Source organism: Triturus cristatus, chromosome 1_2 (genome assembly GCF_964204655.1).
Source record: "Triturus cristatus chromosome 1_2, aTriCri1.1, whole genome shotgun sequence".
Lineage (NCBI taxonomy): Eukaryota > Metazoa > Chordata > Amphibia > Caudata > Salamandridae > Triturus > Triturus cristatus.
The window spans coordinates 1,073,806,055-1,073,950,233 of NC_140580.1; the positions used below are offsets into that span (position 1 = coordinate 1,073,806,055).

At 46.5% G+C, this 144,179-nt stretch overlaps 2 protein-coding genes across 2 annotated transcripts; one reads left to right on the forward strand and one right to left on the reverse strand.

Moving 5' to 3' along the window:
* Positions 1-2,245: 2,245 nt before the first annotated feature.
* PPP1R26 (protein phosphatase 1 regulatory subunit 26) lies at positions 2,246-25,847 on the reverse strand. The gene is made up of 3 exons (XM_085612859.1): positions 25,703-25,847; positions 7,520-7,613; positions 2,246-6,246 (listed from the first exon to the last, which is right to left on the reverse strand). The coding sequence occupies exon 3, from the start codon at positions 6,192-6,194 to the stop codon at positions 2,616-2,618; it is 3,579 nt and encodes a 1,192-aa protein (XP_085468985.1). The 5' UTR covers positions 6,195-6,246; positions 7,520-7,613; positions 25,703-25,847; the 3' UTR covers positions 2,246-2,615.
* Positions 25,848-25,935: 88 nt separating this feature from the next.
* On the forward strand, positions 25,936-101,934 carry MRPS2 (mitochondrial ribosomal protein S2). Its single transcript, XM_085612870.1, has 4 exons — positions 25,936-26,366; positions 75,663-75,797; positions 80,641-80,770; positions 101,286-101,934. Exons 1-4 carry the CDS (start codon positions 26,324-26,326, stop codon positions 101,827-101,829), a joined length of 852 nt encoding a protein of 283 aa, XP_085468996.1. The 5' UTR covers positions 25,936-26,323; the 3' UTR covers positions 101,830-101,934.
* The last annotated feature ends 42,245 nt before the right edge of the window (positions 101,935-144,179 follow it).

Sequence of the window (144,179 nt, forward strand, 5' to 3'; positions counted from 1 at the left end):
CTACATGGATTACTGAGAGCATGGTGGGATGACCAGGGCTTCAAACTGCAAGGTCAAAGGTTTATTAGGGGGTTCAGTGCTACTGCCAGACAAAAGAGAAAAATAGATCACTAATTATCTGCTCATCTAAAAACACGTACCATGTACATGACCATTAAAGTTCCATTTTATACATCTACTGGTTAAGGTAGCGGGATAAACAAACAAAATAATCACAGCAGCATGGAAGGAGAAGCATTTTTGCTGAAGAAGCACGCACACCTTCTGTCCAATCAAAACATGTATTCCTGTGCACCAACATCTGGGTAGAGTCAAATCCCCTCTCGAGTATTCCTGAAGTTTATTTTAGGCCAATAACATTACCTCTGGCGACAGCTGTGCCATCAAGCCAGACACAAACATAAAATAGCTGAAGGAACAGTTAACGAATAATTCCATAACGGTTGGATGACGTCTTTAAGAGATTAGATCAAAAACATGTCCAACTACCTCCCCAAAGGGGGGGATGCACCATAAATATCCATTTTAGCTAGAAAGAAACCATATATATGATTATTACATAACCAATTAAAACCAGAGGCTGTTTGTATGGGTGCGTTATCAAAATTATTCTAAAATGCAACAACTCTAAAGGTTAACATACAAAGTTCACCTCAATCACCTTTTCCATTACGTAGCTGTGTAGCTTTGAAAAACGAGGGAAAACAACAATGCATCTCCTTGAAGACAAGCTTCAAGAGAGCTGTGGAGGAGTGATTCCTGCATGAAACGTAACATATTATTCAAACACCTACAGGGAGAACACAGACACACAAGCAAATGACAGCAACGTGTGAACCCTCAGGAGATACAGATTCTGGAAACTTGCTTAATAAACCCTTTATGCTGGCACTTTTTGTTAAATCCTACCACGGAACACCTCTCATGGGCTTCCCAGTCCCTTCTCATGGACCAGCCAGATCTCCAAAATGTTTACACAAGGGAATTCCATGTTCAGATCAGTATAAATCTTTGATTCGCCACAGCAAAAAATAGAATAAAAGCAGGCTAGCCTTCCAGGAATTTCGCTTCCCATCGGATGTACCCAGAGAGCCTATACACAGATTAGAGCTGTATGTCCACAAAGCATAGCGCTCTCTCATCATATTGGTGATGTATCCAAGTAGACCGGGCATTGTGCTACAGAGAAGGATTATTGCATAATACTCCTAATACTGCTGAAGTCTACTGCAGTATGGACTACAACTGCAGACTCACTGATGAACCAAGTATGACAAGGACACAGAATTCTTGGAGCAAACAAAGTGGATCACCTCAGCCATTCCTATGCCAACATTCTACTCCAATATGCTGAGTAGTACCATCAAAAGGAAAGAATATACACGTTTGGCATGTGTATGCCACAATGAGGCGCAATTAGAAATATGAATTCTACTTACCTGGAAGTTAGCTAAATTAAATATCATGTCGATGTAGGTTTGAAAAATAATATGGTGCAACACAACACATGCTCCATGGCACCATGTAATTGGACAAACAAAGGCAACAGTAAAAGTTAGATATTTAGTAAGGTGCCGACGGTAGATTTGTGAGGTCTCTGACTTGGCAAGGAATATCAATTTCAGAAAGATTTAGCTCTTCGACCAAGAATCATCAACCTCCAATGGTGAAAGAAAAAAGTGTGGAAGGTAAACAAACAGGTTTTTCATTCTTGTGATGAGGTTTGGAAGACATTCAAGTGCTTTGTTATTTAATCCAATGAATGAATGTCTTAGGGACTAGTGAGATACAATGGTGTAAAAAGCACACCAAGTGAAACCCAACACTCACCCCTTACTTCGCTTCCTGATCATTTTTCAAAAATCAAATCAATGTTTCATTAAAAGGTATATGACCTAGTACACCACTTACTCATTCAAATTGAGATCACAGAGTCAGCCATTTGTACAAAACATATTCTTGAAAATGGACATGAAGCATAGACAACATTTCTACTGCAAACTATTCAGTACGGGCTGGCTGATATCCATAACTCAATCAGAAAATCAAAATATCAAATTATTTAGTTTGATGATAAAGGGTGTTGAGGGGGAACGAATGACATTTGAAAAAATGTAGGTTAGAAGCAAGAGAGACACGTAGGCTCTCCAACTGCATATGAAAGAATTAATATTGCATTTATTTATAGTTCATTCACTTTCTGATGCCAAACTACCGAGAAGCAGGTTTAGTAAGACCACAAGGCTGAAGATAAATAGCATCTGCGTTTTATGCTGGAGTATTACACCACAAACTGAATGCAAACATTAGAGTCACATAAAACATGTTCATCAAGTTGGTGCAATTGCTAGGCAAGACGAAGCGGATTACAGTATGTATGCCGTGTAAAATGATCCATTATCAAAAGTTAGATAAAGCACTTAAATAATCTTTACAAAAATTCTACAAAAATGACTTCTTTCTAAGCAGGTTATACCTACCAAGAGGATGACATATGTACATTAAAGGTAAATTATTTTAATTGTGCGCAGGAAATAGTCTTTACCCTAAATCTTACAATGCGTCAAAATGTATACAACTCATGATATCTACAATGGCTAATATGCAAAAAGTACTTACAAATTAGAGCCCTTTCCTTTTTCTCCTGAATCTTTCTTCTCAACACAAATGTTAAATCTACATGAGCCTGTATCTACAGCTTCCTCTCTTTGGTCCACTCTGTGAGTATACTTCAAATAAGTGCATTCTAACTGGCTTTGAGGCTTCAAGTTTACTGGGTAACTTTCATTAAGGACCTTTTGACTGCTGCTTCCAGTTATCTCGCTTGTCTTATTTGTAATGTTCACATTTTCTGTACAGAAGGCTGACTTCTGTCCTGGACATGCTACTGCCTTTATAGACTGCTGCTCTTTGAGCACATTTAAATGCAGTGGTTGTGGTGACTCTTTCATGCTAGAGTGGCTTTCTTTGCTAGCTACTGGATGTACTTCATGCATTTTTCTTGAACTGGACTGATCAAGGGACAAAGCACCAAGGGTCTGCTCTTTCAAATTTACACTCTTAAGAATACCCAATTTCTTGGGCTCTGTGGAAATTACAGGTATCGTTATCAATTGCTTCATGGGTTCTTTTCCCTTATGAACCTCTGAACTTTGTGTAGTTTTAGCGTTTTGCCCATCCAGTCCAAAAGCTACCTTTCTAAGAAGAGCTTGTGCATGACTCTCCCTGGTGGATGGAACAACACTGTATAAATGCTGCCCATTTACAACTACAGTTCTCACCTTCCCTGGAACGTACTGTACGCCAGCTACAAAATTCCCTAAAAAGGTGACTGGAAATGTACTTTTTGAAATGTCAGCACTTAATACTATTTGTCTAACATTGTTGTTGCCCAGCTTTTCCTGGTGCACATTATTGTCTTTATGAAGAATTACACCTGCTTTCCCACAAGGGCTCTTTACTTCATTGGGAATAGGTGTCTTTTTCTGAGGAGTTTGTATTTCCACACCATGAGTGTATGTTTCACTTGTGCAGGATTCACTTGGTTTTCCGTCACTATTATTCAATTGGTGTGAAGCTACACTGGAGTCTTGACTCTGCTCCTTTGGTTTCTCAATGCTCATTTGGTGCTGCGACGGGACCTCCTCCTTTCTTTTCTCGGGTGAGTTCGATACAGCCAGAGAATCTCCAGGTTGTACATGACTGACAGACTCTTTGGCCTTTTCAGCCAAAAACTTCCTAATTTCTAGTTCAATGCTATCATCACTGTCCACCGAACTGTGGTCATCGCTTTCCACAATGCACTCTTGCATCAGGGATTCAGGATTTGGTGCATCAACTTTCTGTAAAATATCTGATGCTGAAGAGACGGCAGTCTTCGTTGCAGTTTCCTTTGTCTCCTTCAAGTTGTCATCCGAAACATTCACCTCATTTTGTTGCATCTCTTTGGGTTTCAAAAGACAGCTTTTCAATGCACCGGGGCATTTCAATGAAAATTCTTTTTGTTTCAAGGCATCAAATGTCTCCAAATCCTGCATTTCAGTTTCGCCAAACCTAACTTTTTTCTTACAGTGCAACTGTTGGTCCTTTGTCCTTTTCTTACATTTTCGCTTTGATCGGAGTAAATCTTTGATTGCAGCATCAAGATCTTCATCACTGTCTAGTGAGCTGCTTTTATCACCCGAACAATTACGTGGTCTTGTTCGGAAACGTCCCCTCTCGTGACCTCCTCCATCAAAAGAAGCCCGGGGCGGTGTCATGTCACCTGAAGCAACTACATGACAAGAAGCCGCTGTGAATCCAGCGGCTACTGCTTGTTGTGTACACTTACCAAACAAGCCATCTTGCACGCCTTTTGCACCATTGTTCAAATCATTTTCACTGTGGCTCAGGCGATTTAACTCCCCCTGTCCCGTCACCTGAGAGGACTCTACTGTTGTGTCAATATTTTCCTTTTCGCTAGGTGCAGTTTCTCTTTTTTCTTTCTTTAGTTTCCTTTTGTGAGACAAGGATAGCTTGTTGCCAGGTGGAGAGGTTTTACAGCTGATGATTGGTTTGCTGTGTGGTCCAGTCAAAAGTCTAGGATCCTCAGATTTTAAGCTGCATTCAGATTGTGCTTTTAGGGCCAAGAACGACCGGATTTCTTGTTCAATGCTGTCATCACTATCCACCTCACTGCTATCGGTTTCTGACTGATGCATGATAGTAGGGGAATTAACAGTACTTACATAAGAGTTAGGATAGTTTTCCACTGGGGCTGGGAATATAGTCTTTGAAATGTCAAGTATGGCCTCAGCACACAGTAGTTCTGCTGCAGATTCTGCTCTGCGAGAGCCCATCAAAGAAATTTCACTTTGTATAATTTTATCCTCTGGCGGTGAAGATGGTATGTTGTGTTTAAGTGCTTTAGGATTTGGGCTACTGGCCCTGTTCAACTTTTGGTCAGTTGACTTGGTATTAGTCCGCTTTCTTTTTGTACCTGTTTTTTTAGAACCTTGTACTACAAGGCCTTTTAAGGAAATCGGTGTGATAGAATCAGCACGGTTGGTTATGTGCAACTGACTTTTCAACGAACTACTGTGTGGCGCACTGAATTTACCTTCCTTTTTCTGTTTCTCCATTTGAAAAAGCTGAATGGCCTCCTCAATACCATCATCGCTGCTTGACCCAGAGGACTCATCCATTTGGTGTTTGCCAGTTGGTTCTGGTGCAGCATCAACTACTCGTCTCTGTTCTAACATAGAACACCTAATGGTTGACGTTTTAACAGCAGTTGCATGGTCCTTTAGACTCTTGGAGCTTGCAATCGATGTAGAATTTAGACACCTTGACTGTGGCAGGCTTTTGATTGCCTTGGGCTTCCCAAAGACAAATTGTTCAGAGTTTTGTTTCCAAATAGTGCAATTTGTTTTTTCAGGCCCTCGGATGTATTTCTCAGGTTTAACCTTGGGCAGTGATTCAGTTTTCTTACCAGAAGTAGACCCAACCTTGCTGTTTTCCATCCGTTTCTTCTCAATTAAGAACTGTTCAATTTCAGCTCTAATACTGTCTTCAAAAGAATCATCACTGTCATCGCTGTCAGAAGAAACAGGATGGAGCTTTTCACAGATTTCCAAACTGGCCTCACTGTAGCTTTCTGGATCTCTTCCAGCCATTCTATCTCGAGGTTTGCTTAGCTGTGAAACCCTAGATTTGAAATATTTATCGCTGTCAGTAGTTCTAGAGCACTCTGCATCTGAAGAATGCGAAGGACCACTTTCACCTTTATTTTTCAAGTATTCTTGAATAGCTTCCTCAATATCACGGTCAACAGAATCATCGCTGTCAGAATCCAACACCAATGGTCCAAACTCTATGTTCTCTTCCTCAGTGCTTCCAATCTGACTTGGCAAGCCAACCTTGACACATTCTTGGGACTGGACTTTAACCACTCTGGCATTGACTGCAAATCCATCAACACATTTATCTCCACGCCTGTTCTTTTGCATAATGCACTCATACTCATTGTTCATGTCAAGCGAAGATTCGTCAGTCTGTAGGTTAGTGATGATCATTTGCACTTTTGCATTGATAGGGGTTCCAGCAATATCCTCCTCGGATTCGGAAAACTGCACTGGAAATTTATAGCTCTTTGCTCCAAAAGACCCCCATTTTGTCTGCAGGGCGATCACAGGAGGGGGATTCATAAGAAACATTCTAGCAAAAGTTGAAGTCTGCACATAAAATACTTCAAACCAGCCTCACATCCTAAAAGAGAAAAGAACATTGAATAGGTGTTAGAATATAACCGTAACAGCATTTTATTAGTCTCACTTCTGTATTGTGACATAGCGCCTTGCAAAACTCTACAAGCACCTCTAATAAATACCCTGATTTGTCAACCTCTTGGTTTTGTCACTGTTTGTTCTTTGATGGCCACCGAGCACAAGCCGACCATCTTGAATTCGTGTTTCTTTTGCATGATGAAAAATTATTACATGGTGGCCACCATGCATGCACAGCAGCCACTTAGTAAAGAATTCATATATAATAAGCACATTACAAAACCATTACAAAATTGATTACACGCATATGCTTTGTGGCCATTTGGGATTTTCTTTTCTTCAGCTGGCTGTGCAGCACTATTGTCTTTGACAATGCCTGTGAGGCAATTCAACATGCAAAGGCAAAAAAGCACGAGCAGCAGCAATTGTGAGACATCATGCATGCTAAGAACACAGACAGCACAATGATCTGGAGAGCATGGGAGATGTTACCACAAGGGACTACTTAAAGCTCCGTCCCATCACAAAAGCCAATGCGAAAAATAACGACAATGTTGCGTAACCTTATGAAAAATGCCCTAGTTACAAGGAAAGCTTACACAACTAATAATGCCAGAAGGGGGATGACCAAAAGCCCAGTTTCTGTACTGTAGAGGTCTGCGTACAAAATTACTTTAAACACAAGGTCAGACAGACAGCTACACCAAGACCATAAAAGAAATCAATTTTGCAACACTACTAGTTAAGGTTGCCTGTTAAAATCATGCGTTCTACATAAACCAATTAAGAGTATTATGTGGCACCAAACAACCTATTCAAATAGGAACAGTACTCCAGGATGTAAAAGGAACGCCATTGCCCCAATATGAAGCAGCCTCCATCGTGGTAATACAAATGCAGAGAATCCATTTTGAGATTATAGGTACCATGAATAGCAGAGAACGCTTAAAAAGATGCTCATAAGACGGAGTTGGATTTGGCAGGAAAGAAGCCACTCTCACTAGAAGAAACGAAGCAAGCACAGTGACTACAAGAAAAAAGTTCCAAATGAACACATTCAAATAAAACAAGGTTATCTTAAATGAGCTGCGTTTACATAGCTAGGCATTTTAGGATTATATGTCGGCTTAGGAACACACAACCTATTCCCATGTAATGTAGATACTTTACATGAGAACGTTCAACGAATTAGGAGCAATAAAAGAGGCAAGAACTATGCATGAAATCCCTACAATTTCTGAAGCCAATTAGCTTACTTTGGATTGGTTCCGATTGGTCCTTGTCAACCATGTATGCAGGCAACGTCTCGAGATGAAACATCAGCCAAAAATCAATTACGGTTTCATTGACCTGCCAAATTAATAACAAAATGGTGAAAAAATACAATTTTAAAAAAGTGTACATCTCAGGTAACATACATCAAGCTAAGAAGCACAAAAAGCGATAAATATTCACTTTCGACTCGATTGAATCCTAAATAAACGGAGGGCAATAAACATTGTATATTACATTTAAGATCATCTCACAAAACATTTCAGGAACGTTCACAATACTTGTATATAATTTTCTAAGACTTTCTAATCCAATATTCGGTTACGTGTCCTATGGGTGGACTCACTATGGTCATCATGTTTCAGCTAAGAACTTCATCCAAGATCCAGGGGAGCTAAAGGTGGTGGTAATCCAGAGAGGAAAGAGGGATAAATAGGCAAGAGGGTTGCAATAGAAAAGCACCTGAAGAGGCTGAAAGTACCCTGGGCTAAAAGTCACACCAGCTGGCTCTTAGACTGTGCGATTGCGTTATGTACATGTAGAGTAGCGGGGGAAGTGGGGAGGAAGGGTGCAGAGGAACCAGAACGTCAGGCCTCATCTTCTGCTCTCTGCAATATAGGAAGCCAGTGGCCTTTTGCGGGTTGTGCCTCACTTTCGCTTCTGGTTAGGGCAGCTCCTCATTTTTGCTTTTACTTTCTGAAGTATGAATTCCAGTTAGCCATTTGAGTTGCTTCTTCCACCAATGATTGATGTCACTGCTAAGCTTTCTGCCTCTCACCATTTAACCAGAGCTCTTATCCTCTGCTTTATCTGTGGAGACGTTAGCTTTAAAGTGCATAGCTATTGCCATTGTAAAACGGACAAATATACAAACAGTGAATTACGCTTCCGTTTTATTTTTCCTAGTGCAAGGCATCGGTCCTAGTAGAACTGCTTCGGAGGTCTTGGTCACTGTTCCGTTTGTTACCTGGGCTATCGTAACCCAGTTTCTCTCAATGTTTGTGCATCCCAGGAACATGTGCAACAGGTATGCAGCACTGGGGCTGCACCTATGGCATAGGTCAGGCACAGTCTTGTATATCCCATGGAGTCTACAAGACATTATGTAAATGCAGTGTGCAAATTTAACACCATGAATGCACATCTATAAGTCTGAGATATTATTTGGGAGAGCCCCTCTACCTTTCGCCATTCAAACTCCGAGATCATCCCAAAGTCCTTTGGCCATTACTATAGGTATTGTCTTGCTCCCCTCTCCGAATTAACGCATCGTATCTAGTACAACATGCGTCCTTGGGATTACTGTACTGTCAGGCCACAGTTACCTCACAATGTGCAGTGGTAGGTTGAATGTAAGGAGCGGCCCCACTTCTCTCGACAGGCATCCCTTAGAGTGTGAAAGATATGTAATAGGTCTCTCACAGATTGATTAAATGTCTGCATGTCTACTTCTTCCCAACCGACCCTGCCCAGACCGGATGCCAGCTATTCCAATCCAAGCATACATAAATAAAAATAAAAAATAAAAATTAAAAAGATTATATACACACACAGGTTATAGACAGCTTGACTGAACGATTGTGAAATTTAGTTTAGAAATTAAATGTACAGAACAATATTTGCAACATAAAAAGGACAAAGGTTACTATTTTATTAAACTGCAGAGCATTTAATAAGGGCATCTTTCAATAAACATGTTTGAGAGAGGCTAATATTTTCAGACTCATTGTTAAGCCAACATATTTTAGTGTACAACCAATACAGGCTCCATTCTTAAAGTCAGAAGTGCACTGAAGGTTTATGGCCTTGAATTCTTGCAGGTAAGGCTTTCAAGAATTCTCTTAAGAATATTTTTTAGAAGTGATCTCCTGAGCATGTCCAATTTCAATTGTTTGAACCTTTATTTCTTCTTTTTACAGGGGGGGAAATATAGTACCCTATAAAAAAAATCCTGCTCGCGTCAGAAGTAATAGTTTTACCCATTTCAGGGTAGGAATGGGTTGTAGAGGGTTTGGTGAACATCCTTAAACATTCAAGTTTGTGGTTGGTGCAAAACCTCAGAGGACATTCCAGTCCTGGGGGAAAAAAAAAAAAAAAAAAAACTTTCTGCCTTCATCTAGCCCCACTGCGTAGATTTACTCAAACGAAAATGTTAATGAAAGTAAATCGTGGGAGTGATTAAAAAAAAAAAAAAAAAAAAAAAAAAAACTACCTGTACATGTTCAAGCCAAATTGACATAAGTAGACAGCCCATGACATCTTGATTATGACAAGATTTGCCAGGTTTATCTAGCTCTAAAATGTAAATATCCAGTCATTGATAATTGTGAGCACATGCTCAGTGCTATATATCAAACAAGGAAACATTTTGGACAAGTGGATAATATCAGACTGAGGGCAATTGTTTTGACCCTCGGTTAGCAACCTAGGCACTGGACCGCCAGTAGAAGCGGAGTTTATTTACGGTGTACTGAGAAGATGTCTAACCCGGGTTTTGTCTTGGAGATTCCCCCCGACCCCAAAATGATCCTTTCATACAGCTGAAGTGCCCTCTAAATAAGTTTGAATATATCTCACACTGGCATCAGCTTGGATTACAAGGAGTTGTTTGGTACCAAACACTCCTGGGTTCAGTGAAATCATCATGGTACTAAGGAACTAGAGTTGTCAAGTTTCCAGCCCATATACTTCCTATGGATTCCCTGGCACATACAATATTTAACCCCTTCTGTGCCACGCCCTTTCCCCTCCTGTGCCGGGCGTTTTATTAGTGGGTGGGGTTCATGACGAGATAGTCTCGTCATGGGCACAGCGCGACCGTGCTCCATGACGAGACTCTCTCGTCATGGGCACTGAAGAGGTTAAGAATGGACTTACAGTACTGTAGGGGCATATCTACTCCTGGAGATATGCCCTCACCTGTGGTAGAGTGCACCCTGCCTTATGGCTGTAAGGCCTGCTAGAGGGGTGACTTACCTATACATACAGGCAGTGCTAGTTGGCATGGCACCCAGGCAGGGTGCCATGTTGAATAGAATATAATTTTTCACCTCACCAGGGCATGCAAGCTGCAATGGCAGTGGAATGGTCCTAGTGAGAGGGGTCCAGGGAATGGTCTTCAGCTCCGAAGCACTAGGTACCCAGGGCACAACTTACTAGGAATTTACAGGTGGCAGAAGTACCAATTGTGTATATGTTTAGGGAAGAAGTGCTGTTACAGAGGATCTGGATGGCAGGGACTCTGCACTACAATCGGAACCACATCAAATACCAGGCAAAAAGTGGTAGCTTACATGTCGGAAGAGGCACTTTCCTACAGGCCATTAAAGATTTCAGGAGCAAAATTATATATATATATATATATATATATATATATATATACACATATACACACACACACACGGTTGAGATGGAGTCTATACTGAATGAGTAGTGGCGCATCACTTCCAGGTTACACATTCTCTACTCTCCTCCTCCAGCATCTGGAGGGGGGGGGGGGGGGGGGGGGGGAATAGCAATGGCTGAGGAGACTGGGGGTAGACTAGCATGCTTAAGGCCCATGCCTCTAAACCGAACCAGCCCCCCAACAGGAGTAAAACATTTTTTAGAATAATAAATATAAAAAAAGCCACACGCTGGCAGCAGGTGGTGGGCAGCACATAAACAATAGAAATTGGCAGTGAGGGGGGCGTGACTTGCTAAGCCAAGATGGTGGACGCACTTTAAGAGTGCTCCGGGACCCCGCCGCCATCCACCCGATATCCTTACCTGAATCGAGCCATCCAGCGGTGGGTGTACTTTGCTGTGAATGCTGCAGATCAGCTCTGGCTGCACCTCCGGGGCTGAGCCGTCCTGCTGCCGAAAACCAGGGCATAGCGCCTCGCCCGCAAAATGGCAGCCCCTCTCCGGTGATTGCGGCACTAGATGCCCCTGAGGTGCCCTTCCCGGATCAGAGTGTGCTGCTGGGGAGAAACGGTTGCCGGCCTGACTAACTCTTCCCCCTCGCCGCCTTGCGTTTCCTGGTCGGTGTCGGCAGGGACAGACCTGTGAAGGAGGAGCTTCGGCAGCCAGAATATGACTCGCGGCCAGAGGCCCTCCCAGCGGCCACATCGGGCGGCGCGGGTGAGATACAGAGGCCGCGCTCCCACTGTGACAGGGAGACCGGCGGAGGACTGCGAGGCCGCTGTTCCGGTGCCTGTGGAGCGGGTGAGTCCCGGTGGGGGTCCGGGGAGGCTGCTGGGGGCCCCCCGGGCAGCGGGCGCCTCTTCCATCTCCTTTCCCCCTAAAGAGTTGCCTGCCAGCATCTGCCCTGGTCTGGGCCCACACTGATTCCCTGGAGGGGCGAACTCCGTAGCCCAGCGGCTCGTGGACTCCTTAGTGGCCAACCATCAGATCTTGCCGGTGAGCGGAGTGTGGGCCTGGGTGTTCGGCTGCCTCATCGAGCAGCGGGTTGGAGGGGGGATGGTATCGGCACCCCCCTCCTCCTGCCCTCCGAGGTACCCCAGGTCCTGTGTAGCTCCTTCTGTGCTCCCTGGTGGGGCCCTGGGGTGTCTGGCTGGCACTGCATTTTGGATACGGGGCCCCCTGCTCCTTGGGGATCCGTCCCCGCAGCGCCGTCGGTGACAACTAGGCGCAGCATCTGGCGGGCGCCTGCCCTGGAGCTCCTGCCCGCTGGCGGTGCTTCCCGACGGCCACAACCTTCTCCACTGCCTTGGCTACATACGGGCGGTGCAGGGACGTCATGCCCCACGACTGACTGCCTGGCGCTCCATGGAGGTGGGGGGGGAGGGGTTGGGCTAGCCCACGCATTGGGTTGATCTGCTGGTCATCCATCGCCGCCACCGGGAGGCTCCGCCCTGCATCCACCACCACCACCCTTGCCGGCGTTCCGCCACCATCTCTGGCCCTGCGGACTGGGTCGTGGGGCGCCTGGACCGGCCGCTAGTTCTGGTCCCCCCTGCTGCATGCCTTCCTGGGTAACCCTTTGGCTCCATCGGATGGTCTTTCGGACTGGTGAGGGTTCTTAGCCCTGGTGTGGGGTGTTTACGGTTCCCTCGGCCTGGTCCCCGAACTCTCGGCGGTGGTAGGATTGCCCGGTAACTATGGGGAGGGACAAGGGCCTGAAGCCCATACAGGCCCCCACTCAGACGAAGATGGACCGGTTCACCACCTCCGACCTGGACCCCCCTGGGCAGGCGGTCGGGGCTCCCCACCCCAGGACAGGGATCTGAATACCATTCTTCAGGCAATCAGTGCCTCACATGCGTCCGTTGAGGGGGAAGATCGAGGAAATCAAGGTGGACGTCTCCCTCCTCCGACAAGACCTCTACAAAGCCACCGCGCGACTCGCGGAGGCCGAATCCCGCATATTCACGGTGGAGGACGACATCTCACACTTGAAGGAACAGGTAGCACACCTCAGCATTCACACCAAGGAACACCACCGGCGTGGTGAAGATGCTGAAAATCACGCACGTCGCAATAATCTCCGCCTGGTGGGGTTTCCCGAAGGGGTAGAGTCGAATCCAGTGGCTGCCTTCGTCGAGGCCTGGTTTACATTGTGGATGCCCAAGGATGCCGTCTCTCCCTGGTTCGTGGTTGAGAGCCCACCGTTCTCTCGCTCCCAGGCCGCCCCCCAGAGCTCCATCTCACCCCATCATACTGAAAATCCTTAATTTTAAAGAACAGGATGCCATTCTGCGGGGGGGCTGGGCCCGTGGTCCCCTCAGGTTCCAGAACCATACTGTTATGGTATTCCCGGACTACACAAGGGAGGTGCAAGATCTCCGTTGTTCTTATACGGACGTTAAAAAGAAACTGTGCGCCCTGGGCCTACAATACCAGCTTCAGTTCCCAGCACGCCTCCGGGTCATCTTTCAGAACAAAGCCCAATTTTTCGACACACCCCAGGCGGCATGGACATGGCTGACGGAAGAACGTCCCCTTCGCCAGAGGCGGGACCCTTCCCCGGGCTCCCAACCCGTGAGGCAGCGGTTGCCGGGGCGCCGGCATCCATGTCCTCAAGTATGGCAACCCATGGACTCCACGACTCCTCCAGCCAGTCAGGCTCTCCACACCGTACCAGGCACCAATCTGTTGACGAGCTACTGGGGACATCCTCATTGCCGACCCGGGGGGGGGGTGTTGGCTTGACTCGGACCTCAGCCGTACTCCCACTCTCTGAGGTCTCACTGAGCTAGGTCTGCTGCTTCTCGGTCACGAGGTGGGATTCTCTCCCGACGAGCTCTTGAACATTGGTGGAGTTTCACGCTCACCTCCCAGTACCATTGGCCGAATCACGGTTCATCCGTCCACATGGAGGGGTCCTCCACGCAACCAACCCGAGCGTTTTAGTTTGGTTACTGTTAGAATGGGAGGGGGGGGGGATGGGGGAGAGAGTTTGGTACTTGTTTTTCCTTAGGTTGTTGTTGCTTTTATTGTTTTTTCATTTCAGATACCACAGATCATCTTGCACCGACCCACCAGGGGCCAAGCACAAGCTCGCTGCATGTGCTCACCTGCGCAGAGGCAGGCTCCCACACGCGCTACCACATCCCTGTAGGGATGCACGACCCAGATCCATGTTCCACCCGTCATGACTGACAAAATTACTCCTAGGGCATCCCTTCACGTTTTATCGTGGAATGTGAACGGTCTCTTGGACCGGGTTAAACGTACGGCAGTCCTGCGCTATGCGCAGCGCCTTGGCGTAGACGTCCTCTTACTTCAAGAGACGCACCTGATGGGTAACTGTTGCCCCTTCCTGGCACTCTACGGGTACGACAGTGGTTCCCGAGGGGTGGCTATCCTCCTAAAACGCACCCTGCCATTTGTACTCACACAGGTCTTTCATGACCCCCATGGCTTATCGGTGACCATTTGCAGCCTGCTGGCTGGCTCCCCCCTCAACCTTAGGTCCATCTACTCTACTATCATTGGGGGTGACTTTAATGCGGTCTCCCTTCCGGCCGTTGATACGACGGGCCCTCCCTCCACCACTAGATTGGTGCAGGCGAAACAGCTACGGAGCCGGTCCGTGTCTCTGGGCCTATGTGATGCGTGGCGCACCTGGCACCCCCGTACCGCCCAATTTACCCATACCTCTGCAGTACAGCACACACAGGCACGCGTCGATGCGATTTGTCCCCCCCTCCCCCTCTGCCCGCCAAACATGGAGAATGAATGCCTGGTTCTTCCAAGATAGATAATTCAAAAAGGTGGTGGGGATGGAACTCAAGCAATACTTCCTTACCAACGATGGCTCGGCGGCTTCCCCCGGTACCTTATGGGAGGCGTGGAAGGCTACTATGTGGGGTGTTGCAAAGGGTCAGCTTAGGAGTCAGAGACCGGTGCAGCTGCAGGAAATTACCTCGCGGAAGGCGCTGGCGCTCCGCCTTGAGCAATCCCTTGCCCTGTCCGACAACGCGGTCCAGGTCCGGCAATTCACCCATCTTCGGACAGAGATCAGGCAGTTATCCCTAGAGGCCGCTAAGCTCCTTTGGAGATAGTCAGTGGCAAGAGTATACGGCTGGGGAGATAAAAACGGTACGATCCTGCATCGCCTGGCCACATATCCTAGAGCCAACCGCATTATCCCAGAGGTAGTGGACGACGAGGGTGCAGTGCACAGCGCTCCACTGGTGATGGCCCGCGTCTTTGCCCGCTATTACCAAAGAGACTATGCGGCACGGACCCCTGGTATATCCCTCTCAGCCTTCCTCGAGCAAGGACACGTGAGTCTCCCTCGGCTGACTCCCATCGCTCAGAAGGACCTAGACCGCCCCATTTCTCAGGAAGAAATTGATGCGGCAATCTTCCTTGTCTCGTCGGGCAAGACCCCGGGGCCAGATGGCCTTCCTCAAGAATACTATCCGTTATATCGGGAGACTCTTGTACCCCGCTCGGCCGATCTATTTGAGGAAGCTCTGGAGAAAGGTTCCTTCCCATCCGAGACGGACATCGCCACCATCGTGGTCCTACCGAAATCCCAGGCGCCTTCCAGTCACTGCGCGGACTATCGCCCCATCTCCCTTAGCAACACGGATATCAAGTTGTATGCTGCCATACTCGCTCAGCCATATCTGTTCTTGCTGGTTCACCCCGATCAATGTGGCTTTATGCCCAGGACGAGACACTGTCTGAGGTTACAGCTGGCTCTGGCCCACCGGCACCTCCTCACTCCATACCTAGCACTCCTTCTTATAGACTTCAAAAAAGCCTTCGACTCGGTGGACTGGGTGTACCTAATGGACGTGCTGGCCGAGATGGGGTTTGGGCCCCACTTTAGGACTCTAGTCCATGTCCTTTACGCTCACCCATGAGCGCGCGTGTTGGTTAATGGAGTGCTATCTGAGGCCTTCCCTATTACCAGGGGGACATGGCAGGGCTGCCCTCATTCACCCCTGCTCTTCGCCCTGGCGATGGAGCCCCTGGCCTCTCGGGTGCGGGCTGACGATTGTGTCTAAGGCTGGGAGTGGCCCAATACAGAGGCGGACAAGATTGCCCTATATGCCGACAATGTCCTGGTCTTTCTTGCCGAACCCGCAGTATCCGGGCCGTGGTGCCATCAGATCTTGCAGTCCTTTGGGCAAGCATCTGGTCTCCGGCTGAACCCCGGGAAATAGGCACTGGTCCCACTACACCTATCCAGGGACTGTTACGATTGGCAGTCCACCATACCGCTTCGGCGTCAATCCGTCGAATATTTGGGGGATTTGGGTCACTCTTCTTCCCGAACTGGGATGGTCTCTTAATGTAGCCCCATTGGTAAAGAAGGCCAAGGAGGAGCTTCAAAAATGGAAGACACTACCTCTGAATCCCCTGGGGAGGGTCGCACTGTTCAAAATGATGATCCTCCATGTCCTTCAGAATGTCCCTTTCTGCTTCCCCAAAACATGGTTCATGGAACTGGATAGTTTTGCTACTAAATTTCTTTGGTGGTAGGGGGGGGGGGGGGGGAGACGAGCGCGCTTGGCCTTGCCCACCTGCCAGATCCCCTCCTTTGATGGGGGTATGGGGATGACGCATCTGTACCTTTACTTTTTGGCTGCGCGGCTCCTAGTATCACCGATTGGTTCAACGGGGGCTGGTCCGACCCAGCCTGTCGGCTCGAGCTGAGCGAACTGGGCCTACCCAAAATTCAACAGGGGCTGGTCCGACCCAGCCTATCGGCTCGAGCTGAGCGAACTGGGCCTACCCAAAATTCAATCAATGATGTACGGGGGAACCATTCCGTCTCAGTTGCCTGACGCGACACGTTTCGTGCTGCTAGCCTGGCGGGTTTCTCTACGCCACACTCGCTGGACGCGTAGGCTGCCCCAATGCACAACCCTCTGGCAGGGAACTTGGCTTCACGAGGTTAGTGGGCTGCAGGGGTTTAAATCGTGGGACCTTATCGGAATCTTGCAACTCGGGGATGTCTGGGCCAAGGGCCACCTGCATTCATTTCAAGAACTCCAGGCCCGTTACTCATCCCAATTCTATAGATATCTGTAGCTGTGGCACGCCCTCCACACACATCTCACAGAAGAGACCAGGCTCCCGGAGTACAGCCCTTCCGAGGCGCAAACTATATTGGGAGACTTGGGCACAGGGGGTATCTCCCGCATTTACTGCACTCTTGTCAATAACACTCCCACTTCGCTGGACAAGTTGCAGGACCAATGGGTGGTGTGGGTGGGCCCTCTTGATGAGGCAGATTGGCGGGACGCCCTTATGGCACCAAAGACGATTACAGCTTCCGCTAAGCTTAGGTTGATCCAGCTAAGCTACCTGCACGCCCTTGCGCCTTCATCGTGCGGGCATTTGCCCAAATGCGTCCCCTGTGTTAGGTGTGGCCATGCCCCAGCTGATTTTTTCCACGTGGTATGGTTGTGCCCCCACCTGGCACGATTCTGGGGATCTATTGAAGAAGAACTTATGGAGGTTTTGGGATAGACGGTTCCCCATGACCCACGTCACTCCTTACTGGGGATCACAGACAGGTTGGATGGGACCAAAAATGAAAAGATATTCTTCCACAGGGCCATGATCGTAGCCAAGCGCGACACAGCGGTGGCATGGAAATGCCCTGACCCCCCCCTGCCCTGGGAGGTGTGGGGGGGGGGTGGAGTGGACTGGTGCGCGACCCAAGAAAAAACCCTGTACATGGCAAGAGGATGTCCCAAGAAGTACCGTAAGGTGTGGGGAAAATGGCTGGGTACTGTGGAATGACCGCTATACTTTGGTTAACTTCTGTGCTTGTGTACGCCTGATGGGGCAGGGTATCGTGGATGTCATTCTCCTGTAATTGTCTAGGATTTATTGTGCTCCGTGGTTTTGCTGATCTTCCTTGCCCGTTTTGTTGTGTGTAATTTCTTCCATAACAATAAAAATGTGTTTATCAAAAAAGAAATTGGCAGTGAGGCCCTACAGGGGTTCAGTGTAGTGACAAGCAGCCAATTCAGATTTACACTACACTAAAAGTAACAGCAATATGGTGGTGGCTCGGGGGAGGGGGGTAACAGGTCAAGCTTTTTTTGTTAAATCAAGGGGAGAAGCCAACTGATTGATGTCGACAAAGACCACGCACCCCCACATTTATATACACCGGTTTGATAGTCCCTATTAAAAGGGAAGTGTGACTTTAATAAGTGCCTAGAGAAACATCAATGGACTTGGATGCCAAGATAGTTCCCTTTGTTTAAGGATCTATAGCTAATGGTGGAGGTGCTTCATTGTGGGTGCAGCAGGTGCTGAGATCTAATGAAAGCTGAGGAGGGGTGGACTATCCCTATATGACCCACGCCACAGCTTGCTGTGCATATCTAGGCACACTGGGGGAGCCCCAGACTTAAGTCAGGGTACTTTATAAGACCACTATGCAAGCTGGCGCTCAGAGAGGGCCGGTCTCTGTTATGCTGCCTAAGGAGTCCAAAGCCAGAGGAATTAAAATGAAGCAACAGCAGCAGGCATGTGTTTCTAAGCCAGCCTCAAGCTTCTTCAGCTCACAACAGCAGCTTCCTGGGGTGGGGAGGAAGGGTTATAAACAGATTCAGGCAACAATGCTCAATTTATTGATCAAAAAATAAAAGGAGGCATGTTGAGTCCAGAGTGGTTACTGTTCAACAAGTGTTGAAAATAAGAATCAAGCACCAGGTTCAACTAGGCTAAGTTCAGCACCTGATATTACTGTGGAGACTATTGCCATCTCAGCAGACAAAACTCATTGTCTGGTTGCCCCCCTCTTGACAGGGAGGATACTAATACAATTTTCTATATTTCACTGTAACAAGAGTGAAACCGGACCTCTAGCTTACCAATCTAGGACATCTGAGGGAATAGGTGCTGAGACCCAAAGTAGGCTCGCAGGTCGGACAACCCCAACTATGGGAGTTATAAACTCAGTGGATAAACAAGGGAAGCGTGCCCTCCCGCGATATGCCCAACTGCTGTGCGGAGCTAGGCCTCTCTAAAACATGTTCTTGGTGAAATAAATAGTTTACGGCGACAGCAGTTTGATTTCACAAATGGAATTAAGCAACGCTTGGGGGAGTTATAGGGCCAAAAATGGCTCAGAGGAGAATGTGGCACTATCCAAAGATATCTGGCAGAAAACTAATGACCCAACTTCGGTAAAACGCAGATCTTTTCAAAGTGGCCGATCTAAAGGACTCCCCAGTTTATAAATTAAATAAATCTGGGTTGTCCGAATCAATGTTTCAGGTGCAGCTTAGCAAATGGTGGGCAAACATATGGTACTGTGGTAATTAGGGTCATTTCTAGGAAGGTATTTTTATATTATTAGAGAACCAGTTTAAGATGCAAGAACCACAAAACCCCATTTTGGTACTTTTGGTCTAATGACCATGATGGGCATCCTTTGGATGCTCCAGAAGCTGGTGCATATTGCTATGTGGGTGGATCATTCACTGCTTTAACAGAGGTGAACCTCCAAGCGTGTACCCTGTTTTTAGACTTGCTGGAGATAACGAAGAAAGTGCGGAAAGAGATAGCTTTCTGTGCCAGGTCAGGCAATACAAAGAAATGTTATAGTCTGGGGTCCTTTCTGCAATAATGCAAGTTTTTAAGAGAGTTTAATCAGACTGAAGGGTTTTTGGGGATGTTTGTAGTATCTGTGGTGGCACCGTATTTATGATACTGCATTGAGCGTTTGTCAATGTAATGCAAAATTGTACCTCAAAAATTAAAAAATAATTTTAGAAAAAAAAAGAAAAAAAAAAAAGTTCACAACTTCACCTTGGAAGCCAAGAAATTTACGGGAATAAAAAAAAAACACGGAAGTCAAGGATTCTTGGGAACCTCCCGGACACGCTGGAATTAGCGCACGATCAACTTGAGATGTGCCTAATATCCAATTCAGTTTTGGAAAAACTAAAAAAAAACATTCCTTATCAAACTGTATCCTGAGTAGATACTGAGGGTCTCACATCACTTTGGAAGTAACTTGTTACCCAAGATTTGATAAACGCCATGGAATACTTAAGTACTGATCTTTGTTACCCAGCAGACCTGCCACGACACCCTCTATCCAATCACTCTCCCCATGTTCCACCAATCAAGTTCTGACTCCTTACTTCTCCTGCGTTCACCAACTTCTCTCTGGGTTAGCTCATCCTTCGTTCCAATGCATTTCCCTTTTTGACAGTGACATGTTGCTGGTGGTACACCTTAGTTGCTATTGGAAACTCGCCAATTTTCAGTTATCTCAGAGCCGTGGATCAATGGAGGTCTTGGAGACATCTCAAATTGAATGCTTCCAAAACAGAAATACTCATGTGTGTCAATTGGAAACATTATGACCAGCTCACTGCGTGGACTGACGATCTGGGAACACCGCCTACAGTATCGCAAGAAGTAAGAAACCTCAGAATGACCAGTGACTCAAAGCTATTGAATACCCAAGTGAACAAACTAGCAAGATCAAGCTTTGTTACTATAAAAACTCTGCAAGAAATGTTACCCATTTGGGATTTCCACACATGGTCCAGGCTACCATCTCCCTTGTTCTGTGCAAAATAGTCTCTACCAAGGATCACCTTTAACAAGCATGAAAAGACTACAACAGATTCAGAACTCGGCTGCCAGGCTATTCTTACATATAAAACCGCAAGACCACACCTTACCTGCCTTGAAAGCCCTGTATTGGTTACACATTGCCAGAAGATCCATGTTCAAGCTGCTTTGTATCACCTAAAAGCGTTACATGGAACGGGAACGCTCTTCATCAGGAATAAAATCACCAAACACATTTGACAATTCAACCTACGCTCTAGAGTGGCACCTCGCCTCAAAATCCCAACATACAAGAAAAAAACATGGGTGGCACATCTTTCTCTGTTCAATAAGCCAAACTATGGAACTCCTAACCACCCCCCTCCCAACATAAGATCCACAGATAACCACCTTATCTTCAGAAAACTACTCAAGAATTAGCTTTTCCCCACATAACCAACATACGCAAACAGAAATATACAGGATATTCGTCTGTATACAAGCATTTATTTGTACATATACACATATATATATATATTGCTTTGTATAAATGAGTAGAATAATTATGTTGTAAAAAATATAGATATTTATTAGTTTGCTTAACAAGCGTACATATTACTAATTGTTACATTATTCTGTTTTAGCATGCATAAGTGACTACAAAAATAACTAGGTCTTATAATTATTTATCCACAATTGAATTACAAAAAATATATATAAATAAAGTACAACAAAACTGAAAAGCCGGAGTTTATTTAATGCAGCTTTAACCTACATATACTACCTTTCATATGCATCTATATACCTTCCTGTACTTATGAATCTACATTTTTATTACTTTTCTTCTAATTTGGCATATCCAGCGCACTACTCTATTTCTCACCCTATACAGCTCTCAATATATCCTCTACCTCAACTCTAAAACCTCTTTCCAATGCACTACCCTATTTCTCACCCCATACCTCTATTAATATATCCTCCCCCTCCACTCTCATTCATCCCAAACCCCAGAACCCTACTATGAACCCAAAAATAACCTTTTTCCCTACTCTATCCCTACTTGCATCATCTCATGCGACTTTTACTATTCGGATCCCCAAAACAGGCCTTTCTAAACCCTTCCTTTCATCTCTTGCCCCTCCACCTCCTTTTACTCATATTAGGCCTCTTCCTACTGGTATGAGCTCCAAAACATCCCTCCACTATCCAAATAACAGACTAACATGTCCACCACTTAAATTAGTTTCATATTACACTATATTAATTCACCACTAATCCTTTATGGGTTCATGTAGCTAGCATGCTACTTGCCAAAAAAGCACTTTAACACCCCATCAAGAGTAGCAGGCACTATATAAATGCAAACCTTTTTCCCTCTTCTATCCAAATAACTGACTAGCATATCCACCGCTCAAATTGCTTTCGTTTTTCAGTATACTAATTCACCACTAATCCTTTATGGGTTTCGGAGTAGCGTGCGACAAGCATAAATGGGGTTTGCTGCATTATCAGGGGTAATAAGTGCTATATAATGCAACCCAAATAGTAACCCTGACATAACAAACTCCTTACCCCCAGGATATCTAATCTCTAGAGAGGATAGACCCTGTCAGAGGGGTGGAGGCATTGCTATTGTCTATCGCGACACCCTCAATTGCCAAACTTTCCTTATACCTGACCTCAAAGGGGCGGAAAATGTTGGCTTTGCTCTAAAATTACATGACTCTTTCACCTTTACAGGGGTCCTGATCTATCGACCACCTGGTTCACATACTGATTTCATTGATAGTATCGGTGAAGCTCTAGGCCACTTAGTCCTCAAATCAGCTAATTTCACCATCCTGGGAGACGTAAATATACATCTAGACGCCCACTTGGATAAGGCTACAATCTGCCTCACCGATACTATGAATGTACTCGGTCTAAAAACTCTTACCACCTCCGCCACTCACAAAGCGGGACATATACTCGACTGCATCTGCTCCAATATTGAAACGATTAAGGTAGATACCCCGCAAATACTAACTTGGACAGACCATAGATATATCCCGTTTGAATTCCCCGTAACATCGCATCCTCGGACTAAGAAATCCAACAACCACCCAGGGTCTGACATGAAAGGACCCCGCTGGAAAGAGCTGATAGGACAACCAGATCTCCTGATAAAAGCTGACACATTTAGACCGACTCTGTCGGGAGCCCCCGACAAAGACAGCCAGGCCTTTAAGGAATGGATCAACTCACTCATAAAGGACCAGGAGTCTACTCTTCCTTGTTTGAGGACCAGGAGAAAACAGAGACCTATCGCCCCGTGGTTCTCTCTCACTCTAAAAGAGGAACAACGGAAAGTTAGGGCTCTTGAACGAAAGTGGCGACTCAACTACACAGAGTACGACCAAGATATGTACAAAATCGCCCGTCGTCTATACCACAGGTCGATTAAAACGGCCAAAAGGGAATACTACAAGGAAGCCATCGATAATAGCAAGAACAAACAAAAAGAAATCTTTAATATTGTTAACACTTTCCTCAACCCCATAACTATGCAGAAAGTTATCCCCCCCTCACAGAGTCTCTGCAACACTATTGCAGACTACTTTGAGGGAAAAATCTTATCCTTGACCAAAGATTTCCCACAACCCCACAGTAATGAGGAGAACAAGGTCATTAATTCCGGACTAAAACTCAACACCTTTGCCTCCTTTCAACCGGTAAGCAAAGAAGAAACGCAGACAGAAATCCTTAAACTTACATCCGGATCTCCCTTTGATCCCTGCCCTCCGCTAGTGCTTCATTCACTAATAATGGTTGTTAACCCATTTATCAATAGCATCATAAACTCCTCACTCACCCTAGGTCTGGTCCCTGATGAATGGAAAATCGCAGCAGTCAAACCCCTGCAAAAAAAAGCACTACCGGACCCCGCTACCCTTACAAATCTCCGTCCGATCTCCCTACTCCCAGCCTTCTGTAAACTTACAGAGAAAGCTGTTAACAAACAACTTACTGCCTTTATGGAAAATAATAACATCTGGCATCCCAACCAGGCAGGCTTTAGAGCCCAACACTCCACAGAATCAGCCCTGATCTTTTCCTCCGAAACCCTCCGTGGAGCATTAGATCAGGGAAAGAAAGCAGTCCTGGTTCTATTAGACCTTTCCGCGGCGTTTGATACGGTGTCCCATGCCATTTTATTAGACCGACTAGCCGCGGCAGGAATTGTTGGAACCGCATTAGACTGGATAAAGAGCTTTCTTGTGAATAGAAGACAAGTTGTGGTCTTAGGACAGTACAGATCAGAGGAAAAGTTAGTAGGATCTGGAGTTCCTCAAGGATCCTGCTTAAGTCCCACACTTTTTAACATATACATGGCCCCGCTAATCACTCTTATCTCATCCTTTGGTATTGACACCATTGCATATGCAGATGATACCCAGCTCATCCTAATACTGGAAAATGATTCCCAAGAAGCCGAAAGAAGGCTCCAAAGCTGTCTTACCGCCACTTTCAGATGGATGAACTTGAATCATCTCAAGTGCAACACTGGGAAAACAGAAATCCTTCCCTTTGGTAAGGATAATTTCTTCAATCCCTCAGTATGGTGGCCGGACGATGCCATTGCTCCCCCTAGCACTGCCTCCTCAGTCCGTAACCTAGGGATCAAATTTGACCCCACCCTGAGTTTCAAACAGCAAGCCACAGCCGTAGCAGGGACCTGCTTCGGAATCATCAAAGGACTCAGGAAATTCTTCGACCTAATTCCCCTTCCTGCAAGGAAAACGGTCGCAGTAGCCCTTATCACCTCCCGCATCGACTATTGTAATAGCCTATATGCAGGGACTAACAAAGAAGTCCGCCATAAATTACAAATTGTACAGCATGCGGCTGCCAGATTAGTACTAGGATGGAAAAAGAGGACCTCAGCTACGGCAGCAATGAACCTTTTACACTGGCTGCCCATTAACAAAAGGGTGCTCTTTAAAATTCTACTGATCACCTTTAGGGCTTTCAATGGAAAGGGACCCAACTACATTCTAAAAATGTTTAAACATTATAACCCCATGCGATGCCTTAGGTCTCAAACGGCCAATCTTCTTACCATTCCTAAGTTCAGACTCAAGACTAAAGGAGGAAAATCTCTGGCAGTACTTGGGTCCAAGGCCTGGAACCTTCTTCCCTCCTCCCTCCGTCAAATCCCCACAGAAGCGACTTTCAGAAAGGCCCTCAAGACTTGGATTTTTGCTCTCCCTGAATGGCAGTGCAAAAATCTAGTCTAATTACCTTCCGCTTGTTTCATCATCAGGATCTGATTCTTCTCTATAGCGCAAAGATGCTCCCTGGAGTGCAACCTGCGCTTTATAAAAACCCCATTACATTACATTACCCCCATTACAATTACAATATATAGTACCTCGTAGCAGTAGTGGGGCAACCACGTGTTCTCAGCAAGAAGGGAGTTTCCTGTCTCGGGGGTGGGTCGACCTCAAAAGTGAGCACAATGATTGTCGTAATTAAAAAGCAATTGGGCTTCCTTGCACTTTCATGTGACATGGGCATATGCTGCTAATGATCATATCAATGGACCTTCTGATAGTATTGCTTCGAGCATGAATCGTTTTAGATTCTCACGTGGAGCCAAATGCATTCAGTACCGAATTCGCACCTCCAAACTATGCACTTGGCAAAACCAGTCCGCCGCCAATTAATGGTATTCTGCTATGCATTAAACCGATAGAAGGACTCTCAAATTATTTAACTCACAGATTCAGTTTGGCTTTTTATTTGTTTGTTTAAACCAGCCACAGCGCACTCTAGTGCAGTATTTTCAGGACGCGGATAGTCCCGCCTTAAAGGCGAGTGCCCATTATGCCCTTTGAGCAGGATAACGACCGACCTGTGGTAGGTGCATGGAAGCCAGCAAGGCAAAGGTGCGTAGCCAAGGCGGGAACGTGCTCCATCGGGCGGGAGGCTGCAACTTGAACCATGCAACAGGCCTAGCGCGCTGTGCACGCTGGAGGCGCTCGGAGGCCTCAAGCTTGCGGCCTGGACCTGAGGCCGGAGCCGCTGAGCTAAGGTCTGCAGAAGGCGACGCGTCCGTGACGCAGGATGCTGGGGCAGCGCCGCGGAGAAGCCGCAGTACAACTGGGCATAGCCACAGCTAAGCGTCCACTTACCATCAGGGATGTCCGGCCGCACGACCATCCAGAATGTTCCCGCTGTCTCGGACCCCGCTGCACCGGCTTTACTGAGAGGAACAGGCGGACACCCACCACTGAAGCACCCGACCCGCCCACTGAGGGAGGTGCGAGTACAGAAAGCATTCTCTGCCGGGGCATACCAGCTCTCCCGCACACCATAGCCAATGGAGTATAGGCAAGCTTTACCCCAGCCAATCCCAAGCCACGTTACAGCCTGGGAGCCTAACAACCAATAAACAATACATAACTCCCCAGCCAGTTCTTAGGCGATATTTTGCTTCTCTAATCACATTTCATTACGCTTTTCACACTGCTAAAAATATAATACCTCGTACGTGATTGGTTAATTGCGCGAATCTGGCCCCGGCTGCCCTAGATTTGAGACAGAAGGCCGCTCATAAACTAGTAATGTCATGAACAACGGGTTTGCATCTAACCGTAATATCTTGGGCTTTTTTACGTAGAGGTCACCGAGCATATGTCAAACAATCCTTTGGGGGTTGGAGAAAGCGAGGTTGCAGAAACGGGAAGAGGCTGCGCGTAGGTCGGAAGTGGGCGGCGAGTCCCAGAAGGTTGACCCGTTGGAAGTACGGAAAGATGGCGGCCGCCGCGACCCTGTCCAAGCTTCTGCCGACACCAGGTGAGGCTAAGTTATTGCGACTCTTGGGGACTCTGATAGAGCCTTGGAATGACCCCTGGTGGGGGAGGAGCTAGAATCCTTCACGGAAACCTCAACTCGCTCCCTGCGAGGGAGACGCACACGTGTAGTATCGCCATTATTATTGGGTTCGGCTCCTTGTTTATCACTTTCTCCTTTTACCCTTGTGTCGGCGTGCAGGTGCTTTCTCCGCGCATACTGTTATTGTAATGCTGTAATCATAAAGTTCTAAGACAGTGGTTTAAGTAAATGCAGTGCGCCTGACGTGATTGTGATGTTTCTCTCTTACCATGTGATTACTACACTGTCTGGTAACGAGGATGGGATACAAGGTGCTAATAGTATTCAACATATATCTATCTAGTAGTACGTTTAACTGTTAAGGCCCTGCTCTGCCTCAAACAGAAATCCAGTAACCCTTCTGGCTTATACATTCAAATAATATAGTACGTTTTTGTGGAGAGTCCAGGATTCATTTCAGTCAAGTTATCTGTTAACTGTATATCCACATTTATACTATCTGGTAATGTTTCTTTTTATTATATTTTTACATTTTAGCATTATTATTTAAGAGAAGAAGAAATTAAAATTCCCACTCCATATCTAACATTTTAGCAGTCTTTTTGTTTATTTTTCACTGTTTTAAATTCGTGTGTCCTACATATGTACTTGCACAATTTTTGGTTATCAATTCAAAGTCCTCCGATCTTAGTCTTCTGTATAGCAATCTACTGTGATGTGCATATTACAGGCACCATTTCTTGTTGTTTGTTTGCCACAGATTACAGACATCACTTATATGACGGTTGTAGAAGCACTTCACCAGTGCGGTACATATTTATTTAAATGTCCTCCAAGGATCAGAACTATCGCATAGTCTTTACTCGTCCTTACAGCATCCATTTTAGGACCTCTTCATTCCTACTTCTCATCAATATTTTTTATTAGGTGGGTCAAGTTTGTGCTATTCCCTGATAAAATAACTGAGTTATATCAACATGTTGCTAGCTCCTAGCAGAGGCCTTCGAACTCCCGGTTGATAATTATGATCTTTCCTATTTCCAGGAGCTTGAGTATATCCATTCCAACCTTTTCTCTACCCTGGCTGACTATTTTTATACTACAGCGAACAAGAAGCCACGGGCAAAAATCCAGGCCCAATGGTTTAACAGTAACTGTAGGGCGGCTAAACGTGCTCTTGTCAGGTAGGTTAAAACAGGTTCTCTGTCGAGTATTAGATGGGCTAGACACACCTATAAATGTATAATCTTGGAGTCCAAGTCGGAATGGGAGGCCTTGAGATGGGATAGCATAAAAGAAGCCCTGGAAGGACGCGATTATAGGGCCTTCTGGAACCTAGTTACATCAGGCTCGGTAGCGGGGTCGTCCACTATAATACCTAACCTGAGTGAGGAGGTTTGGATTGCCCACTTTAAGCCTCTCTTCACCCACATGGACACCGCATCTCTAGCAGACGTGGCTTCACCAATGAAGGATACATCTGCTTTAGCGCTATCGGATGTAAACGATTCTGATTATCAACCTTGCACTATCCTCGAAATCCAGGCGGCCCTTAGAAGTCTCTCTTCCGGGAAGGCTCCCGGTTTGGATAGGATACCTGGAGATCTATTTTTGAGTGAACAGAAGGTTTGGGTTCCCTATATTCTGCTTTATTCTAATGCCTATTTACATGGCATGGAGATCCCCCCCCCCCCCCCCCTGACCTGGCGGGGTGCAGAAATCATTCCCATCCATAAGAAGGCTTCCCCACTCGACCCGGCTAATTGCCGCTCTATTAGCCTCATCGACACCTTGCAGAAACTGTTTGCCCGCCTTTTATTATCACGGTTGCAGTGATGATGGACGAACATCACATCCTAACCTCCCTTCAAGCGGGCTTTCGTGCCAAGGTTTCCATAATCAATCAATTGTTCAGACTCCAGCTGGTCTACTGGAAGACAGTGACCATGGGGACTGGTAGTCTTTACTTGATCTTTGTGGATCTTCGATCTGCATTTGACTTGGTACAGAGGGATAAGCTCTGGCCGTTACTGTTAGAGATGGGCGCTCCGGTATATCTGTGCCATTTGTTCAAACGTCTGCACCAAGACACTTTTGCAAGGGTATGGTATGGGAGGAACGGGGAGGTTTCGTCTCCCTTTGCGGTGGAAAGGGGTGTGAGGCAGGGGTGCGTGCTGGCCCCTACGCTCTTTTCCTTGTTCCTTAGCGGTTTGATCGAACATCTAATGGGAGCAAGGGATCTAGATTCTCCTAGTTTAGCAGCCCGCAAGATACCAGCCCTGATGTACGCTGATGATACCCTTTTGTTATCAAAATCCCTTGGTATTCAGCGAACACTGGAGGCGTTTTGCTCCTTTTGTAGATCGAGAAATCTGGAGATTAATCTCTCCAAAACCAAATACATGGTTTTTAATGCAAAATCATCTAATTTTCCAACACGGAACCCTCCAAATGGAGGTGTGGGCAGAGTCTCCACTTTCGACTACTTAGGGGTAACACTCAACGACAGGATGGAATGGGGGTCGCACATGGCTAAGGCAAATATGAAGCTTGCTCAATCGTCTGGCGGTATACTAAAGGTTTATAATGAGTGTTCATTTAAATCCTTGGGTCCGCCAGTGGAAATTTATAAAGCACAGGCGAGAGGTGGGGTGCTCTATGGAGTAGAGCTATGGGGCCATGTCAGCGCCACCTCCCTGTCTACTACTGAGAATAGTTTCATCAGGCGCCTATTGAGACTTCCCCAGAGCACACCCCTGATCCCTTTACGGTTAGATCTAGGTTTGGCCCCCACACAGGAGATCACCTCAAATCGCCCTTTGCTGTACTGGAGGCGGCTCTGGTCTACTCCAGAGCTTCTGAGTTTTAGGGAGGACCTAAGGGATTTTTTGACCATAAGGGGTCTGGGAAAATCCCCTGGCTAAAACGCGTTAAGCAGCTCTGTTATGCATTGGTTAGGGGAGACATGTGGCTTTTCCCCGAGGAAACTTGTGCCCTGACCACCAAGAGGTCGTTGGTCGCCGCACTCGAGCAATATCGAATGGTTCTTATAACATCAAATCCATTTTTGGGTAGGTTGACCAATAGATTTCTGGAGGTCAAGGAAAACTATTTATTTGAGAAACTCCTGGACGATATCCAGCCCTTGCTGGCAAAGAAGTTATATGTCCAATTTAGACATTGAACACTTCCAGTGCGGGCTGTGACAAACAAGTGGTCTAATGTTCCCCATGTACCGAGCTCTTGTCCTGGGTGTGAAAGTGGAGAGGAGACGGATCAGCACGTTCTGCTCTTCTTCCCTTTCTACTCTAAGGCCAGAGCTAAATGGATCGTCCCACTATGTAAGACTAGGGGTCTCAGGGATTATAGGGAGGTATTTCGAATTTTAAAATATGATACTACCCCCTTGATTGTGTTTGCTACCTCCAGATACCTCTTCTCTATGTGGTGCGCAAGAGGCGTCAAAATTAAAAAAAAAAGTTAAATTGTCCGAATTGAGCCATTGTAATTAAGAAGGTACCCTTAACATTATCCAGCGCTGGGACTGACCTATTTTTCTATTTTAATAGCTATAGGATTTTATTACGTTTTTAATCTATTTTAAGACATTTTAGGAGTAATGTCTGTATTTTAAGCGTCCAGCACTGTTGTATAATGTTATGTTCATATTTCAATTATTGTATATATGTGCTTTTATGGTTTTCAGCCGATATTAAAGCTTTTGACTAACTGACAATATTTTTCATCGATCATCCGTGCTTTTCTTCCCTAACCTCCTACTTCTCTTCCCTAGTTCTCACCCCTCATTCCTGCTTCCCATCCATTATTTTTACTTCTCATAACTACTTCCCATCCATAATCACTCCTTTTCACCTATCATCCTTGTGAGAAAGTGGCTCTGTATATACTGTTCCCAAATAGGTACAGGGTGTACAGAGTCCACAGTCCCCAGAGGCTTGGCAGAGGCTAAAGTTAGATATAACCTTACTCTCTAAAGTGGTAGCTTGGTCGAGCGGTAAGGCAGTATCAGAGGACAGTGTAAAGCATTTGTTGTACACACTCAGTCAGCAAATGGTCTCACACACTTAATGACTGAACTCTAGGCCAATGGTTTATATATAGAAAATATATGCTTGTTTTATTTTAGGAACAACAATTGGAATTAAAATATACTTTCTCAGAATGAGATGCTTTATATGAATACTTTTGCAATATGCAATTGACTTTCGAAACAGTTACAAGTGGTTGCAATAGGCAACACTATTTTAAACACAATAATGCATTGAGTTCAATGGAAATTTCATGTTATTTGCCACAGATTACTTTTAGGATTACTTTTGGAATTCCAGGACTGGATCCTAGATTCAGTCCTGGGTCAGAACTTAGAATCAAGTGATGTAAGCCGACTTAAGTACTGTGGTGATTTTTTTTTTTTTTTAAACCTTTATTTTCAAAAGTCAGGACACAGCTATTCAGCCGACAACCCGGAGGTTCGGCAGCATCGATATATAGAAACAGAGATGCGTCCCTAGTACCATGAAAGGAGAAGTGCAAAGGTTCAATTTTAATTAAACACAAAAACGCACAACAAACCCCAGCAAGGCAAGAACACTGAAAGCCCATGATGAGCCCCCCAGGGGAGGCCGGACCCCACTCATCTAACAGTTACAGTACAAAGTAAAGAGGAAGAAGAGGGACTGTAGAGGCCAAAAAGTCCATAAACCATACTGGGCTGGAAAGAAGGTTAGGAGGAAAGCTGTTCCTCGGGAGGATCCAGATCCGGGGCAAGACATATTCCCCCCCTGTATTGATTCCATCGCCCCCAGATGGCGTGCCACTTCCGGGGGCGACCTCTAGCGCAATAGACCGTCTTCTCCCTTAACATACTCCAGTCCATATTTTCTTTCCACGCGGTCAATGTGGGGGGCCCCGCGGAGCCCCACAATCGCGCGATATCTCTCTTAGCGACCATGTTGCCCAGAGTCACCCATTGGGTCTGCGCCGCATTATGATCAGTGGGCCCCCAGACATTCAGGAGACAACACCGCGCTTCCGGCTGCATAGCAATGCCCGTCACCTCCCCCATTACTGCATGGACTCTCCTCCAGAATTCCGTGATGACACCACATTCCCAAATGATATGCAGGAAAGTACCCACCATACCACATCCCCTCCTGCATAGGCCGTCTTCCGAGAATCCCATGTGAACCAGCCTTGGCCCCGTCACATACACTCGATGCAGTATTTTAAGCTGCACCAGCCTCAGACGCGACGGGATCGCAACCTCCTTAGGAGAGGAAACAGCAGACTGCCAATCCTCGTCATCCAACTCGAGGCCATCCCTAGACCACTGGTCCCTCAACCCCAGAAGCATATCCGCCCGGACGTTGATCAGTTTCTTATAGATGAGCGAAATCGTGCTCTCGGGCATATGGCCATCAAGGACCCGGTCCTCCAAAGGAGAGGACTCAGGCACCTTCTCACCCTCTATGAGGACTGATCGGAGGGCGTGACGCACCTGAATATAGCGGAAAAACTCAGATGGCCCCAGCTCATACTCCTTCTGCAACTCTTCAAAGGACTTCACCCTCCCCTTAATCAGGACATCTCCGACCCTGGAGATGCCGATCAAGTCCCATTTGTCAAAGCCTTTTGTGTGCCAAAGCCTACCCAGTCTCTCAGATTCAAACAGTGGGGTAGCGAGGGTGAGCCTATCCTTCCAGCCCAGCGAGTCAGTTGCCATCTTCCACACTCGCACCGCCACAGCAGTGGGCCCCGTGAGGGACGAGTCCAAGGACCGCGAATACAACGCCCTGTAATAGTTACCACCACGCAGCAACCACCTGTCCATGGCATACCCAGGGCTGAGGGCAGGGCCATAAAACCCATGATTAATCGCACTCAGCTGGGTGGCCCAATAGTACCGTCGGATGTCTGGGAGCGCAATGCCCCCGTCGTACCATGGAAGCGTCAACTTTGCAATAGCTATTCGCGGCCGCCCATCCCAAATCAACGTTCGTTGGAGGCCTTCGACCTCCCGAAAGTATTTGGCCGGAACCCAGTCCAAAGTATTCTGCAGTGCGTAGAGGAAGCGGGGAAGCGACATCATTTTGAACAGGGCAGCACGCCCAACGAGGGAGAGCGGCAGCCTCCGCCAGCCTTCAACATCCCGCCTCAGGCGTGCCAGGGGGGGAGCAGGTTCTTCTCATATCGCACAGCAGAGTCCATGGAGATAAAGATCCCCAAATACACGAAGCCCTGCTGAGCGACCTGTATCGAACATGTTCTAGGGATCGGGGGAACCTCGCCACTAAGAACATACAAATATGATTTACTCCAGTTGATAACAAGACCCGAGTTCCTACCAAAAGATGTGAGTACGTCACAGACCACTATAAGTGATTTCTTGGGTGAGGCAAGATACAGCAGGATATCATCGGCATAGAGCGAAATACGGTCCTCGTGTTCAGGCGACCATCTAAGGCCCCGTATATCCGGGTGCCAACGTATCCATGCAGCCAGCGGCTCGAGGGCGAGGGCGAACAACAGAGGCGACAGGGGACAACCCTGCCGGGTACCCCTCCCGAGCTGAAACGGAGTCGACGCCCGACCATTCACCACCACACTCGCAAGTGGCCCCTCATACAGCAACCTCACCCAACTCACAAAACCGTGGCCAAAGCCGAACTTGGTCAGCACGGCCCACAAATATGCCCATTCCACCGTGTCGAATGCCATCGTGGCGTCAAGAGACGCCACAATAGCTGGTTCACGCAGTGTGTCCGCCCTGGCGATTACACCATGAAGGCGCCGAAGATTTAACGCTGTGTTTCGGTGCGGGATGAAGCCGGATTGATCCGGGTGGACCAAGTCACCGAGTACCCTAATCAATCGGGTCGCCAGGATTTTAGCCAGAATTTTCGGCTCTGCGTTAAGAAGTGAGATAGGCCTATATGAAGCGCACTTATCTCGGGGTTTGCCCTCTTTGTGTATAACCACGATCGTCGCCAGTCGCTGGTCCAACGGGAGGGTCCCACTCCCCCGCGCCTCCATAAACATGGCGCGCAGGTGAGGGGCGACCCTATCCGGAAATAGCTTGTACAAATCGACCGGCAAACCGTTCGGTCCCGAGGCCTTACCAGAGTTTAACGCGCGGATAGCCCCCGCCACCTCGTCAACCGTTATGTCACCATCTAGATCTTCCCTATCTATGTCGGAGAGACAGAGCAACTCGATATCACGGAGGAGGTCAGACGAGTCCTCGGGCGGCCTATCCGACACTGAGGCATAGACCCTACAGAAATAGTCCGAGAAACACTGTACAATCCTCTCAGGTTCCACAATCGCCTCTCCCCTCTCTCCCGTCAACTCTGGCACAACTCTATTGACCCGTTCTTTTTTGTCCAGCCAAGCCAGGAGTTTCCCTGCCTTGTCACCAACATCATACAATCGACCCTGCTGCTCCCTACTGAGGGTCTTAGCGGCGTTCGTCACCAGGTCCTTATACTCAGCTTGCTTCAAGCAAAGCTCATGCAGTGAGGACTCTGTAACCTCCTCCTCCAGCGCTCCCTCCAGAGCCGCGATCTCCTCCTCAACCTGCAGAACCTCGCCATCTCTCCGCCGCTTGGCAGCTACTACTAGGGAGAGGGCTTCCCCTCGGAGCACGGTCTTAAATGCTTCCCACAGCGACACTGCCGAGTCCACGGATCCCTGATTATCCTTGAAAAAATTATCTACTTTCTTTACCAGCGCGCTGCGCATCTTGGGGTCTCGGAAATACCACGGGTTGATAGGGGCCACCCTTCCTCCTCCCTCCCGACCTAGATCCAGCCGGATCCACACTGGCGAATGGTCAGATATACCACGCGCCATGTGCCTCGCCTCGGAGACCAATGAGGCATGCGCAGCCAGAGTGAGTAGGTAATCAATCCTGGAGAGACTACCATGTGCCCCGGAGTGGAACGTGTATTGGCTCTGTGTGGGGTGCCGGAGCCTCCAGCAGTCTATCAGGCCAAGCGTGTTTAGGAAGTCTGGGAGCCACCTCTGAGCCCCCCCTGTGTCTCTGGGCGGGTATCTATCCAGCAGGCCGGAGCCAACAGCGTTGAAATCACCTCCCACCACAAGCATACCCCCCGGGAGATCCAGCAGGGCCCTACCCAGATCTGTGAACGTGGAGGCCTGCAGGGCCGGCGGGACATAAACCGAAACTAAAACCAAAGTTCTTCCTTCCCACCTCCCCGCCACCGCCACAAACCTCCCCCTATCATCAACAATGGTGGAGTCCACCTCAAATGGTAGCGAGGCTCTGACTAGGATGCCCACACCCCTGGACCCAGAGGAGAATCCCGAATGTGCTATGAATTTATAACCCTTCCTATTCAGAGCATAGCACGTATTACCAATAAGGTGCGTCTCCTGCAGCAAGGCAACATCCGGCATTGACCGTTTCAAGAATTGCAAAACAATCCCACGCTTAATGCGATCCCCCAAACCATTAACATTCCAGCTTATAACACTTAAACCCCTACCCCCCATCCTCAAACGTAAAGAGGCCCACCCCACTCCCGAAGAGCCACCATGGAACAGTCCTGGAAAGAATCATCATGCCTTGCAGAAATAAACCCCCCAACAACAAACCCAAAATCCCAGAAACCCCCCCCCCCACCCTGCACCCCTGCGGCAGCTTACAAAGCCCCCCTAACTTGCAGTGTGCCTGTCGCCCTACAAAAACCCCAAAAATCTACAAAAAGTACCCTAAGGGAGGAAAAGAGCACCCCTCGTCCTCCCGCCGCCCTCCGCATTGACTGCACTCTATTCAAGTCTTCAAATATAGCCAAATCGAGTCAGACCGGCTCCGAAAAATCAGCCCTGCCCATCCCGGCCACTGTCCCCATCCTCGGCAATGTCCTCCCCTGTCCGTCGTCGGGGCAAAGCGTCCAGCCATTCATCGGCCATAACAGGAGAGTCAAAGAAAAATGTCCGATCTTCGTGCACCACACGTAGTCTGGCAGGGAAGAGCATGGCATACTTCAGATCCCTCTCCCGAAGCCGCCTCTTCACCCCCAGAAAGCCCTGTCTCTGCCTCTGCACCTGCTGGGTGAAGTCCGGGTAGAAATTCACCGACGCGTTCTGGAAGGGTACCGGGCCCGTCACCCTCGATGCTTGCAGGATAGCGTCCCGATCTCGAAAATGAAAGAGCCGAGCGACGATCGGCCTCGGTGGGGCACCCACCTTGGGCCTCCCACCCGGCACTCTATGGGCCCTTTCAACCGCAAAGAACTTTCCAAGACCCTTGGGCTTCAGATGATTAAGCACCAAGTCCTCGACAAGCAGGTCAACCGAAGCCTCATCCGAGGACTCCGGGACCCCGATGACGCGCACTTTGTTGCGCCTGGCCCGGCTCTCAAAATCCTCCAGCCGGCGGGCGGCGAGATCACTCTCGGTCCTCAGCTTACGAACCTCGATCTGCAGTTCCGTGACATCATTGGTGAGGCCCGTGGTCTTGAGGTCCAGGGTCCTAACCCGTTCATTCGTTTTGCCCAAGTCCGCACGGATCAGGTTAACATCCACCAAGATGGCATCCACCTTATGCGCCAGGGCATCAAACTGTCTCCCAATCGAGGTCTGCATCCCTTCGAGCGCGCCCATGACATCCTGTAGTGAGAGCTCCGGGGCCAAAGGCGAGGCCTCCTTCTGGGTATCCGGCGACTGGCTCGACCCACTCGGTGATCCCTTCTGCAGAGCATAGCGGTCCATACTATTGACTTGGGTATAGGCTCCCCGCCTGGTAGACTTAGCCTTCAGCCGATCCACCTCTGCTTTGCCCGACATGGTTGATACCAAGCAGGTCGGTTCGGATAAGACGGGTCCCTCTCAATGAAAGGAATCAGGGGTGATCAGTTCTGCTGTGGGCCATCAGAGTAGCCTGCAGAGCGTCCATAGGGTAATAAAGCCACCAAGAGCTCTCCAGGGGCAGGGCTGACAAAGGGAGAGAAAGCGAAAGTGAAAGGACGGGGACCTCCGTCCGACAGTTCACACCTCGCCTGGCCGTTGTTGTTCAACTAGAAGTCGGGCATCCTGCCAACTCTAGCTCCTGGCATCCCTCGGAGATAGGCCGCAATCTTCCGCCAGGCATAAGTCCGGTTCCCGGTGGGCGATCCGACCGCGGGTAGCATCAATCGCCTCCCTGACAGGTCATCCACACGATGCCATGCATACCGACAGGATTAGAGACAGGATAGTCGACGGAGGGCGCGAGGGTCTCGGGAGCTCAGAGCTCACGCGGCCATCTTGGTCAAGCGCTAGGCTCCTCCCCTCACTGTGATGATTTTTAAACAAGATTTAGCTATTTTAAAAGTTGACAGAAAATATTTCAAAGAAAACAGTCAATGATTCCCTATAGAAGAAAATTCAAGTTGCAGGTACAGTATGTTCTCGTTACTTTTGTAATCCAGTACTGGGTGCCTAGACTCAGTACTGGGACCTTTATCAAAAACAGGTAAGTAATTACGTTTTCAGATATTATACGATTTTTAAAGAATATTTAAAGATTGCAGAAATTGACACTTTTTTTTTTTTTTTGTAAACTTTTTTTATTGAGTTTTGAAAAACATAACAATGCAAGAATATCGGCTGTGCAGATCTGTAGGAACAATTGCGGAGATACATCATTACACTCCCCTTTCATATACAAACAGCAGTTCGATTTCATGGCAGCAGACCACAGCAAGTCCCCCCATCCGGAGCCCACCCGTCTCATCCGCCCGTGCCCATCGAAGGGAAATGACTCAGTCAGGACTCCTCAACCATCTGCAGCGGGCACCCCCATTTTTGGCACAGCTCCACTAATGCAGCCCGCCCAGCGAGCACTCACTCCCCCCAATTCCCGCAGGGAGGACCATCAGAGCTACCCCACTCCCGTGGGTACTATTCCGGAGCTGGCATGCGGTGGAGAAGCGCACGGGAGGTTAGCAATATAGGTCTTGTAGGGGCCCCAGATATCCTTGGGACGCGCAACTGCAGGGAGGAGACTGGCATATATCTCGCTGTTTGTGCTGCAATAAGCCATAGACGTGAGCCATGTCCCGGCCGTGGGGGCCGACCTACCGCCCCAATGTTTTGCCACCTCCCTCTTGGCGAGTAGCAGGCCCAGGGAGGCAAGCCTGCGGACGCCCTTGGGGAAGTTCACTGTATAGCCCAGCAATGCAACCTCCGGAGTGGGAACCAGCGTGAGCTCCAACATAGCGCCAAGGATCTCGTGGATCTGCGTCCAATATGGTTGCAGTCTGGGGCACGTCCAGGACAGGTGTGCAAAGTCAGCGTGTGGAGCAGCGCATTTCCAACATGTGTGCGGGCGCGCAGGGTCAATGGCGTGGAGCCCAGCTGGGGTCATGTAGCAGCGGCGAAGAAATTTATAATGGAGGAGCTTATGCCGACTATTTAGCGAGATCGCCTTAGTGACTTTGCAGCAAGCGGTCCATTGTTCATCTGTGATCGGTCTACCCAAGTCCGCCTCCCAGGCCGCTCTCAACCTGCCATCCTCACATGGAACCAGCGCCGCGCATGCCTTGTACAGCTTAGATACCATATGGGCACCCGAGTCGTTGTCAATGAGGAGAGTTAGAGGCTCAAAGGATGCTGGCTCGAGAGGGAATCCTGTCTGAACGAGCCGCACAATAAAGCCGGCGCAGGACAAATTTGTCCATGAACGTGGCCTCACTGAAGCGCTCCTCCTCCGAGACCGAAAATATGTGGCCCCCCGGGTAGAGGTCCCCGGCCGTAGCAAGGTGAAACTTGGTCAATGTACGCTGAACCAGAGCCTCCCCCGTGCCAGACAGCAAGCCGGGATTAGGAAGTGGAAGAGAAGAGGAGTAAAGGAGGGGCTGGGCTAGATGGCGAGTAAGACGGTGCCACGCCCAACTTGTGGTGGACACCGTTTGGATATCAACTGGGTCTCGGGGGACCCCCTTTGGCAACACCGCCGCTAACCGGCCCGGGAGAACGAAATCCGCCTCGGGACGCAGGAACGGAATACGAGCGTCAGGGTGGTACCAGGCATAGGCGTGCGCACATTGCGCCACCAGATAATACAAATACAGATCCGGTACCCCGAGGCCGCCCCTATCAGGAGGGAGCATGAGGGTCTTCCAACCAATCCGGGGGTGCTTCCCGCCCCATACCAGCCTGATCAGCTGGGATCGCAACGCGGTGAAGAAGGCCCGGGTGATGGGGACGGGGATATTATTGAAGAGGTATAAAAATCTAGGGAGAACTATCATTTTTATGATTGCAATTCTGGCCGACATAGACAGCGGGAGTCTCAACCATCCCTCCACCTGTGTCTCCAGCCTGTCCAAAGCGCGGCCATAGTTGAGGCGAATAAGTTCGTCCGTGTTGAGATGGATCTGCACACCCAGGTACCGAACCGAGTCAGAGCACCACTCCAATGGGTACTCGCACTGCCATGGGGAGGTGCTGCTGGTTAAGGGGAAGATGACGGACTTATGCCAGTTGATGCCCAGCCCGGAGTGTGCGCCGAAGCGGAGAATCTCCCGTATCAGGGGGGCAAGGTTGATCTGCGGTTCTCTTACATACAGTATGGTGTCGTCTGCGTAGAGGGACGCTAGCAATGGACCCGTCCGGAACTGGAGACCCCTGTGGAGGTGGCGCTCCTGGAAATGTCGGATCAAGGGGTCCATGGCCAAAATGAACAAGAGTGGTGAGAGTGGGCAGCCCTGCCGCGTACCACGCGTTAAAGAGAAGGGACAGGACAGCGTGCCATTGATACGCAATCGGGCCGTGGGGCGGCTATACAAAAGCCTCGTAGTGGCAAGGAAGGTCTCCGGCATGCCCATACGTTGCATGACGGCGAGAAAGAAAGGCCATTCTAGAGTGTCGAAGGCCTTTTCGGTATCCAGGAGGACCGCCGCAGCCGGCGTGGCAGGGTTAATTCTGTGGAGGACCGTAAAAAGCGTTCGCAGATTTAAAGACGTAGAGCGACGCGGGACAAAGCCCGATTGGACGGGCGAAATGATAAATTCCATCAATTGAGAGAGCCTGTTGGCCACTATCTTTGCCAGGATCTTGTAGTCGAAGTTTAAAAGGGAGAGGGGCCGATAGGAACTACACAACGTCGGGTCCTTGTTTGGTTTTGGAAGGAGAACTATCACCGCTTCGCTGAGGGTGGCCGGCAGGGAGCCGCGCTCCAGCGCCTCCGCATACACCTCTATCAGTTGTGGCGCCAGCTGATCAGAGAACGCCTTATAAAAATCCCCAGAGAAGCCATCTAGGCCGGGGGCCGTGGACCCGCGAAGCACCTTAATCGCCCCGCGCACCTCCGCCACAGTAATAGGCTCAGCCATGAACTCCTGCATGCCCTTATCGAGGAACACAAGCGCGATTTCGGACAAGTAGGCCGCACGAGCGGCTGTGGATTCCCCCAACTTGGTCTTGTATAGGTCGGAGAAGTAGGACAGGAATTCGTCTCTGATCGCTGTGGGAGTTGTGCGGAGCGAGCCATCCACGCCCCTCACCTCAACTATCAAGGATCTACCATACGGAGGCCTCAAAGCCTGAGCCAGTGTGCGTCCCGGTCTATCTCCCTCACCATATCTACGCGCCGTCTGGTACTTCCCAAGGTACAGTATCTCCCTGTCTGCAGCCTCCCGGAAGTCAGTCAGGAGGCGAAGACGCCTAGCAGAGACGTCCCCGTCCAGCCCGCGCTGCGCTTCAGCGTCAGTCAACTCTAGCTGTGCCTCCAGTTGCTTAATGGTTGCGCGTAGTGCCTTCAGGACCCCAGAGTGCTTGGCTATGCAAACCCCCCTGATGTAGGCCTTAAACCCCTCCCAGAGCGCAGCCTGTGAGTCTACAGACCCTGTGTTAATCGTGAAGTAGTCCTCTATTGCTTCGGAAATCTCGTGGACAAATAAGTCATCCAGCAGCGCTCTCCCAGGGAATCGCCACTGCCGCTCAAAACCCTCGGGGCGTGGGACATCCAAGCGGAGCAAGACAGGGGAGTGGTCTGAGTACGTTCTAGGGAGAGTAAGGAGCCCACCAAACCATGGGGACAGGCCCGGGGACAGCAGCCAATAGTCAAGTCTGGTCCAAGTGTTGTGTTGCCCCGAGAAATGTGTGTAGTCAGTGGTGTTTGGGTTGCGCCTGCGCCAAATATCTACTAGGGAGAACTGTTGACAGAGGTCCGCAAGAGCGCGCCGCGCCCTGGGCTTGGAAGGAGCAGCCCCAGATGTACTATCCAAAGCTGCATCTAGCAATAAGTTAAAGTCGCCGCCAAGAATGAGGCCCGCAGGTTCAAGCGCCGCAAGCTGGGCAGACAGTGCGTGGAAAAATTCCGGGGAATCAGTGTTCGGGGCATACACACATACCAGGATGATCGCATGACCCATCAACACCCCCCGTACTATGCAGAAGCGACCCTCAGGATCTCCCCGGAACAGCTGGCAGTGAAACGGGACTCTCCTGTGAATCAGCACCGCGGTGCCTCGGGCGTAATTGCTAAAATTGGAGAAGTATCTGTGGGCGCCCCAGGAAGCTGCAAAGCGAGCGGGAACAGAGGTGTGTAAATGCGTTTCCTGCAGGAAGGCAATGTCGACCCTGTGCCGATTCAGATAGTGTAGTACCTGCCTACATTTCCGTTGATTGTTCAGGCCTCTGACGTTCCATGACATGAGTGAAAGATCCTGGGGGGCTTCATGTAAGCCTATGTGTACTGTTGCTGCCATATCCCTAACAATGAGAGCAGGAAAGCAGAAGCGTCTCCGTGTATTCGCAAAGTTACAATCTGATCAGCCATGTGAAGAATATCCAAACTACCCATCCCATCCCCCCACCCCCCACCCAGCCACATCACGCAAACGTGAGGCAATCCCCAACCTGTGGAAGAAAAGCGAAGTGTCAAATAGCAAAACCAGTGATATACAAGTAAACAAAAAATAGGCATTGTAGGTCCCGGCGGTGTCAACCAAAGGGGAATGGCAACGACCCGCCGCCGACCCAGCGCCACAGTAAAAACAAAGACATAGCAAAGTGTCTCAAACGATCCCATTGCAAACAGACAGAAAAAGAAGTCAAAGCTGCGTTGCGGGCACCGACTCAGCCAGGCCCAGAGCCGGAGAACAGGTCCTGGCTAAGCGCAGCACCACTGTGCGGTGGAGTGTGTCCATCCTCATCGCCCCCCGAAGGGCCCCTGCGTGGTTTATATGTTCGGCAGAACTCCTGCACCGCAGTAGGATTGTCAAATATACGCGGTCGGCCATCGATGTCAACCCTCAACCGGGCCGGATACAGCATACCGTACTTGAGGCCCAGATTGCGGAGCGCAGCTTTCGCCCCAACATATTTACGCCTAGCCTCCTGTACCATGGCGGTGAAATCAGGGTAGAACGAGAGTCTCGAGCCCTGCCAGGTGATCTCGCCCTTCTCCCTGGCCAGCCTCAGGGCCGTGTCCCGGTCTCGGAAGTTCATGATCCGGGCTATCAGAGGGCGGGGAGGGAGCCCCGGGTTAGGTCGCGGCCCAAGTGAGCGGTGCGCCCTCTCAACCACAAAGCCCGGTGTGAAGGAGTCTCTCCCAAAAATGTCCGATAACAGTTGCTCAACAAAAACATCCAGTCTGCCGGTAGCCGTGGATTCAGGAAGCCCAGTGATTCGGACGTTATTGCGCCGACTGCGCGATTCCAAGTCCTCGTTCTTGATGGCCACTTCCTTTAGTATGCGCTCCAGCCGGTCTAGGCGTTTAGTGTCCTGCGCTGCGCTATCTTCCACCGCAGATATCCGGTTCTCGGCCTCCCCCAAACGCTTATCGTGGGCCTGGACCTTCGCTCCCATCGTTTCTAACGTTTTGTTCAGGGCATCAAAGCGCCCATCGAGGGCCCTGAATCCAGCACGCATCTCTTGAAGCCATTCAGGGGGTGGAGCGGCAGCCGCCGGGCCAGCGGACTGGCCTCCAGCAGGGTCCGACATGTCTGGGCGTTGGTCCGCAGGCTGATCGTGGAGCCTCTCAAAGGGCAGAGTCTTTTGTTTGGGGTCCTTTCGTCCCATGCCCCCACCAGGAACGACTGCCAGTTGCGGGAAGGGTGCCAACAGGCGGATCCAGGGCACTGGGACGATGACCAGGAAGGGGAAACGGCTCCACCACCTCTTCGGCCCGCAGCGCGGGCGACGTAGCGGTCCCCCGCCAGCACCGGCCACGCGTCCAACCGGGCCCGGGAACCAGCACAGGCCGCACCGCCACCAGATGTCCTCCTCGCGCCGAAGACCAGGGGCCGCCTCTCAGGGGGCCCGAGACACGGACCAATCCGGGCGACAGCAGGCACGGCTAGGCGACTCAGGACCGGGGAGAGGGCGTCCGGACGGCGCAGGCCGCGAACCCCAGGGGCGGCCGAGAAGGTCCCAGGGAAGGGGGGCAGAGGCGGCCCGGGCGCAGAGGTCCGCGCAGATCCCCTCCAGACCACCCCCACCGCCAGTCAGCCGTGTCGTCGCTCCCTCAGGCCCCCCAGACCGCAACAGCGCGGGGAACCCGAGTGGGGCCAGCAATGGAGGAGGCGGCCGCGGCGCCGAGCAACGGCCCAACGCCCGACCCGCCTCAGGCCAACGGCGGCGAAGGGGGCGAAGCGGGCCCACACCAGACCCCGCCCCAGCGCCCAGACCCCCCCCCCAGTTACCCCCCGGCCACCCGCATCACCGTCGGCCGCCACCGCCGCACTAACCTCCCCGGCCGCCGAGTCAGGCCGCCATCTTGGGCATCGGGTCCGCTAGGCCCCGGCGTTCTTGGGTCGCTCCGGGCGCTGTCGGGGCCGGATCACCACTCCAGGCTGTTGCGGGAGAGCAGGGGAGTCAGCGCCGGGTCCGGGCAGCCTTCGCCCGCATCAGGATGTCGGGAAAAACAGATTTGGCGCTGAGTCGACCACGGAGCTTCAACACCGCGCGGCCATCTCAGCCCGCGGCTTGGCCACGCCCCCGCAGAAATTGACACTTAGAAGAAATTTCACAGAAAAACAGTCAATGATTTCCTATGGGAGAAAATTGGGTTACTGGTAAGTACAGTTGTAAGTATTTTTCAGAGTCCGTGCTGGGCACCAAGATCCAGCACTGGGAGCTCACCTAAGAGCAGGTGAGTATTTTCGTTTTCGTTACTCGGCTGATTTTTGGTGAATATTTTAAGATTTGAAAAGTCCACACTTAGAAGAAATTTCAGGAAAAAGGCAGTCAATGTTACCCTATGAAGAAAATAGAGTTATCGGTTTAAAGGTAAGTACTCGACTGGCAGAGTTGAGGTTCTGGGCATAGACTCAGGGGTCCACCAGGGTCAGGTAGGTACAGTTGGTTCACCCTCAGCGACTCTAGGGCGGCCGGGTGCAGAGAGAGTTAGGCCCAATGTTATCCTATGAGGGATAGAGGGGCCTTGGTTGGTGGCTGCTGACCAGCAAGCCACGCGGCTGTGGGAGCTGGGCTCCTGGTCACTTACTCAGGGCAAGTGGGGAAGTAGGTAGGTGTAGAGGTTGCACTGCCAGGGCCACTCGGGCGGCTTGGTGCAGGGTGTTTTGAGCCTTCGGGCGCTCAATTGGTTTCAATGGGAAATCTACGGTTTAGAAAAAGACTGCAAGCTCGGGGACGAGGATTCTTCAGGTGCCACCACCACTTCGAGAGGTAAGTTGGGTAGTTGGAGGATAGGTAGGTACCCCGGGATTGGGCACAGGGGGCCGCGGGCGCTGCGTGCAGGGGTGCCTTTTGGTGTCGGGAAATCTTACCCTCTGTTGATCGCGGTAGGGGGGGAACCTTGTTCTGAGGCTGCAGGCTTCTTCAGGAGTGTCGAGGGAGGTCCTTGGGTGCCGGACTCGGGGTCACAGTCGCCGTGGGGTCGTCCTCGTGGTCTTTGTTCACTCTGGCACTGGCCAGGCTTGGTTGGTGCAGAGTGTGCTGGGTTCGCGGTTCCGGGCTGCTGCCAGGGATTAGAAGTAGGTTTTGAGTAGAGCCTCTACTCATGGGAGTCCCAGGGGCTTAGAGCCAAAAGGTAGCCAGGTCCTCCGGGGTTTGTGAGGTTGCTGGCCACAAGCAGTTGGAGCAGGTTCTAGGGTCGACGGGCCGGTAGGGCTGGGTCCAAAGCAGTTGGTGTCGTCGTCTTCTTAGCAGCTGCAGGGCAGGTCGTCTTTCTTCTTGCTCTTCTTTTTATTCTGGAATCTGGGGAAGGAAGGTTCAGGGTGCCCCTAAATACTAGATTTAGGGGTGTTACAGGTAGGTGAAGGGCAGGGGCCAATGGGTCCCTGTCCTGGGGTGGGTACACCCCCTATCCTGCCACTCTCCTGTGGGAGGGGGCAGGAGCCTAGTCCTGATTGGGCAGGGCTTCCCATCTTCAAGATGGCGAGAGCCCTGAGATGTGCTTCACCTCGCCTCCCCCGCCTGAGGGGTGGGGTTGGCAGGCTGGCACATCCCCTGTCCTTATGTGGGGTTTCCGACCAAGCTTCCCGCCAGAGTGGGGGGTTGCAGTGGCCTGGGGAAGCTCACAGAGGCGGCATGCCTTTGAAGCTTCCCCCTGCCCATCCTGGGGGAGGAGATTTATCACCTCGCCCAGGATGTGCATTGTTGCGGACCCAGGAGAGCAGGGGCTCTCCTACCCAGGGGTCCAGCAACATGTCTGCTGTGTGGCAGCCTAGGCAGCCTCAGATCAGACGTGGATTGTTGGTTTAGGTTTCAGAGGGCCTCTCTAAGATGCCCTCTGTGGTGCTTGGTACATTAAATCCCACACTGGCATCAGTGTGGATTTAATGTGCTGAGCAGTTTGATACCAAACTTCTCAGTCTTCATTGCTGCCATTATGGTGCTGTGGAGTTCGTGTTTGACAAGCTCACAACACCATATGCTCTTAGATGGCAGCACTGCACTTACAGGACCCAGGAATGGACCTGGGTACTGTAGGGGCACAGGGCCCCTGCCTCTGTGCCCACACCACTGGCATAGGGCACCCAGCTAGAGGGGTGGCTGATGTATGCCAGGGCAGTGTAGGTTGTGGGCATGGCACACAGGGATGTGTGCCATGTCGACTCTGTTTTGTCTTGTATCCAGACACTCAGCCTGCAAGAGAAGTGTGTGTGTGTTAGGGCACAGGGCCTCTAAGGGTGGCACAATGAGTGCTGCAGCCCTTAGAGGCCTTCCCTGGTCACAAGGCCCTGGGTACCTAGGGTACCATTTACCAGGGGCTGACATGTGGCCAGGGTTTGCCAATTTGGGTTTTGGCTGTTAGGCAGTTTTTAGGGAAGGAACTCAGGCCCTGGGCACCTGATTGGCAGGAGCCCAGGGCACAACAAGGAAAAGTGCATCAGATATTAGGCAAAAAGGGGGGGGGGGGGGTTATTGCAACAGAAACCCACTTTCTTACACAAGCCCCCCCCCCCCCCATCCCAAAGGCCAATGCTGGGAGAGTCTACCTAGTCTTTCAGACGAGGAAGAGTTGGGGAAGTGGTTTGAAAGTTGCAGTGCCTACTCTGCCTTGTATACTTCTGTCCAGGCTAGTCCCTTTGGGGAGCTGGCCTGTCTTCTCAGTTTCAGGACCTAACTCCCAAGGCTCCTCTCCTTGTCTTTTAGTGTCCTTGTCCCATCTTTTTATTTTGGGTTTAGAGGTGCATACCTCTGTTATTTCTAACTTAGCCAGGGCTAGGCCCAGCTTACCCACAGAGGTTACCCACAGCTTGAGCAACCCCACCATGACCAATAAGGTCAGGGGGCCTGCCTTGCTATTTGGCAGGGGGTTAGGCCACCATGCCAAGGATAGGGCTGCCATGAAGGCTAACACCCAGCAGAGGCTGCTGACAGCTGTCAGTGCCCAGAACCACACCTTTAGCTCCTGACTGGTAAGTGAAGGAGCTATCTTATAGGTCTCCTTGGGCCCTGGCTGTTGCTCTGTTTGAGGATGTGGGGCCACTACTCTTTGTAGGGAACACCCCTTCTCCACCCTTTGTTCTGCCATCTGAGGAGCCACTAACTCAGGCTGGACAGTTACCTGACTAGTCAGGTCTTGTTGTTGGTTAGGGGGGGCTGTACCAGTGCCATTGTTGGAGTTTTCCCTCACTGGGATAGAATCTCCCTGGCTCTCTGGAACTGTGGCTAACAGTTGCCCACCTTTCCTACCCTGTTTCTTCTCACTCTTTTGGGACTCAGCTGCACTGACTGCAGGTTGAGCCCCCACAGGTTCTTTGGGCGAGGCCTGGCATTGGACCAGCACCTCTTTGGCTCAGTTCCACATCTAAGTGATAATTTCTCAAGAGACAAACAATCAAGGGGAAGGTTTTCACTGACTATCACTTTTCTCCATCTAAGGGACCCAGCTGTGGCTAGGGGCACTATAGCCACTGGCCTAACAGTGTCTCCCCCTGGGACAGTCCTTACCCTTCTTGTTTCCCCTGGGACATACTGGTGTGGGAATACCAACCTGTCATGTACCCCAGAGTGACTGGCACAGGTATCTCTCAGGGCAGTGGCTGGGATTCCATTCAGCAGTAAGTGGTCGAAGTGTCTACCCCCCTCTGGGATCTCCAGCTTGCTTCTTGGGCCCATTCCCCAGTTGAAAGCTAGGAGGACTTCCTCATCTGAGGACCCCCCTCCCAAGCTACGCTGGCAACCCCAGGGGCTACACTAGTCACCCCTGGAGCTGTACTAGGGATCTTGTTTTTAGGACAGCTAGAGTCCTGGGTGTGGTGTCCAGACTTCTGACAGTTGAAACACCATATTCTGTTAGGATCCCAACTCTTACCTTGGTACCCTGGTTTAGTTTGTGAGGTGTCTTTGGGCCCACCCTCCTGGTCAGGTTTTTGGGGGGTTACCTGGGACTCCTTACTTTTATCCACAAGGGGTTCACTCTCTTTCTTCTGGGGAGGCTTTGGGACCCCTTTGTTTTGGTCACTCCCAGTGGACGTCCTAGTCACCCTAGTCTTGACCCAGTGGTCTGCCTTTTTTTCCCAATTCTTGGGGAGAAATTAGACCTAGGTCTATCAAATGCTGATGCAACTTTTCATTTGTGCAGTTACTTAATATATGTTCCTTTATGAATAAATTGTACAATCCAGTAAAATCCTGCACACCATGTCCAGCTAACCAACCATCCAGTGTCTTTACTGAGAAGTCTAGTGAGTCAATCCAGGACTGGGTCTGGGTTTTGTGAGCCCCCCTGAATCTAATTCTATACTCCTCAGTAGTGAATCCAAATCCCTCAATCGGAGCCTTCCTCATGAAGTCAGAGGATCCTGCCTCTGGCCCAGAGAGGGTCAGAAGCCTGTATCTGCAGTTACCAGAGAACAGTTCCCACAGGAGTGCCCCCCCAGAGAGGTTTCTTTACTCTTCTTATTTCACAAGCCCTCTCAAAGGCTGTGAACCATTTGGTGATGTCATCACCTTCCTCAAATTTGAGGACAATCCCTTTGGGGATTTTAGGTTCAGAAGTTTCCTCCCTGTCCTTGTTTTTATTATTGCTGCCACCATTGATGGGTGCTAAACCCATCTCTCTCCTTTCTTTTTCTAGAGCCAGGAACCTGAACTCTAGCTCTACTCTTTTGGCCAGCCTTGCTAAAAGGCTGTCCTCTTCACTGGTGGTTCCCCCAGTGATCTCTCTGGTACCAGAGTCACCTGTGTGATCTCTAGGTCCCCAGATGCTAATTCTTGGATTGAAGGGTATGGGTGCCCTCTCCTCCCTAGGGAGTAGTATAGGGGGGTTATTATCCACCTCCTCTTCTTCCCCTTCCTCATCTGACTGGCCATCACCATGTTCAGATGGGTGGTCCTTAGCATACTCAGCCAAGAGCTCCTGGAGCCCTAGTTTGATTGGATGCAGGTCCATTGGTATATTTTTGAGTTTGCATAGGGACCTCAATTCCTTGAAAGACAAGTGTAAGTAAGGTGTGAGGTCGAGCTCCTCCACCAGGTCCATGTTATTATTTTCACTAATAGCTGGGTTTGTTTGAGTCATTCTAACCTGACGGTTCTAATCCTCTACCCTGACTATAGTGACTTTTATTTTTCTAAAATTCTAATGGGACTTAAGCAAGGCCCTAGCAAGACTTTTAGTAATTTTGGAAAAGACCAATCAGAATTCTAAAGGCAATTTTAAGAGTTGTCGTGTGATCAGATGGTAACCAAGTAGTCCAACAAATGCAAGTTTGTATCCCACCGCTGATCCACCAATGTGAGAAAGTGGCTCTGTATATACTGTGCCCAAATAGGTACAGGGTGTACAGAGTCCACAGTCCCCAGAGGCTTGGCAGAGGCTAAAGTTAGATATAACCTTACTCTCTAAAGTGGTAGCTTGGTCGAGACGTAAGGCAGTATCAGAGGACAGTGTAAAGCATTTGTTGTACACACTCAGTCAGCAAATGGTCTCACACACTCAATAACTGAACTCTAGGCCAATGGTTTATATATAAAAAATATTTGCTTGTTTTATTTTAGAACCAACAATTTGAATTAAAATATACTTTCTCAGAATGAGATGCTTTATATAAATACTTTTGCAATATGCAATTGACTTTTGTAAACAGTTGCAATAGGCAACACTATTTTAAACACATTAGTGCATTGAGTTCAATGGAAGTTTCATGTTATTTGCCACAGATTACTTTTAGGATTACTTTTGGAATTCCAGGACTGGATCCTAGATTCAGTCCTGGGTCAGTACTTAGAATCAAGTGATGAAAGCCGACTTAATTACTGTGATGATTTTTAAACAATATTGAGCTATTTTAAAAGTTGACACTTAGAAAATATTTCAAAGAAAACAGTCAATGATTCCCTATGGAAGAAAATTCAAGTTGCAGGTACAGAGCGACCACTGCGCCTCTGGCCTGGTTGCCCCCTCGCTCCTCTACGCTCCTGCTCCAGAGCTCCTTGCTGAGTGTGATCTTCAGCGCCGCCGATAGCAGCGCCCCAGCCGCCGCAGGGCCGCCCGCTCAGCCTGATCTCGTTTTCCCGCTTCCTGCCTGCGGCCCCGCCCCCTCGCCAGATGATTGGTGGACGCGACCCCGCCTCCCAGCTGACCCGCCCTCCCGGATCCCTTCTTATGTCGCTCCCTCAGCGACCGCGCGCAGCGGGAGCACCGACTGAGCGCCAAAGGTAAGCCCGTCTGCGCCTGGACCGCGCCCAGTGCCAGGACCCCTGGCCCCCGCAGACCCCAGCCCACCCGCCGGACCTACGACGCCACCGAACTCTACGCACTCAACGCCGGAAGAATCCCGGGGTGCTACCGAGCCACCCCGAGACGCACCCACGGACCCTTCTGCTGCAACACCTGCAAGTTCACCTGCATACGGACCTGCACCACTCCAGCAGTGCTCAAGACCTCGACGAGCAACAGCAGCAGCCACCTAAAGTGCATCCTGCTCAACACCCGCTCCGTCCACAGACACGCCGTCGAGCTCTGGAACCTGCTCGACACTACTTCACCAGACGTCGCCTTCCTCACGGAAACCTGGATGAACGCCTCTTCAGCGCCCGCCATCGCCATCCCAGACGGCTACAAGATCATCCGAAAGGACCGCATTAACCACACCGGAGGAGGCATCGCCATCGTCCACAGGAACACCATCCGCATCACGACCAACACCGACTACACCCTCGCAACCGCCGAGCACCTGCACTTTCAGGTCCACATCAACCCCAAGACCACCCTCAGAGGCACCCTCATCTACAGACCCCCGGGACAACGCACACAATTCAGCGAAGACATCGCCGACTTCATCAGCCCGCACGCCCTCTGCTCCGCTGACTACATCCTCCTAGGGGACCTCAACTTCCACCTGGAGAACAACGACCGCAACACCACCACCCTGCTGGACAACCTCGCCAACCTGGGACTCAAGCAGCTGGTGACCACCCCCACCCACTACGCCGGACACACACACTCGACCCCGTCTTCTCATCCAGCAAGGACATCGCCTTCAAACACGCCACCGGACTCCACTGGATGGACCACAGCTGCGTCCACTTCAGCTTCGGAAGGACCACGACCCACCACCACCAGCAACAGGTTGCACGCAGGAGCTGGAACAAGATCACAGCCGACCAGCTCACGACCTCCCTGAACATGAACCCTCCCACCAGCACAACAAACCCTAGCCAGGCGGCCACCAACCTCACGAAGTGGATCAGCGACTGCGCAGACGAGCTCGCCCCCCTGAGAACCCCGCCTAGCAGACCCGGCAGCAAGAAAGTCCCATGGTTCACCCACTAACTCAAGAGCTCCAAGAAGAACTGCCGAGCCCTCGAGAGAACCTGGCGCAGAGACTCCACACCGGACAACATGCCTGCCCTCAAGCTTGCCACCCGAAAACACCACCAACTGATCCACGCCACCAAGAAAACTGCCTTCAAGGAACGACTGGACAACAACGCCCACAACAGCAAGGAACTCTTCAACATCGTTAAAGAGCTCTCCAACCCAAACGCCGGAAACAACGACATCACCCCTTAGCAAGACCTCTGCAACTCCCTCGCCTCCTACTTCCACAACAAGATCGCGGACATACACAACAGCTTCAGCACTCAACCGACGAACGCCACGACCGAGCCACCGCCCCCCACCACCACCCTCCGCGCCTGGACTCCGATCAGCACCGAAGACACCGTCCGCACGATGAACTCCATCCACTCCGGATCTCCGACCGACCCCTGCCCTCACCACGTCTTCAACAAGGCCGACGCTGTCATCGCACCCCACCTGCGGGACATCATCAACACTTCCTTCGACACCGCCACCTTCCCGGAGAGCTGGAAGCACGCCGAACTCAGCGCCCTACTCAAGAAGCCATCGGCCGACCCGACCGACCTCAAGAACTACCGCCCCATCTCGCTGCTCCCGTTTCCTGCAAAAGTCATCGAGAAGACCGTCAACAAGCAGCTGGCCGCCTTCCTCGAGACGAACGGATCCCTCGACCCCCTCGCAGTCTGGCTTCCGGGCCAACCACAGCACCGAGACCGCCCTGATCGCAGCCACCGATGACATCCGAGCGCTGCTCGACAACAGAGAAACAGCGGCCCTCATCCTCCTCGACCTCTCCGCGGCCTTCGACACTGTCTGCCACCGTACCCTAGTACAACGCCTCAGCAACGTCGGAGTCCAGGAGAAGGCACTGGAGTGGATCATCTCCTTCCTCGCCGGAAGGACACAGAGTCCGTCTCCCTCCGTTCAGATCTGAAGCCACTGAAGTCATCTGCGGCGTCCCTCAAGGCTCCTCGCTCAGTCCAACCCTCTTCAACGTCTACATGAGCCCCCTCGCAGACATCGCACGCCAGCACAACCTCAACATCATCTCATATGCCGACGACACCCAGCTGATCCTCTCCCTCACCAACGACCCCGCCACCACCAGAGCCAACCTTCACGAAGGGATGAAAGAGGTAGCCGAATGGATGAAGAACAGCCGCCTGAAACTGAACTCAGACAAGACGGAAGTCCTCATCCTGGGATCCTCACCCACCGCTTGGGACGACTCCTGGTGGCCCCCCGCCCTAGGCAGCGCACCCAAACCAACGGACCACGCACGCAACCTGGGCTTCATCCTGGACTCCTCCCTCTCCATGACCAGACAAGTCAATGCCGTCTCCTCGTCGTGCTACGTAAGATCTTCCAGTGGATCCCCACCGAGACCAAAAAAGACGGTCACCCAGGCCCTCGTCACCAGCCGTCTGGACTACGGCAACTCCCTCTACGCCGGAACCACCGCCAAACTCCAGAAGAGACTCCAGCGGATCCATAACGCCTCAGCACGGCTCATCCTGGACATCCCCCGTCGCAGCCACATCTCCGGACACCTGAGAGACCTGCACTGGCTCCCGGTCAACAAGAGAATCACCTTCCGTCTCCTCACCCACGCACACAAAGCCCTACACAACCAAGGCCCAGGATACCTCAACAGCCGCCTCAACTTCTACGCTCCCAAACGCCAGCTTCGATCGACCGGCCACGCCCTCGCCACCGTCCCCCGCATCCGAAGAGCCACCACAGGGGGACGGTCCTTCTCCTACCTCGCCGCCAAGACATGGAACTCCCTCCCCACCCACCTCCGCCTGACCCAGGACCACCTCGCCTTCAGGAAGCAACTCAAGACATGGCTGTTCGAGCAGTAGCGGACCCCCCTCCCCCAGCGCCTTGAGACCCTCTGGGTGAGTAGCGCGCTATATAAATGCGATGATTGATTGATTGAGTATGTTCTTGTTACTTTTGTAATCCAGTACTGGGTGCCTAGACTCAGTACTGGGACCTTTATCCAAAACAGGTAAGTAATTACGTTTTCAGATATTATACGATTTTTAAAGAATATTTAAAGATTGCAGAAATTGACACGTAGAAGAAATTTCACAGAAAAACAGTCAATGATTTCCTATGGGAGAAAATTGGGTTACTGGTAAGTACAGTTTTAAGTATTTTTCAGAGTCAGTGCTGGGCACCAAGATCCAGCACTGGGAGCTCACCTAAGAGCAGGTGAGTATTTTCGTTTTCGTTACTCGGCTGATTTTTGGTGAATATTTTAATATTTTAAAGGTCCGCACTTTGAAGAAATTTCAGGAAAAAGCCAGTCAATGTTACCCTATGAAGAAAATAGAGTTATCGGTTTAAAGGTAAGTACTCGACTGGCAGAGTTGAGGTTCTGGGCATAGACTCGGGGGTCCCCCAGGGTCAGGTAGGTACAGTTGGTTCACCCTCAGCGACTCTAGGGCGGCCGGGTGTAGAGAGAGTTAGGCCCAATGTAATCCTATGAGGGATAGGGGGGCCTTGATTGGTGGCTGCTGACTAGCAAGCCACGCGGCTGTGGGAGCTGTGCTCCTGGTCACTTACTCGGGGCAAGTGGGGAAGTAGGTAGGTGTAGAGGTTGCACTGCCAGAGCCAATCGGGCGGCTGGGTGCAGGGTGCTTTTGAGCCTTCGGGCGCTCAATTGGTTTCAATGGGAAATCTCCGGTTTAGAAAAATACTGCAAGCTCTGGGACGAGGATTCTTCAGGTGCCACCACCACTTCGAGAGGTAAGTTGGAGGATAGGTAGGTACCCCGGGATTGGGCACAAGGGGCCGCGGGGCACTGTGTGCAGGGGTGCCTTTTGGTGTCGGGAAATCTTACCCTCTGTTGATCGCGGTAGGGGGGGCACCTTGTTCTGAGGCTGCAGGCTTCTTCAGGAGTGTCGAGGGAGGTCCTTGGGTGCCGGACTCGGGGTCACAGTCGCCGTGGGGTCGCCCTCGTGATCTTTGTTCACTCTGGCACTGGCCAGGCTTGGCTGGTGCAGAGTGTGCTGGGTTCGCGGTTCCGGGCTGCTGCCAGGGATTAGAAGTAGGTTTTGAGTAGAGCCTCTACTCATGGGAGTCCCAGGGGCTTAGAGCCAAAAGGTAGCCAGGTCCTCTGGGGTTTGTGAGGTTGCTGGCCACAAGAGATGCCGGATTGGAGCAGTTTCGAGGGTCGACAGGCCGATAGGGCTGGGCCCAAAGCAGTTGGTGTCTTCCTCTTCTTAGCAGCTGCAGGGCAGGTCTTCTTTCTTCTTGCTCTTCTTTGTATTTTGGAATCTGGGGAAGGAAGGTTCAGGGTGCCCCTGAATACTAGATTTAGGGGCGTTACAGGTAGGTGAAGGGCCAATGGGTCCCTGTCCTGGGGTGGGTACACCCCCTATCCTGCCTCTCTCCTGTGGGAGGGGGCAGGAGCCTAGTCCTGATTGGGCAGGGCTTCCCATCTTCAAGATGGCGAGAGCCCGGAGATGTGCTTCATCTCGCCTCCCCCACCCGAGGGGTGGGGTTGGCAGGCTGGCACATCCCCTGTCCTTATTTCGGGTTTCCGGCCAAGCTTCCCGCCAGAGTGGGGGGTTGCAGTGGCCTGGGGAAGCTCACAGAGGCGGCATGCCTTTGAAGCTTCCCCCTGCCCATGCTGGGGGAGGAGATTTAGCACCTCGCCCAGGATGTGCATTGTTGCAGACCCAGGAGAGCAGGGGCTCTCCTACCCAGGGGTCCAGCAATATGTCTGCTATGTGGCAGCCTAGGCAGCCTCAGAACCGACGTGGATTGTAGGTTTAGGTTTCAGGGGGCCTCTCTAAGATGCCCTCTGTGGTGCTTGGTACATTAAATCCCACACTGGCATCACTGTGGATTTAATGTGCTTAGCAGTTTGATACCAAACTTCGCAGTCTTCAGTGCTGCTATTTTGGTGCTGTGGAGTTCGTGTTTGACAAGCTCCCAGCACCATATACTCTTAGATGGCAGCACTGCACTTACAGGACCCAGGAATGGACCTGGGTACTGTAGGGGCACAGGGCTCCTGCCTCTGTGCCCACACCACTGGCATAGGGCACCCAGCTAGAGGGGTGGCTGATGTATGCCAGGGCAGTGTAGGTTGTGGCCATGGCACACAGGGATGTGTACCATGTCGACTCTGTTTTGTCTTGTATCCAGACACTCAGCCTGCAAGAGCAGTGTGTGTGTGTTAGAGTACAGTGCCTCGAAGGGTGGCACAATGAGTGCTGCAGCCCTTGGAGGCCGTCCTGGTCACAAGGCCCTGGGTACCTAGGGTACCATTTACCAGGGGCTGACATGTGACCAGGGTTTGCCAATTTGGGTTTTGGGTGTTAGGCAGTTTTTAGGGAAGGAACTCGGGCCCTGGGCACCTGATTGGCAGGAGCCCAGGGCACAACAAGGAAAAGTGCATCAGCTATTAGACAAAAAGGGGGGGGGGGGGTTACTGCAACAAAACCCACTTTCTTACAATCCTTACTTCTCATCCCTCATTCTCACCATCACACCTACTTCTCACCCATCATTCTTCTCATCGATCATCCCTACTTCTCATTACTCCTCCCCCAGTCAAACCAACACACTTTCAATGTTGTGAAATGCCCCTTCACACTGATTGAGTTGCAACAGCTAATCGGAGTTGAGAGAGGGTGGCATTCTGTTGGTCTAGCCACCGAGAAAAACGGCCTTCTCATTGCTCATGCTGGAAGAGGACAGAGGAGAGGAAATAAAACTGGTGTTTTGCTTCCAGTGAATCAAGGGCTGTACAGCATTTCTTTTTATTTAAGGAAGTGCGTTTCCGTTTATGCAAAGCTCTGATGGTAAGCCTTTTTCATATGTAATAGCTGTGTAGAATCCTCGCTCTTCCTGGTTTCTTACACACAGCCCAGCTTCTGAAATCTTCTAACTTCAAGAAAAGTAAAAAACACAAATAAAACTGAAACCAGAAAAAGGTTTCTGGTGACCTGGAATACCCTGTCTGCAAGAGTTGATTTAAAACATATTCTTTGTTACCTATTGCACTGAAACCAACAAGTTTTCTGATGACTTGTCTACCCCTGTATCTAAGTGTTGATTTGTGCCCTGAGTGGGAGGCCTTTTATTCTCCCCCTCCCCACCCCACCACCACCATTAGATCTTTCTGCAGAGGCCAGTTTAAGTAGAAAAGCACTTAAAAAATGAAATGCAGTATAGCCTTGGGTTTACTGGAAGCATACTGTGCAGTGTGCAATGAGAAGGCAAAGGATAGGATTAGCACAGTGCCATCCACACCAAGCAAGAAAGGGATAAAATCTGGCACTAAGCTAATCCTATACTTAAAAACGTTGCTAGAAAAAACGACATTTGAGGTGAACAGATTGTGTGTGTTATTTGTATTGTAGGGTGCTTTGTACAGGAGCTGCTGTCCACCTAAACTTGGGATCTACCCAGAGTTCTCTGCTTTTTTTTTGCTTAATTTATGCAGCACTCTAAGCCACAGAGGGTATTGTTATAGGTTTCACACACGTTATAGTTAGGAATTATCATTTACAAAACCTTGCAAATTCACTTAAAAAACCATAGGTTTCACACATGTTATAGTTAGCTGTACATTTCACTCGTAAAAAACCAATGAAATTCCACGTTATAGTTAGATCAGGTAACTATAACTTGCGTGCCCACAATAAACTGCTGATGACGTCACATAGTACATCACTCATGACATGGTCAGTGACATCACTCATGACATCAATGATGACATCTGAAATTACACATTGTGGATTGCGGTCGCGCAAGTTATAGTTACCTGATCTAACTATAACGTGGAATTTCATTGGTTTTTTACGAGTGAAATGTACAGCTAACTATAACGTGTGAAACCTATGGTTTTTTAAGTGAATTTGCAAGGTTTTGTAAATGATCATTCCTAACTATAACGTGTGTGAAACCTATGGTTTTTTCAGTGAATTTGTACGGTTTTTTTAAATGCTAAGTTATGTATTTATTTTGTATTTTTTTTTCTGGTTTTTCACTATGCGCACACCCTGCGCGCACGGTGCGCTTCGCGCACCGAGCGCCCACGTTGCGCAGTCCATGCCGTGCGCGCCTCGCCTTTTTTTACGCAGTAACATTTGTTTTTTCTCCCTTGTGGGTCCTCTAATTTATTTATGAATGTGATTGTTACTTCTTTATTTTTTTTTTTTTATATTTTTTGCCGTGCGCGTACGGTAAGCTTACAGTACGCGTACCCCGCGATTTTTAAAAAAATTTATTACATTTATTTTTCGGACTTTTGGGTCCTTCTTGGACCCCCTGACAAACACTAGAGGGGGTCTGCAAATCTCTTCGTTGCCCCCGTTTCACGTTCCCCCACCTTTGTTTCTCAGTGCGAGAGACAGAAAATGGCGGCCGACACTTCTGATTTCGACCGATTCGAATGTTTACAGTCATGTAACCACCAATCAGAATTGAGCTCGCGCACGGCACCGTACGCGCACGGTAAGCTTACGGTAAGCGCACGGAGCGCGCTTACAGATATATATATTGATTTAAATGCTATTTTCTCAGGACCTACTGAACAGATTTACACCAGACCTACAAAAGGCACATCCTTGACCTGAGGACTACCTCTCTGCCAAATTTCAAGTAATTCTGTTCAGCCGTTCGGGCTGTAGCTGTGTCTAAAGGTCCTATGGAAAAATGCATGGGGAAAACGCGTTTTGGGACCCCCCCTTTTTTCTCAGCCCCCGCTTGACGAATCCCCCCGAGACTTTTAGGGTAGGAGCGGAGCGTAGCGCCCCATTAGGTTTGAAAATTTCGCGAGGATTCGTCGACCGGCGCCAAAGTTATTCCAAATAGAATGTTGCGGATTTCCTATGGAAACACGGTCCTAACTATAACTATCTACTGGCGACCGCCAGTAGATAAAATATATATATATATATATATATATATATATTTTATCTCCTCGCTCAGTTTCCACTGTATTCCATACGAAGCACTCTCGGGCGGGTGCGGTTTGCGGTAGTGGAAACCGCTATAAATTGTCGCTCCAATTTCTCTTACTTTTTGAAGAAATTACCGCACTCACGGGGGACATTGAAGTCGTTCTTTACTAACGGCTTACAGCAAACAAAACAGACGCGTTTCGGCGATAGCCTTCTTCGGTGTCAATAACACATCAGAAGGGGCATGTTTAAAAACGTAATCGTGGAGCATGGAAATCAAGAAGGGACCAACTTTGCAATTCATAGCATGGGTGCCATTTTGTAACGGTACATTTCATATATAAATATATACACAAAATCGTTGAGTCTACACTACTTTAGTCTATATGACATGATATCCTTTAGACCAACATTGGATTTCAAAATATACCATTGGGTAGGCGACGCCTCTAAGCACATAAAGCCGTGTATCGGCATACAAGTAAATACTTAAGAAGCAATTTCCTCTCAGCCGCCCCTAGGCACTTATATACATATGCAAATCACGCCGTGTATCGGCTTACGTCCCCTCTTGTTACCCTGATGTCAATGACACATTAGTTTCAATCAATTATGATCACATGATTACAAGTTTTCAGAAATCAACAGGTTGCAGGAAAATAATACATATTCAGATATCGAGTGTAGCCCAAATTTATCTGCATGAAGCTCTTGTCTACTATAGGCCTATGTGGACTACCAGTTCCTCCCCACTGTTCAATCCTTTCGGGTACTTCGTCCCTAGATCTATAATATACCGTGACTCTAATCTCCTTAATCTGCGTATTCTGTTACCACCCCTAATGTTTACAGGAACCTGATCAAGGCCAAAATACTGTAATTGATTCCTGTCACTTTGGTGACATTCTGCGAAATGACGTGCCACAGGATATGCAGCATCTTTTTTGTCAATGGCTCTCAAATGTTCTAGGATCCTGATTTTAAGTGGATGTATAGTACTGCCTATATAGCGCAACCCACAAGGACACACCAGACAGTATACAGCAAAGGGAGTGGTACAGGTCAAAAATTTGGTTATGTTCCGTGATCTTACTATATCAGGTATATTGTATGACAGAACTCTTCTGCTATTTGAGCAGGCTTTGCATCGGTTACAGGGAAAGAACCCCTTCATTTCTTTTAAAGTACTCCTTCGTTCTGGAATTCTTTCTAGGTGGCTCTTTACCAGCATGTCTCGTAGTGACCTAGCCTTCTTAAAGGTTACCAGAGGATAGGCTGGAATGTCCTCACCAATGACACTGTCGGTTTTTAAGATATGCCAGTTTTTTCTCAGCATACGTTTCAGATGATTTGCCTCTGAGGAGTAGGGGGTAACCATCCGGAATTTCCCCTTGCCAACATCCTCACCCTGTATGGGTTTCTCCATCAGAAGTTTATCTCTGGGGATCTTTCTTACCTTCTGCAAGGTTTTTTCAAGGGTCTGAGATTTATACCCTCTCCCTGCAAATCTGGCTACGCAGTCCGAGGCGGCCGCCTCGAAATCACTTTCCCTAGTGCTGTTCCTTTTCAATCTAAGTAGTTCCCCATATGGGATACTTTGGATAAGTTTGGGTGGATGATTACTGGTAGCATACAGTGTTGAGTTGCCTGCAGTGGTTTTACGGTATAGTGCAGTGTGTAATCTTCCTCCATCAATAAACACTCGGAGGTCCAGATAGTCCGCTGCCACCGGACTCGCTGTGCCTGAGAAGTGCAAATTGAGATTGTTGTCATTCAGGATATCAATGTAGCTGTGTGCTGATTCCATTGTCCCCTGCCACACAATAAATAAATCCTCGATATACCTATACCATTCCACCACTTTACCGCCATTTTGTCCGGTAGAGGTTCTGGGCACCTGCTCCTCCCACCAGCCCACAAATAAATTTGCATAGCTGGGTGCGAAGCAGGTGCCCATCGCCGTACCCGATCTTTGTCTGTAATGTTGGTTTTCAAAAAGGAAAAAATTATTCTCCAGACAAAACTCCAAACATTCTATCAACATTTCGTTATGTTCCACATATCGCAGTTGACGCTTTTCTAGGTAAGTTTTCGCAGCCCTGATGCCATGTTCATGCTCTATGCATGTGTACAAACTAGTTATGTCCAAAACCATTAGCAGATAGGTTGAGTCCCACTTCATCATAGTTATTTTGTTCAAAAAATCCTTAGTGTCTTTGATGTATGACTGGAGTTGCATTACATGGACGAATAAAAAATGGTTAATGAACATAGATAAATGTTCTGTCAAACTATTCAAAGAGGACACTATAGGTCTGCCTGGCGGATCCAAATTGTCCTTATGCAGTTTCGGGATATGGTAAAAGGTGGGTATCATTGGATTGCTACTCCGGAGAAACATATGCTCTTCTGTTCCCAGCATCGATTTCGCATACCACTTTTGAATTAGTTCATCATATCTCCTGATGCTCTGAGTGTATGCCTCATTAGTTGTTTTCTCATAATATTTCCCATCCGAGAGTTGTCGTAGTGCTTCTTTACAGTACCTTTCCCTGGTCTGTAATACTACGTTCCCATATATATATATATATATATATATATATATATATATATATATATATATATATATATATATATATATATATTCACTGAAAAAACCATAGGTTTCACACATGTTATAGTTAGCGGAAATTTTACTGATAAAAAACCAATGAAATTCCCCCGTTATAGTTAGTGCAGGCACCTATAACTCACGCGACCGCAATCCTCTGCTGATGCTAATACTGTATTTAGACACTTATTTGCCCATGTCTTCTTCCATACATTTTTAGCTATACATATATTACAAATATTTTTTTTTCATAAAGACACATATGTCATCAGCAGAAGATTGCGGTCGCGTGAGTTATAGTTGCCAGCACTAACTATAACGGGGGAATTTCATTGGTTTTTTTATCAGTAAAATTTCCGCTAACTAGAACATGTGTGAAACCTATGGTTTTTTCAGTGAATTTGCAAGGTTTTTTAAATGCTAATTCCTAACTATAACGTGTGTGAAACCTATGGTTTTTTCAGTGAATTTGTACGGTTTTTTAAATGCTATGATGCACTTCGTTTTGAAAGGTAATATTTTAATTTTTCGGATGTTATAGGCCATGCACAAATGGTGCCCTTTGGGCACCATTTGCACACGGGGTGGAGAGAGTGTGGATAATTTTTTTTTTTATTATTTTTTTTTAAAATATTTTAGTTTAACTCATCTTTATTAAGCCATGCACAATTGGTGCCCTTCAGGGAAACCAATTGCACACGGGGTGGGGAGAGTGTGGATAATTTTTTTTTTTTTTTATAATTTTTTACCGTACGCGTACGGTAAGCGTAATCGGCGAAATTAGCGAAAAAATAAAAATTCCGTTTTTGACCTTGGGGGATCTTTGGGGACTCCCTCAACATTGCTATGTGTGTGGGAGCTGTCTAAACAGCCCCTTTACATGTTTTTGTGCTTTATATTTTAAACATCACTCTCAGTGCGAGAGAGAAAATGGCGGCCGCCGCTTCCTGTGTGTATATATATATATATTACCTACTGGCGGTCGCCAGTAGGTAGTTATAGTTAGGACCCTGTTTCCATAGGAAAACCGCAACATTCTATTTTGAATAACTTTGGCGCCGGTCGACGAATCCTCGCGAAATTTTCAAAATAGGTGGGGCGCTGCGCTCCGCTCCTACCCTGAAAGTCTCGGGGGGATTCGTCAAGCGGGGGCTGAGATAAAAGGGGGGTCCCAAAACGCGTTTTTCCCATGCATTTTTCCATAGGACCTTTAGACACAGCTACAGCCCGAACGGCTGAACAGAGTTCCTTGAAATTTGGCAGAGAGGTAGTCTACAGGTCAAGGAAGTGCCTTTTGTAGGTTTGGTGTAAATCTGTTCAGTAGATTCTGAGAAAATAGCCTTTAAATCAATATATATATCTGAGCCAGCTTACGGTGCGCTTACCGTACGCGTACGGTGACGTGCGCGAGCGCGATTCTGATTGGCTGTTCGATCTAAGTAAACATTCGAATCGGTCGAAACCAGGAAGCGGCGGCCGCCATTTTCTCTCTCGCACTCTGAGGGGGGCAGCATAAACAAAGTCAAAAAACATCTAAAGGGGTAGTATATTTAGTTCTTAACCACCCAGCATCGATATAGGTGTCCCCCAAAAACCCCCAAGGCCAAAAAAACAATTTTAATTTTTTTCGAAAATTTGCCGATTACGCTTACCGTACGCGTACGGTTAAAAATATTTAAAAAAAAAAAAATTATCCACACTTTCCCCACCCCGTGTGCCACTGGTGTCCGAAGGGCACCATTTGTGCATGGCATACAATATTTCAAGGAAACTAAAAATTAATACCTTTTACAACGAAGCACATAATATGTCCCCCATGTGCGCAGGGTGCGCGAAGCGCAACGTGCGTACATGGCCCATCCCACGTAACGTGGGCACGCGGTGCGTGCAGCGCACCGCGTGACCACCGTGCGTGCACGGCACTAACTGCGTAAAATCGCCGATTACGCTTACCGTACGCGTACGGTTAAAATTATTTAAAAAAAAAAAAATTATCCACACTTTCCCCACCCCGTGTGCAAATGGTGCCCGAAGGGCACCATTTGTGCAAGGCATATATATATCAAGGAAACTAAAAATGAATACCTTTCACAACGAAGCACATAATATGTCCCCCATGTGCGCACGGTGCGCGAAGCGCATCGTGCGTACATGGCCCATCCCGCGTAACGTCGGCACGCGGTGCGCGCAGCGCACCGCGTGACCACCGTGCGTGCACGGCACTAACTGCGTAAAGTGGGCGCGCGGTGCGCGAAGCGCACCGCGTGCTCACCGTGCGCGCACGGAACGAACTGCGTTAACTGGGCGCGCACGCCACGAATGGCGTAAAGTAACTTAGCATTTAAAAAACCGTACAAATTCACTGAAAAAACCATAGGTTTCACACACGTTATAGTTAGGAATTAGCATTTAAAAAACCTTGCAAATTCACTGAAAAAACCATAGGTTTCACACAAGTTATAGTTAGCTGTACATTTCACTCGTAAAAAACCAATGAAATTCCCCCGTTATAGTTAGTGCAGGCAACTATAACTCACGCGACCGCAATCCTCTGCTGATGACATATGTGTCTTTATGAAAAAAAAATATTTGTAATATATGTATAGCTAAAATTTAATGGAAGAAGACATGGGCAAATAAGTGTCTAAATACAGTATTAGCATCAGCAGAGGATTGCGGTCGCGTGAGTTATAGTTGCCTGCACTAACTATAACGGGGGTATTTCATTGGTTTTTTACGAGTGAAATGTACAGCTAACTATAACTTGTGTGAAACCTATGGTTTTTTCAGTGAATTTGCAAGGTTTTTTAAATGCTAATTCCTAACTATAACGTGTGTGAAACCTATGGTTTTTTCAGTGACATGGTATCCCTACACTGCCCTATTGTTTATTTGTAAAACTTCATTGCGGGGGACTAAGTACTGTAATGACTGCGAGTAACATTTTTCTCATATTGCTGGCAGTCAATGGAAGTGCTCGCTCCTGAGGGAGCAAAGTAGCACAAGAGAAAAAAGCTCCCTGAGCCAATTGGAACACTCTACTTTTGAATTGGCGCTCCCGCAAGACTTTGGCAGACCCAACCGCACAGCTAAACAAATACGGTTCGGTTCAAAATCTTTATTCGATTCATACAGTGAATCATAAAAGCATAAAGTTACAAAACATGAGTGCACAATTAAGATGAACCATCTGTGACACAATAATTGTAATTGAGAGACCATCATACAGCATAGATACAAATTCCCATGGCAGAATACAGGTCTACAGCTACATTATCCATAGCGTTTCCTAATCTGGACTGACACTCGTATGAAATTATGGCACAACAAACTCCAACAGAAGATAGCGATAGTAAGTAGTCGTAACCTTCTTTATAAGTACATGGTTGCCGCCCCTTCAGGATAGGCTTAATAAATCTAATCCTTGGTTCCTGATATAAAGAACAAAAGAGGACAACATGTATGGTACTTTGGCTAACTCTGTCATTGCAAGGGCAAGGGGGTAGCCTCTCACACCAACCCCCTTGTTTAGGAAAGGCAAAAAGAAAATGAAGGATATTTAGCCTAAACCTTGTAAGATAAAACCGCCATTGCACATTAGTTGTAAAAGTTAAATAAAACTGATGCTGTAACTTATGTACATAACTTGTTGGGCCTCCCAAACAAGGTGTATTTAAAAATTTCCAATAACTTACTTTAATTTGGGTTTTTAGGTTTCCCTGGATTTTTTCAGGATTTTCATAAACATAACCCAAACCTATCTTATGCAACATATCACTGACATATAACAACCAAGGGATCTGCTTTGCATTATCCAGGCTCATACAGTCTAGAAGAATTTCTCTGGAGAGCTGCAGGTCATCAGATAACCATATTTTACCCCATAATAATAGGGGCGACAAACAAATGATATCAGTCACTTTGGTCATTCCCATTTCATTGTGACAAAAACTATTTGATGAGCCCGATGGAATCGATAATACCCGTTTTAGGAATTTATTTTCCATCACCTGTATTGCTGAGGGATTTTCGGTCCCCCATACCCCCGCCCCGTAGGTGGCCACAGATAAGCATTTAGATATATATATATATATATATATATATATATCAGAAAAGAAGGTTGCCCCATTGAGGAGCCTCTCACGTCAGGATCACACACCAGACCGCAGGCGGCAGTGTAGACAGCATGCACCACGCGTTTCAAGAGCCATACGCGTTTCGAGCGATTAGGACGCTCTTGTTCACTGGCAAGCATAGGCAGGAAGCGGATCTGAGAAGAACAATGAATTTATTGAAATTAGAGAGTCCCGCCCCTGTGGGCGTGCCCATTAGCATGCTGGTCCTAGTAGTCCATATACTGCTAATTGAAGATTCCTTCAGTTCTCTTGCCAAGTGGCCACAAATCCTGCGGCTGGCACTCTGGACTCGAGCCTTCATTAATGGGGCCCAACTTAATTTGTTATTAAATAAGTTTCCAAGGTAATTAAAGTTATCCACCTTTTTAATGGTAAAGTTATTCACCACAAATTTCCTAGATTTTGACCCTTTTGGACCACAGCTCATTGCAAAAGATTTTGCAAAGTTTACCTTCGGGTCAAGGTCCAGCATGAAGGGATTAAAGGCATCTAGGCACGCCTGCATACTAATTCCAGTGAGGGTCATTAATACAGTATCATCTGCATATGAAAGTATGGGAATACTCTTACCATTTACCTTTGGAAAGTCACAACAGTGATCCAACAAATACTTCTCCAATCCGTTTGTGTATACTAGAAACAAAAAAGGCGCCAAAATGCAGCCTTGACGCACCCCCTCGGTTGAGGGAATGGATTTTGTTGTTTCACCCCCAGGTCCAAACCTTATGGCCACGGTCGTTGCTGCATGCAATCTGCGGAGTAGTGTAACCAAGGGTTCTTCAAAACCCATGTCGTCCATCATCTGCCACAACTTGCTTCTACAAACAGTGTCAAAGTCGCTTGACAAGTCCATGAAGGCAAGGTAGATTGCAGAATTCCTTGCCTTCATGTACTTACCAATAATTAGCGCCAAATTCAGACACTGTTCGACCGTCCCCTTCCCTCTTCTGAATCCATACTGGGAATTCACAATTAGACCAACAGAGTCTGCCCATGTTTCCAATCTGGCCAAAATGACCCTTCCCAGTAATTTACACGATGCGTCGATTAAGGATATAGGGCGATAGCATCGGGGATCACACCTATCGCCCTTCTTAAAAATCGGCACCACCACTGCCTCCTTCCATGATACAGGGATGCGACCAACAACAGCAGCCCTAAACACATTCAACAACAACGGTGCCCATACTTCAATATTGTGCTTAAAAAACTCCAAAGGGACACCATCAGGACCAGGGCTTTTAATAATGTACCTTTCCTCAAGGCTTCCTCGACCTCTTCCAATGTGAACGAAGAGCTAAGGGACGAAGCTGTGGATGGTACCACCAAATCCCCTACATCATCCAACAAGTCCAGAGGTAATAGTGCCTTGGGATTAAAAATTTTACCAAAATGAGCTTCCCAGGATTCACCAGTGACCTGCATCACTATGCGTTCCTTGGCATCACTTTTAAACTGGGGGCGATTTACTACTTCCCAGAAGAGCCTACTATCTTTTAACTCAGAGGCCTTCTCTAGATCTTCCCAGGCACAATTTTTTAGATCCTGCTTCCTCTTTATGGTAGCCTCTTTATAGGCCCTTCTAGTCGATCTTACCAATTCTCTGTTCCTTGGTTTTTGTATGAGGGCCACTTTTAGGGATTTATGTGAAGCGGAGCACGCGGAATCGAACCATCTAAAACACTTTGAGTTCTTTTTCCCCGCTGGTTTTTTAAGATGCTCAGCCACGTGCCCGCATAGTTTTTCGAAACTCCCAATGACCTTTTCCGGATCAGATGTTGGCAGTAGGCATGAATCAATTTCAATTTTACAGACATTAAAGATCTCCGCCTCTAGGCCTACAGCGTCTATTTTCCCCCACTTCAAAGTGACGCCTTGATTCTTATTATATGTTATGGGCTGCTCCCAGACCGGATGTTTTCCACTAACAGGAGTACACAAGGATAGCATTAAAGGGTTATGATCACTTACAGCATTTGCTATTACCTCAAGCCTATTAACATAATGGAGAAAGTTACTGGACACAAATACAAAATCAATAGTGCTCATCGCACCTCTTATACCCTGAAAAGTTGGTATTGGCGATATATTTGGGGCAACCCAGGGCTCTACCATACATAAATCATTTAAAACAATGATATTATTTAAAGCGTCCCCCTGGGGCGTGTGTTTAAAGTGCATCAAGGGCTGTTCATTTAAGTCCTCTAAACCACACACATTTGAACCACCAAATTTACACAATGAACAATTAAAATCGCCAACCTAAATAAAAAATAATAGAGGTCGTTCGCTACGTGCCTTACATATTGCTTCCTCCAAACCCTGAATTATGGATACATCATTCCTATCAAAACATTGTGATACCAATTGATTAATAACAAGGGCTCGGGGAACACATTTTCCAGTAGGAGGAACTGGTACCAGGGAGTGTTCACTATCTTTGAAGCTATCAAATTCTTCAATTTGATGGAGAGTGCTGTCATTATCCCACCCCTAGCCCTCCCAGCTGGTGATGGCACCGCCAAGACATTAAAAGATTGAAAACCATCAATTTCCCCGCCCGTTCTGCTCCATGTCTCCTGAAAGCACAGGATATCCTGGCCGCCCACATAATCCAGCCAGGCTTCGTCCTCCAGTCTGCCCGCAAGACCTGCAATATTCTATGAAATTAGGCACAGCGTGGGTTCCCCTAGGTTATCACCCACAAGCTCTTTTGGAGTTACCAGGTCTTGCCCAATAATAAATGGGTTCGGCTCGCAGCCTAAGTTGCTGACAACCTCTGTGTCCAAAGGTATATTAAACTGTACATTGCGGTCGGGAACATCCACCGCCGGGTTATCCTTCTGCCTTTCCCCCTCGTTCTCCCCCATGACCAGATCTGGTATAAATGAACATTTTCCTTTTTCCTGGCTAGCGGTCAGTCTAAGCCCTCCATTCCCGCCAGTGGGTCAAAACGGTTTCTTAGGGGAATATTGTTATTTGGCATCCACCCTAGGTATTCCTCCCCCTGAAATCTTCTTCTTGGTTGATTATAGGGCAGTTGCATAAAATTATTGATACTTGTCGGCCCATGAGACATCCATCACCCTGGTGCCACATACCAGGATGATTTTGGGAAGGTCGTAGTGCAGTGTTGCTCTGTACCCACCCAGAGTGACTATTTCCCTGCAGTCTTAACCCAGAATGACTATTGCCCTGCAATCTTGACCCAGGGTAGCAAAGATTAGGGGGAGCATGGTACAGATTGGGGTAGAAATATTCACGGCCTATACATTGAATATCCCCCATTCTGGCAAACCTTGCTTTATTGCAAATCAAGTCTTTGACCCAACTATCCCTAAAATTGATAAGGATACAATCCCCCTCTAGGTCCTTCTTGCTTGGTCCAACCCAAGGGACCCTTCGTACGCTTAATATTTTTGTAGCAGAAGCTGGGGGAAGTGGCCTATTATTGTCGAGCCAAAATTTTACTTTATTTGATAGGTCCTGACTTGATTCATATTTGTTCGGTGCAACCACTGGGACACCTGTCAGGATTACCATGAAAGGGGCAGAGTCAGGGGGTATGTTCACACAAATTGATGTACTTGGAGGAGCTATTTTACCCGGGACTAATGATCCGCTCAGTGGAGTTGATTTAACTCCAGGTTCGGCCACTAGCATAGACGCAGTTGAGCTTGAAGTTGATGCTATGGCTGTTGCAGACATTGACTGAGAGCCCACAACAGCCGCCAATGTAGGTTTACTTAAAACTGTCTGTACGGGGATTCCCTGGGAATCAACAGATGCAGTAGGCTGGGGTGGTTTGCTTTGATTTTGAATTAGGTCTTTCTGGGCCCCCTTCTTTGTTGTAATACGATTCCCCAAGGACTCAGGGGGTTTACTATTATTAGCCAGAGTTTCCAGCGAGTGTGTGTTAACTGATATTAGATGCTCTAATTGGTCTAATTTTAAGTTAACAATTTGTGTTCTCTCTATAAGGGGCATCAAGAGGCTTTTTACCAACTTCTCGATGTGTACTAACAGATCTTCGTTGTTATTATTTTGGCAGCAATGAGTCAAATAACCGACATCCCCCAACCGCATTCCCCTTCCCTTAATATGACCCCCCCCCCTCTTTTACGTTTGCTAGTTTTTGTGACTACTTGATCAGAATCCAGAACTTGAGGTTGTAAGGGAACAGGCCCCAATACACTCAAATTACAGTGTTGGGTACCATCCCCAGTAATACTCAGTACGGTACGATCTTCTATTGGGCAATCCACTACATCATCCATAGGTGATTGTTGGAAGTCTGGGATTACTACTAGATTTGGGCTAGCTTCCAAGTCATTAACTATGCTCTTTTCAGGGGTGGCCGCAGAGCCAATCCGTCCCAGGGATGAACGTTTCCCCGTAACTAGATCCAGAGACAAACGCTTTTCTGTGAGGGCAATTTCTTTATCCAGTATCCCCGTAGCCCGAATAATGAAGTCATCTAGGGTTCCAGTGGCTTTACCACTTCTTGACTTTACTGTGACCTGCCTACCCTTCCCTGATAATAAGGACATCATTAAAAAATATATACAATTTAAAATACAAATAAGGCAAGAAAATAAGACTAAACTTACACAAAATGACTAAATTAAAAACCTAATCACATTTATGGCTAAAACATACTTTGAGTCCTGAAGTCCGCAATGAAAGAGAATGGGCCCGGCCTGTCCCTGTACACCCTTGGACGGCCTTAGACGGCCCGCCCTTTGCCCGGGCTTAGCCCCGGGCGCTGCGGGGCCAGAGGCCAGTGATAAAGATAGTGGTGAGGCGGGGGCGGGGCAGGCAGGGAGAGCGACCCAGGTGTTGCGGGTCTCGACCTCACGCAGGGACTCCTGGTACTTTGAGTCCCTGCGGGTCAGCTCGCAGCCCTTTAGTCCCGCACGCACGCACTCACAGCAACAGTTCGGCACAGTCACCTCGGGAAAAGCAGGCAGGCTCACCGCCAATCAGGCAAACAGGAAAAACGAAGCAGGACCCGCGCAGCGGGTCCGGCGAGGAGCTACGGTGAAAGGCAGATGAAATCCCCACTCTGGTGCTCCTAAAAACGGCAGGCTCAGTTCAGCTCTTGAGTCCCAGGTAAGGCAAATACATTCTAACCTTAATTTATCCAAAACTACTGAATGGATTTACACCAAATTATAAAAAGCCCAATTTGAGGATCAAGATCTAGCTTCATGCCAAATTGGTGTAATTCTGCTTAGCTGTTCTTTGCGGTAACTCTGCTTAAAGAAGTCTATGGAAAATGCATAGGAAAATTTTCTTTTGGGACCCCTCTGCCCCTCCTTCACAGAACACCCTGAGACTTTCCAGGAAGGAGCTGAGATGAATTGGGAAGGGGAGGCGGTGGAGGGGGGGCCGAGGGTTGAAGATAAACCAAATGACACCAAAGTTTCTACACAAGGCATTTTTTGGTTTGCTAACTACAACTATCCAGTGGCGAGCACCACTGGGTAATGTGTGTGTGTGTGTGTGTGTGTGTGTGTATTGTATAGGAATAGAGAGCATGCTTGACCATTGGTTACTTCTTAATGAGATGAATAACCATACAACCTCTGGGTTGTGGAGTCATTTGGACATTTACAAACCACCCTTCAAAGTAAGCATAATCTTATGCTGCACATGCCTTCACACATCTTCATGTCCCATGTTCAGCCAGCCGACACTGCTCTTGTGTAACTCTATCTATTTTTTTTAAAGATTAGAATACACATTCTACGGAGTTTGTATTCAACAAGTAGTTATAGGAATTTACTGCTGAAAATGTTCAGACATTACTTATAGTTTTTCATACATATATAGTCTGCTGAGCTTGCAAACTGCTTAGGCCTCAGATTCAGCTAATGGCTTTGCTGAAGCTGGGTGAAAATCCCTCTTCCCGGTTCACCATCTTGAGCTCTACTGACGCAGACTTATCTTTCTAATTTGAGCTTAAGCTGTTGATTCAATCCCTACAATATCAGGGCCCCATTATTTTACTGCATACATTGGAAGAAAATACCTTCACCATGAGAAATAACTGGAAATGAAATTAATCCGCCTTGTCTCCTCGATCAGGAAGTTCCTGCAAGCGTTGAAGTTCAGTGTGGAGCTATACAAGTCTAAATGCATCATTTTTCACTCTTGTCGTCTGAGGTGATAAGTTTCGCTTAGCACCGCCTCGCTGGCTAAATACCTAGGCACTCATTATGCACTTTAGGCACAGCCCAAACGTGTCGTGGGGAATTTTCCTTACTGTAATATGTGCTCTTGTTAAAGTGTGAGTTTTAGATGCACAGTACGCTGTTGCAATAAAAGTGTACTCATCAACTCAAGATAATGTTACTAGATGACACCATGTCATCAGATTCCGTATTCCAGCCCTGGGCTTCTCTTTTACAATTTCATGTTTTAATCTTGTGTTAGTGTAATCAATTCTGTTCAAAAGAAGCAAGATTACATCCCCTCACGATGCATTTGGTTGTCAATGAAGGCCCAAAACTGGAAATGGTGCAGCTGATAACAGAGCAATCTGTTAATCAGGCTTAAGCAGGCAGTTGCTAATAACTTCAAGTCCTGCACAGTTTGCACTTTTTTCCCCACTGGGCAGTACTTCTGATATTTGCAGACCACTGCCATGAAGATGAAGAGCAGCAACTGCATACAAAGTCTGATGTTTGTTGTGGTAGAATGAGAACCAGGCAGAGCATAAAGCAGAATTATGGTAACAGTAGTTGGTGCTTATACTCAGTTAACCAAGCCATGCCGTAGGCACACACTCAGGAAGGGAAACAAAATATCTATTTCTTTCCATGTTAAAAAATATGACTTGGCTAAATATTTACCACTGCCCATCACCACTCCACCTCCAGTTACATTGCCAATGTACAGAAGAAAATACATTTACAAATGACATCCCTTAAATGTAGCCTAAATATGGAATCCCTAGGCCAGCACTGGCACCCCGTCATAGTGATTTGTTTGGAGGAAGGACGGATGAAGGAGATGTGGGTTCTGGCAAGCGATGGGGAGGGATGAGGTGCACCGTGGACAGCGACATATTGAGTCGGTAAGTGGGTGGGAGAAGAAAAAATAGTACCTGAATCACAACACAAGCAGAGGAACAGACACTATTTAAAGTGAATCAATCTGTGCTTGGTCCATGAGCTACAGAAAGAAAAGGAATTGACGCCGGACATGCACCGGCCATTTAGGAAGCAGCTAAGACGAGTGACACTGCCAACAAATGATAAGCAATGGGCGGGCTCCATGCCATTTACTGTAAAAAACACCCCTCGCAGCAACAGCGCCATGCACACTGTCTGCAGACAAGACCTAATAAGCTTAGGATGATGGTTGGACCCTCCTCTGCGGTCTGACTAAAATGTTAGACTCCTTTAAAAAAAAAAAAAAAAAAGGTATATTGTGCACCTCTTTTCTGTATTACCTATAGCTTTGCTCTTTCATGCCAGCACAACATTTACAACGGGAAGATGGGCTCTGTGGTGTTGGATAACTATTCTAAAGCTACTTACGTGTGTGTGGAGTGTTTCTCTCCTCTAGTTCTAAAATGATCTGTTATAGAATGTTTTTTTGAAACAGAGTTGACACTGTGTTTGCAAGATGGCGGAGTACGAACGTACTAGGGTTGCTAATAAAAAATGTAATCATTTAACCACTTTGTGATCCATACAATTTTTGAAGACGAGCTCTGCATGCCAGCCAATCAAACTTAGCTCCCAGAAAGAGGCTTCCTTCTCCACCACCTTAGTCCTTTCCCCGTAGCCTAAGGCTAAGATGTTATGTTATGTTATATTGATTTGTATAGGGAACTAATCACCCAGAGGAGAGGGTATCCAGGTGCTTGTGAGATTCTGTTAGCTGTATTTTCAATTGACTTAAACTAAAATCCATTCTTTCAAAAAGTCAGTCCTACATTTCAAGCTTCATTTTTAACCATAGGTTTAAAGTAACATTCACAAACATATTTGAATTTTTGTTTTGTTTTTTTGTTTTGCAATATTATTCTTAAAAACTTCTTGCAGTTTTTTAGCATTGTAAAATAATGTTAGTGCCTAACTCAGTGGTACTACAAGCATTAACCCATGAAGCTAGTTTAACTATCTGCCTGCTAAATGAATATGCCGGTAGGCTAGCTCATTGGGTTGCGGCATTCCTGCAGTATTTCTATGTGAATCTAACAAATCTTGGCTTTCAAAACCTAAAATAGTCTGTGTCTCCTGTTTGGCTAGAATCATTCTAAGAGAGCTCAGTGGGCTCACAAGTTTGTTGCAGAGATCAATATTTATCTGGAAGCAACTCTGTCATTAAAGCATATTCAACCTTACTGGTCACAAGCGGAAATCCAGAGAAGATAACCCAGTTGGTTACGCACTCATGGTAAAGATATACATGTCATGGATGGAGCAAAAGTTTGAATCCATGTAGGGAGAACATGAACTTTCTATCTCCAGATGGTGATAAAGTGCACACTTCCGAGTTTGGAAGTAAATTGCTCCTCTTATTAAACCCCCAAAAACAATTGTTTGTGCGATGGACTGTGTGAATGGTCATTGTTACTATTATTCTCTAGGACTTCCAGTAAAGTGAATACAGTTGATTTATGATTTACTTGCTTAACTTGCAGTCTGGATGTGGCGTTGTTTAGAAAAAAAGGTTGCCCTACAGGGCTGGAATACGGAGTCTGTCCTGCATGTGTTGTTTGAGATGTCTCAGGACCACACATAGATGCAATGGAAGGAGTTGAGTGGACTGACACAAAATACTCCATGTTTGAAAGGATAACTTCCCTTTCTGTCTGTATGTGGAGCTGCCACCTCAGAATGGGTAGCATGAAGGCATTGTGTTTGAACCAGAAACACTAGAAGCAGTATACATTTCAGGTCACCCTCCCCAGCCTTGTGTTTGGAAAATCTTTTTGTGGTTAGGGTGTGAATGGAAGTGGAAGAGGAGGCTGGATCTGTGAAAAGTGGGGTATGTGGCTTATGATAGAGTTGGAAGTGGAGTTGTGAGTGCTTGGCTTGAGCTGGCATTTTGCATCTGCCACTTGCAAAGTTTAATTTTGGGATTGTTTGGTAGACTATATCAGAGGGTTCTTAAAGGCTGCTGATGTGGTAGTGCCTTATTTGCATTTTATTTTGGGAATAATTGGGTATTTTGCACTTTTCTAAAGCACAGGAGATGGTTTGCCTATTAGTTGGTACTTAGCCTAAGAGAGTAATTCTCACTCTGGCGGCCGACACAAACAAGAAGTGGTGAGGTGGCTGTAGGGGGCATAGTAATCCCCAGTGTAATACCAGCAAAACAGAGCTCCATCAACTGAGGAGACTTCAGCTGCTACAAAACGCTGCTGCTCGACGAATACAAAAAGTCCCTGGATTGGTGCATATTCACCAGCATCTTAAGGAGCTGCATTGGTTGCCTATTAAAGACCGGATCAGTTTCAAATGTCTCACATTGGACCTTCTATCGGGTCTGTCCTGTATATCTGGCCAATAGGCTCACTCATATAATTTTGCCGGATCGCTCCGCTCTTCTGGTGCTCGGCTGGCAGTGGTCCCACAATTTAGTAGGATGAGATGGGGTGGCACCGCCTTCTCCTTGCTCGCTGCCAGGGCTTGGAATGCTGTTCCCTTGGACTTGCGCGCTATGAAGGATGATCGTTGTTTCAGACACCATTTTAAAACCTTTTTGTTCCAATCTGCTAATCGGGAGGCTGTCTCTTGATCCATTATGCCAAGCACTGGGACACTCTGAGTAGCTGTGCGCTTTATAAATCCTTTGATTGATTGTCCAGCCGAATAATAAAGTGTGTTCTTCAGGAACATTGGGTGCAGCACCGTCTGCTATTTTGAGGGTCAAATATTGTCTTACCGAGAACTGTTACATGGGTAGCCAAAGGGTGACAGAATGTAGCTGGAGCGCAGATCTAGTTTGCATCCTCGAACCACACAGTACACGCTGAAAATCAGAGATGACACTGTGGTAGACCTAGACTGCTTGCTAGATTTTGAGAGGGTGTGTATGTTGTATGTCTGGGTTGTTAAGGATAAGGGGGTTGCATAAGCGGAAGCAGTGGAACCTCTGGTATTTAACCTCTTTTCATAGCATGTCCACAAAGTTACAAGCCCTTTCGTTTGCTTGGTCTTCAAGTGTTTTACGTGGCACAAAACCTCTTCTTTTACTTGCTATGGCTGAGAGTTGATGGACAACGTCCCATGTACTCTGGGATATTTTAGTTTGGTCAGTTGTGCACCCAAAATAAATGTTTTGCTAAATTTTATTTTCCCCATAATGCTGGAGTGTACCTATTATCAGGTCTTTCCTGGGGAGACCATGTTAGAGCTTAATTTTATTCATTGACAGTTGAGAACAGTATCAACCTCGCGTACCTCTGGCTTGTGCACTGATGCCTACTCAATGCCACCCACAGTATATAGTGAGCAGGTTTACCCACTGGACTTCATTGATGTGCCAGTGTTTCTTAGAATACCCTTTTTTGTTTTTGAAACCATTATGCTGAACCTCCAAGGTCTCTCAATGTTTAACTTTGTTGGATTCTTGGCCTTCGAACCGGAAGCATCCCATTAACAGATCCGATCCCTCCGACCTGTGGCAGTCCAGTTGCACAGGCGTAACAAACCAACTCCTAGAGATGGCCTTCCAAATTAAGGCTGTTTCAAGTGTAAGCAAGAAATCCCTCCTAGATCAGCATTGACTGCAGTTGGACAGATCAGCCCTACCAGCATGCTGCAGTATCAGTAACTGCAAAAAAGTGCTGGGACATGTGAAGCACCTCTGCCAATCGTTCTGACACTCTTGTTTTCGAGGAAGTGAACTTGATTCAGAAACTCTTTTTGCGGTTCAGTCGTCATTTTGTTGCTCTCCTAAGATGCTAATAGTGTCAAAAAATCCACTTCAATGGACCACAAAGTCCAGGTCCACTCCCATCCCCGTGTGTGTTTGTAACCTGTTTATTTTCTTCTTTTGCTCCATTGGATGGAAAAGTAAGTTAAGGCTGATGACGGTATACCACTTATTGCAAAAGACCATTGGCTTTAAAGTGCAACTGACACTTGGTAGACTACTTGTTTGCATGAACTACTGATATAATTTTTTTTTCTAAGCAACGACCTTCTGTGCCCCCGCCCTCAGAACCACCTGTAAATAGCATTGTTAATTTTAGAGGTCTAAGAAATAAGAACGTTAGTAAATGCTCCTACTCCTTGAAGTGTTTAATATTTCTTACATTGTGTGTGATTTTTTTAAATTATGATTGTCATTTTTTTATTTCAGTGTTGCGAAGGTTTGGCGGAGCTACCTTGCTTAGCAAAGCAACTGCTTGTTGGCAGTATAAATCGCGGATCAGTCCAAATCTTTTCAGTACTGCAGCTTTACCAACCACAGCCAATCCGGAGACTGACCTTCAAGGTAAACAACTGCTGTATTATATGGGGCAATAAAAACAGAGATCCTTTCAGGAATGCTATTGTACCTTTTTAGGTCTCGGCTAGCGATGGCTGCGCTTGCACAGTCTCGCTCGCGAGACATAATGACTTGGGAGAAGAGGGGCTTGAACCCGCCCCTCTTCTTCCCTGTTCTCCATTGGCTGGCCTAGTAAATGCTGGCCAGCCATTGGAGAAGAGGTCCCGTCACTCTAATCCTGACCCGTCCTTTTCGGATCGGGGGGCGTGTTTTTTGCGAGAAGTCTCAGGGAGGAGACAACAGCAAAACACGCCCCCCAATCCGAAAAGGACACTCCCTTTCTCCGAGGCATTTTCTGCTGTGCCTCGGAGAAAGGCGGTGGTGTCCCGGCGTTGCTCCCTCACCTGATCTCCTACTGTACGGCAGGAGCTCTGTGCTTGGCCGCTGAGGTGACGGACCCGCGTCATGGGCAGCGTCCGTGCTCATTCCGTAACCCGGAGTCTCCGCTCCGCTCTAAAACAGCAGGGCGTTAACAGGGAATTAAAGCAGGCGCGCTCCGTTCCCGATATACCCGCAGCACAAAGACATTCGCAGAAAAGCATTCTGACATACCTCCGGCGCATCTCTCATTCCGAGGTATTTCATGGACTTAGGTTTCTGAAAAGAGCAGGAGGGGGGTTTATCTCGGTGCCTCCCGGGTGACCCACGCGGAGGCCCCGGTCTGCTTCTGGTGCGATGAAAGTGTCCCGGATGGGCCGTCAATCTTTGGACATTCTGGGGAATGTGAAACGAAAAGGAAGCGCATCTTTTCCAGCTTCCTGCGGTAAGGTGAAGCTCTCTCCCGTGGTGCATAAACAAGACCGATTTGGAAACCCCATGTGTCTGCAGACCGGATTAGTTACACATTAAGTGGATGAACCCAATTTAGTATTGACTGCTGGAGAACGCCCCCTGCTTCCAGCCAGGACTAATGAAATGCAGTCTCAGGCTGAAGCTTTCTAAGGCATTCAGTGGGGTTCCTTTCTGTTTTTTGACATCCTTTTACAAACCATCGGACGAGTTTCGTACAATATCAGTTTTTGCGCATGGTTAGCAGGGTTAAACAGTGGTTTGTTGTGACTTTGAAAGAGAGAGAAAATACAGTTTGTGCTGTATTTTCTGCTGTGTGATTATCGAGTGCTCACAAAGCAAGCTGAATGTGGCACCTATGTAGACTTGTTCAACGCATTTGAAAAGTGGAGCAAAATGAGTTTGCTTTGCTCCCTGTAAAACCAGAAGGAAATACCAGTTATCTCCATGTTTTGCGCTGGTATAAAATTGGATGCAATAATTTCCAGGGTTTTGACCAATTTTGCTTTATTTCTTAGTATTCAGGTTGTAAATATAGTGCAAATTAAGGTGGTATTCGCACCAAACTGATAGTCATTAGAAAGTATAGAATTCGAGGATGTACCGGGGTTTGCCCAAGCTACTGTCTGTACCCATGTTCCCCCAGGAGCGGGTACCTTCACCCCTTCCTTGCCCTTCCCCTCACACCTCCCCCTCGAAAATGGTTCCTGCTCCAGTGCCCCGTCATTGTGTCACACGCAGATGCGCCACGCCCCTTGCTGCCTCATGGCCTCCCACTTCCACCACCACACCCCCTCCCGCAGTCGACAGGAGATAAAGTCAAGATGAGTAGGGGAAAGCCATGGGAGGCGAGGAGAAGCGCTGCGGGGGGCCCCGGCCCGGGAGCCGGAGCAGCGGGCCTCTCCCCTGTGATGTTTGTTTATCCTCACACCTTTCCAGGCGGGATAGAGGGGACAGGGAGGTATGTGCAGTGAGAACTAGCACTATTTCTGGATGTGGATAGATCAGCGGGATATACCATGTTTCCTGGCTGCGGGTGAGTTAAGCCTCAGATCTGCCACCCCGCACCGGTTCAAAGATAGCCTGTAGAACTGTAGGCGCGAAAGGACGGACTCTTTATTTTCTAGCCTCCATTTCTAGGAGGTTTATCTCTGTCTGTAACCAACCCTATGTTCTTTTAACGGCCGTGACACGAGTCATATGTGGTCTCAATGGGCGCTTTTAATAATGTAGGCTAACTCCCTGTCAGAGACTCCCTGACATTGTTGTGGGATTTAGCTCCATATCCATTTCAGAACTCTTACAATTCTGGCTTCTAATACTAGAGCTGTCCGACCCATCAGACTGGATCACCGATGTAATCCCTTGAAAGAGAGGAGGAAATAACTATTCAAACTGCAACCCGAGTTCACGATCAGCTGGTGCTATAGTTCCGCGGGTTAGGCGCCTGCTTCCGTTTTCTGTGTCTAATCTGCTGTAACTCTCGCGCTCCAAACTCGGACTGAGCCTGCCGATGAGATCAGCCTATCACATGCACACCACGTGTTTCAGTACTTCCAGCAGGGTGTTGTAGGTGCCTACTGTACAGATCTCCGTCTTCTATGCTGCTGAACGCCATAGGCTACTCAGTAAGGCAGATCAGTGGGTCGTGTGCCTGCTGCGGAAATCCATGAGACGCTCGCATATTACACATTGCACTACGTGTAGGATAGCTCAGTGTGTTAGACCCCTTCAGGGAGTTTGTGTACAGTCTAAAAACAAGCATTTACAATGCAACGGTCTCGGCATTGTTAAAGTTAGAGCTATTGGCATTGCTCATGACAATGCCGTTTCTTTAAATGTTTTAAAAACAAAAAATATAAACAAAAATAATGTCATGAGCAATGCCAATAGCTCTAACTTTACCAATGCCGAGACCATTGCATTGTAAATGCATGTTGGGGTATGTCACAGTGACTATGACTAAACTCGCCGATGAGATGGACAGAAGCGCCAGCTTGTCTCTCCGCTCCACATAAGGGCAGGGCCACGAGAATTATGCAGCACTGTACGACCAAGTTACCCACGAGAATAATGCAGCACTGTAGGACTAAGTTGCGCAGCAGGGTTGACTAAATTATGCGGCAGGAATAAGCACGTTATGAGGCATAATGCAGCACATTTTGTCCTAGTATTACTTCATTAATTTGTCATTTTGACACGTTAACATTATCTGGGACAAAATTCCCTTAATAAGCACCAGTTTGACACCCAAGTACAGCAATAATGATTGAAAAAGTGACTTGACAACCTTTGTAAAGAGCCTTCCACTACACTGCAACACGTGTTGCCATGCTTTTAGTCACATTTAGTATGTTTGAGCTAGAAACAAAATGTATAGTTAAAATCTGCAGATTATGCACCAGATAAAGGTTTGTGGCAAATTGATAATTGTGGAAAATTCTACAGCTGTGAAATCTCTTAATTCTAGTGTCCCTGCATATGGGGGAAGTATATTTTGTTAGGCATGTATGACCGTATCTCCCTCAAATATTCTCCTAGAGTCGGTCCTGGTTGCTCAGTGTACTTGTGCGTCTACTACAGAGATCTGTGTTTGACAGCATGGTTACTGGTTTGACTCTTGTCGGATCCAGTCAGCCTTCAATCCTTCCGAGGTCGATAACATGAGTACCGTTGAGCTGGGTATCAAAAACCTGTTATTTCAGTGCCAAGGTAATCTTCAGGATAAACATACACTTTACAAATACACGTTATGTCACTTGCACCACACAACGTCTACTAGGACACGTGCCTCTCACACATGCTTTTAAAACAACTCCAATTTAAGCATTTCAAATTATATGAACGTCAAACCTGTAACTTCAAAAATGTCCTAAGTGCAGAGTTGACTCTAGAAGTTTTTGTTCAAACAGAATTAAATCCATACCTGAACAATTTTTAAGCACATTTCTCACTTTCTTAGAGTCGCAAGCAAATTATAGCATGGTTAATGTTGGGATTTACTTTGGCATTAATTGTCTGTGATTTGGTTATCAACCTATAACTGTACAGTGAATGCAAATAGTACTCAACAAATTGCTCAGTAATTTAGGTATGTTTTGTTGATAGCCTGTTGGAGAAATTAGGGAGATGCATTTTTATTTCATAAATGCTATAAGTACTTTACTTGCAAAAAATACACAAGGAAACAATACATAATGTAATACTTCAGGGTCTACAAACTCAAAAACGTAAGTAGTTCATGAACTCTTAACATAGCTAGATTATATTGGGCTAGAAGGACTTGTATATGATAATTAAGACAATTCAAATTCATATGATAAAACAAAATCTAAAAAAGACATGACCATATTTTAAGTAGTAGCATCTTAAGCAGTGTATGACGTCTTCCATTTTGTTCCCGTATTTCGGTTTAAACAAAAGTAAAAAAAATAAGGTCTGATATTCCAAATAATTCAGGCTCTGTTGTAGCATAGAAAAAAGGTATTTAAATACTTGAAGTTTTGTGACTTACTACATGCTGGCACGTGTCGTTTGACTTCTTGTGGATTATGTACATCACTCCAACATCCTTTTGGCGACAAGGATGGGATACGAACCCATGCGTGCAAAGCACAATGGATTAGCACGAAGGCGCATGCTATGTTATTGTTATCTTGTAAACTTTGCATCTCTCAAATGGCGTTCCATGTTCTGCGGTTCCTGTTGCTGGATCGGTCGTTTGCCAACGCCATTCAGTAATGGAACAGCAGGGATGGAGGTCGTTTGAGGAGGGGCTCATCGACTGAACTTCTTTCAAGTGGAATAAATTAGATCTACAAACCTACCTGACTTCTTGTGGATTACGTACATGGCTGCAACACTTCTGTCTATAGTTGCATATTTTCGAAATGTGGCATTTCCATTTGAAATGAGTATCCTGTTTGTCTTTACAAGCTTTTACTTATCTGCGTATCCGATATAAATTATGGTGTAGTAATTTTTTTCTTTTTTTCCCCAGCTGTTAATGAGAAAATATTAAATGATCCTCTCAAAGAACCCGATTTCTTCAATTTAACAGAACTGTTCTCTCTGAAAGATCTGTTCGATGCTAAGGTGCACATAGGACATAAAAAAGGCTGTCGTCACAGGTAACATATGATGCATTCATCTATTTTCAGATGCACGTTTGTGTAATGTTTCACAGAGTTACTGATTAACATCCCAAGATCATAAAACCCTCTCTAAGCAAGTGGCATGTGGAAGATGATGTTGCGGTCAATACAAACAGTGCTAAAGAGATACTACAAATCCTTTGTTCATTTAGTCCCCGTACATGAAGGATGAAGCTCATTTGGAATGTAACAGTTAGCATTGCAATTCTTTGTGCACAGTCTATAAAAATAATCCGGCCTACATTCAAGGTAGTTTTAGGGAGGAGTAGAAACATTCAGTACCTGTCCTCCGATCACATTTTAATTTGTTAATCTGAAAGCTCGTGAATGAATATGAATCCATTCTACCATGAAAATCATGCAGTTCTCTAAAGATAACTGTCAACCGTTGTAAGGAAATTAAATGCTATTATATGCTATCTTCATATGAACACACCCTGCCGCTACCAAACTTTCTTCATGGCTACATTTAGCTCTGTCTATCCCCTGGTCAAACAAGAGCTTGGTGGTATTCGTTATAGGGAAAGCGCCACAGGATAAATTCACTAATGGATGTTTTTCTGAGGTCTCTATTTATACGGTGCTAAAAGGAGATGAGAACCACCTACCTTTCCTAATCCTGCGGCCTACGGTGCAATTTTAGTATTTCCAAAAACCCTAGCACACGTCCATTACTAAGAGTTCAAGAATTTGACAGCAGTAGCTTAGTAAGTCAACACAAACCTATGTACAAGTCAAAATTGTAAATCTTCAATCTTTTATTCTTTTGGTTGATTCTTCTCAAATGTGATTTCTATGACTGGTCGAGAGCCAACACGTGTTTCGTCACTTCTTGTAACATATACATGCGACTTTTTCAAGGCTCAATCAACTTCAATTTGTGTCCATTCAGAGTGTCTTGTCTTCTGATTTTACTTATCCTCGATCTTGCTTTCTCTAGAATATGCCTATCGTATGCTCTTTCTGAAACGGGTCACCTTATCGTTGGCACACATTTCAAATTCCGGGTCATAGCTGCAATTTCGCCTTGCCCTAAGGAGCTCTCCATATGGGATTGCTGTAATCTGATGAGATGGGTGTGCACTGGATGCATGCAGCACAGAATTGCACGCTGTCCTCTTGCGGAATAATCGGCTCTGTACCTTCCCATCTCTGATGTACAAATCTGTATCCAGGAATGTAATCTTTTCTCTACTATGTTCATGAGTGAATCGGATATTGAAATCGTTATTGTCAAGGTGCCTTACAAACGCTTCCAGTTTCTTATTGTCTCCTGCCCATACCATCAGGCAATCATCAATGTATCGTTCCCAAAATAAAATTTAGTCATTCCATTGCATCCCCATGGTACTCCAGATCCACTCCTCCTCAAGCCAACCAATAAAAAGGTTGGAATACGAAGGTGAAAATCTGGAGCCCATGGCAACGCCATCGCTTTTGTCTGTACCATTTCATATTTAAAAATGAATACATTGTTATCTAAAATCAATTCTATCATGTTGATAACCATTTCGGTGTGTTCCCATGTACTTGCAGACCTGGCGCTCAGAATCTTTCTTATGGCCTTGAGCCCACACTCGCTCTTAATGCTCGGATATAGAGCTGTAACGTCCAAAGTAACTAGCGTCATATTTTCATCCCATGTTAGATCAGACAAAGTGCCAAGAACATGTTTTGTGCCTCAAATAAATGATGGTAAATTATTCTGACAGTCTTTTGGTCAGTCCTTCGTTGCTCAAAATGATGGGCCTCCCCGGTGGAAAAGGGAGGTTTTTATGTATCTTGGGGAGCGTGTAGATGCATGGGTATCCCCTGGTCAAACCTCACTCTTGCATCATAAATTCTCTTTCTTGCAAAACAGCATTTGCACTCAACCTTCCTTCACACAGACAGTGCACATAAGGCAACAGACCAAGATGCCACACCAGTTCATTCTTAAGAAAAAGACAAGCACGTTATGTTGGCTTCAATGCCTAAACCAGCTTCCAATCACACTTCCATTTTTCTACTGTAAATGCTGAATACGCAATCGGTTAGAAAAACTCTTGTAAGAAATTGGGGTACCGATTGATGGGGTGAAACCCTTCTCAAGCAGCAACCACCATTCATCTCGGGGTGAAGTCACAAGCAAACTCTAAATTAACCTGTGCTCAACCCTCTACATGCACTGATAAGTATAAACAATGAACCGGTTACATTTGTTGGGTGATGTGCATGCTGTCCTACCAAGGTCTGCTGCACCCAATGACCTAGCCTGGCAGTGACCAGAAACCACAGGTGAAACTACAGGACAGATAACAAGCTCCCAGAACAAACACAGGAAGTGGGAAAAAAAGTGCTATGACACTGCAGCCGTTACCTGTATTGTAGCACTATTAAGGGGGCAAACTGTACAAAGGAGGAGGGGAGAGGGGCATGACAATATACCATGGACAGAATGGGACGCTAAAGCAAGCAGACAGTGGGAGGAGGACTGGGTGAGAAACCAACAACCAACGGCAGAAGTGAAAGAGAGGGACAAAAGGGGAAAGTTTAAAAAAAAAAGAAAAGTGCCTGCAGTGCAAGGGCACTGGCCACTGGAAGCAGTACTTGGTCCAGGCTACACCAAGGCAGGACAAAGACTTGAAGATTCAAAACTCGAGAAGAAAACGGCAGACGAGGAGTCGCTGACCAATAGGAAGCAAGGAAATGAGTGCCGTTGGAGCAGGGGCGTTGTGAACCCCTGCTTTAAAGCAGCCAAAGCGGGGGGGTGGTTTTTCTCTGGGCCTCTTTAGGTCTCGCCTAGCGTGGCAGCGCATGCGCTGCTCACTCTGCGAGATTTATTGTTAAGGAGGACTTTCAGAAGAGGGCTTGAAGCCCTGCCTCTAATTTCCATTGGCTGGCGTCACCGTTTATGCTAAACGGTGGCCTGCCATTGAAAATTAGGGTTTTGGGTTCACGTCCTTTCGCCTCCGATCCGGACTCTGTGGCCTGCTTTGCTGCTGTCGCAAAGCACTTTCTTATCTTTATGGGGCCATGTGTTTCTAATTAGATGCAGCAGGTTAAACATTCACACTACACATATAGCCAGCGCACCTTTGTGCACGACGGCGTTTACATGCATGAGCACATTGAAGCTTGGTACAATCAGACTGCAGCATTAGTTCTGTATTGAAGAGATAAAAGTTGGAGACATTGCGGCTCTTCTCGAGAGTACATATGAAAGATTAACTGTTTTCAAAGCCTGCGTTCTATACGTTTTATCTTGAGTAACACAGTTGCAGGCCATGGAACTGCTAAGCTCGGCGTTTCATTATTGCAAAATATCCAAGATAAGTATTGACTGAAAACTGGTAAATATAAAACTTTGCATCACTTTGCAGTTAATACGAAGGTGTGTTATTACCATGAGTGCTTGGCGCTCTACCTGTGTGCGTTCCATATCAGTGCTTGGCGCTGCACTGTAATGGCATTCGTGTAAAAAAAAAAAAAAAATCTCTGGGGTTAAAATTTTTCACAACAGGGCACATAATTTTACAGATGATTTTCCCCTTCTTACTACCATACTCCAGTCGGTGCACTGTAGTCACCAGCAAGCCACTTTCGTCCTCATGAGAAGGATTGATGGCAGTCGTTTCACCAACTCTCTGAGGAATACGACTGGGTTTGGCAGGTACCATGCATGCAGTCGGAACAACTCGCAAAAAAAAAAGCATTACAAATGCAATAGGTCTCGCCTTTCATTAAGTTAAAGCAATTTGGTTTGCTATACAATACAATTAGCAAATCAAATGGCTTTAACTTAATCAAAGGCAAAACCTATTGCATTTTCAAAGCTTGTTTTTTTCTGCAACTTGGCAGATAAAAGCTCATAATTAAAAGGAAAAAAGAGTGATGGACTTACAGAAAAGGGAAAGAAAGATGGGCTTGTGATCGTATTGATGGATAAGTGGGTGAAAGGAGGGGGGATGAAAGGAAGGATGAGTTGGTGAAATGATGGAGTGAAAGTTTGGATGGGTAAATTAAAGGATGTGTAGGTGAAATGATGGTTGGGTGAAAGGATGGATGGATTGGTGGGTAAAAAGATGGATGGGTTGATGAAAGGATGGGGGGATGACTGGGAAGAAGAAGATGGGTGGATGAGGGGTGATTGGGTGGGTGTAAGGAAGGCAGAGTGAATGGAAGTCTGAGGATGGATGGGTGGTTGGGTGACAAGATGGCAGAATAAATGGAAATGCAAAAGGGTGGGTGAAATGACAATAGATTGAATGGAAAACTCAAAGGATGCATGCATGGATGGATGGCAAAGTAAATGGAAGTCAGAGAGAATGGGCAGATGGAATTTTCAGAGTATGGACAAGTGGATGAAAAGAGGGCAGAGTTAATGGAAATCTAAAAGAATGGATGCATAAGTAAATGGGAATCTGAGCAGATGGATGGACGACAGTAAATAGAAATATGAGATAATGGATGGGTGGCTGAGAGGATGGCAGGGTGAATGGAAATCAAAGGATGAGAGGATGAATGAATGGATTGCTGAGTAAATGGAAATCTGAGAGTATGGACAGATGGCAAAGTAAATAGAATGGATGGACAAAAGGATCAATTTATGGATGAAAGGCTATACTGATGGATGGGCAAGTCAAATGATGGATGTATTGGTGAATGGACGCATGGATGAATGCATGCATAGATGATGGATGTCTGACTGGATAGATGGGTGAAATGGCCGATAGATTGAATGATGGATGAAAGAAAGAATGGATGACCGAATGTAATGGTGCCTCTCAACGGGTAGACGGAAGTGTGAAAGGATGCATGGATAGATGTTTGGATGGAAGCGAAAAGGAAACTCTTTTTAGGGAGGTTGAGGCTCATTTGTTTCTCTTCCTTGGTGTCCTTAGAGCTTTAGTTCCAAGCGGGGGGTATTTTAATTTTCTGCTACTCCCTTGTGTCTGAGCCAGGTGGGAGCTAACCAATGATAAGTACTGGGCGGGCTTTAAATACAAGTGATTTTGCAAGCACAGTGAAAGGACTGTGCAGGCGAAACCAAAAAATGACAAAGTAGTGAAGTAATACTATTACAGAATGTGCAGCGTAATGCCACACAATTAGCCTTTTCTTGCTGCTTAATTTACTCAACCCTGCCGCATAAGTTGTCCGTGTCCTGCACATATGTATTAGAAAGGAAGTTTTAGGCCTGCCAAAAAGGTTTTCTTTGCCAGGTCGAAATGGGAGTTTTAAACTGCACACACAGAGGTTACCATAGCAGGCCTGATACATGTTTAAAATGCTACTTAAGTGGGTGGCCCAATCCGTGCTGCAGGCCCTCTAGCAGCATTTAATTTACAGGCCATGGGTACATGTAGTATCACTTTGTTTGGAACTTATAAGTAAATTAAGCATGCTAATTAGGCATGAGCCAGTGCTACCATGTTTAGGAGGGAGAGCAGTGGTAAAGTCCGCAGAGTCCACAGGCCAGCAAAAACGAGATCAGCAAAAAAATGGAGGGGGAGGCAAAAGGTTTGGGGGAATATCACTCCAAGGCTGATAGTTCTAACAACCTTAGACACCATATCTAGGAAAGTACACAGTTAACAGAATGAAAATGTCTGGCTGTAGCATCCCACTCTTTTAAACATGCCTGCTAAGGATACCTCACTGTTCACCATAACCACACTGCACATCAATAATCCTTCGTGTCCCAGTAACACCAAGCAACAACATAAGAGGCTTAATCACTGTACATGGTCAAGGCCTATTCGATCTGCATTCACAATCGCTATCAAAGGGATTCCACACCTTCCGTGTGTTACTTCTGCCTTCATTTGATAATTCATATCCCCAAAATAGGACGCTAAGAAAAGTAATTTTAGATTTTTTTAAAAGTTTTAATTTGTAGCCATGTTCAGCAAATCCCCAAATTATGCGATCTACTTTAGACATGTGTGTGTTTAAATCATCATCTGTGGGGTAAATATCAACATATGGCAACGCTCCTGAGTCCATTTCTTGTAAAATTGACGTTACACGGGCAGCAAACAGACCTGGACTTTTCTTGTATCCCTGTGGGAACTTTCTTTGTAACCATTAAGCGGTACACACCGACAAATCTCTGCGCTCAGACACTATATTTTAAGTTTTAAAAAACCATTGGAAATGTCCAATGTAGTTTGGTATTAAGAACCATCTTGGTCATTAAAGGTGTACTATGTGAATTTTGCATAGCAAAGGTGTGTGTATGTTTGTTTAAATGTCTATTGTCTAAGATTATACGATAGGAATTATCCGTTTTGGCTACAATAAATAGAGGTTTATTCATTGGAGACACGTAAGACTCAATCACGTCTTGATATTCTAATTGTGAAAGAATTTCCTCAACATGTTGTCTAGCTTCTTACTTAATAGAGTATTGGGATTGCACTTGCGGGCTGAACCATATGGGTATAATATGATATGGCGAGTCCTGATCCTAGCCTGCTTGATTATGACCGAACGTCTTGTGCAAGAGCCCATTCTGTGGCATACGCTTCAACTTCCTCTGGAACAAGAACTGGAAACAATGGCAAATTACCTCCTCCCCCTGTGGGACTTTTCTAACAAACTCAGACGGCCAATCTACCTCAGTCAAGAGACTGTCATAAGAATTTGTCAATTTCTGCCACAATATTACTTTAATAGTACACAGTTTGTTACCCTCAATTTGGATGTCCAAATCATAAACTCTATCAGGTGGGCTCAGCCGCTGATCTCTAGTTTCAACTTGAATATAGTCATTAGTATGTCTCTCCTCCAGAAGATTCTGGTGAACTATCGTGACCACAGCTGCGCTGTCGAGCAGGGTTTTCACCAACTTCTTGTTCAGGAGAAGAGTCTTGAGTATTTGTAGCATATTTAGCGGGAAAATCTTGCCACTTCTTTCTAAAGTGTTGTTTTTGTTCTGGAAGTTTTTCTTACTTTTTTATGATGACATCAGAGGAGCGATGTTTATCTTTTTTCTGCTTTCACATACTCTTCCTGTCTGTGTTCTCCTCGTCCCTCTCTCTGTGACTATCTGAAGAGCACAGAAAGGAACGAGAGGGAAAGGTATCAGAATACTGATGCCTATCAGGCTGTTTAATTTTAACACTGTTGCGTAAATTGGTGTTTTAGTGGACTCCTGTTGGGGAGATCCACTCCATGTTTTCTGTTTCCTTCTTTTTTATTTTATTATTATTATTTTTTTTTTTTTATCCCTACGCTTTTTAGAAGACTCCGGTGGCTGCTTGGTGGTGTCTGAACCAGATTCTGTTTCAAATTGTGGCTTACCAGGCTTGGTTCCCAAGTTTTCACAACCCATAGAAGCCGAGGTTTCAGAAACCATTTTTGGTAGCTCGCTTTCATGATTTGCAGCAGGACTAGTCGTAAGCTGTTCGCATATCGCCAGTGCTGCTGCCTCCCCTTTAATGCTACTTAAAATCGTTGATGATACTGTGGCAAAGTTGCCATGATTTAAACCTCAAGTCCAGGGCAAGGGCCATCCTGTATTCATTTTGAAAGTGCTTTAGCACTTCAGGCAAACCAGCATTTGAGGGGGTGCTGTATGTTATGTTATGGTATGTATATGGCCGTTTAATATACTGGGATTGCCCTGTGTGCCTCAAAACTTGAGTATACAATTTATAAACTACTGAGAGTTCTATCGAGTGCCACAATTCTTGCACAAGAATTGTGAAAGATGTTGAATATTTAACATTAGTACAAAATGGTCACAAAATGATCTCTTTGAAAAAGTGGGTTCTTAGTATTATAGACTTTTTCATTTTCATTCCCTGTTGCCAAATTTATTTTTTTATTTTGTATTTTTTGGAAAAAATGAATCTAAAACTGAAGACACAAGACAATTTCTAGTTTGGTATATTCATTGTCCTATATAAAATGATAAATCTAATAAAGCAATTTTCTTAATTTTTTTTGTTTTTCAGTATGCTGCTCAAACATATATTTCGCATACAATAAATCACATAATGAGAATAAAATAATCCCAGTGTCTATACATACAAAACATGAAACAATGACAACCTATGTCTAATGTCCAAAACTCAAGGTTAAAAAATATTCCTCATCTTAGTTTTCTGTTTTAGGATAAATTGCCGCAGGGCATAAAACAATGCCATCAACATTTCAACCATATGGTTGTGTTAATAACTGCGCCTCATAACTGGTATTATGTAGTGAAGGTTGAATTTTGAAGGTCCGAGTAGTTGATTGAAGAAGTAATTTATTAGAAGTAAGATGGTACAAGGTACATTCAGGTATAAGTAATAGTACAGAAGTTAGGTAGATATTGAGCCCCACCAGGAGCAGGATCATCTTAGCTCAGCCCCAAGTCTCAACTGAAGCTCAAACTGAGCAGCATTCTATTACATCACAACCATGTTAACAGTCTAATAAGCAAAGAATGAGAGATTACAATAAAGAAAGATGCAAAAGTCACTACATCTTCCTCTGAACTAAAACATAACGGAGGACAGCCCTCCCAAGATGAAATTCAAACAAGCATTGGCATAGCCAATAGGTCTCGCCTTTGAAACCTTATAAGTATTTAGTTATGCAGTACAATATCCTTGGTGCAACAACATCAATTGTTGCATGGCTAAACACTTATAAGGTCCCAAAGGCGAGACCCATTGGCTATGCCAATGCTTGTTTGTATATGGAAAAAGGTGGCTCTTGACAATAGACATGACTTGCTGTGACATCATAAATCCCATTGTCACCCGTATGTGGATGGCTATTCCTACCCTTTCACAGTGGCATAGGGCAGCGCAGCAAGAAGCCTTGCGGCGCTGCCCTACACCAATGCCTCATAAATTAGGGCCTTTGTTTTTAGCCACACCTTTTGACCAAGCCCCCATGCTCACTGACCTTTGGTTTGCTAAACTATTTAATTTATTTCCCCAATGTAAAAATGGTTTGCTGTGTGAATTTGGGGCATGTACGGTTGACGATAGTTGTCAAGGGTGAGGATTGTCAGGAGTGGGTCCTTACACCTAAAACGTTTTGATAGGTGGTTCTCGGCATCAAAAAGTTTAAGACCTCTGATTTAGAGGTTGTCTCTCGGCCTGCCACTAATGACCTTCACCACATTGGCAGACTACTGCCTACCATATTTAAAGAGCTCTGTCTGCCTGGAAGATATCTCTGTGCCTCCAAAGAGCCCTGCCATTGTGGTTCCCCTAATGGTGCAAAACGTTTGCTCAGCAGACACCATATTTCATATGGCCTCTCAGCAAGCCTTTTTTTTTTTTGCAAAACAAAATACTATTGACACTGTTTAATTTGAGCCGGTGGTTGTAGCTGGGGGCCACGAGCACTCCTATTTGTGGACCTGCACTTATTTTTCGTCATCAAACTTTGACACAGAACAAGAGAGACAAAAACATTAAAAGGGAGAAAGAATGGGGAAGAGAAAGAACGAAAAAAAGTGACAAAGGGAGAAATCGGGAAAGAAAAACAACCTGGTAAAGTGTGATAAAGAGGCAGGGAGTGTCTTGTGGCGTATTAAAGAGGCATTATTTTGAATCAAGTCTAAAACCCCTTGCTATTTGGTACCCTGATCTTCGATAGCAGCTGCCACAGATGTCTGATCAAAACATTGGGCCCTGGCACTTATTCTTTAACAATGTAAGCACTGACTAATAGCCCTGACATTCAGGGAGTATCCTCCCAGGGAATGGGCATTATTTGTCTGTTTTTTCCTATGTGGGACCACCAGGTTTTCCGTGGATTTCCCAAAAAGAAAAAAGTGCATGAGACAGTCTGCTCTAAATAGGGTAGGTGATTTGATGTATTTGCACCCCATATCCATCGAGCTATTGTTGTAAGGTTTCTCCCAGCCGAACTAGCGGGGGCATTGCCAGTGAAAACAGGATGACTCTAGAGCTGGCACACCCTCATTGTAGCACACATGATACGTTTGTGGGCGAGTAGTTTGTCGTTGAAACGTGAAATGACCCCCACTGTCTACTGGGTTTTGAAGCTTGAGGATTTTACTTGGTGTCGTTTGCATGGTTGTAGCTGGCACAACGTCTCTTTTCCACCGCAATACCCTCACACTGTCCTTCCTCATTGTTTTTCAAGTCCTATTTTCATCTCTTCCAAATGGGGTAGTGAAGGGTGTTAAAAGTAGTGGGCAGATTATGCACTATCAAGATTTTCATTAAAAAGATGAATTGTTTTCAATAAAATCTTGCAAGGGAGTGGAGACCACGCCCGCTGCTCACCCAAGGACAAACACTCAATCTGATTAACACTCTACTGCATATCCCTTCTTTAAACCAAGCACTGTGCCATCCTTTTCATGATCATCCTTCTCAACACTCCAGAACAAGCAACAACCTCAACCATCACACATCTGGCTAGGTCCCTAAAGAGAGTACCCTCAGCACTTTGTTTTCAAGAATACTTTCATTCAGTCTACCAACCTGTGCACCTTTTGCACACCGGCCATCAGTAAGAAAAAGAATTGGCTTGTTCAATAACTAGTTCACATCCTGCAGACAGAATTACAGAAGAAATGAATGGCCAGCTGCTTCATCTAACCTCATACACCTTAAAACAACATCGAAAGACCCCACAATTCCTTCTTCACAACAGAATTTTTTTTTTTTGCTTCTCAGTTCGAAACCGAATTTGTCTACATCCAACAATGAACCAATGCTAACAATATTTTTTTTTAGCAATAAAATCTCTAAAGTCAACAGTGATATTATTTAGCAGATTAGCGTAGCTCTCCATTGCAAAGACCTCACAAAGTAGAGCTCCAGTGAGAACAAACCTCTAACAAACCCCTTTTCTTGCACCACCCACCACCAAAGGCATCATGAAAACTGACACCAAGTTCTTAAAATATTGCACATTTATCTTACCTTTGCTTCATCAGTGGCTCATCACATAAATCATACATTTTAAGAATAATTAGTTCAGCCACCCACAAACAAGCCATCCTCGTACCCTGTTGGAAGAAACACGCCCACAACATGACTATCACCCAGGGTTACAAGGCCATGTCGGGCCTCCATGATGCATCTAAGATCCTAGAGAACACCAAGGTTGGCCCGGTACCAGCTCGCCTTGACAACCTCTGGTTTCTTAGATCATTGCAGAATGCTTCAGAGCAGGGAATGGCAAATCAAACAAGCAATGACAAAGTCAATCTGCTTGCCTTCAAAAAGCTATGCAGACCTATTGGCTCTATTCATGCATTTTCGCTGATGCTGTTCCATATCAGCTAAAGGAAGAAAAATGCATGATCATGAACATTGTTGGGGAAAGAAAAGAAATAAGTACGTTGGTGTGTTTGCAGGCGACTATTTTGGAACTGTAAATGTGCGGGAAAGAGCTGGTAAGAAAGGAGAGGCCGGCAACAAATTGCAGCCACCGGCCTATAAAAAAAGAAAAAAATATGGGGGCCAGGGGGAAGGATGTCAACATCTCCAGACACCACGGGGCGGGGTTGAGGGCAGATAGCAATGGAAAGGTGGGAGACTTTAATAAAAAAAAAAAAAAAATGTCCGGGAAATCAATGGAACAGCTATTGGGGGGGGGGGGGGTTTAGCATGGAGAGTGGGTGTGCTTTGAGGGGGAGGAGCATACAGAGTAGAGAGCAGGAAAACACGCACACTCCCATGGAGTCCTAGAAGTAAAAGAAAACGAGTAACCTGAGACTAGAATGCAGCCTACCCTCGCCGCTGTTGTTTAAACAAGAAGAGAGAGAGAGAGATAGATATATGCCCGTGAAACTGATCGCGGTCCAGACTCGGACGGGAAAACTGGCAGGCGTGTGCACGCAAGCGCTAGACCATCAAAAACATGGGGTAGCACTTACTAAATGTCTCGCCAGAGCAGTGCATGCGCTGGCTCAGGCGAGACCTAAAAAGGAGCAAAGAGTCAGCTTGTTTCCCACCCGAGGCTCAACATCAATATATGCACCATAGACCCCAACTGGAGTTCACTCGTATTTGAGGGGGATATTATAATTCCACAGTTCTTTTCAATTACTTCCTTTCGTGAACAGTATATGATTTCCAGTAGATTCGAGGTGCAGCTCCAAGCTTGCTCTCATTCCTCCGTTGTACTATACATATATTGATGTTGATAAATTTGATATGACAATGAATATACCAAACTAGAAATTGTCTTTATTGTTGTGTTTTGTGGTTTCTTCAGTTTTAGATTATTTTCTCGGCCAAAAAAAAAGTTAACACGCATGTGTTCTCCTTTGGCGACAGCGAATGAAAATAAAGTCTTTAATACTAAGACCCTCCCCTTTTCCAAAGGGATCATTTTGTACTGATGTTGAATGTTTAACATCTTTCACAATTCTTGTGCAAGAATTGTGGCACCTGAAAGAACTCACTGTAGTTTATATATGGAGGCAAAAACAGTGTTCCCATGTCGCACAATCTTCACTTGGCAGGATCATGCCAATTTGAAGACACAGTGAGAATTCTAAATTTGTCTTGGGGTCCCTTATGGGTAAACACTGCTTCAGTCTGATTTTTTTTTGATTTTTTTTTTTTTTTTTTTTCTGTGCAATCCAAAACGGAATTTCCTCCCTTTTGGTGGGTACTTCACCCATCCGTAATGGCATTAATAGTGACTGGACTAATGGCAGGCACAGCTAAATGTGGCGGCCTAGCTTGAATAACCCTTGTGGGGCAATTGTTAATGTACGCATAACCTACTGCATTAGGTTTCTATACACTCTAAGTGATTATATAAAGGATGTACTTCACCGATATTTAAGGTTGCTGTATTTAGAAATGGTGTGTATCATTAATGAAAGGACCCAGTCTTACATTTTGTTGTTTATGTGGGAGGGTGCCATGGATCCAATTTTAATGTTCCTGATATGGTAATGGTATTTCTAAGTATTCATAAGGTCTATATGCAGCTGGAGGTGCTGCCTTAGTGTATTATGAATTGTCTGTGTATTTGTTATCAACTGCTGGAAAGTTTACCCAGGAATAGCAAACTTCACATTTGTGTGCCTCAATCACAAAAGTAACTTCTACCCTACCATTGGCTTGCCTGCGTGTAGTTGAGTGAGCAATTACTGCCTATCTACATTTTACAGGAATAATTACTGCTACCGCTATATTTAAATGTTAATATTAATTGAACTTTTATAGCGCACTGTTACCCTGGGGTGTCCTGGCTCTAGCTTCCTGATCAACACCTACTTGTGAGCCTAATTGCAAAAGAGCCAGGATTGTAGGGCCTTTCTAAAGGTCAGCAAGTTCGGAGCGGCACGGATTGCTAAGGGCAGTTCATTTCAGGCCTTGATCGTGCCAGTGAAGAAACAGGTAATGTCAGTGCTTGTTGGACAGATATCTTGGGTCACAAGTAGTACGCAGAGGGCAGGGCGCCAAGTTGTTGGCTGATACCATTCACTTGAATTTGGTTTGGAGAGGGTCCTTTTAAATCCACCTTTCTATCTCACTTTTCTTGATGGCAAACGATTGCATTTTACAATTCACTGTATTTTGTGCGCTTCACTTAACGCAAATGTGCATATCTGGCAGAAAAAAATCAGTCCTACTAATGCCGTGAATGCATAAGACATATTACAGGATAGAACAAACACTGCTTTACTAATTTACCGAATCGTTAACAAAGGTTTCTTTTGATAGCCAATAGTGGAGTAAGAATAGAGGTCTGTGGGAGCAAGGTCAAATAGAGATACAATGGAATATGGTTATAGCAACTATTTATTAAATTGTAAGGCAGGACTTATTCTATCCACTATCATGCTAGGAAGACAAAGAGAAGTATATATTTAAGCAATTTGTAACAGTGTGTTAAATGTGCAGGTACCGTCTGTTACTCAGTACCTGCACTTCCTCAATTTGAAAGGGAGAATACCTACACTTCTCAGTACTGCTGCAAAACTTTTAATGGGAGAGAACCGGCACTCCACAGGAGCAAATGGGTACTCTAAAGAGTGAGTAACTGCCCCTCTATATTTCCATTTATTGCGCTGGTTTATAACAAAAAGGTGAATGGTGGTGCTCTTACTTAAGAGGGTAGATTATAATTAAGAACTTGTGTGTGTGTATATGTATGTATGTGTGTGTGTGTATGTATATATGTGTATATATATATATATATATATATATATATATATATATATATATATATATATATATATATACACACACACACATATATATTATGGCTCAATACACATTTCCAGCCTATCATTAAAAAAATCACGTCATGTATTGTTCTGCTCACCCTCACCCCAATACAGAAAGCTGCAGAATACAGGAGAACTGTAGCTATTTCTACTCATCTCTCCGTCCCGATTACAGCAAAAATATTTTGTCATTATGTCTATGAGCCCATGAGAAACTGACCCACACGTTTGACCTCTCATGGCAAAAAGAATCAAGAAGCATGGCTTGAAATCTGTTGTTTCACTGCAGGAGCTGGTGACTGAGCCATTCGCAAGGTCTTAGTGTATGTGATTCGCTTCCTTTGTTTCCCATGCGCTGTTGTGCATCATGGGAGGGATTGGACAATGAATATTAAAAAATCACCCGGGCTCCTGAACGTGCTTTGAGTATTGCTGCTCTCAAGTGACATCTAAGCAAAGACTCCCTCTTCCAGTCACTATGACCAGGGCAGACAGTGAGTAGTGTGGGGAGCCGAGTCCTAGTGTTGCGCTCTCGTTTACGCACCGTGTGTCACGCCTCTCAGGTTTTGGTGTGAACGTGAGAGCAGTTCATTATTTTTATGCCGATGCTGATGCAAGGGTCTCAAACGCTTCCTTGGATGTTCGAAGACAAGAGTTAGTAAATCACTGTATTCTCTAATATTTGGGAGTGTTTGTTTTTACCCCCCAAGTTACAAGTGAAGTATAGAAATACGAGCCCTTCCGTGAGCATAGCATAATGAATGGATGAACCAAAGTGAGCACAGCTGCAGTTTCTTTAGTGGTTGCTGTTTGTATAGCAGGGTACACGGCATTACCCTAAACCACATTTACTTCAACGCACAGTTTAATTGCGGGGGTCCGGCGGCTGTTCTATTGTTATTTGAGCATTTTTATAACGTTGGTGTTATTCTGCCGCCTGCGAGAAACAAGTAGACATGCTGCGGGACATCGCTGGTAGTAACAGAACACGTATGATAACACAAGTATTATAAAAATAAATACATTGCATGTTCGTGAGTGAATGCATTAAACGTGCTGCCATCTGGAAATTTATACACTATTTCCGTGAGTGAATGAATTAAACGTGCTGCCATCTAGAGGCACAAAATAATCTTCGGCTTGGCGATGGTTTTGTGAACTATCGATGGAAGTGTTCCAATTAAACAAAGGTGCAGCCGCCATAGTTAAAGATACGGCGGAGCATGCCTGCGCTGTAATTAAAAACTAGCAAGCTCTTTAAACCAGCATTGGCCGCGCGGGAAAAGGAAAGTGATTGCGCAAAAAACATAAAAGCAGGGGTGCATGCGCGCCGGCAAACACGCGAGTTGTGCGTGCGCAGCACCTCCAAAAGTGAAAGCAATCATGCTCCAGATGGCGCCTCGGGCACTGAAAGCTGACAGCTGTGCACTTTCGCGTGAACGCAAGCTTTAGGCCAGCAAAAACCGGTGGGTAGCACTTTGAAAACCCGTATACTAAATGTCTCGCCTGAGACAGCGCATGCGCTGGCTCAGGCGAGACCTAAGAATTATTATAAAAGCGGACTGGTTACTGACCGCGAAAGGGTCAGCACAATAAATAATTTGAGCTGTCTATATGGGCCTGTAATATTGCTTTTAATGTATGCTTCTTTGTGTGCGATTAGTATCACTATTGCTATCTTTACCCCGGGATATAAAGAAAATAATAATGCATCGTTGTGGCGATACCACCTGTATTAGATCAGTCTTTATTTTCTGCACTTTATAGCAAAATTTGCATTATCACGTTTGCACTTTAACTTGGAAGAATGGAAAAGACAATATAACATGCCGCAATAAATCTCTAACAAGACTGCGATATGAACATAAGATAGTCTCACAGCCAGCAGTGTCAGTTCTTCCCGGCATTTTTCGCATGGGAAACCAGGAGCTATAACATCTGGTGCCCGAGTGGCCCATAGACGACTAATCCATGCACTTTTCTTTAACTTCTTTCCACCAAAAGCTAAACTATTGGTTTGTAACAGCCCCTGGATAATGCATTCCCTAGCGTTTGTCATCTATTTTAGAATTTTTCTGAAAATTATTTTTACATTCTAATCTTTATTCTATGTTGCAAGAAATGTAATGTTTTTAACTAACTGAAATAAACATACTTTGACTTTTATAGTACGATGACACACACATTGTTCTGCTCTGTCAATCCGCAGCTGCAGCTCACCTGAAGACCTTTGTCACCGTGCTTGCTGAGTGGATGCACTTCAGAGCAGGCTCAAGATATTATTACTTTGTTTTATATATAAACAGTCTCTTGCTAGTCTCTGTACAGTCCAGCAAGATGAAAGCAGACTGGTAGGCCCTAACAACTTTTTTATATTCACAATATTTATAGAGCACCACTCAGCCTTACACATTGTTAGAAACTGAATCAGAACGGGTATGTCACAGTAAAATAGCACTCTGTGTACACATTACAGTACTTGTGCAACCTCAAAATCACCAAACTTGAAATGGATTGGCACCCATATTCTGTATTCAGTTACTTGCAGAACAAAACATTGCCCATTATACAAACTGCACAGTGCAGACCGTCGGTACACTGTGCAGTCCCTGTCCACTGCAAGATTCCCCTGTCAAGCAGTGCACAGTGATGCTAAAAGCAGATGTGGGGGAGAGGAAAGGTATATCTCTTAAAGGATCCACCACACTCTAGCATCAGAGCACGGATACAGCTATGCTCAACAGACTGACTTCACACTGCACTTGACTTTTTGATTCTTTTGTCTCCTTGAAACCTGCAGCCTTCATAGGTGTGCCCCATTTTTGCAGTTTTAAAACAGTCTTCTAATGTCTCTTAGGTACTCTACACTTCTTCACTCAGCTGCATCTGTACACAAGTTTCACATTTAAGCAGCTCTCTTTGTGCTACACCAGAGCTGGGGCTTCTTGAAGAGGCACCATTTTTTTTGTCTTAACCTTTTGACTTCCGTGCACCCTACTAAATCACCGTTGTAACCCAAGACTAATTTCTACAATTTTTACCTCAAACAAATACAATCAGAACAACCATACATCAAATAAATACACTTAACACATAATGTGAAATATTTTCGTTCATTCACAAACAAAAAATAAACTATTTGTTTTTTTACTTTACTGGGAATGTTGGCACTTTTCAAAATGTGGTTTTATTTCTAAAAGATTAAACAAAATGCGAGACTCTAGCATATCACTTTCATATCACTGTCTTTTTGCTCCTAGTGCTTCTTCTCTTAGTTTTGCCTGCGGGTGCTGCCGTTGAGGCCCCCGGTCATTCATTCTAATATTCACTGTACTTTCACTGCTCCCACGAATCAAGAGAAGAGTACCAAATTAATTCTGGGCCTCCAGTTTCAACTGCTTTCACGTTAACAAAGTCTTTCTTTTAAAATTTCATTTCTACGTTTTGCTTTTTAGGTCTCGCCTGGCGTAATACTGCGCAGACATGCGCAGTCTCGCTGGTGTGATTTAATAATTTGAGGAGATTTCTCTAGTGGGCTTTAAGCCCCGCCCCTCTTTTCCATTGGGTGGCGTCACCGTTTATGCTAAATGGTGGCCAGTCATTGGAAAAGAGCGTCTAGTGACGTACACTTTTCTCTTTTCGAGCCGTCCCAGTTGGACTGGCTCGGTTCCTTTACGTCTGTGGTAAAAGGTTTTCTTATCTTTATGGGGCCATGTGAAAACCTTTCATGCGTGGGTTAATGACTTGTAAACAGCCGTGCCCGCCTGCTTGAATTCGATGGACTCTCCGCCTGCTGCTGCCGTGGAGGGTGGTGTCAGGGCGCCCTCCAGCTCTCTCGCTTCCTGCCCTAGTGTGTTCTCCGCCACCTCCCACTCCTGTCACAGAGCACTCCAGTCCGTCGCAGCTTCAGACCTGCCTCCCCCGCACTGGGCTCCTGCGCTCACGCTCTGTCCCGCGCGCAGACCTCGGCTGAAGACTGCCCTTAGACTCGGCACTGCGCGCAAGCCTTTCTGGAGGCGTTTGTTGTCCTCATCCAGGGACCGATGGGACCGTCCGGGACGTCCTTGCTCTTTATTATTTGGCTGTGGTGTGTGGGAACGCTCTGGGGTCTAGGAGGACCACCCCGAGAAGACCAGGTAAGGAATAAGAGTGCTTTCGTCGAACACACAGAGGTATGGGGAGGGGGACTCGGTCTTTGTCTGGTGCAGTCGTGGAGGGAGGTTGTTACACTTAAAATACAGACATACGGGGGGCTAGAATACAGTAACCCCATCACAGCCTCCTTCTTCGGCTGCACAGTGCGGGCAGCGACGACGCGTTTTCCCTTCTCCTCCCTTACGTACTGATTGCGGGGTAATTCGTAGTAACTTCCAGTAGTAGTTGTGTTGTTCACGCTGGTGGTGTAAGCACGGGGTGGTCTCCATTGTTAGAGGTACAGAGCACAATACTGCTTGTGAAGGTCGGTAACAGCGCATTGAAGTGCAGTGCATTATCGGTCGGCCTCTGGTCCAGTGTAGCCAAGTTCTGTAACAGTGCATTGAAGTACAGTGCATTATCGGTAGGACTCTGGTCCAGTGTAGCAAAGTTCTGTAACAGCGCATTGAAGTACAGTGCATTATCGGTCGGCCTCTGGTCCAGTGTAGCTAAGTTCTGTAACAGCGCATTGAAGTACAGTGCATCAGCTGTCGGCCTCTTGTCCAGTGTAGCCAAGTTCAAGTGTACAGCCTTTGCTGCTTTTCATAAGAGCGGTGTAGGCGAGGAGGTTTTCAAATCCTGAGCTGTTCCCCATTGTCATCGGCATTGAGTTTAGCTGCATTTTAGGCGACGATCCGCACAGCTTGCCCCGCAGCCATCGGTCCAGGGTGAAATGCTGTGTGCACATGCGCAGATTTGTGTGTGTGGTTGTGTCACAGGGCAGCGAAGGGGACAGAAGGAGAAAGGTACAGAATCACGGGGGCAGCGAAGGGGACAGGAGGAGAAAAAGGCACAGAATCACTGGGGCAGGGAATGGGACAGGAGGAGAAAAAGGCACAGAATCACAGGGGCAGCGAAGGAGACGGGAGGAGAAAAAGGCACAATAACGGGGGCAGCGAAGGAGAGAAAAGCACAATCACGGGGGCAGCGAAAGGGAGAGGAGGAGAAAAAGGCACAATCACGGGGGCAGCGAAAGGGACAGGAGGAGAAAAAGGCACAGAATCACAGGGGCAGCGAAGGAGAGAAAAGCACAATCACGGGGGCAGCGAAAGGGAGAGGAGGAGAAAAAGGCACAATCACGGGGGCAGCGAAAGGGAGAGGAGGAGAAAAAGGCACAATCACGGGGGCAGCGAAAGGGACAGGAGGAGAAAAAGGCACAGAATCACAGGGGCAGCGAAGGAGACGGGAGGAGAAAAAGGCACATAATCACGGGGGCAGCGAAGGGGACAGGAGGAGAAAAAGGCACAATCACGGGGGCAGCGAAGGGGACAGGAGGAGAAAAAGGCACAATTACGGGGGCAGCGAAGGGGACAGGAGAAAAAAAAAGGCACAATCACGGGGGCAGCGAAGGGGACAGAAGGAGAAAACAAGCATTGAAAATGCAATAGATCTCGCCTTTGATTAAGTTAAAGCCATTTGCTTTGCTAATGATATTATATAGCAAAGCAAATGGCTTTAACTTAATAAAAGGCGAGGCCTATTGCATTTTCAATGCTTGTTTATGGGTGTCCTCTGGATCTGATAAAATTGTTTAATTTTCTAAACAGTCTCAGATCTCCCAGAATAGGTACCGCGGTTCCCAAATTAAGAACCACTGCCTTGGCTTATTCCTTTCCTACTTGTTATGCAAATGAATGACTGCTTTGACTCCTTTCGAGAATTTTCTTCATCGTGAAGATGCTTATATAAGGAATGCTTTCAGCATAAAGGAAGTAGGACTTTCATGTGTGCAACTCCGTCAGTTTTGTTTAATAATTTATTGTATATTTTCCAATATTTTTGTATTCTAAATGCATGCTATTTTAAATCACCCACTTGTCAGATTTCATCTTGTGGATTCCTTAATTTTTAGAATGCAAACGTATTCACTAAATTATCTGGTATTTAGAAGTAGATTGTTTTCTGAGGCATCGGTAATTTCATTTAATTTGGTCTATTTTTCTTCTATTGACGTTCTTATATTTTTTGTGACTGATTTGCCCAAGATTACCTTCTGTAGGATTACTTAAATCTGGTTCAACTAAGAAGTTTGTTTGGAAAACAAATCGAAGCTCAATAACCACTTGATTTGACTTCTGTCCATCTTTTTCCATCTAGTTTTGATCCTGTGTGAATATATTGTTTTTTGTTTTTCAGGTTAATGGAGCCTTATATCTTCGGTTGCCGTCTTGAACAGGACATTATTGATCTGGATCAAACAGTTGAGCACCTCCAGTTGGCACTGAATGTGACTGCCCATGTCGCATATCGAAAGGGAATCATTCTTTTCATTAGCCGCAATCGTCAGTTCGCTCACCTAATCGAGAACACGGCACGTGACTGCGGGGAGTATGCCCACACCCGGTATTGGCAGGGCGGCCTCCTAACCAATTCACATGTCCAATATGGCAGTGGGGTCAGATTGCCTGACCTGATTGTCTTCTTCAGCACCATGAACAATGTTTTTGAGCAGCACATAGCCACCAGGGATGCTGCCAAGATGAATATCCCCACTGTTGGGATAGTGGACACAAACTGTAACCCCAGCCTCATCACTTATCCTGTCCCTGGTAATGATGATACTCTGTCTTCCATGGAACTGTACTGCAGACTCTTTAAAATGACTATTACCAGGGCTAAAGACAAGAGGAAACAAATGGAGGTCCAACACGGACTTCAAAGTAAACCTGAAGGCCAGTAGACTGCTTCTCGTGGTGTTCAGTTGAATTATGCTGTTGTAAATTATGGAATGTCACGTTTCTTTACATTAATTAAAAAAATCTATCTGGGTGTTCTTCCCTTTTTTCATTGTTGTGCTTTTTCTTCCAGTAGTTGAATGCAAAAGCATGGGTGTATATTGCTGCTTTATACATATTTTTTCTTTTTAACACATAGGTGTTTCTGATAGATTGTGACTCAGAGGGCATTAGATAAAGCATGCTTGTAAAGCTTTATGAAATGTGGAGGCCTTATAATATGTTTATTGAAGCAAACTGATTGGATTTGGACATGATTTGTGTATAAGTCCCTTTTGGGTCTGTGCCATTGGAGAGGTTCTGCTGCTATTTTGTGTGGAAGAACGAGGAATGTTGAAGCTGGTTTCTGAGATGAGGACTACCGCTACGTGTGTGCTTAGGGAGGAAAGTTTTTTTGTTTTGTTAGGTTGAAGAAGTCTATTGTGTTTTTTAATGAAGAATAACGCTTCTGGCATGGCATTGTGCTAAAAAATGCATTCTGTTTTTCTTTCTGATTTCATGGAATTTTGTAGGAGTTTCTGTAGCGATCAGTGATTTCTGGTGCATATACTTCTAGAGAGAAGCGTACGACTTTGATTAGAGGAAGTTGTACATCTGGCTTTTTAACAGGTATTTTTTTGAGAAGTAAAGTCAACCGTAGCCTTTTTAATGGCCGCTTTTATTCAATGATCAGTCTAGCCATTTGTATTCTGTACTTGATTTTATGTCAAAACAAAAGCCTAATCATTTGGTAAAATATTTACCTTTGTCATGCAAGAGGACGCACACAGAAGGTGATGCATAGATTTGATAAATAGTTAAAATGGAGTTTTGGCTGGCCTCCTTGGCTCGGCCTCTTTCGAACTTTAAGGTTTTCTATTATCTCTCTTGATTAGCCCATCTAACTCTGTTCTTTTCGTGCCAGTGAAGTGGTGGTGATGGCAGTGTGATGAACATAAATAGAGAAAGAGAGGGACAAGTTCCTATCCTGACACAACCGAGCCAATTTAGCTTTTCATCATTCTGAGTTCATTGAAATGAATACCATTAAACTGTGTAATGTTAAACTAATTACAGCTCTATGAAGTTGCAAAAACTGTTGCACCAAGCATTGCATGATTTTTATTTTTTTTATTTAGATGTGCTGAAGCAATAGTGCTGGGCGAGGATAAGGGTATTGAATATCATGTACTCCCACTGTTGAAATCTTGATTGGTTACTGCGCAACAACGTCACACTGATTCCTCCTCTTGTCGATAACTTCCAGAATGACAAGACCTGTTCTGGAGCACTATAGTGATGCTTATTCTCCCCTTGCTGTTGTACAGTCGCGTTCGAGGCTCCATCTATGGAAGAAGCCCCGCACGGTTGTAGATTTTGGAGTTCTTAATAGGTACAAATGTCCATAGCTATGAGATTCACTTTACCTTTTCTATGACTTCTGAATGACTCTCCTTTGTTGGGATCAGCCCTTTTTTATGTTCCATAAATGGTCCGTTTTCATGCCTTGGAATTCCCAAATATGCAGCCAGCCTAATACATTTCCATAGAAGTGCAGGTGTATGCATCACTGTACCATGAGAGGACCATCAATCAATGTACTTGTAAAGCGCACTACTTAGCCGTGAGGGTCTCAAGGCGCTGAGGGGGGGTGGGGGGGGGAGGGACGCTTCTGCTCGAAGAGCCAGGTCTTAAAGAGTCTTCTGAAGGAGAGTAGGTCGTAGGTGGGTTGGGAGGGTGTTCCAGGTTTTGGCGGCGAGGTAAGAGAAGGATCTGCCGCCGGCGGTCGTACGTTGGATGCGTGGGACATCTGCGAGGGCGAGGCTGGCGGAGCGAAGCTGGCGGGTGGGGGTGTAGAAGCTGAGTCTGCTGTTCAGGTAGGCTGGTCCGGTGTTGTGGAGTGCTTTGTGTCCGTGGGTGAGGAGCTTGAAGGTGATTCTCTTGTTGATGGGAGCCAGTGCAGGTCTCTCAGGAGGGGAGTGATGTGGCTGTGGCGGGGGGCGTTGACGATCAGTCGGGCGGAGGCGTTTTGGAGGCGTTGTAGCCGCCGTTGGTGTTTGGCTGGGATTCCTGCATAGAGTGCGTTGCCGTAGTCCAGTCTGCTGCTGACGAGGGCCTGTGTCACTGTTCTTGTTTTGGTCGGGATCCATTTGTAGATCCGGCGGAGCAAGCGTAGGGTGTTGTAGCAGGAGGAGGAGACGGCGTTGACTTGCTTGGACATGGAGAGGGAGGAGTCTAGGATGAATCCTAGGCTGCGTGCATGGTCGGTTGGTGTCGGTGCTGTCCCTAGAGCGGTCGGCCACCAGGAGTCGTCCCAGGCTGAGGGGGTGGGTCCGAGGATGAGGACCTCCGTCATGTCAGAGTTCAGTTTCAGACGGCTGCTCCTCATCCAGTCGGCGATGGCCTTCATGCCCTCGTGAATGTTGGTTTTGGCGGTGTGGGGGTCCTTGGTGAGGGAGAGGATGAGCTGAGTGTCGTCTGCGTATGAGATGATGTTGAGGTTGTGGTGGCGGGCCACTTGTGCGAGGGGGGCCATGTAGATGTTGAACAGCGTCGGGCTGAGCCCTGGGGGACGCCGCAGATGATGTCGGTGGCTTCTGACCGGAAAGGTGGGAGGCGGACGCTCTGGGTTCTGCCGGAGAGGAAGGACGTGGTCCAGTCAAGGGCCTTCTCTTGGATTCCGGCTTCTTGGAGGCGTGTCTTTAGGGTGCGGTGGCAGACCGTGTCGAATGCGGCTGACGGGTCCAGGAGGATGAGGGCTGATGTTTCGCCGTTGTCCAGTTGGTGTCTGTGGCGGCGATGAGGGCTGTCTCGGTGCTGTGGTTTCGTCTGAATCCGGATTGGGACGGGTCCAGGATGTTGTTGTCTTCGAGGTGGCGGGTCAGTTGAATGTTGACGATTTTCTCGATGACATTTGCTGGGAACGGGAGCAGGGAGATGGGTCGGAAGTTCTTGAGGTCCTTGGGGTCCGCCTTGGGCTTTTTGAGGAGGGCGTTGATTTCGGCGTGCTTCCAGCTTTCCGGAAATGTCGCTTTTTCGAAGGAGATGTTGATGACCTTCCGTAGTTGGGGTGCGATGGCCGCGTCTGCTTTGTTGAATACGTGGTGTGGGCATGGGTCTGACGGAGATCCTGAGTGGATGGAGTTCATGATCTTGCGTGTCTCGTTGTCGTTGGTGTTTGCGTTGGCCCAGGAGGTCAGGCGGTTGGCGCTGTTGGTGATTGCGGGGGGGGGGGGGTGAAGTCGTGCATCGTTGGAGCGGTCGTGGAGTTGAAGCGGTCGTGGATGTCAGCGATCTTGTGGTGGAAGAAGATGGCCAGTGAGTCGCACAGTTCTTGTGAGGGCGGGATGTCGTTTGGCGCTGGCGTCAGGATTGGAGAATTCTTTCACGATGCGGAAGAGCTCGTTGCAGTCGTGTGTGTTGTTATCCAGGCGGTCTTTGAAGGAGGATCTCTTGGCTAGTCTGATGAGGTGGTGATGTCTGCGGGTGGCGTCCTTGTGGGCTGCGTGGTTTTCTGGCGTTCGTTTGTGGAGCCATTTCTTCTTCAGTTTACGGCAGGCGCGTTTGGAGGTCAGGAGCTCGTCGGTGAACCAGGTGGCTCTCCTGCTGGCGTGGCTGTTGGATTGTCTCTTGAGTGGGGCGAGGGTGTTGGCGCAGTCGTCGATCATCTGTCTGAGGTTGCGGGCTGTGGCGTCAGGGCAGGTGGGGTTGGTAGGTGGGCTCTGGGCGAGGGTGGTGGTCAGCTGGTCTTCGGTGACTTTGTTCCAGCAGCGGCGCGGCAGCTGTTGGGTGTGATGGTGCGTGGTTGGATTTTTGAAGGTGAAGTGGATGCAGCGGTGGTCGGCCAAGTGGGGTTCGGAGGTGTGGTCGAAGGCGATGTTCGTGCTTGTGGAGAAGACGGCGTCCAGCGTGTGGCCTGCGGCGTGGGTGCGTGCGGTGACGAGTTGTCTGAGGCCGAGGTTGGCGAGGTTTTCGATCAGAGTGGCGGAGTTGGCGTCGTTGTTGTTCTCGAGGTGGAAATTCAGGTCCCCGAGGAGGATGTAGTCCGTGGAGACGAGTGCGTGGGTGCTGATGAGGCCGGCGATGGAGTCGCTGAACTGAGCCCAGGGTCCGGGGTGTCTGTAGATGAGTGTTCCTCTGAGGGTGGTGTTGGGGTCGGTGTGGATCCGGAAGTGCTGGTGTTCGGCGGTGTTGAGGTTGTCGTCTGCGTGGGTGGTGACCTTGAGGGTGGACTTGTAGATGATGGCTATTCCTCCTCCGATTCCATTGGCGCGGTCCCTGTGGGTGATCTTGTAGCCGTCCGGGATGGCTATGGCGATGTCGGGTGTCGAGGAGTCGCTCGGTGAGGAAGGCCACGTCTGGGGCGAGGGTGTCGAGCAGGTCCCAGAGCTCGACGGCGTGTTTGCATGCGGAGCGAGTGTTGAGCAGAATGCAACGGAGGTTGTTGGGTCCAGTTCTAGGAGGTTTGGTGAGTCTGTCGCAGGTGAAGCTGCAGGTGCGGCAGGAGAAGGGTCCGTTTTGGGGCGGCCTGGAAGCAGGTGTTGTGTCGGCCGGCGTTGATTGCGTGGAGGGAGTCAACGTCGTCTCTGCGTCTGGCGTCATGGCGAGCGTGGGGTCCAGGGGTTCTGGCGCTGGGCGTGGTCCAGATGCAGACGGGCTTGCCTTAGGCGCGCCCGCTGCGCGCGTATATTAAGAAGGGGGTGAGGGAGGGAGGAGCAGATGGGAGGGGGAGCGGGTGGCGAATCAGGCGTGGGGGGGCGGGGCCGCAGGGGAGACAGCGGCGGGAGCGGGAAAGCGGGAAAAACGGCGGGAAAAGGCAGGAATCACAGAGGCAGCAAGGGGGACGCTGACGCGGTGGCTGATGGGGACCATCACTGTTTGTTTGACTGGTAGGGATATATAGAACTGTGATACCCAACGGTACTTGACTACAGATAATCAATCCTCCAGTAGTTAAGGGCAGGAATTATAGTCAATTAGAGTATTAGGTTGTTTGTGAAAAAATCCAGGCTAAAAAGTAGTGTACTGTAAATGTATAGCCAGAAATCTTGCATTGAAAATGTTAGATGCCCTTTAACTGTAAATAAATGCCAAGTCCAAAATGTATACCTGCTTTAATTGAAAATGGATCCACAGTTTCCAAATTATCCGCTCCCTCTCATGTCAAGGGCATCCAATAAACGTGCAATCATAAACATCCCAACAACAACTAACAAAGTCTCCTAATGAGATGGGTCGTAACATCATTCCTAACATCAAGGTGGTCTTAAGTGACCAGGATAGATAGTGATGGGGCTTTCCAAAGTGATACACCATGGAAAGGCATTGGTAATGATGTCACACTAGGCTTTGCCAAATGGTGGCAGAAATACTCTCACCATTCTTCTGGGGCATGATATCTCAAAAACGTCCTTGGATGTAAGCATTCATCGCATGCTGCTTTTTTTGACCCGATATGTCTTTAAAAAAAATACTGGTTGTTTCAGTGAGCCAGTGCAGATGTTTACAAAAGGTAGTCAAGAGGGGTGCATTTCTTTACCCTAAATAATAAATTAGCCAGCCCCATTTAGTATTGTTTGAAGTCTTTAGAACTGTGTAGCATTAACAGCTGTATTAAGAGTGTCTGTACAGTCTAGGTAAGGAAGAATAGTAACCCTAATAACCAAAGCCCAAAATGCCATGTCTAAAAAAGATTGTTTTTGTCGCTAGTCTGAACTGGGAAGGTCAACTTTTGACTACAGCAACTGTAGTTTCTTTGATCATTGAGGATTACTGGTGGGGCGTGGCTTGGACCCTCGGTTAAATAGTTGTATGAATGTTTGGCTCCAAATCCAACATGAGAAGCTCTCTGAGAACATAGTAGAAATCGGCTGGTTAAAGCCTCCAGAGCAGGTCTGGAAGCCAAAACTGGCCTTGGCAAAAATGTACCGACCATCCACAGACTGCAGGAGGTTTTGATTAGAACGGTGACAGGCTGGCATAGTTTGGTTATGGCAGCCCATCCGCTTCCTAGCCTGCTGTCTACTGGGGAAATGGCAGAATGGCTAGTCTGGCCATGAAGTTCTCCCACCACAAACCTGAGGGTTCAGTGAAGGGCTTTTTTGTTTGTAATACCCTGCTCTTCTACCTGCTGCTAAAGGAGAGCCAGGTACTAAGATGGCATGGGCATCGATACCAGCCACACACAATTTCCAAAACCGCTCTAAGTGATCAACGTGGGTGTGTCTGTGTCAAACATCAACCAGGGACTGATGAGCAAACAGAGAAATGCAGCGGAGTATAAGCGTAATACGCCCCGGAGGGAGAAAACCAAGAAAGATGGATGCCTCCAACTTAGTATGATCAGCGATGTGGGAGAGAAGTGAGCATTCGCTCTGTCTGAGCGATCTGCCCCCACCAAGAGAGGATTGAAGGTCCTGAATGATGGGTTTTTCAATGAATCAATTAGTTCGCTCTATATTCTAGCAGTAAGCCAAAGCGCACCAGGCCAACTAAATAATTACTGAGCAAGAAGTAATTAAGCTCTGTTCTATAAGGAAACAATTGTGAAAGCATAAATTCACGCTTCAAACGAGCATCACTGATCTATGCTACATTAATGCCAACTTGTTGGCCAACATGGAATGCTCTGATTATGCATTAACTGATCAACAATATTGTCCTAATAAGAGTAAGAAGGGTGGGAGGGCATACATATTGAGACGATAGCCATTTCCTTTCATGTGTCACTCCGCATTTAATTCGTAATTGTGCCTATCACAACTGTTGCTCACTTGTAATTCATCCATGTAACCTCTAAATAGTGCCCATCAGGCAATATTTTAGAACATGGATGAACTGTACAAAAAGCAGGGCTACTAGCAAATGGAGCGAAATTCATAAGGCAACCCAAAAACAGGTTACCTGAACGAATTACTAAGAAAAACAAAGAAAAGAGCCATGACACGCAGCCACTGAGAGATGTTACCGTCACCAAAGCCAAACGAAAAAGAAACACCAACTTCATTTTTAGGTCGAGGACTACCGGTCTGCCGAAGGCAGAACCGGAAGTCGGAAGATTTAATGTTTCCTAGAGTGGCTATTTAGCCCGCCTCTCTTTTTGCTTCTCCTCCATTGGCTGGCTTCCTAAACGGAGGCCCGCCATTGAAGGAGAGAGCCGTCCCTCCAAATAGGCTCCGTCTTTTTCAGATTCGGGGGCGTGTTCGTTGCTGTTCTTTCCACTTTTTAGCCACGCCCTTTTAGAACAGCAGGAACACGCCCCCGAATCCGAAAAAGTTTGGAAGCTCCCATCCGCCATTTTTTATCCATCGTCAGGCCGTGAGGATCTGATTGCTGTTGCTCTCTCGCGCTGCCCGCCTAGTTGGTTTGTTGACTCCTCTCGCGTCTACTGCGACATTCAGGTAAGTTCTTTCATAAACAAATATAACCTCGTGGTTTACGGATCTTAGTCACGTTAAACCACACTGTGTTCAGGGGTGACAGAGGGTGAACAAACAGCGTCGTGGCGACTCTGCTTTGTCGCCTTTGTACACCGATGTTTGGTAAGTGTTTATATTCCTGAGACGTGACTAAAAGAGGGTCGGTGAGTCGACACCCGAGTACAGAGCTTAGAGTTTATTTTTGTCTTGTTATGTTTCTCACCTGGTTCCCGGAAGAGGGCGAATTGGAGGTTTGACCGGTGTTCGAGGAAAGAGCCTTTTAGGCGAGTTTAATTTGAACAAAAGACATGCCATTTGCTCCAATAACTATTGGGTTATAAAGTGATGAAGCGGAGGTGGTGACAGCGAGAGTGCACCGAAGACTTGTGCTTTACCGCGCATCCTTGACGTAACGTCTCCCTCTCGCACCCATCAATTGCTGATAATTGCAATCAATTAGTTGCCGCCATTGCTCCCAGGGCGGGGGATGGGCACTGCCTTCAATGTAGTACTCTCGGGTGAAGGGGGCTGCTAGGTGCTTCCCTTGGAGCCTCGCCGGGTGGAGGGGCAGATCCCTAGAGGTCTGAGCCTCCTGCTGGACCGCATGCGAGCAGCCCAGCCCAGCAGAGGGCATCTCTGCCTTGTCCTCGCTCTAAGGTGGCCATTGTATGTGTCGAGCAGTGCCCTGGGGACGCAGCGGCCCTCGCGCTTTTGTTCATTTCAGATACAATCGAAACCGATGCCTGGCAGCTACAGCCAATCCCTAGGACACGCTCTGCTCAAGTTACAGAAGAAAAACGAAGGGGAATAAAAAAGTTACGCAATACATTATTTAATTTTATCCTTGTGTACACGATTATTGAAACAACCCAACAGGACCAGTAACTTGACAATAAATATGGCTTTCGGGGGAGTAGTAAATACTTATCGAGTTACTTCTGAAGAGTACGAGCTAACAGCCATTGTGAGTTATTTTGTTTTTGAGAGGGTAGTGTTAGTTGTAGTCTCGTGTGTAGTGTTGCGCTTTCATTTCCAATGCGCACGTTAACCTTGCGAGTTGCAGCCGAGAACTCGGGAGCCCAGTGCGTGGTCCACAACCACCCCCCTCCCCCTCCCCCGAACACACTCACACAATTCTGCGAGGCCCGGTGCGTCCTCGAACCCTGCAGGCACAGACAACAGGGCCCTGGTGCTTCGTGGGGCAGGGTGAGCTGCCAGCCGTTCAGAGGCAGCGCAGAGTATGCTGACAGGTGGATCTCAGGTCTGTTGCGCACGCGGGCTGCACAACCCTTGACCATGGGCACACACTTGGAGATGCTTGGAATGATCATGAAACAGCAGCAGTAGCGGTGCATTGAATGTTGATTGCTTCGTGAGTGAATGCGTATGATCATATAGTAGTGGGCTGTGTTGCACTACGAACACGAAATGGTGCGGTTCATCCCCTGCCTAGAAATGCAGACGGGCCATTCAAATGTCGTGATCAGTGGACGCGGGAAGGTAGGGTCTAGGGAGGCACAATTTTATTAGCAAAAACAAACGACCGGTTGAATTGCTATACCTGCTACCCCTTCAAAAGCCTACACGAGACAGGAGTCCCTCCTTCATGCAAAGCGCCCCCTCCCCTCTCGCAACAGCACGTTAAAAGAAGGGCAGCATGCTCAAACTAGTACGGCAGCCCAGGTGGTCCGTCTCCCTGCTGCTTCTGTGGGTTGGGACCCTGCAGGTTAAACATACGAAAGTCACGGAGCTCTTGCTCCGACTTTCATCTCTTTGTGGTGGATAAAGAAACTAGTGTCGTTTAGTTGGGGTAATACTAGTCACTTAAAGCTCTGTAGAATATTTTCTGTTAGGTAGCAGTTTACAGCGCATTTCAGAAGTTCTTGTCCCTACGCCAGGCTCCTTCCGCTAGGCATCACATTGCTGGTGTGAACCGGGTTGTTTTACAATATCTTAAAACTCAACTTTCTTTCTTTGGCGTAACAACGATCGGTATTGACCAGTTCACGCTTTTCTTGTTAAATTGTGTTTTTGTTTGTTTGGTTTTTATTTTATTTTCAGAAGGGCACCGCTTCACCTGAACGTCAGGAGAAGTGTTAACAATAAACTCACAAAAATACGATGTGATGCTGCTTTTGTGAAGGGTTCAAAAACGTCTACAGTTAATAAATTAAATTAATCGGGGTTTCTTTGCACATAAATATGTTTTGCTAGGGTAACTATGATATCTACAACACAGCAGGTGATACAGGAGACAGGTTTACAACGCTACACAGAGTGCAATCTTTTTTAAACATTTCAAATATACAAAGCTCTGTTCTTTACAACAACAGTATTTACATAGTTAAACTATCACAGTTTATTGACTCGAACAGTCCATATTCTAGCCGTGTAATTTCCCTTTGGTTTGATATAAAAACCTTGGTTGGTCTATTGACAAAGAAGGTAGTAAAAATAACTTTAAAAAACAAGGTACACGCTTTGCTTTAAGTGCATTGGTTACCTTTAAGCCTCAACTGAACTTTCCCTCCTGCAACCGACAACCCCCTTTGCCCCCAGACGATATGCAAATTGCTGAATCAAAAATTTAAAAATACCATCCGGGGCTCCCGAAGGATCAACATAGCGTACCTACCAGGAAGGCGAACATTCGTAAACTTAAACAAAATCAGTGAGAGTAGGAATGAGCACTTCAGCCAAAAAAAGTGACGTTCTCGGCTAATCGCCGCCTCAAAGGAACATTTGACATCATTTTGCAAATTATTTAAAAATATACTTTGTATGTTTTTTTGTACTCCTGAGGATGCTATTAATGAGGCTGGGCAGAGATTACGTTTCCTAAAAGTAGCAGCTATGGGCTGGCAGTCCCGGCGGCCTCGCCACTGTCCATGTGATCGCTCGTGTCTGGCTGCAGTCAAGCTGCTTGTCCGCGCTCGGTGTCCTCCCGCAGGGCTTTCTTCTCGCTGTTTGTCCATTTCCTGTTTGGTCTCTGGTTGCGTCCCCGGGTCAGTCTCTAACACACCTCCTTCCCGCGCCGGGCCCAGGCAGGGGGCTGAGCTGTGTGAGCTGGGCGGCGTGCTCCATGGCCATATGCAAATCAGTCTTGACCCTGTGCCTCATGGGAACAGTCCAGCCCGAACTCCCAAGCCAGGTCCTCCCTGGACCAGAAACAAGCATCCTAGGACCGGTTTTGGGGTTTCACCCCTCTTCAGCCAGGATAGCTTGATTCCAGTGGCACAGTGAGCCCAGGACCCATGTCTGGGCATACCTGGCGCACTTAGGGCGAGAAAGCAAAAGACACACAATTAATGGATGGAATGCAGAACAAATCAAAACATTCACCCCCAGGCAAGAGATCTGGGTTAAATCCATCATTCTTTTGCTCACCCTGCCACCCCAGTTTAGACCCAGCCATATGCAAATCAGTCTTGACCCTGTGTCTCATGGGAATAGGCCAGCCTGAACTGTCAAGTCCTCCCTAGACCAGAAACAAGCATCCTAGGACAGGTTTCGGGGTTTCACCCCTCATCAGCCAGTGTGTCTGTTGCAATATACATTATCAGCCATGGTTTTCTGTTCATCTGAACTTCTACGCTTAGATGTGGTCAAAATATATATTATTTTAACATTGTGGTAACTGTTGTGTTGACTGTGTCATTGGGGTTTCTTATAGACCACAACTATTTTAGAACTCAATAAGAAAGATTTTTTTTTTTTTTTTAAAGTCCATCTGCCTAAATGAGTTTGACAAGCTAACAGAAGAAAAACCTAGAGTGTAAGGATTTTCTGAGGTTCTGGTGATTGTCATGGTTATCATAAGTTTCCCTGCCAGGTGATGGGTTTAGCAGCTGACATGAGTATGGCTACCCAGAAACCTGCTGTTTTGGTTTGAGTGGCTAGCAGAGATACAGATTTGAAGCCCCTCATGAGAAGTTACGGTAAACATTTTCCAGGTGGGAAGCTGATAAAGGCTTACTCTTGTGTCGAAACCTCCAACTCCAACTCCACCTCTGGCTGTCCTGATGATATCGTGGTCACTAAAACTGAGAGCAAGAAAGTTGTGAAAGGTAGTATGGTACATCTGTCTAGACAGTGCTGTAACATCGGCCGTCGCCATACCTTGCCCCTGAGGTCCTGATTCTTTCAAAATTAGTTTGGAGGGTCCAGTCCAGGTTGCAGTTCTCTCTGGTGCCATAAAAAGTTAAGTGCCAATAGAAATGACAATGCCATTTATTTAGTGATACAAAAATAATAAAAAAATAATGAGCAATACCAATAGCTCTACCTATAATATTGCCGAGACCATTGCATTGTAAATGCTTGTTTATTGTGTAACAACTTACTGCCAATATCCGACGCCTCTCAAATCAGTAATAAAAAAATATGCGCCCCACTGTAATAACATTTAGAGCGCTGAAGAAAGAATAATTTCTGGAATGCTGTCTCTCCCCTAGGAAAGCCAGAGTCTTTAGCCCAGGACAAGAATGCACAGGTGGCATCACACGCTTAAAGATAACAGGGAGTGGTCTTCTGTTGAGGAGACTGGTCCACAATTATAAAGATCATTTGGATCAACATGGCACCATGCGACTGAACACCTGGACACCATACAAAGACGCATAGTTGGTGTCTTGGGAAAGCCAGATTAAGGAGCAGCCTTGTAATGAGCGAATACACCTATGAAAAGTCTTCAGTAGCATGGTCACATTTTGTTGCCAATGTAAGTAATTTAAGAGTGCTTTTAAAGATATAGAAAGTCTCACTGTTTCTATAAAAGACATTAAGCTGACTTTTGTACTTGATGGTGCTTTTTTCTAAGAATTGATGGTTAGCAAAGCATGGCTTGGTCTAATATTTCACAATTCTCTTTCTGACAATACGAACACAATAAAAAGATGAACTATTTGTCCATAGATGAGGCAAGGCATGACACAACAAAGAACACAAGGTAGAATTTATCTTCTATTTAGCACCAATGTTAGCCCATAACTCCCATCCTGTACCTTAAGCAAGTAGTTTTAAGGAAACCTATTAGCTTTGATAAAGACCCTCCTTCAAGAAGCACAGTCCAGCTTGAGGGTCGAAACACTTCGGCAGAAAGGAGCCTGGGCAGACCCAGTTCGTGTTTCAAAATTCACCCTAAGAAAGCCTAGAGAGACAATCTGTAGAATATATGGATTTTTTTTCCTTTAGAGTAAAGTCTTCCAGGAAGGATTCTCAAATAAGAAGTGGACAACATTTTGTGTTACATCGATAGGATCTGCCAAAGGTTTACTTTGAGGGGGAAAAGAAAAGCTGGCAATTTGAATCAACTGATAACTACCCCCATTGTTTTTCTCACATATGGGGATTAGTTTCCAGTGCATGATGGTAGGGCCTGCCAGACAGCAACGTTTAGGAGACCGTACTGATTGTTTTTATATTATTTTTCACGTTTTCTTATAAAACTGTTTTTATACACAAAACATCATTTCAGAGTGTAATTTTGCCCTTTAATATGAATTACGGGTGAGTAACAATCACATAGACTCAGTGGGTTAATAGAACGAGTATACCAGCAAGCTAGTGAACTCTAGTGCACGTTATGAATTTAAAGTTTGAAGTAACAGAAATAAGAAAACTATTGTTTTCGATTAAAATTGTCTGAAACCGAATTATCGAGGATACCTCATTGTTGTGGTAAATAATTGTAGAAAAACCTCTCTTTCAACTTTATTATTGAGATGTAACACTAAAAGTTTATTTTTGTATGTATTGACTTCAAACTCAGGCAGCATAATAGACACATTATAAAATCTATGAATACCTAGGTAGTGGAGGAAATAGTACCAGCCAGTGCCAAACTGAGCAAGTGCTTTCCTGTTGTCACTTGTTGCACAGGAGCCTGCAATAGTCTCATCCGTCCCACTTGTTTGGATTTATATCTGATGTAAAAGATAAAGTCCAAAAAGCGATGGGCCTCAAAAGCACACACTGAGCCCAGTTTTCCTGGTCAAGGAGAAGATTGAGCAGATCAAAACATAGACATGCTTTTGAAGAATTTAGAAACCATGTACAGCCTTAGAAAGAGCACCAAAATAAACATAGGCATGATAGAAGTTAGAATTGCGGGTTTTAGAAAGGACTTTTGAGACGTGTCCTTTTGCGTTATTGAGGTGGAAACAGAAATAAGCTAATTGGAAGAAGCCAAAGTTAAATGCCAGAAGTATGTGGAGTGGCACACAGAAGGTACATTAGTAATAAACAGAAGTTCAAGACTAGGAGGAAAATCACAATGGAGCAGTAAGCTGTGACCTACAAGTAGGAAGTTAAGATAACACTAATTCTTGAGTGGGGTTCCTTTAAGAAAAATTACCTGTGACACTTGGTATATCATTCCGAAGAGAATTTTAAACTAAAGAGGCCCATTGTGTTACATCACAAAAACAGAAAAAATGCGAAATATCCAAACAAAATGTAAAATATCCTCCTCTTGAAAGGAAAAGGTTCAGATGAGGAAGGGGTCCCTGATGCCCAGGAAAACGCTGACGTAAAGGTACATTAACTTCTCTTGTGATCCCCATGTGTTTTATATTATACGCCAGAGATGGGATAAGCTGCTACAATGTTCTAGAAGATATAAAATCCTTAGATAACATAATGGAATCGGGAATGGTCACTTGAAGGTTCAGCAGTTTCCAAGTACAGCCTAATGGTGACCACCTGTTAAGTCAAATGTGAAATCTGTTCTCTGTGAGGTCGTGATTCACCGGGTGTAGGGTAACACTTAAGCATGGGCTTCTTCCATCTGGTCTTCTGAGTTTGTCACTGTCTTGACCTATCTTTTTGAACTTGACTGAGTGTGGCCGAGCATCCTTTGTGATAAATCTTCAATGTTTGTTATTCTGCTTCTATTCAACTGCAGGTTTCATTGGGCAGGAATTCATGCAGTTTATAATTAGCATTGCTAGTAGCAAAGAGTCGTGGAGCTACCTGGATGTACTTAGTTATACATAGTTGTTTGGGGAGGAGGGTGAGGGGAACTAAAATGTCAGCATTGAGGTGAGCACTTTATGATGTACTGGTTCCTGCTGGCTTTGTACCTCGGTCAAGGATTCTAGATACTCCTTCATTACTGGGCTCTGAAGAGACACTCGCCATCATGGAAGCTTCAGGCAAGCAAGAAGCTTAAATAGATCCATACCTTCTGCTGATTAGGAGTTAAATTTCTTGTTGGGCACAAGGGCACCTGATCAAGCAAACTCCTCAGTTTCTCACACCGGAGAAATCTGAGCGCAATTAAAGGATGCACACTGGCACTGCACTGTGGGGATGAGTTTGCATGTGCAGGTTTCGATTTCTCCTGGCAACACAGAAGTGATTGAATGATGGTTCTAGGCTGATTTAAACAGTGGTCCTTTCAGAACTAAGTGCTTGATGCTACTAATATATGGTCTGGGTTTGACTTTTGTGGCTACTGGGTTCCTTTCAAGATGGGTCAACATGACTGTTCTTCCTTCTTTTCACCTAAAATATCCAGGCAAGGAAAAGAAAGATTTTAAAGGCTGGTCATAGAAACTCTGGTTGCTTTGCAGGCAGAAAAATAAGTAGGATCCATTGGTTAAGAAACATGGAACTCCTCTAAGAAATGTTTCAGTGTCTGGCCAGTCTGAATTCTCTGATTCTGACGATGAGGTACCTGCTGGTGACAAGTAGGGAAAATATATTGACAGAACTGTTACCGGAGATACATCCCCATATAAGATAGAACACGGGCATTCAACTACTTGCTTTACTAGTTTCTGAATCCTTCCATTTTGAGGCTTTCTATTCATCTGGATGCTCTCCGTGCCCTTGATGTCTTCATGAGGCAGTGGAAGGTGCCTGACAGAATTAGTATGCCACATTTAAAGATTATTCAAGGCAATTTAAGAGGGGTAGGAGTGATCAGACTTTTCGGAAGGAATAGCACTTAAAACATTCTTTTCTGGATTCTCGTTTGACTAGTTAGAGCCATAATCCTGATTAGTGTAGTGTCTTTCTGTTGGATACTTCCAACTGCAGACTCCTCACCTTTTGAATAAGCCCAGGCTGAATCTGGATATATTAACAGAAAATGCTCCAGAGCACTGGCCGGTGGTGCTCTCGTACTTTGCAGCGGCTTTGCTCCACTCTGTAAATGATGGTCCAGATCCATATATAGGTGCCACCTCTGTGCGCTGATGTGGAATGCTTTTTTTCTGTGTACTTCAGCCAATGTATCAACACCAAAATTCAAAGAAGACCATGTGCCAGGGAAATTGTCTCAATCAAAAAGACTGTTCTCAAACTGTGCCATGGCAGCAGGAAGCAAATGTTGGTCACAGAACCTCATGATATTTGCTTCTGGTGCCTCGGTTCCAGTCACGATTCAAAGACATGTGATAAGTGCTCCCCAAAACTCTACGTCCTGGAAAACCGGTGATGGTCACGCTGAAAGCAACATCTCCAAACCTGATCCAAGGCGCATTCCCGCTCCAAATTGTGAGGTGGGTCCCACACCAAATCCTGATCCAAGTTCTCCGGTAAGTTCAAGTCACGCTACATAAGCAAGATGGCCCAAAGGAGATTTCGCCCCCTCTCGCTGTTCTAGATCTGACAAGAAGCAATGCAGTCAGCACTCCCCCCCCCCCCCCCCCCCTCCCCCCGCAAAACCCATTCTAAGTCTGGTCCTAGTGTTCCCCGATTTTCCTGGGCTGTCATCCCCACAACAATTGGAGTCCTTTAAAGAGGCCATGCTGCAAATCTTCAAGCAAATGCCTGCTTTCTCTAGGACACCTTTAGGCCACATGGAGCTACTGGTGCCGTTAGCTGCACTTCCACTGCAGGTCCTTTCTCGGTGCTGACTGACCACCACTGGGCCTCCTTCCGATTCCTTACCGTAGCTGCACTTTGTTCAGTGGGGCCATGAGTCTCAACTGTTATGTTTCATATAGGCACCCTAATATAGGCCCGGGTAATATACACCGTCACCTACATTATCTCCCTTATACTACACAGTAACAAGCCCTTAGGAGTGAACCCTTACCTAGTTCTAGTTCTGGGTGCAGAAGGAGGGTTTCTCCTAAACAATAGAGTCCTGTAACTCCATCAATAGACTCTCACAGTATGAATGAATATTCATAAGGGTTCTTGGAAACCAGGCAGGGGCTACACCACCTACCCCACCATATCTACGTATAAGGTTCATCCAATACGTTATCCTCAAATCATCCTCAAATCCAATAATGGCTAATACATGAGACAAGGGACAAAGAAACTCTAGATAATTTTTTTGTATAAATACAGCACATCTTGCTAGGGTTGGTAGAGGGAACCCAGACTTCCAGGCCGACACACTGACGAGAGACGCTGAGGCTCCTGCATGCAGACGCTCCAGCTGACCGTGGTCTGAACATCCCTTGCGGGGTGTCCAACTCGAGACCAGGACAGGCTCCTACATCCTCACACTTCAGGTAATGGGGTTTGACTACAACCTAGAGGGATTCTGAAGTCCAGTCAATACAAAATGTATTGTGTAGATTACTTAAAACCATGACAATGAATGAAACATTATACAAAGGCAGAAGAGGATAATGAGATAATGGTTCCTTACAAGGCCATATATTATAGATGGCATATTATGCCTGAAAAAAAAGTAAACTCTTGGTATACAGGCTTTCTCTCTACCTTCTTCCCTTTCCCTTGTCTTTTATGGGAATAGTAAATGAGTTAAAAATCCACAATGAAATGGAATAAGTGTTTCAGAAAAAAACTTGATTACAGTGTGGTCAAACTCTGCAGTGCATTAATGTCCGTGATCCAAGAGCTAAGAGTTAACAGTTCATGACCATCTCGCTGCTTTGTTGTGAGTTTTTAAGAAAGTCCTGTACTGCTTTGAATAATTTACCTATTCTTGCCAGTTCGAGGGGCACCATAGTGGTAAAAATCCAGTTCATTGCATGTTCTTATACCATGAATTAAGAAGAGTGGCTTTAGTAAGGATCGGCGGGAGTCGAGCAACATCGGACAGCTGCACAGTAGATGTAGAAAAGTTTCCAATTTGTAGCCACATAGTCTACACTTGACTATTTTAGAAAGCAGCGGCAAGGTAGGATTAAAGTCTTTGAATTGTAATGCCAGCATCTTTACTGCCAAGATTTTGGTCAAGCAAGCTTTCCCTATTGTGCAGTTAAGGTAAGGTTGTGCCCCAAGTCCGACTTGGCTGTCATTGTTGTATGATGCGGCCAGGGCCCTTAAAGGCGGTGTAGAATTAATTTTTTGCTAGTCTGTGTTCTTGGAAAGTAGTTTAGTCTGTTTTTTCATTGTGCTTTTTATTGCAGTAGACGTAAGTGAAGAAGTATTTAGAGTGGTCAGATCGATTTGTAAAGTTACTACTGCCATCCTTAAATAGGTGGAACACGGGTGGATTTTATATTTGAAGATGTCTTGCAAAATTAATTTCAAGATACCCAGCATTGCCGTAATGCATCTATGGTAGTACTTTATAAATGACCCTATACTAGACCATGCAATGCCCTCTAGGCCGAATTCAAGTCTCACCAAGGGTCCCCTGGTGTAATAGGGCAATTTAAACACTCTTTTTATATATTTTTAGGTGTAGTTTTTCAATGGTTTTGGTGAGTTGACCTGGAAAGGCCTCGCTGCCGTAGATAATTGCAGATGGTAATACTGTCCTGAGCACCTTTCTGATTGACGCTGAGGAGTAGCTTTCAAGGGCTGTGTATAATTGACAGAGTCTAGTAGTTATTAACACTGCCTTGTTCTTTAGATGGCACTTGTGTGTTGTTGATGCACCGTTTGCAGAGAACCATGTGCACAGATAGTTATAAGATTTGGTTCCAGAGATTTTTAACCCCTTGTGTGCCACTCCCTTTCCCCGTCCTGTGCCGGGCGTTGCATTAGCGGGCGGGGTTCATGACGAGCTGGACTCGTCATGGGCACAGCGCAACTGCGGCCCATGACGAATCCAGCTCGTCATGGGCACAGAAGGGGTTAAGGGACCAGTTATTACTTATTGTTTGTAACGTCCTTCCAAAGGATAGTACCTTTGTTTTGGCTTCATTTACTTTCCTTTTGTTTACACTATTGTATAAGTGAAGAGAATTTAATGCTCTCTGGAGTCCTATTTTTGAGTTGTCAAGAAGGACAATGTCATTCTCGTATTGCAAAATTATGATCTTAGTATTGCCTATTTTTGGGGAGATTAGGTTAGCGTTGTTAAGTGCCCGGGACATGTCCGCTGTATATAAATTAAAACAACATTGGAGCAAGGACAACTCCTTGCTTTAGCCCTTGGTTGGAGTTCATCTTAGTTAACGCGGTGTCTGACAACTTGACCCTCACCCAGGTAGATGTGTATAACGATATGATGGCGTTGAGGAGGCCACTGGGAATACCCTACACCTGGAGGGATTCTTGGCTTCACACCTACTCACATGCTAGGTACACTTGGGTACATCTAGACAACCATTGTAGGAGTGTACACACTTTTTTCCTGCATTTTATATTCATGTATTTATTCATGCTTATTGCAAGATGGTAGAACTATACTATCCTTTCATATTCGCTGTACTGCTAATCATATATCTCTGCTACTGTCTAATGGTTGTTGCAGCTCATATATTCTACACAAGAATAACAACTGTTCAATAAATCCTTATTGAAACGCCCAGACTGTTTATTCTGTCTATCTCGGAGACAAACTAAGTGAGCATGAGTGACTGAGCAAAAAGTAGTACATTGTTTCCACGATCCTGAGGGATCAGGGTTGTCCTGTTCTAAGGTTGCCAGAAAATATTCTCTCCCCGATAAGAGGAGACACTAGTGGCACTGTGAGCTAGCTAATGCAAACAGGCTAATATTTCTAGTTGGGGGTGCTCACAGTCTGCCTGCCACCAAACCCACAGTTTGTTATCCAAATGTGCAGGTCCTGTATGAGTAATATAGTAACTACACAACATGGCGCCGCCAACGTTGGTTGGGTACTTATTCAACAGTAGAATCTGAGTAGTTCAGTTGTGCGATTTCTGAGAGACCCCAGCTCACAAAACACCAGAGACGTCTGGATTGGGTGGGCAAAAAGTCCGCCACAGCTGAGTAGGCTAAAGAACCTATTTATTGGCTGCTGGTTAATCAAGCTTGAAGGACATAGTGTTCCCAAAATTGTGCAAAACCTTATCATAGTTTCCTTGGAAAAGTAGTTTGTGTTCTGTACACAATAACTACACCAGTCCTAGACCCACTACAGGAACCACTCCACCTCTCAGACTAGGAAGGGGATGCAAACTCAATTAAAATTGCACCTAAATTCAGACGTACTATCACCTTCAAACTATTAGAAAATGGTTTAACACCTAGGGGTGGCTTTTGTGATTGAGGCACACAAATCAAACATAACAGAGGTATTCTGTTCATGGGTTACATTCCTAAATGCAGATGTGAGAACACACACATTTCACTCTTACACAGAGGGAGATGCACCAGTGGAATATGGCCCGTTTAAGGACATAGAGGTTCCACTCACGTACCAGGAACACCAAACTGGTTTAAAGGCGCCTTACCCCATATAAGAAACAGAGTAAGATTAGGCCCACAACAGAGGAGACGGGGCAACATGGCCAATATTAACAGCCTACACGCCACATCCTGACATTGAAACAATGCCACACCCTGACTCTTACTCATACAACACAAAGATTTAGTAGAAATGTACAGAAACTTTACGCAATTCGGCATGAGGACTTTTACAGTCCAACCAACAACAGTTGCACCAAATGGAACTCAATCTCAGGGTACAGCAACTAAATTCACACCACAAAGCTTACACGTGGTAATGGGCAAAATGCCCACGAAACGTGAACAAATGCCGTTCTGGGTAGCTCAGAAAATAACTCCTCTCGAGGCAGTATTTCCGAATACTACCCAGTTTGAAAAACACAGAATGCTAACAATCTGCTTGCCCATGGTCTTAACACCACAAGTAGAGGATTGCACCTCTTTGGGTACAGTCTTTGATGCCATATATACTAGGACACATGGTATTTCTTCATTAGCAGTGATAACGGATGTATTGAGACAAATGCAGAAAGATTACGGAGCAGAATCTGCTCTGAACTTGGGGATGAAGTTACTAAATAACTATGACCAGGTATCAGCCATAATACTGGCTAATACTAAAGGGAAAGCAGCTTCAGTGGCAATCCGCCAGCACCTAAAGGAGGTCAGTCCGTTAGAACAACATCATGAACTGCCCAAAATAATTGAAACTGTGTATGCAGAATTAGGCAGAGACTGTTTGGGTGGAAAAGCTTTAAAACCACAACTGATGGGCAGTCCGGAAAAGGGCACTTCCAATCAGACACCTACTTCTTCTAAAAAGAAGTGGGATAATAAAAATCAACAAAACTTTAAAGGAAATCGATCTGAATCCTGAGGTAGATCTCCTCCACGGGAACCCTCTGAAAAGAGATGGAACCTTAGGAATAGGGATAATATTAGGAAACCTGACGGGTATCGTGATACTGATACATGTTCCTCTCGTTCCTTTCAGGGCTCCACGAAAAACTCAGAGAGAGGACAGTCAGAACACAAAGAAGAGCGTACAAAGCCCCGAGACAAGCAGCACACGCAAGACTATACTTCCAAAAAAGAAGACAAGCCAAAATCAAAACCTCCGTTTAAGAAGAAGAAAGTTGCAGGCCTGAAGATCAGAAATGCACAGAATTCTGAGGATGTAGCTTCTGAACAGGGAATGGGCTCTGACGATGCTAGACAGTGCGGCATAAGTAACAATAGCTCGCCAGAACCTAATGGAATTTCTGGTGACAGCGGACTTGAATGATTACGTCACGGTGGAAACACCAGATACAAGGGTGAGCGTCCCATATAAGTTACATGAAATAACACTCCAAATGGAGGGGGACAAACCCAAGAAAGTTAAAGGTCTGTTTTGGAAAAACCTATCATCTGGTTAAGAAATGCTATTAGCAGAACAAGATTGGCCGCCAGCATTTGTTATGGAGTGCCCTAGGGGAGAAAATGTAATTTTTCCAGCATTCTCCGACCTCGTTCTTATACATGCATATGCACGGCAGTGGGCAGTTGCCCTAGCTCGAGCATTGTACAAAAATCCTCCCGGGTGGGATGAGGATGTTAAAAGTTTCACCAAATGCTCTGAGGCAATACCCAATAAAGCAAGAAGCTAAAAACAGGTCAGGGAGATCCTATATCAACTTGAATACCAAGGGGTGATTGAAACATACAACTCGCCAATGAACAACCCCTTGTTTCCTGTCATGAAACTTGACAATTCATATAGTCTAGTTTTGGATTACAGACATTTAAACACTTGCACATAGACATTAGCTGTCCAAAATGCACATAGTGCTGCATTAATGAATAACATTGTGCCGAAGAAATACAAAACCACACTTGATATTTCAATTGGATTTTTCTGCCAAAATATAGCACCTGAAAGCAGGTATTTGACCACATTCTCTGCGTTTGGGTGCAAGAGACAATTTTGTCACCTCCCTCAGGGGTATTAGCACAGCCCAGGGGTATTCTCAGCAAGGGTAACCGGGGGGCCCACTACATTGGCCTGCTGAGATGGGCGCCCTCCCCAAACCCTCCAGCCATGTCGGTAATTTGGGGATAACTATCGACGACTCACTAACCATGCACCATCAGGCAGTAAAGGTCACATCCATCTGCTTTACCATCTTGAAATGGCTCAGGAAGATCGTCTGGATGCTGCCAGGGGACACTCAGAAAACAGTGGTCCATGCCCTCATCACCTCTTGGCTGGACTATGGAAACATCCTTTATCTTGGCTCAAACAAAGCAGTGACCCGTAGACTGCAGTTGGTACAGAACACTGCAGCAAGATTACTTTGCAAGGTTCCCAAGGCCACCCCAATATCCGGCTACCTCCGTGACCTACATTTGCTCAGGGTGGAGACCCGCATTAAGTTTAAAACTCTGAGCTATATGTTCAAGATCAAAATGGGAACGGCACCACAGTATCTAAACTCCCTCGTCCGTCCCTATGCCCACACTCGCCATCTACGATCTACCACTCTCGGATATTTCACAGTACCAAGGTTCAAACTATCCAGGATGGGGGGGAAGATCTTTCGCTTACCTAGGTCCATCACTGTGGAACACCCTTCTTCTCGCCATACGCAAAGAGACTGTTTATACACGCTTCCGCAGATCCCTCAAGACCTGGTTATTTAACCAGTAACTCCTTCTACTACTGCCTTTAGCTACACCTAGTCCGCTTGCGCCGGGAAACCCTTTTTGGGTAGCCGTTGCGCCCTATAAATTAAATAAATGAATAAATAAACTGAGTTACTACAAAATCTTGAGAAAGAAGCATTGTCCTATGTGGATGATATTTATTTGACGGACAATGACTTAAAAAGGCACTTGACCAGGGTGAGCACCATTATTATGAGATTCGCCTCGAAGGGCTACAAATTTAATTTTTTTAAATCAAAAATAGCCCTCAATGTCCTCTTTTTGAGCTTGCAAGTGAAGGGAAAAGCCTGGCAGCTAACTTTTTAGAAAAGTGTGCGCTGCTTCAACCAACAAATTCATTAAAAAATCTGCAATCAATACTGGGTTTCCTAAATTTCTGCTAAACATACATTTTGGATTACGCAGAAAGGTTTTACTCTTTCTGCGACTTAGTAAATCCTAACCTCAGTTAGACATTGGACACTGGAACACACATCACCTACGTTCACTACAAGAAGATATGATTGCTTCCAAACACTTACAGACACGCGTAAACGTTTGCAACCTAGTGCTCAGAATAATAGCAGGTCAATGCGGGTACACCTACTTAACCTTCAATGAAGGCGAAACAGTACCCATCGCTTAGAAATCACACCTGTACACAAGCGCAGAAATGCGTTTCACTTCAACAGAATTAATCCTGACAGCAGTTCAGACCGCTGTAGCAAGAGAAAGAGCACAGGCTCAGGGGAAACACATAATCGTCGTCACCCCGGTACCAGCTTTCGAGCCTGTTACAAAGGCTAGCATTCCGAATGCAAAACCCTTACATCCAAGATGGATACAATGGGCTAATTCTCTTACTGCAACGGACGTTGAATACAGATTTGATCCAAGTCTGAAAACACAAGCATTTCTGCAATACGAACAAGAATATCCTCTACCTAATGAAATATTGCCTCTAGATCAGTATGAATATATTATTTACACTGACGGGTCTGCTCAACTGGCCATAGGGAGTAAGCAACAATACAGCGCAGCATGTGCTATCATTAAAGGTCGCATGCGGTAGTGAAAGTTCCAATCAAGTTGCAAAAAAACGCAATCTCTATTAGACTGCATGGCACAGTTGGCAGAGTTAAAAGCACTGATACTGGCACTTGTAAATACGGATCACAAATTCCCCACACTAATTGTGTGTGATTCCTTTCACAATGAGTACTTACATCATTGGGAACAAAATGGGTTTAAAGATGCAAAAGGTGGCACAATTAAGCATAAAATGCTATGGAAACGGGTAGTTGAATTGAAAAACGAACTACCGCGGGCTCACGTGATACACACACTGAGTCATCAACGTGATGGTGTTCACATTGAAGGGAATTCATTGGCCGATGAAGCCGCGAAGCGGGCTGTATGCATGGCTTCCGTAGCTGCAATGACTCGTTCTTAAAACGAGAAAAGACGGCAAGATAATGGTGGCTGTCATTGCTTTAAGCAAGGGCAGCTCAGCATTACGAAAGACATTCTCACTCAAGTACTCCTACAAGTTAGATGCGAACAACATTCCATATGCTCAAACTCATGGAGTGGGGGACAGAGTAATACCAAATATAGATCGTAGGCAAGGTTTAATACTAGCAGCACACGAGGGTTTGGGTTCTGCGTACACAGGCGTTACAGCGACTATTTCATTATTGAAACAGCGCTATTGGTGGCCAGGTCTAACAAAACAAACTTAAGACAATGTCTTGAAATGTGGCCCGGCGTTTAGCTCTCAGGCTTACAAAGAGGCCATTGAAAGTATGGGCGTAGCATTGCAGTACTCCTCTCCATACCATCCTGAGGGAAATTCGGTTGTGGAGAGGAAAAACCAGGACCTAAAGCAATCTTTAACAGCTAGGGTATTAGGCAAGGGTTGTAGTGGAGTCAATCATCTATACGGGGTACAGTGGGCACTCAATAACCAGCCAAGAAGTTCTCTAGGTGATGTCACTACATATGAGGTCCTATTTGGGATGTGAATGTGGGTACCTGATCTTGATAGTGAAGGCGCAGTGGCAGATGAGAAACCATTTGATATCCATGAACGTTTGGCTGTTTTACAGGATCTCAATGAATCCAGGACACAATAAAGTAACGTCCTCCAGAAACAGACTGCCACTGGGGAAGTCAAGGCAGTCACTGCAAGACCTGTCTGAATCCCAAAAGTCAAGGATCTGGTCAGAGAAAAAATAGCGGACAAAAAAAAATGTATCCATCATACAGGAAGCCTGTATCTGTCCTAGCAATTCAAGGAACAAGAACTGTACTTTTGCCGCCTCTTGACCGGAAAAAAGGAGAAAAGATTTGTCTCAATTGACATAATCAAACCACACTATGTGGCTGATACTGAACAGTAGGCCTTGTGGACTCCACAGTAGCAGACTCCCTCCTCTAGCTACAATACAATAAGTTCAAACAGAAAGATTCATCACGTTCGAATAGCTTCCTGTACGGAATGAAGGACTAAGCAACAATGCTATGGAACTTGTTCCTCTTGAACCCGAAGTTCAACTTCAAAATCACACTCGAAATAACAAACAAGTTGCAATTAGACCAAATATAGACGTCTACATCTACATGCCTCGACAAGTGCAAAGAGCGATTTCACAAATCCCGATGCAATCCCTACAGTTGATCGAACTGCTTCTGGCTACTTCATTAACTTTGATACGTTCTCCTTGGATCCAAGTGAACCGGAAACAATGCCAGCCCAAAAATCACGCAAGCAGCAAGTTAAAGACTTTCTGAACTTTATCAAAAAGACTTACCTGGTATCACCTTGGTTAGAACTCTGGGTAATTACTTGGATACTATTTTTGATTTTCTGGCTATAGTAAGTTATAAGTTTTAGTATGCTTATTAATGGACGATACATTCAACAAAGCTCTACTGCCCAAAAATTTAATTTGAATCTGAATTACTCTTCACATCGTGAGCAAAGAGACTTGTCATCAGTGAACATTAGAACAGTTCCTATACCGGACGGTATAGTTTGGCACGAGGTTGATTTGGAAATATTCCGTCCTACTGAACTTTAAAAAATTTCTCATATAATTAAAATTTCATTAAATGATATCATTACCGCCAGAACATTTTCTGATGATTGGGACTCTGAAAATGTTAATAACACGTTGTCTGATTTAGAGAAAACTGCAGCATTTCCGAACACTGAAATTTTAGAAGGTAATTCAGACTATGACACTTTGTACTGGTACCAACATTATGGTAATCATTTCCTGCATAGATCTGTTTCACCTAAAAATGTTTTTGGGTATCATCAGTGGGAACATTGCCCTACACCACCTAAAGGTAGTTCGCAAACATTTGCATAGAAATTCTCATATTTCTCAGGGTTTAACACTTCTGACCCGACGTCATTCTATTATAAAGTTACACCGACATCGGCACTGAAAATTATGCTGACAAACACCAAACAGATTTACTCTGCTTCCTTTATTGCCCAATTGTCTGAACAGAGTTTTGACCTATGGAAGGACACACAAGACTTAAAATCAGTCTGGGGTTCTAGAGACTGGCAAGTCCAGGGAACAGAAGCGCTATTTAGAGCATGCCTCATTCCACAGCAGATGATATTTCTAAATGACACTGTGCAACAGACATCCTGTCTTGGACTAGCCAAGAATAAGGACCTGAACACACCTCGGTTTCCAACACCATCACAAATGGAGGGGTGGCAAAATTTGACTTCACAAGAAGGAGAAACAATAGGTGACATTTTACAGTACAATAGATCAGACCCTAATTGGAAAGAATGGCTGGTTTGGCCCTCAGACATGAACCGATGTCAGAACAGATTCTGAGATACCACAGAAGGGTTCAGTATCCATAGGCCAGATCCACGTTCTGTGCAAAGAGAACACCCAGGGATAGTGACATCATACAGTGTTGGAAAGTTGTGCCTCGACTGGTTAGAGACCTCAACACTCACACAAGTGAAACAACACTTATCCTTACTCACCCAAGACATGGATCTTAGGGATTTTTTATTAGGTCCCAGGAAACAACATCCAAAACGTTTCATATATGCCGGTATTTATGCTGCCTAAAATGAAATTTGAAAAATATCCCAACAAGAGGCCACGGAGAGAATACGGGAAATAGACCATATTAACTTAGAGAAATCCCTAGTAGTAGTGGACAACTTTGACCTCCAGGGTATATTGATTAGGCAACATTGTATCTTCTGTGATAGACTTACTCAAACAAGATTTGTCCATGTTTCAACACTGGCAATCTCAGCTACGTTCTATTATGTTATTAATCTGGACGCTACAATCTTTGCGTGCAGGCTATGTGCCTTGACATTATATAAACAGTACGTCTCTATTTACAGAATACAATCTAACACATAGACAGAAATGGCAGAAAGGGTATTAAAATATACAATGCTGCGTATTGAAAAGCTGGACAGGTTACCATTCACGGTAGCGGAATCTCCGTCTACGGAATGGCTTATGTATGGCTATATAACTCTATCGGTCACTACTTTTCAGTTTCAATATTGCCTTGAGCAAAGGCAGGCGGGCACATATGAAAAGATGGATAAGGAATACATTAGGGAAATTTGGGAGTTACCATACAGATTTCGATGCTGGAGTGGGGATAGAGAAGTGTTTCTAAGCGGTACAAACTGCAAGAATGCTTTAAACAGTTCGCTCATGTGCCAGGACATTTCATTGCACAGAGCTTGCAATGGTTCAATAGCAAACTTGTGCTGCCACATGAAAGGGGCTCCAGCAGCTGTGATTACACTGGTATTCGAGCTGCTCTCGAATGGGAGTTACTAGATGATGAACGATCAAGGTTGCTGTGGGATGCTTCTGGGCATTGCCTATCTGGTCACTGTGAACTCCAGGGTTTCTTGCTGTATGCAAGTATTGTTTCCCCCAACAAGTAGTCAGGGAGGTGCTGTTATGGCCTTCGTTGAATGTTTCCTTTATACAATTTGATACTTTGAGCAGACTGAAAGCCATGCTTTTACAGCAAACAGTACCCTTAACCTCCGCTCGAGAGACCTTTGATCTTCAAATCGCAAGGACCTCGACTGAGATACAGGCGCTTATACGTACAAACTGCCCAATTCATTTCGCAGAAATGGTAGGTCGTATCTTTAATATGTCTGATATGAGTGGAATTGTACACCTATTTAAGACCATAGGGTGAGGATTTCTAAGCACCTTTCAGACAATCCTCGGAGTTATCCCACATTTTATACACCCTGTATTGGAAAGCATCATTGGAGGTCTTCCGCTGATCGTGCTTTCTATCGCAGGGATCCTGATTCTTATTTTTCTGCTCCGCAATGGACGGCCCAATCACCAACGAGATGGCAAAAGCACTCCTGGAGTGTAAGTACTGTGAACGCATGGTACAGCATCTGGGCACACCTCGACTGAGGGAACTGAGCGCCTCTTGCTTCCTATTGTTTAGACCAGTCTGGATGGACTGCATCTTACCTGTTCTTCGATGCCTGTTTTGCAGTGAAGAATGCATGTTGGACCTCTGTCTGACACTTGCAACGGACACGCATGCACCGGCTGCCTCTACACCAGCTATTGGCAGCGTTGAATAGCATCTGTGCTCCATTGACGTACTCTGCGAGGTGTTACAAGGACCATCCCCTGCCGCAGCAAGCAACAACGATGTTGCGTCTCCTAGCCAGGACACTTAATCTATAATTGGCTCATCATGTGCTGGTAAAGAATTCAGTTTGTTCTTTTTTCTCTGAAACTCAACTACATTTGGAACATTTCCTTTAAATTGACACTTTCGCTGAAAAGCATGGCCTCCTGGCGCTGATACTGGTTCGGCTTATATAAACTAACTCATCTAGGACTTTGGCTTAAGTTGCAATTCCAAGCAGTTCTTTTTCAAATTGTTTTCCCTTCTGAGGCTATTTTTAGAAAGTGATTTTAAGACAATGTTTTTACAAAATTCTCCGATGGTTTTAATGGTTTTAATGCGCTTCTACCTAATAGAGGGAATAGTTTGCTAGCATTTTTATCATTGTTGACTGTTCGGAAGAGGAGTGGGTGTTATGTTTCATATAGGTACCCTAATGTAGGCCCGGGTAATATCATACACCGTCACCTACATTATCTCCCTTATACTACACAGTAACGAGCCTTTAGAATTGAACCTTTACCAAGTTCTAGTCCTGGGTGCAGAAGGAGGGTTTCTCCTAAACAATAGAGTCCTATACCTCCAGCAATAGACTCTCACAGTATGAATGAATATTCATAAGGGTTCATGGAAACCAGGCAGGGGATACATCACCTACCCCACCATATCTATGTACAAGGTTCACCCCATACGTCATCCTCAAATCCAACAATGGCTAATACATGAGACAAGGGACAAAAAAAACCCTAGATACTTTTTGTATAAACACAGTACATCTTGGTAGGGTTGGTAGAGGGAACCGAGACTTTGACCAGAGACACTGAGGCTCCTGCATGCAGACGCTCCAGCTGACAGTTGTCTGAACATCCCTCGTGGGGTGTCCAACTCGAGACCAGGACGGGCTCCTACATTGTCACACTTCAGGTAATGGCGTTTGACTAAAACCTAGAAGGATTCTTGGCTTCACACCCACTCACATGCTAGGTACACTTAGGTACATATAGACAAACATCGTAGGAGTCCGCACACTTTTATCCTGCATTTTATATTCATGTATTTATTCATGCTTATTGCAAGATGGTAGAACTATACTACCCTTTCATATTCACTGTACTGCTAATCATATATCTCTGCTACTGTCTAATGGTTGTTGTAGCTCATATATTCTACACAAGAATACCAACTGTTCAATAAATCCTTATTGAAACGCCCAGACTGTTTATTCTGTGTATCTCTGAGACAAACTAAGTGAGCACGAGTGACTGAGCGAAAAGTAGTACATTGTTTCCACGATCCTGAGGGATCAGGGTTGTCATGTTCTAAGGTTGCCAGAAACTATTCTCTCCCCGATAAGAGGAGACACTAGTGGCACTGTTAGCTAGCTAATGCAAACAGGCTAATATTTCTCGGTGGGGGTGCTCAGAGTCAATTTGCCATCAAACCCACAGTTTATGTTATCCAAACACACAGGTCCTGTATGGGTAATATAGGAACTACAGGACACAACCACACTTGAGTATCCCATGAAAGATCTGATTCCCAACACCTATCTCCAATCTGGAACCAATGTCTACCTGTGCCAGACATAGGGGCATATTTTCAAGGATTTATCGCCGAGTTATCAGCACTTTATCCCAGCCAAAGTCGCGATAAATTCATCGCCCCATTCACAAGCTGGTGCAAACAGCCGATACTAATAGTTTACCTGCTATAGCAGCCACAAAAAACATCGCCATGGATGACTCCGGCAACTATCGCTAACGAGATGCAGAGTAGGCGTTCCCGAGCAAAAAGCCGCAACACCACACCTCAACATTCCAAATGGCCAGCCAGATCTGTGATAAGAACACAAAACATGTGATAAGGCACGTTAGCAGCAGGAAATTAACACCTGCTGTGACCTGGTGCAACATCGGACTACAACCTGCACCAGAAAAGGGAGCCCAGCCCAGAGCCACACCTGAAGAACAGATGCCATGGAGCCAACGATCATGCAGCTCAGAGCCCCAACAGGGCCATAACACCCACCGCCACCCTCCTTTGTCTCAATGCAGAAGGCGGAAGGACATCCAAACCTCCAACCTTGGTCGGCATTGCGTCCGGCACCCCCTGAGTGAGATACCATAGCAGACTCCTACGACTCCCACACCACGAACTGCGCGAATGAAAGAGCAACGTGTCGACACCCCACACACACTTGTCCCTGCTCGAGGTACACCTGCATGGCATGCCCCCCACACATTGCTAAAAAACAACCCATACGTCCAAATGTTGAACACACATACGACTCATTGCTCCGAGCTGTGGCATATCGTCCACAGAACTGCCACCGGTCTGAGGAGTGCCGGTGGTATGAGACCAACAAACGCAATGGCAGGCAATCCCGGGCACAAGCACAACCCCTGTCAGGTGGAACTGTACCGTGCACGAATGCTGCATCTGTTGGGAGCTCTGCCAATTGCAGTTTTATGATTCAGTTACCGTCTGAGTTTCCGGCTTGCGTACGTCACATGCGTCCATCCCTGGTTCCACTGTCGATCATGCACATTCAAGTGGCCCATGGAGATCTGCCTATCCAACACAACGGTAGCCGAACTGGATTATGACTTATGTGTGCGCCCCCTGTTGGCCCACGAACAGGAGCGCAACCGGGATAGCCATGCATGGGATGCCCTGATCTGTAGCGTATGTGCTGGCAGTAGTGGATGGTAGATTGCACAAGTCATCGTGTGCAGTGACCACATCGAGGCGCTCCCCTATTGGGCTATGTTGCGGATTGGTGAAACTGCGTTGCCGGAGCACATCTTTCCGGACCAGTGAACATATCTGCATTCGCTCGGACTCAGAATGCACGTGCGTGCACCTACGCGTGTTGTCACACACCTGTGCAAGGTGCTGCAGCCCCATGGGCAGAGCTGCACAGAGTCATTTGGCCACGTTCCTAAATCTGACATACTGCTGGAGGGAGACTACCCACATGGCAATGTAGCACGACATGTGACCTTGTTGGTCCCTTTCACCTGCTCACTGTCAGCATAGCACACAGTTGGCGCAGTCCGGTGGTACAGCTCCATGCAGATCCCATGGGCTGTGAGTCATGTCCCCTGACACGGGCTATGAGTAGACGCCATACATCACATGACTCGACCAGCAAGGCAAGGTGGACTGAGACCGTTGCCAACCGTAAGGACATGTGTTCATTTTTGCCTACCCATTTCTTGCACCTCGACACGTTCCCATTCTGCCAGTAAGTGTCATAAGCATTTGTCTGCCTGTTGTGGCCCATTACTTGCCTGTACTGACACGCTCATGCTAATAAAGTCTACGCAACTACACCAGTGTACAACTGTGATGAGTGTTGATTAGTATGATAAATTGTGTGCCTCAATGAGCATTGTCCGTACACAGGGAGGGACAGACTGCCTCTGCTACATAGGTGGTGAATCCCTATTGGCAGCTCCACCTCTGTGAGCCTGAAATTGTGTTTGGGATAGTTGCTGGTAGACCTGTATTCTTACGTTTCTTCAGCAATGTGGGTATGGTGTCCAACTTCTTGCCATGTGGATCAATATGATCCATTAAAACGGAGTGTGTCCACACTGATGTGTGTGAGTACGTCATGCAAATGTCATGTTCCACTGCGACTCCTCCGGTCCTGAGCGATGCACAAAGCGTTCCACCTCCAGATGTCCCCAACTCTGAATTTAAACTAACACAGAGCACTAGGGCTATCAGGTGAGGGAAATGGATTAGGAAGGGAACAGCGGGGAGAGGGATACCTGTAACAAAAGATTACATAAATAACGACAGTTAACCAATAACACAAAAGGCAGCGCTACTCTCGTTAGGTCTCACTAGACGCGCTTAATACATGTGTCTCTGTAAACCATAGCACAACACGGCGCTACTCTCATTAGGTCTCACTATATGTGTATAATAAGCGTGTTTCACCATACACTGAACAAGCACCAAATCTCCTCAAGAATGCCCTTTTTCCTGGAAGGATTCTGAGAGCCCTGTACCGTCATTCAAACACCACACCTCCATACATTTCCTCCCCTGGTTATTCCCCAAAATTGTAATAGATTATTTCTGATTCTATCAGCTACTCTCAAGGTGTATTTCCACAATGATTACGGCAGTCCCAAATGAGCCACACTAGCAGCTACTCCCTGCCTTTACTCGTAACCACTCCAAGTCAATTACCAAAGAATACTGCACGAACTCGGTCGTGTCCCAATGTCTCCAGAAGAATTGCTGCCACAAGTCTTGCACGGGATTGACTCCCCCTATATTGTTCGTACCTGTCGGGCTGTTGAACTGCACACACCTTTGGTTATCGTAGGGAACTCGGCTGTCTTACCGAGGCGTGCCAATTCCCCCCGGGCCCTGTAAGTGTATCAAAATATCCGGAAGTGGCGACGGCACTTACCGCAGCGCCTTGCTGTGGTCTCCCTCCTTGCGGGAACCACGAAGGTAGCTTTGCGAACGCCGAACGTACCACGGATGGCTTCGTTAATGACGTTGGGGATTGACGCGATGGCGCTCCTCTCAGCGCTCCGCTGCGGTCTCCCGTGTCTCGGGAACTGCCAAGGACTTCTCCCATTGACCGGCGACTTCCGACCACTGCGATGTCTCCTCGCTATCGGAATGAAAATGGCAGGATAACGCGCGCCTCTCAGCGCGCGACCCCTTGATTTAAGGCATCAGCCACGCCTTCCTACCACCAGGTGTTCTGGGCGTTGTAGTCCCGGGTCTTGTCACCTTGCAGGTAGGCGCTCATGCTCAGCGCCTGAAAGCGAAGAGATGTTCTGTAGCCACATGCCATGGGGGACACTAAGGCGGGCAACCGATTCTGACATTTATACACACAGCCCTATATGATACATGGACGTGGGGCTACGTTGGGGGATGCGAGATTATTGTTCATGTGCAATGAGGCCACAGCTAGTTCACACCTTCACATTCATCTAATTGGCCATGTGGGTCAGGGTCAAACATGCACATTGATGGCATTTACCAGGGTGTACCTTTTTTGTGCAATCGATGTCCCTACATTCATCCATACTTGTACACGTGAGTAAACATAGACATGACACATCTGTGTGATTTGAAATGTTTTATCCACATTCTGGCGATTGTCCGAGCTGGAGGGGTACATGGCCAGTTCAAGTCCACATTACGTGGTTGTCCAGTGGTGGGACAACCAGAGTCCTTGGGGGAATGCAAAGTTAATCTGGAGAGGAAGAGTTCAGTCCTCAGCCGGATTGCTGTGTCATTGGTACAAGAGCAGATATGGCAGTCCATGTCGGGGTCCAGGTGAATGTCGCAGAGTGTTCCGGGGCACAGTGGGAGGTGTTGTTCCAGGGCATGATGCATGGGGCTGCCCCAGGCAGGGACAGGCCATGTGGCGGGTACGGATGCTACTGCCTCCTTCCTCACACAGTCATTACCCTCCACGTCTTACTACTCTGAGACGTCTTATGTGTCCGGTGTGTCAGGTGTGTGTGGTGGTTTTATGGCTGTATCACTGTGGGGCACTGACACGTCAGGGTGCGAAGGTGTTAGGGCTGCATCACTGTGTGCCAATGACACATCAGGGGGCGGAGATGTGAGTGTCAAGGTTCCTCCAGCAGTTATCTGGGACAGGCTCTCTGGCAGCAATGGCAAGATGAGGATCTACAAGGCCTGGAAGACCCCAGCTACATCTCGCTGGTGTTCAGCCGTGGCAGCCCTATTTCCAGCCTGCATCCGCTCCATAGTCTCCATTGTCCTCCGCATCTGTGCCAACTCCGTGCAGTCATTGCTGGAGCCTGTCTGACTAGACAGTTCTTGTATCCGAATAATGGCCCCAGCGAGGTTAGCCAAGGATTGTCGGTGAGCATGGTGCGGACAGTGGGTGTCCGTTAGGGACTGTAAGACACCAACATATGGAATCGAGTTTGGCTGCCACAAGGTCGAAACCCACCCGCAGCTGATCAGCCATCTCCCCCTGGCACGCTAACACACGGCGTTGGAATTCCATGTGTTGGTCGTGGGGGTCCTGTGAGCCAGCCGGGGTGGTGTGTGCTTCCTGCTGTGTGGTCTGTGCAGGGTGTGGGGTCACCGCGATGCAGCTGGGCTGCCCTGCTCCTGGGGATGGGGTGCGGAGGCTGTCCGCGAGCTGTTGGAGGGTGTCTGGGCAAATGTGCAGGGTGTCCTCTTCATCATCACTGTAGAGATGTGTGGTCTGCTCTGCAGGCGGTGTTGATTGTCCCTCTGCAATGTAAAGGGGAGATGCCAGTTAACAGTGTGTTCCATGTATGTTGACGTATTGTACATGTTTACATACAGACTGCATGACAATGTACATTGTGACTGTTTTGGAGGAGCTGGCTATTTAATGGGAGACAGTGGACATTTAGACTACATGATGGTTGTACTCGTACATTATCATCTCACAGTGTCATGCAGTGCCAGATGTGATTGGCCAGTTTCTACGCACGAGCGGCACCAGTTGTGTCCTCTGTCCTGTGGTGTAAGTGTTGCACTTTGTACCACATTGTCATCAATGTTGATGTGCTGTGATTGCTATGTGTGTGTGCTGCATTGTTGGCGAGTAGGCCCTGCAGCTCTGATTTGGTGGCCCCTTATCCCTTTGAGTCGGTGTGCCTTTGACTTGTGTGCTTTTCAGGTGCTGTGATGTTTGCGACTTGGGTCATTGGTGCTCTTGGACATATTTTGTACTCTTGTGCATTGTTTGTCTGCAGATGTGTTTTTGACGTCATGGGTTATAGGTGCACGTGGATGTGTCAGAGTGTGACCTGCTCCTTTACGGATGTGGTCCACACTCAGCCACCTCAAAGTCGTCTCGTGCACCATGTAATGTATTGTGACTGCAGCCATGCTATCTGTCATGCAGTGTCACTTGCATAGTCCGTGTGACTCACAGAGCCGCTGCTTTTCTGGATTCAGAACATGTGCATGGGTAGGTTGTGGCATTGGTGATATGGAGGGGGGCCCATTTGTGCACATAGTGGACGGGGAACTACTTGGTGTTTCTATGTGTGCTGCAGTGTGCCAAGGGTATCAAGGACATGTTCCACACTCATTGTGGGTGTGCAGTGTGCTGCACATGATTGTACATGTGTGCCATTGTGCCCATCGCCGTCCGTCCCCCCAGTCCCTGGTTGTTACTCACCCTGCCCTGTTGCTATTGGGTCAGGTCATATCGAGCTGTGTCCAGACAACCAACTCCTGCCACCGTCTCCACACTGATGACTGTGGCCACCATTTCCTTCTGCTCATCCAGCTCCTCCTGTGGCGCAGGAGTCCCACCTACAGTCGCCTTTGCTGCCTTCCTGTGGGCAGTGAGTTTCTCCTGGGTTTGGCTGTGCACTTCATGCCAGCGCCACTTGACCTCCTCCATTGACCTCCTCGATACTCCGACTGCATTCACGTTGGTGACAATGGTTTGCCATATTTTGGTTTGTGTTACCAATGACACGTCGGAGGTGACGAACAGTTGTTGGTAGTGTTCTATCACCTCCGTGATGAAAATACGGTCTTCCTGAGGACTGTACCCCGTCTTCCTCTTCTCCTTGCCCATCCCCGAGCACGGGGTTCCTGGCTGGTTCTCCGTGGGGCTTGTGGCATTCGGGTTGTCCTCTGCACTCGGTCCGGGTGCATCCATGGTGCTACGCAGTTTGATTTGGTTTTGGTTAGCTTTTGTTTTGGGTTTTATAGTGCTTTTTTCCGAATGACGCGTGGGAATTGCAGGCCTGTGGCTGGTTTTTGCTGATTTTTGTATCGCGCTTGGCCTCATCACAGCTTTTTTTGCGTTCGTGTTTCACATTTTTGCTGCGTCACGTTGACTTTATCGCGGACATTTGACGAGTTATTGTGAGCCTATCGCATGGTACCACCGGCTTGGGAATACCATGTTACCACGGTGTTATTTTCCCGTGATAGACTGCAATGTGAAGAGTTGCGATGGTTATCACACGTTCTTGAGAATATCCCCCATAGTTGTTCTACAAAATCACCAAAGTGCAACCCCCAACTTGGGAAAGTGATTCCTCTCCATCAATTCCAGTATATAGGATGCTGGAGAGCCTGTGCTACTCCAATTCAGATAAAGTTTAAGGACTTCAGAGCATGCTACATGACGATCATGATGAGAAGGTGGGCAACTTGCTCCCCTTTTCTGTACTGATGCTGGATTGTACCTGGTCCTGCAAAATGCTAATAGGTTGAATACTTCTACTGACACCAGTGCCACCCATGGAAGAAAGTGCCTCCTTCATGTAGTTGTCTGTGGGGCAGCTGACGTTCTCGAAATACAGTTGCCTACAGTAGACAATAATTCTAATTTGTCTATAGAAATCTTACATCTGGGCCGACCAATCGGAGCCATTGCTGCCATTCAGTGAGGCTCTAAGAGACTCCTTATTGGCTGCTTGGATAAAGCGGTGCTTGGCTCCTCCAGTCATTTGACAGTGGCTAGGCAACATAGGCCAGTCCCTGGTAACCAAGCCTTCCTCAACCAACATCCACCCCAGAAAGTTTAGTGTTAAAAGTGTCCATGGGCTACAATGGCTTCCAAGTCACTTTGATTTCTCCTTACAATACCATGTGCAACCAGTTTGGGTCAGGATTTGATTTTTTTCTACCCGTCTGGAAATCTATTCCTTTCAGGGGAAGTTGCATATTGTTTCAATATGGTATTCACTGCTATTCATTTTACCTCCCCTTGTAATCCACTCATTACTACTCGGGATCCAGCAGATCATGCCACCGTCCATCTGAAGAAAGCCATGTCACTTTTGGCCAAAGGTGCTGTCAAGCGAGTACTGGACTTCAAAAGGCGTGGGTTCATTGATTTTGTCCCAGAAGGCACTGTGCCTTTTGAGGTGGCTGGAACGACGAGGGACCACCTTGATAAACAATCACCTCGCAGGGTCTCTGAATGCAGGGAGCACAAGCTCAGCAGATGTCAGCTGGCTTACCACGAATTGCTTCTTCAACCTAGGGTGGCACAGCACTTTTTAAGTCAGAGGGACATGCCCTGTCTGGATCTTTTCACCGCCACCGAGAACATGCAGTGTCAAGACTACTGCATGGTGGAGTTTCAGCCAAGCGGGTTCAAAGGGGATGCATTCCACTGGCAGTGAAGTACAGAACTTTTCTCAGTGTCCACCACTGCTTCTGGTTCTAAGGAATGCCAAGACGGACCAAGCCCAGGTCATCTTGAAAGCCTCAGAGTGGACCAGAAGACTACAGCTCCCCTACCTGTTGGGCCTGAGGATTTGCCCTCAGATCCGTCTGCCTCTTCGTATGGACATCCCACTTCAGCAAGGGCAGGCTCCTGGACATGAATCTCCACAGTCTGCACCTTCAGTCGAGAAGAATTAATGGCGACAACTGAGCAGCTTTGACCAGCTTGCTGAAGTAGTGGGTGTGATTCTTGTGGCGAGGCCTCTCCCGATTAACTTCATCTATTTGGGGCATCTATTTTGACAGTATATGTTGTCAGATGTTCTCTTGTTTGTTTTATCTTTGGCTCAAGAAGTCTTTTCAGTGGGCACAGTTAGCGCCTATATGTTGGCCCTCTCAGCCTTTTTACGTATATTTAGCCAGACGCCTTTATTAAACTCGACTGTTGTGTTAAGGATCTTACGGGTTTAACGCACATGTTTTGGCCATTATGCCTCTATGGGATCATAATTTGGCAGCCGCTATTCCGATTTGAACCCATGCACACATATTCTCTACATTTCGCCATTAAGATGAATTTGTTTATTGCCATTACTTTTGTGTGTCATTTCAGTCAACTGCAGGTGCTATCAGTGTAACCTCCGTACACCACTTACCTGTCAAATTGATGCTGAGAACCAGGGCTTCCTGTTTGACAAAGGTTGTATCACCCTTCCACGTGTCAGTCCATCACCATCCCTGCCTTTTTCTCTGTACCATATTGAGTGAGAGGCTCCACCAGCTTGACCCAAGGAAAGCACTCAGTTTCTGTACACAGCATACAAAGGACTACCGTGTTTTTTCTGTACCATGAAAGGGAAGGTAATGCAGACAGTAACCCTGTCCAGGTGAATCGTCCTGTGCTTAAAGACATGCCATGCCTTGGCCAAGAATGAACCACCTAAAGGCCTATCAGCTCCCTGGCATTGGCATGGTGCGTTCTGTTTCTAGACATCTGGCAGGGTGCAACATGGGTATCTCTGGTATGCATTAACCAAGTACTATTTTTAATAAAGATGAAAATCCAGGTTAACTGAAGTAGGTTCTTTATTCAAGAGCACCCCATCCACTGGTCTATCACCTTCCTGATCTAGCATTAACTGTCCAACAGAGAACATTGGTTATATCATCACTGACCTGGAACTCACCAACACTCCACAACCACACATATTCCAATATATATATCTAGGACACAACAAAACCCCCTCTTTTGCACATAAATAAGAGAAGAGCCAGATAGCAAACATAAGAATGAATATATAAATAATGTACAAAGATAATTCCAATTAGTCCAATAATGAAGCAGAGAAACAGGGAGGAGGCAACACCCCTACACAGGAACGTTCCATTTATACGCCACCACCCTATTGCGATTCCACTTCCTGCCATCTTCTTTCTTGATGGCATTGTTTAAAAACTTTACAATTCTTTGAGGACCTGAAAAGTTTTAAACATCCTTTGACTTCACAGGTTTCTTAATCATCACTAAGTCTCTCACATTGAACTTGAACGAGGTAACACCTTTCTTGACATCATAATTTAACTTTCCTAATTTCTTTTGCACCACCGTCTTCCATCAACTCCCACTGCAAGCAACTGTGTTTACCCTAATGCAGATCAAAGAGTACTTTAATCATGAGCACCCCATCCACAGGGCCATCACATTTTAGATGCAGCATCAATTATACAATGCGGAACATTGGTCATATTATCACTTACCTGGAACTCACCAACTCTCCACAACCACAAACATTCCAATAGATTTATCTAGGATACCACAATATTGCCTCAACAGTGAATTTTGCAGAGAGGGCCATTTTGTCTGCTTAGCTCTGCATGACTTGTTTTGGTGTGAGTCCACCCCTCAAACCCTTCTCCCTTTGAGAGATACTGCTAGTGTATCTATTTGAAAGGTGAAGAATCTGTGGTTAGAAGTATCCAACAAAAAACAAGTTACTTACCTTTGATAACTCTCTTTCTAGTGCACACTCTGTCACACCACTAATTCCTCACTGCTCCTCATCATCCCCATTGTGGACTTCGGTGTCTGATAAAAGAGTCCAATTACATTTCTGCACACTGTTACCTCCAATTTGTAATGACGGACCCACGTTTGGGGGTGTGGAATAGCAAAAAACAAAACTGATGTAAATGTGCTGGGGTGGCACCTATATATGACTGTAGTGTCACTTCCTGGGTGGTGCAAGGCAAGCACGGAGTCCAATGGTGCCACCTGCTGGCATGCTAGAACAATTGCTCTTTACAAATCCAGATCTAGGCTGGCACCTAGGATTACTCTAAATGTGAGGAATCCGAGGTTAGATAGAGTATCCACCAAGAAGAGCATTACCAAAGGTAGGTAACTTGTTCATTGTTGCTCGCCAAAAATTACCATTGAAGAAATAGAATAAAGAAACTGCAGCCCATAACTCTGTGGCATAACGTATGCCTGTTGAAGGATCTTGGTTTTTTGTACCAGAGCTTAAAGGGAATTTAAATGTATTACTTTATTTGAAGAGAAGAAGCAATATGTTTTTTAAGAGCCATCAATCAAAATTTGAAGGTCCCTCGAAGAAAAGGTAATCTTTTTTTGTCAGCCATCAAGAAGGTAGCAATAGTCAGACCATATTGGTAGAAATCATGTAAAGTCTTTTTCTGGCCAGTACGCTCATAACCAGCAGCAAAGCCAGGAAAGAGATCTCCCTCATGAGTATGACGGGCTCCAAGCAGATGTTGGTTCCTAGTTTCCAGTTGGAAAGCAAATTCAACACTTCCTGGATGAATGGGAGAAGTCTTCCTCAGACGCCTATGTGTTGCGCACAGTTCAGAGTGATTACATGGCTGAGTTCCTTTCCTCCCTCCTGATTCAGGGACCATACCTATTTCTTGACCGAAAGCAGTGGCGTCACTAGGGTTGGTGTCACCCGGTGCGGGTAACTCATGGTGTCACCCCCTCACGACTTACCGCATGGACCTCCTCCGCTCCGAGTCCGCCAGTGGACACAGTTGGCAAATAATGGGACCATACAGAATCCTTAGTAACGTTTGTAAATGTAGGCAAACTTTGTCAATCATTGCGTCACACTGCTCTTTCGATCTTCACAATACTTGATTTTGCCAATGATTTGGAAGAGAAGTGGAAAAATCTTTGCAATGTCCATGTCATTTTCCTCAACAATTCTAGCAAAATATTAGCAAAGAGCTTAAAGGAGGCTCATCTTGATAGCCAACGTAAAGTTTAAGAGCACCCCATGCCAATTTCCACAACATAGACGTCACAGTCAATATAATGAGGCTGATGAGTGAGTCGCGATTAAAACATTCTGAGCCATTTCAGAAGTCTTTTTGCGTCATAGGCACATATCAGCAGGCATCTGTAACAGCTTTTCAAGCAATGTTGCAAAAGCTGTGACTTTCATGACATTTGGCGTCCCTGCAGTGCCCACTTGCAGCATTGTGGGTTGTTGGCATCCCTGCACTGCCTGCATGCAGCATTGTGGGTCGTTGGCGTCCCTGCTGTGCCTGCATGCAGCATTGTGGGTCGTTGGCATCCCTGCGGTGCCTGCTTGCAGCATTGTCAGTCGTTGGCGTTCCTGCAGTGCCGTTTCTTGGGAGCAGTGTGGTGCACTGTATGCTAGGTGAGAGACTAGTTCACGTGGGTTTGTCTGGATGCTGTGGTTCCCTCGACTGTGTCGCACAGGCCCCTTGGTAGGAGGGTGGTCTGCATTTGTCGGGTGTCATATGTTGGGCTGTTTGTGCCTGGGATCTCCTCCGGTTCACTGTGAGTGCTCCTCATCACATGGAGGCCTGTCCTATTGGCTTTGCCAATGCTGTGGGGTTTGGGGGCAATGCGCTTGGGGATTGGATCCGACTGGTGACTCTGTGGCCAAGTGTACTTTCACATGTAGAGAAGTGCCTCGTCGTGCATTCCGAATCCGATAAAGGCATTTTATTTTTTTGCAGTTTTATATAGCGCGAACTCGGCCCTAAGGCGTCAGGCGGTACCCCACCCTCATGTGAAATGTAAGCAGTAAGAACATGGTTTAGAGTTACCAATCCACCGATCAATCACTCGTCGCAGTACCCCACGATTGGTGCACTTCCCCACCATGGAAAACAATGTTGTTGAAAAAAAGACAAGAAAAGAAAAGTACCGCTTCACTGGCAAACTCTGTAAAGTAGCGCTAATATGTTTGGGTGTGATTAAAATCAATGTATTTTTCATAGTTAAAACATTGCATCAGACAATCCATGAGTTTATGAAAGAATGTGTATTTGGAATTAAAAATACATGTGCATTTCACTTAATTTGCTGTAATCCGTGCCAAAACACCAGAGATAGGTCCGTCCTGCTCCGTATTCGGTACCTTTGTCCCCAGTAAATGTGATGCATTGTCAACAGGCATGGCATGTCCCTACAGTTATGGTAGGAGATATAGCACGACAAAGCTTCCTACAATTTTATACAGAGTAGTCAAGGCATCACGTTCTGACTTAGGTTTTGGCATTCTCACTTCTCAAAAATTCCATGCGGCAATACAAAAGGGCATTACAACTTCTGAGACTGGCCCTATCAGGACCGGCTTTAGCGCTGGTGGCGCCCAGTGCGACAATGGTTGTTGGCGCCCCCCCAGTGATCACCTCAGCCATGCATTCCCTCACTATCACCCTTTAACAGTGCCCCTCAAGTCTCCATAATCACTCCATCGCTCAGA

Coding starts and splice junctions, on each gene's coding strand:
- PPP1R26 (XM_085612859.1), bottom strand. CDS start 6,194: ATGTTTCTTATGAATCCCCCTCCTGTGATCGCCCTGCAGACAAAATGG.
- MRPS2 (XM_085612870.1), top strand. CDS start 26,324: ATGGCGGCCGCCGCGACCCTGTCCAAGCTTCTGCCGACACCAG. Junction 26,367..75,662: donor CAAGCTTCTGCCGACACCAG/GTGAGGCTAAGT, acceptor TTTTTATTTCAG/TGTTGCGAAGGTTTGGCGGA. Junction 75,798..80,640: donor TCCGGAGACTGACCTTCAAG/GTAAACAACTGC, acceptor TTTTTTCCCCAG/CTGTTAATGAGAAAATATTA.